Consider the following 143,262-nt stretch of genomic DNA (forward strand, 5'->3'; position numbering starts at 1 on the left):
TATTATACATTCAGCATTAAGGGGCATTTTACTATATGGAATGAAGCTATTCCAAATCTTCTACCGCTAGATCCCAGAACGATATTGAGAACTCAAGAACTCAAGAAAACCAAGTTAAAATAATCACTTCACGCGAATTATAAATTTTAATGTGTCACGGACGAAATTCTACCGGCAACAACTCGAAAATATTACAGGTACTCTCTGCTGAATAATTCCCGAGCACCGAACTTAATAACTAGGCGAAAAAGAAAGTGAGGGCTTAACTTAGTTGTCAGGTAGAGGGCATATTTTAACAACTGGTCTCTGCACACGACCGTTGCTGGTTTTAAGAATAACTGCACTGATCACCTTCTCTCGTCCTGGGTGTAAAGTAACTACTCTGAATAACTTCCAATGAAGAGGGATCTTTGATTCGTGCTTAACTGAAACAAGTAACACATATAATATCCAATGATAAGACCATTAATTCGCTAAGTATAGTTACCAGGTCAAGTGAAAATTCCGAATACCGGAAACGCATCAATTAATGACAAAGTAAACTCAGCCGGTGTTCGATCATTGATATCTATGTCACTACTGATACAATTAAAAATATCCATTGCTTTGAAGAGTGGAATTCTGACCAATAAGTTTGTTGAGGGAGTTGGAAGGTGGAATATTGGAGATGTTCTGACTGTCCGCGAAGTAACCTAAAAACCGATATGCGATAACAATTCAAAGCGGTCTATAAGAGATCTACATAATGTAAATAAAAATTGAACTGACGCATAGTACTTACGATTAATTAATGCCGGCGTTTCGAACCCCTTTAAGAGAACATTATGATCATACCATCACACTTAAGAGATATTAAAAAAAAATCCTTCGAACATTTTCTTATTGAATAATATATTTATTGAAAATAGGCTGCCATATAATGACTTATGCTTTTGCTGCCATACTCCAGCTTAAATCTAACATAACCAAAGTAAAGTTCGCTCACTAGCATTCCGAAATATGAATCCTAACATTTTCATCTCATTGTTACAAGTTTGATGGATCTGGTTACTAAACGAACTAAACGAAAGCTTAGTGTCAAATAAAACTCGCAAATCTTTAGAGCTAACACTACGCTTCAATTTTATGTCGCCTAGAAAAGAATCAAAACCGAAACTGTTAACTCTAAATATAGCAATAATTTTTGCATAAATAGTAATAATTATATCATTAACAAAAATGGAAAATAAGAGGGGGCAATGTTACTCCCCCACCTGTGGCAATGAACTCATAGGACTTATGTCCTCCCACCTCGACGTACTGAACTCTGTCTGTCAAGTACGACTTAAAGAACAATACTAGATTTGCATTGATTTCCATTTCCATAAGTTTTTGGACAAAAATGTCATGGTCAACCCTATTCAAACCTTTCCAGAAGTCAGTGAATAATGCATCCACTTGAAGTCGATTAGCTAATGGTTGAGAGGTAAAGCGAAGCATGCCAAATTTCCAAGGGTACTACGTTTGTTAAGGAAACTATGCTGCAGCTCCGCTATCAAATTTTCAACCTGATTAAAGATACCATTTTACGCTGCCTTTCGAAAGCCTTCACAAAAGGTGATAATATAAACACCGGCCTGTAATTCGGGATTTCACTGTTATTTCCCTTTTTAAAAGCCAGGGTTATTCTATCCTCCTTCCGGCTTTTAGGAAAAGAATGTGTCTTAAGTGCAATATTAAAAAGACAAGACAAGGGACAAGGGATTTAGCAATGGAACTAAACAATCTCTAATAAAAAAGCAAGGTATTCTGTCAGGACCATAGAAAGTTTTATTATTTGACCTTTTCAATGCTTGCAGTACTGAATCATCGCTCAATTTAAGGTGTGAACTATCCTGTCCAAAGCTCACTGGTGACTTACCCCAGATTGTGCACCACTAAAATAGTAGGCAAGAGCGGAAAACTGTTCGCCATATGCAAGAGTGTCGGGAATCCATACAGAGGATTTTTTAAAATTAGTAAATGACCGAAACTCACTTGGGTTATTAGATATAAAATTCTCAACTTTACCTAAATAATTGCTATAGGCAATGTTAATCTGTGTCTTAATATTCGAACGTAATTCATTGTACAGTACTTCTTAAAAAGTCTATGCTTCCGTCTCACAAGTTTAATTATGTCAGTTGTATGCCAGACAGGATAAGATAAGATGCAATAAAATTTGTCACATGTTACATTTATATCGTCCATATCATATAATTCAGACCAGTCCTGTTCAAGCAAACGGACATACAGATGCTTAAAATCGGCACGTCTGTTTCTATCACTCTAGAAACTTTACCATTTACCTTAGAAAGGACTAAGTCCATAATTCTACCGTAATAATTCTAAAAATTAAACAAGATACAAAAAATCTTGAGTGCTTCCTGTTTTTGCTTTTTTGCGCACTCTGTCTCAAACAAAACATTAAAATCACTCATACATTAAAATCACTCATGATTCCAATCTTTCCATTCCATTCCATCTGTCTGAGTAATGTTAGGAGGGATATAAACCAGGAGGTATATAAAACATTGATTTGAAAGTAGTTGAAATTTAATTTAAAACCAACCAGATCCACTTTCGTGTTATTTCTGCTAATATCCTGATATTAACCGGCATAGGCCTGAGCTCCCGTTTCGCAGCAAGTAATACACCACCACCTTTCGAGACTTCCATTTCGGCAAGGTTTCTATCAGCACGAATCACTATGTATCTAGCATCAATGAGCTCACTTGTCAGAATATTGTCCCGTCACCAGGTTTCCGTGACCGCGATTATATAATAGTCACAACCACAAACTGAGTTGTAGAACTCCACAGACTTCGTATTCAAACCTCTAATGTTTTAATAATCATAATAAATACTCAAATTCCCGTACCTCGAGACACTGTCATACACGGTTGTTAGTTTCAATTGTTATTAACTTTAATAATTTTTGGGACGCCATTTACATATTTTATTTTAATATTTCCATTTCTCAAACGATATGTTAATGTTGCTCGCAGGGACCTATATTCTTCAGTTTGCTAAGGCGTGCCATAAGAGAAAAACATCTTTGCAAGATTCAATTTTCCTCAATTCCTTTACTCTTCGTTCTATATCAGCTCCATCTGATGATCTCTGCAAAGTAACCTTCAAAGAGCTTCAATTAATAACAGACGATGGCTGTGCCCACTTCTAGAAATCACTCTGTAGGCGTTATACTAACTGGCTCAAGTCATCTAGGATTATTAAGGGATTCGAGAGTAAGGAAATACCCTTGAGTCAAGGGTTTCAGTAGTTAGCATTGGACGACTGTGCACACAGCGGTCGCGAGTTCAAAATAGTCTCTATATGGTGAGAAAGGAAAGAAAGAAAGGTGTCTTTATCAAATGTATTTTTACCAAATATTATGGAGACAAGGAGATTAATTTTCTTGGAAAATAATAAATAAAAAATAAAAAAAGGGAATTTTTATCGGATATCAGCTTGGTTGAAACATTTTTTCGACAGTATTAACGCAAATCTGGATGTGGCACATAGATCACATGCACTCAGCGGGTCAAGAGAAAAAAGTTTCGAAACAATATTTTCTAGAAAACAAATCAACTATTTGTTAGGTACACTTATACTTCTAAAAAGTTCTGTTATCTAGAAATTAGTCACTAATTTCGTCAGAATCTTGAAACCGAGTGTTTGCAAATAGTGAATCAAATCAAATCTCTTATTTGCAGTAATAACCCATACAGGGAGATTCGCCGTATGCAGTATGCAATATTGCAGTTTGTTCAAAAATTCTTTGATATTTAAAACATAGTTTTTCCGGCCCTCCATAGCTTTCTAAACTTTTTTCCAAATTTCTTAAACCTATCTGGAAATCGAATATTTTTATTTTGTTCAATTGTTAGTTATTAACAGCATCGATGATTTTCCTTTGAAGTATGCAAGAACTTTACCAACATACACACAAGTCAGATCATGATAGCATCGATGGTCCAAATTTTAAAATGTTTGGAAACCACTGGTAGATATTTTCAAATGCTTGCGCGGCTTAGCAATTCTATTTGAAACTATCTTGCATCAATTAATGGAAATAATTTCAAACAAGCATTGATTTGTTCAAATACGACACTTATTTTAGAAAACACAATGATTTAAATATTAAACATTCAGTGGCTTGCTTAGCTCCTATTAATATTGGTCCCACATTGAGTCTCAGAAAAAACAAAAATTTCTAAACTCTCTTATAATATCAATAGTTATGACCTAATTTGATGGGAAAAACTTTGAATTTTATAATCAACCAAATTCAATCAATTGCGTCGTATTACGGACAAAATGCGGGAAATAGTATAAATAAACGACATGCCACTTTAGCAATTAATTAACAAAGAAATGAAATCGTTAGCTGATGAGATTTCATCTTATCTTGTACAAAATATATAAAATGAAATGAAATTTATAGCTGTATCCGCAATTGCGAAAAGTAACATGCTTAGATTACTGAGTGTGGTGTTTGTTTCAGTTGCCGTGAGTCACACACATATAACAATAAATGAGTTTCAATTTATCTTTCAAACCTATTGACTTAACTTAACTTAACTTGACTTAAACTAACCAAGAAAATAGTTATTTGTCGAATTATCGCATCATTTGGGAAGATAGTGTGAAGTCTTTGTTTTATTCAAAAAAAAATGTGTTTTTTAAGCGAATTTTATATACATCCGTTGTTGTTTCAAGCGAGTTGTGGTTTTAAAAACTACTTTTCGGTTTAAGCTGGCGCAAGAATTAATCGTCGATCTTCCCGATGGTACAATACGAGGATCCGAGATAACCTACCAGAACAAAAGCTATTACGCTTATAGGGGAATTCCCTTTGCAACCCCTCCTCTAGGCAAACTAAGATTCCAGGTGAGGTATCCATAAAGTACTGGTATATTTTTATAACAAGATGGTCTACTAAAGCAATTTTTAGCGAACAAATAACAAATATTTTAGATCAAGCAATATCAATATTTTGCACTACCTTTTAGGAAATATAATATATTCATTTCGACAGGGATAAGAACACCTTTTAATTTTTAATTGCTGGGTAGTTTCACTTGTGATATTTGGGTTGCAAATAAAATTAAACACAAGAATAAAGCACTCTAACTGACATGTAACTCACAGCATCTGTCAGCAACTTAGTAAACGTATTAAACTTAATAAGCAATATTATAAAGTTTACAGTGTGCTTGCTATTAGTGGACAAGAATCTTTAAAAGAGTCTATAGTATAATAATATTGTATCCGTCAAATTTTACTTCCACGCACAGTAAAGTCACCTAGTCCGTTATCGCCAAGCACACAATATAAAGAATTTTATGATAATGGGTCCCATTACAAGCACAAAATACATGTACTAAGAAATCTACATATAGCCTAAGAAGCAAGCTTCAAATTACCTAGGAAAAACAAAGTTGATCTCTGTAAATAGATTGAGAGAAAAAGCTATAAAAATTGGATTTTAATTCCAACGGATAAATTTTCCTAGCTGCAGTGATAAAATTAAATTAACAAAACAATATAACTGATAATTGCCTACCATTATGGGAACCCCGTCACTATCAACCAAAACCATTACCCAATTTCTATAACATTTATTTTAACTATTTTTTCGATTACATTCAACTATGAACAAAAATCTAAAAGGCCCGGAAAATTGCTGCTTTCCAAAATAAATTAATAGCCATAAATTGAAATTCGTAAAAAATATGCCCATTTGGTTTATACAATCATGTTGGCAGCTTTAAGAGCTAAAATTTAGCTGAAAAAGGAATTTTCACTTATCTTTAACATGTCTTTTCTACAACGAAGCTTAAGAAATGTTAAATGATTGATACACCCTAAAAACTTAAATTTTTTTATCATTAATCAGACTTGCTGATGTTTCGCCAATTCAGTTCAGTTTCAGTTAAGCTTTTAAGAAGCCAACAGGATTACTGGCCAAACGGCAGCAAATTTGATTGAATAGTATTACAGTAGCATGTGGAGGTTTATTTGAAAAATTATATATATATATATATATATATATATATATATATATATATATATATATATATATATATATATATATATATATATATATATATATATATATATATATATATATATATATATATTCTCACGTATTGATTCACGGATGGAAAAATGTGATGACACTATATTCCGGGATATCATCCGTTCGCTCGTTGAACTCCGGCTGGAATCCTGCATCCGACTGAAATCCTGCAAATCTTGCATCCGACTGGAATCCTGCAGACGTTTCGCCAAAATCTCACTTGGCATCTTCAATGCTCGCGCTCCGAGTGTTCGAAGTGTTTTCGGAGCGCGAGCATTGAAGATGCCAAGTGAGATTTTGGCGAAACGTCTGCAGGATTCCAGTCGGAGTTCAACGAGCGAACGGATGATATCCCGGAGTATAGTATCATCTTATATATATATATATATATATATATATATATATATATATATATATATATATATATATATATATATATATATATATATATATATAAGATGACACTATACTCCGGGATATCATCCGTTCGCTCGTTGAACTCCGACTGGAATCCTGCAGACGTTTCGCCAAAATCTCACTTGGCATCTTCAATGCTCGCGCTCCGAAAACACTTCGAACACTCGGAGCGCGAGCATTGAAGATGCCAAGTGAGATTTTGGCGAAACGTCTGCAGGATTCCAGTCGGATGCAAGATTTGCAGGATTTCAGTCGGATGCAGGATTCCAGCCGGAGTTCAACGAGCGAACGGATGATATCCCGGAATATAGTGTCATCACATTTTTCCATCCGTGAATCAATACGTGAGAATATATATATATATATATATATATATATATATATATATATATATATATATATATATATATATATATATATATATATATATATATATATATATATATATATATATATATATATATATATATATAATTTTTCAAATAAACCTCCACATGCTACTGTAATACTATTCAATCAAATTTGCTGCCGTTTGGCCAGTAATCCTGTTGGCTTCTTAAAAGCTTAACTGAAACTGAACTGAATTGGCGAAACATCAGCAAGTCTGATTAATGATAAAAAAATTTAAGTTTTTAGGGTGTATCAATCATTTAACATTTCTTAAGCTTCGTTGTAGAAAAGACATGTTAAAGATAAGTGAAAATTCCTTTTTCAGCTAAATTTTAGCTCTTAAAGCTGCCAACATGATTGTATAAACCAAATGGGCATATTTTTTACGAATTTCAATTTATGGCTATTAATTTATTTTGGAAAGCAGCAATTTTCCGGGCCTTTTAGATTTTTGTTCATAGTTGAATGTAATCGAAAAAATAGTTAAAATAAATGTTATAGAAATTGGGTAATGGTTTTGGTTGATAGTGACGGGGTTCCCATAATGGTAGGCAATTATCAGTTATATTGTTTTGTTAATTTAATTTTATCACTGCAGCTAGGAAAATTTATCCGTTGGAATTAAAATCCAATTTTTATAGCTTTTTCTCTCAATCTATTTACAGAGATCAACTTTGTTTTTCCTAGGTAATTTGAAGCTTGCTTCTTAGGCTATATGTAGATTTCTTAGTACATGTATTTTGTGCTTGTAATGGGACCCATTATCATAAAATTCTTTATATTGTGTGCTTGGCGATAACGGACTAGGTGACTTTACTGTGCGTGGAAGTAAAATTTGACGGATACAATATTATTATACTATAGACTCTTTTAAAGATTCTTGTCCACTAATAGCAAGCACACTGTAAACTTTATAATATTGCTTATTAAGTTTAATACGTTTACTAAGTTGCTGACAGATGCTGTGAGTTACATGTCAGTTAGAGTGCTTTATTCTTGTGTTTAATTTTATTTGCAACCCAAATATCACAAGTGAAACTACCCAGCAATTAAAAATTAAAAGGTGTTCTTATCCCTGTCGAAATGAATATATTATATTTCCTAAAAGGTAGTGCAAAATATTGATATTGCTTGATCTAAAATATTTGTTATTTGTTCGCTAAAAATTGCTTTAGTAGACCATCTTGTTATAAAAATATACCAGTACTTTATGGATACCTCACCTGGAATCTTAGTTTGCCTAGAGGAGGGGTTGCAAAGGGAATTCCCCTATAAGCGTAATAGCTTTTGTTCTGGTAGGTTATCTCGGATCCTCGTATTGTACCATCGGGAAGATCGACGATTAATTCTTGCGCCAGCTTAAACCGAAAAGTAGTTTTTAAAACCACAACTCGCTTGAAACAACAACGGATGTATATAAAATTCGCTTAAAAAACACATTTTTTTGTGAATAAAACAAAGACTTCACACTATCTTCCCAAATGATGCGATAATTCGACAAATAACTATTTTCTTGGTTAGTTTAAGTCAAGTTAAGTTAAGTTAAGTCAATAGGTTTGAAAGATAAATTGAAACTCATTTATTGTTATATGTGTGTGACTCACGGCAACTGAAACAAACACCACACTCAGTAATCTAAGCATGTTACTTTTCGCAATTGCGGATACAGCTATAAATTTCATTTCATTTTATATATTTTGTACAAGATAAGATGAAATCTCATCAGCTAACGATTTCATTTCTTTGTTAATTAATTGCTAAAGTGGCATGTCGTTTATTTATACTATTTCCCGCATTTTGTCCGTAATACGACGCAATTGATTGAATTTGGTTGATTATAAAATTCAAAGTTTTTCCCATCAAATTAGGTCATAACTATTGATATTATAAGAGAGTTTAGAAATTTTTGTTTTTTCTGAGACTCAATGTGGGACCAATATTAATAGGAGCTAAGCAAGCCACTGAATGTTTAATATTTAAATCATTGTGTTTTCTAAAATAAGTGTCGTATTTGAACAAATCAATGCTTGTTTGAAATTATTTCCATCCATTGATGCAAGATAGTTTCAAATAGAATTGCTAAGCCGCGCAAACATTTGAAAATATCTACCAGTGGTTTCCAAACATTTTAAAATTTGGACCATCGATGCTATCATGATCTGACTTGTGTGTATGTTGGTAAAGTTCTTGCATACTTCAAAGGAAAATCATCGATGCTGTTAATAACTAACAATTGAACAAAATAAAAATATTCGATTTCCAGATAGGTTTAAGAAATTTGGAAAAAAGTTTAGAAAGCTATGGAGGGCCGGAAAAACTATGTTTTAAATATCAAAGAATTTTTGAACAAACTGCAATATTGCATACTGCATACGGCGAATCTCCCTGTATGGGTTATTACTGCAAATAAGAGATTTGATTTGATTCACTATTTGCAAACACTCGGTTTCAAGATTCTGACGAAATTAGTGACTAATTTCTAGATAACAGAACTTTTTAGAAGTATAAGTGTACCTAACAAATAGTTGATTTGTTTTCTAGAAAATATTGTTTCGAAACTTTTTTCTCTTGACCCGCTGAGTGCATGTGATCTATGTGCCACATCCAGATTTGCGTTAATACTGTCGAAAAAATGTTTCAACCAAGCTGAAAAAGGAATTTTCACTTATCTTTAACATGTCTTTTCTACAACGAAGCTTAAGAAATGTTAAATGATTGATACACCCTAAAAACTTAAATTTTTTTATCATTAATCAGACTTGCTGATGTTTCGCCAATTCAGTTCAGTTTCAGTTAAGCTTTTAAGAAGCCAACAGGATTACTGGCCAAACGGCAGCAAATTTGATTGAATAGTATTACAGTAGCATGTGGAGGTTTATTTGAAAAATTATATATATATATATATATATATATATATATATATATATATATATATATATATATATATATATATATATATATATATATATATATATATATATATATATATATATTCTCACGTATTGATTCACGGATGGAAAAATGTGATGACACTATATTCCGGGATATCATCCGTTCGCTCGTTGAACTCCGGCTGGAATCCTGCATCCGACTGAAATCCTGCAAATCTTGCATCCGACTGGAATCCTACAGACGTTTCGCCAAAATCTCACTTGGCATCTTCAATGCTCGCGCTCCGAGTGTTCGAAGTGTTTTCGGAGCGCGAGCATTGAAGATGCCAAGTGAGATTTTGGCGAAACGTCTGCAGGATTCCAGTCGGAGTTCAACGAGCGAACGGATGATATCCCGGAGTATAGTGTCATCTTATATATATATATATATATATATATATATATATATATATATATATATATATATATATATATATATATATATATATATATATATATATATATATATATATATATATATATATATATATATATATATATATATATATATATATATATATATATATATATATATATATATATATATATATATATATATATATATATATATATATATATATATATATATATATATATATATATATATATATATATATATATATAGTATTTTTTATATATATATATATATATAGTATTTTTTTGTTTTGGGTTTCTTAGTATTGCTCCAGTGGTATGATCAAGTTTGTATGCCGTTGATATCTCGTGCTTCCGTAATATTAGGCCGATTTTGCCAGTAACCCCCTTGATGTAGGACAGCGATCGATCTTCGTTGGGTCTCGTCCTGAATTCTCTGTTGCGGCTGCTGTTGTTTGCTGATTGCCTTGCTGATGATGCGTCTTTCGTATCCATTTTGTCGAAGACAGGAACTAATTTCCTTCAGCTCGCCTTCTCTATTCTTCTCGTTTGTGAGTCTGCAGGACCGAGTAATAAATGTATTTGCTACTGCCTCTATCTGTGATGGGTGGTGATGAGTCTTAGCGTTCAGATATCTATTGGTGTGTGTTGGTTTTCTATAGGCAGTGTGTTCCAAGTGTCTATCTTCGCTCCTTGTGATGTGCACATCTAGAAAGGGCAGACTGTTATCCTCTTCAAGTTCTATAAGGCCATAGAACAGATACACCTACATATCTTGTCCATAGTTTTGGCGTCAGATTTGCCTTCTCTATTGATTTTTTTTCGAAGTAAATCATAAAGAGGTTGGCAATCACAGGTGAGAGAGATGATCCCATTGCTGCTCCATCTACTTGCCGGTATATTTTCTCGTTGTACATGAAGTAAGCATTTTTCAGGCAGTGTCTTGACAGATCCATTATGTACTGCGAAAGTTTTCTTCTATAAGCAGGAGTGCCTCCTCTACTGGAATACTCGGGTATAGGGATTTGACATCGAAGCTTGCCGTAATGGGGTCCTGGTCCATCCTGAAAGAACCTAAAATCTGGGTGAAATGTTCTGAATTTTTGACATAGGATTCTGCCTTTTCCACTATAGGATGTAGTACACTGGCTAGATGTTTTTCAAACTTGCATACTGGTGAGTTAAAGGCGCTCACGATTGGACGCAGGAGAACCCCGTCCGTATCTTTGGGAGCCCGTAGAATTTTGGACAACAACTCGATTTTTCCCTGGGTGTAAGTTTCTTTTTTGTATCCTCGTTTATTGATGACTCGATAATTTTGGCCTTAGTTATTTTTTCCAAATACGTCGTGGAATCTCTAGTGACTAGTTTGTATATTGGTTCGTTTAAAATATCCTCCAATTTTGCTTTATAATCCGATGTATTCATGATGACAATGGCATTTCCCTTGTCTGCTGGCATTATTATGATATTTTGGTTTTTGTTTAGATTTCTCAGTGTATGCATCTCTTCTCTGTTTAAGTTTGGTTGTGGTGGTTTTGACTGTCTTAAAATTCTGGCGACATCTTGTATTAACTCCGCATCTTATGGTGGAAAGGCTTGCTGGTAGGGTCCGTAAGTTGTATGACTGGTGTTATCCTTCCATGATTGAAAGTAGTCAAAAGGCGGATACAATTTACAGTTTGGTAACTCAAATGTTACCAGTTTTGATGAAAAACTCGCGCACAAACAATATCTTCACAAAAGATAGGTAGGCAATGAAGATACACAGAACAGAAATTCACGGGATTGGAAATATTACAATTTTGCATATTCTGAGACACGAGTTTTGTGTGTTACGACGGTATCCGGCGGATTAGCTGCCCCTCTCGGTTCGTAACGCACAGGTGAGCGTTTTTGCAATGTTCCTTACAGAGTTTACTTACACTTGTGTCATATTGTTCCATTGAACACTGGAAAATTTTTCTTAATGTCTAGCAGCAAACCTAATTTTAATTAAGTTTCCGGCGTTTTTATTTTGATTTCGATGTCTGCACCTGCTATAATTTTTTTGGTTTCAGCCTCCTATACCTCCTAAGCCATGGGATGGCATCTTGGAGGCTAACGAAACACAAAACTGTTGCATGTCGATGTGGCCTAATGCCCTGGACAGTGAAGATTGCTTGTATCTCAATGTATACACACCTGCGAGAAAGGCAAGTACATAAAATATTTTGGGCAGTAGTATAATTTCTAACTTGGGCGTATTTTTTAAAATGTTATGAGAATCTTTTTCACAACCACCACCGCCACCACACTATGCAGCCATTTGTACAGTGCGTCCTAAATTTGGTGATTTACGGTGTATTTTCCTGATTAATAAAACTAGTGCTCTCTTGTGCATTTTTCTTACATTAATTTTATTGAACTCGTTATGAGCTTTTCAAGAGCTTGCCTGGGTTTATTAGTCAGATACTGACAAAAAATATTGTCGGTAATAATCCACTAACCAAAACTATGATTGATACACATCCAGCCAGGTACATTATCTATTCCTGACATAAATAATATTTATTAAATTAATAAGAAATATGAATAGAAAATGCCACTAAATATTTTCTTACCGAAATTAATTAAATTATATATATATATATATATATATATATATATATATATATATATATATATATATATATATATATATATATATATATATATATATATATATATATTCTCATGTATTGATTCACGGATGGAAAAATGTGATGACACTATATTCCGGGATATCATCCGTTCGCTCGTTGAACTCCGACTGGAATCCTGCATCCGACTGGAATCCTGAAAATCTTGCATCCGACTGGAATCCTGCAGACGTTTCGCCAAAATCTCACTTGGCATCTTCAATGCTCGCGCTCCGAAAACACTTCGAACACTATATATATATATATATATATATATATATATATATATATATATATATATATATATATATCCCTGCTATAGCTGACATTTTATAATATTGTGGCGAAATTTAAGTTTTTCGTGAACACCAGTATTGTAACGTTGTCCTACAAGTTGGCATCCTAATTGAATGTCATTATGTCATTAAAGCACATCTTGAAGTCACTCCTGATCTATAAATTGTTTTCTTATTATGTTATGTCGAACACAGACTCAGAAATCAAGTAATAGAATTATAAGCATTTGTAAAACAGTGGGCCTACTTTTATGGGAACTACGAATGCAACGCTCATGTATTAAATGTACCATTTAATGGGCGCCTATACCGAGCTCGAACATTATTGAACAACTTATTATGGAAGCGTACTAGTCTTAATCAATAAAGATAAGCGAACGGACAGTGATTGATCTGTCCTAAATGCTGTATAATCAAGTCAAACTTAGCATTTCATTTGTCTTGCACCCCAAGTTCCAGTTTTCGCATTTTTAACTTCTCTTCAACTTTGCTGGTGTACGACACATACCCCTCCCGTTTCCAGATCACCGAGGGAATGCCAGTAATGTTCTTTATATACGGAGGAGCTTTCACCATGGGCTGTACATCTGATGTAACAGCTGGACCATTTTCAGCTCGCCTTCTCTATTCTTCTCGTTTGTGAGTCTGCAGGACCGAGTAATAAATGTATTTGCTACTGCCTCTATCTGTGATGGGTGGTGATGAGTCTTAGCGTTCAGATATCTATTGGTGTGTGTTGGTTTTCTATAGGCAGTGTGTTCCAAGTGTCTATCTTCGCTCCTTGTGATGTGCACATCTAGAAAGGGCAGACTGTTATCCTCTTCAAGTTCTATAAGGCCATAGAACAGATACACCTACATATCTTGTCCATAGTTTTGGCGTCAGATTTGCCTTCTCTATTGATTTTTTTTCGAAGTAAATCATAAAGAGGTTGGCAATCACAGGTGAGAGAGATGATCCCATTGCTGCTCCATCTACTTGCCGGTATATTTTCTCGTTGTACATGAAGTAAGCATTTTTCAGGCAGTGTCTTGACAGATCCATTATGTACTGCGAAAGTTTTCTTCTATAAGCAGGAGTGCCTCCTCTACTGGAATACTCGGGTATAGGGATTTGACATCGAAGCTTGCCGTAATGGGGTCCTGGTCCATCCTGAAAGAACCTAAAATCTGGGTGAAATGTTCTGAATTTTTGACATAGGATTCTGCCTTTTCCACTATAGGATGTAGTACACTGGCTAGATGTTTTTCCAACTTGCATACTGGTGAGTTAAAGGCGCTCACGATTGGACGCAGGAGAACCCCGTCCGTATCTTTGGGAGCCCGTAGAATTTTGGACAACAACTCGATTTTTCCCTGGGTGTAAGTTTCTTTTTTGTATCCTCGTTTATTGATGACTCGATAATTTTGGCCTTAGTTATTTTTTCCAAATACGTCGTGGAATCTCTAGTGACTAGTTTGTATATTGGTTCGTTTAAAATATCCTCCAATTTTGCTTTATAATCCGATGTATTCATGATGACAATGGCATTTCCCTTGTCTGCTGGCATTATTATGATATTTTGGTTTTTGTTTAGATTTCTCAGTGTATGCATCTCTTCTCTGTTTAAGTTTGGTTGTGGTGGTTTTGACTGTCTTAAAATTCTGGCGACATCTTGTATTAACTCCGCATCTTATGGTGGAAAGGCTTGCTGGTAGGGTCCGTAAGTTGTATGACTGGTGTTATCCTTCCATGATTGAAAGTAGTCAAAAGGCGGATACAATTTACAGTTTGGTAACTCAAATGTTACCAGTTTTGATGAAAAACTCGCGCACAAACAATATCTTCACAAAAGATAGGTAGGCAATGAAGATACACAGAACAGAAATTCACGGGATTGGAAATATTACAATTTTGCATATTCTGAGACACGAGTTTTGTGTGTTACGACGGTATCCGGCGGATTAGCTGCCCCTCTCGGTTCGTAACGCACAGGTGAGCGTTTTTGCAATGTTCCTTACAGAGTTTACTTACACTTGTGTCATATTGTTCCATTGAACACTGGAAAATTTTTCTTAATGTCTAGCAGCAAACCTAATTTTAATTAAGTTTCCGGCGTTTTTATTTTGATTTCGATGTCTGCACCTGCTATAATTTTTTTTGGTTTCAGCCTCCTATACCTCCTAAGCCATGGGATGGCATCTTGGAGGCTAACGAAACACAAAACTGTTGCATGTCGATGTGGCCTAATGCCCTGGACAGTGAAGATTGCTTGTATCTCAATGTATACACACCTGCGAGAAAGGCAAGTACATAAAATATTTTGGGCAGTAGTATAATTTCTAACTTGGGCGTATTTTTTAAAATGTTATGAGAATCTTTTTCACAACCACCACCGCCACCACACTATGCAGCCATTTGTACAGTGCGTCCTAAATTTGGTGATTTACGGTGTATTTTCCTGATTAATAAAACTAGTGCTCTCTTGTGCATTTTTCTTACATTAATTTTATTGAACTCGTTATGAGCTTTTCAAGAGCTTGCCTGGGTTTATTAGTCAGATACTGACAAAAAATATTGTCGGTAATAATCCACTAACCAAAACTATGATTGATACACATCCAGCCAGGTACATTATCTATTCCTGACATAAATAATATTTATTAAATTAATAAGAAATATGAATAGAAAATGCCACTAAATATTTTCTTACCGAAATTAATTAAATTATATATATATATATATATATATATATATATATATATATATATATATATATATATATATATATATATATATATATATATATATATATATATATATATATTCTCATGTATTGATTCACGGATGGAAAAATGTGATGACACTATATTCCGGGATATCATCCGTTCGCTCGTTGAACTCCGAGTGGAATCCTGCATCCGACTGGAATCCTGAAAATCTTGCATCCGACTGGAATCCTGCAGACGTTTCGCCAAAATCTCACTTGGCATCTTCAATGCTCGCGCTCCGAAAACACTTCGAACACTATATATATATATATATATATATATATATATATATATATATATATATATATATATATATATATATATATATATATCCCTGCTATAGCTGACATTTTATAATATTGTGGCGAAATTTAAGTTTTTCGTGAACACCAGTATTGTAACGTTGTCCTACAAGTTGGCATCCTAATTGAATGTCATTATGTCATTAAAGCACATCTTGAAGTCACTCCTGATCTATAAATTGTTTTCTTATTATGTTATGTCGAACACAGACTCAGAAATCAAGTAATAGAATTATAAGCATTTGTAAAACAGTGGGCCTACTTTTATGGGAACTACGAATGCAACGCTCATGTATTAAATGTACCATTTAATGGGCGCCTATACCGAGCTCGAACATTATTGAACAACTTATTATGGAAGCGTACTAGTCTTAATCAATAAAGATAAGCGAACGGACAGTGATTGATCTGTCCTAAATGCTGTATAATCAAGTCAAACTTAGCATTTCATTTGTCTTGCACCCCAAGTTCCAGTTTTCGCATTTTTAACTTCTCTTCAACTTTGCTGGTGTACGACACATACCCCTCCCGTTTCCAGATCACCGAGGGAATGCCAGTAATGTTCTTTATATACGGAGGAGCTTTCACCATGGGCTGTACATCTGATGTAACAGCTGGACCATTTTATCTGCTAGACGATGACGTTATAATCGTCTATACCAACTATAGGCTGGGATTGTACGGGTTTCTGTCCACCCAAGACGACGTAGTTTTGGGCAACGCAGGGCTGAAAGACCAATTGCTGGCTATGAAATGGACTAAGAATAACATCGCTCTTTTCGGCGGAGATCCAGGGAAAATAACCATATTTGGCGGAAGTGCGGGCGGTATTTCAGTCGGGGCGCATATTGTGAATCCAAAATCCGCTGGACTGTACAGAGCTGCAATTTGTCAAAGCGGTTGTTCGCTTACTTACATAAATACCATAAATCAAAACAACCCCCGGCAAGCCGCTTACGACTATGCAAAATATGTGGATCCGACAATTTCCGAGAAAAATACGACGGCGGAAATTCGAGATTTTTTACAAAGTCTGCCGGCGGACGTATTGACTTCGGCATTCGCCGCAAATACTCGTGTAAGTACAAAAAACACCTTGCTAAACCATCCCATGGTACGGAATCTTGTGAGCTTTAATACACAGTAGCCAGCAAATTGTGAAGGACACTGTGGGACTTATATTCGACTTGCTTGATGAAATCATTCCTGTCAACACTTTTTGTTATTTTTTATTAGCGCATTCATTCATTGATTTATTGATGTAGTATTCTTATCGTAGATTCTATGGTGGTATTTAAAAAAAAATCATTCCCATATCAACGTGTTACTTCCCAAAGCAAAATACAGAAACTGATACAGAACTTATGCACTCCTTCAGGACTCCCTCATTCACCCACTTTTGTAGTGGTTCAGGAAAAACAAGGAGTTTATTGTTTTACCCATTTTTTTTTGTGTGTTTTTAAATTTGCTTTCATTAACAGTAAGCCTAATAGAGCTTGGCAAGTGAACATAGATTTTAATAGGCATTACATATCTGCTGATCTAGTAATCTCCCTGAATACAATATTAATAAAAAAAATGTAAATAGTGCGGAGTTGACATTAGCATAAAGAAAAATAACATAACCTGTCTATTTACAGAATTTCTAGGGTGTTCACAGCATAAAAGAGTACTTATTCATTTTGATAATAAATTTGATATGACTCGTCCAAGGCTAAAATTTAAATACATGCCCAAGAGTTTTATCGTTTTGCTTCGTATGATAGAACCTCCATCGGAGAGAGAGAACTGACTCTGTTTTAGTAATATTCACAACTGGTATATGATCAATCACAGGGTTTAAAATTGTGGTATCTCAAAATGTTTTATTAGGTTATTTGTTATAGTCGGGCATATCCATTGAAGTGGAACATGAAGATGCTTACGTCACAAACCTCAGTTTTCCCCAACTGGAATCTGGAAACTTCAATCAGGTTCCCCTGATACTTGGAACGACGTCATCGGAATCCCTTAGTTTCTATGGTCTTCTAGGTGGTAAGTTAAAAACCTTGATAGTACGCCTTACATCAAACAGAAGAATTCACTTAACGTTCACGTTGTTATAACCGGATTAGAAATTAAACTCGCAGAAAGAATGAAATACAAACTATATTCGAAAATTGAAAAAATCGTCCTGTCGTGCAGAATAATTTGAGAATAAAAAAACGGGTTAATAGTTAAGACCACATATTCAACTGGTTAAGATTTCTCGGTGGGCATTTGAAGTCCATACTTAACAAGTAATTCCTAAAATGCTTTGAAGTGAGAATCATGAGATACAATTAAAAAAAAGTACTGCGTCAATTTTCGCTTATATATCAGTAGCAAAAGAGACAGGTTAGGCTCATATTGTTCAATAAATTCGTCTTGCATATCATGTAGTTCCAAAGAAATGTTATGGAGAGGCTGGCAGTGTAGAAAAATGTACCCAAAAACAAATGATCTTTAAAAAATGCAACGTTGAAATCATTGTTTTCTTTGCGAACATGATGGTCTCTTTCTTTTCTGTCTCTCTCCAGCAGTGGTAATTTGCTCTACCATAAAATCTTAAAACTAACTAAAATATCTTTAATGTTACAAGCATGTAAATAATGCCTCAAAACACTAAGGTACTAAAAAAGTTCTGTTTTGAAAGAAGTTAAATACAAATAAAAACACAAACAAAATATATTTCTTAAAGTTTTTATTTATTTGCAATAATGCGAAAAAATTTATATTTTTTCATGCAGTAACTTCAGAAAAATTTTGCCTTCCATCCATCTACTTGCTACCGAATTTTTAACCAAGGCCCATATTTTTTCTATGAGATTCAATTCAGGGTGGTAAGGTGGCAAGCGCAGAACTTTGTGCTCGTGTTTTTCAAATAACTCATCCAGTTTGTACTTGATTAGAAATCTAAATTTCTTTTCTTGAATAATCTCATAAATTTCAGGTTTTATTAATTTTTCACTCACTGGAACATTTCCCTCCCTCAGCCATTCAACTTATTCAATTTTTCTGCTTGACGTCTTTTTACAGGCACGTTGTGATACGGACCATTGTCTATTATCAAAACTGATTTCATCGTGATAATCTCCAGATTTAGTTCCTAAAAATGCATTAAAGATATATTTATTAAGAATTATTTAAATAACATTTTTTAAGTACACTTTCAACCCAGAAGCTTCATAGTAAAGAACCTTTTGTTTAATATAACTACTATCTATCTATCTACCTATTATTAAATCACCCCAAATTTTAACCTGTTTTTAATGCGGGTAAGGTCCGTAATCAACTAGAGGCCTTCTTTACAAACATAACCTCCTGCTGTCAAATATACCTATAAAAAACGATAATATAACTGTTTTTGGTAAATACAATTTTAAAATAGAGATGAAAAATCTTTGAATTACTTGAGAATATATTTTTATTTGCGATTTGCATAAGTTTTCGATAGTGTTGACATTTTTTTGCTGTTTTTTGTTAAATATTTAACCTCTTTTTCCTGGGCGGGCAAAAAAAAAAGTGCTACATAGTGCTCCTACATACTCTACAATTCACTTTTTTTTACTCTTTCTGAATAGAGTAGGTCGATTTAGCGATCTTGGTAGCAGCCAGACTTCTTGCCCTATAAAAAACCATTTTCGTTTGCATAAAAATTTGTTGTAATGGTATAATTTGAGGTACCTGTACTCTTTGAGTGGAATAATTATTCCTTCCTTATGATTGCCTATTTTTTTTGAGGACATCTTAGGTAAATGAACTATCTGCTTCATAATTTTTGTTTTAAAAAGGGTGAAAACATATTTAACTCAAAATTTGTATAATACTTCCGTAAGTTTCTATTTATATATTTTATTTACTTATTTATTTTATTTATTCCAAATTAATACTATATTAAATTTAAGAGAATTCAGTTCGGTTTTTTTAGGAGTGCCTATAATCAACACAACGGCAGTAAATTTTGATTTGGATGTCACCAACGTAATACCTTCTGATCTGATACTTTTGCCGGATATCAACGCGACGCACGTCGGGACCATAATCAAGGACGCATACGTTGGTTCGAATAGGTCATTTAGTGAAAATTGGGCAGCCGTTCTAGAAGTAAGTTAACTAAAATGTTAAATAGCTATATTTGATGTAATAGTGATCCTCGCACTTCAAAATTGCTGTCCTTGCTTGACAACTCGAATTTTCTTTGACTCGAACTTGCTAACGTTTCGCCAATCATCCTGTTGACTTCTTCAGAGCTTGACTGAAATTGACTCGCATTTTACTATGTTCCTGCTTATATATTGTTCGAGGGCGGTGAAGCTAAATTAGAGGCATCAACACCGCCTCGGATGACTGATTCCCATATTGGTGACCTGAGTCTCGGCTAAGATTATTAGGTTGCTTATAGATTTCTATAGGATTTTCCGTTGGTAGAAGAATTGATTACATGCAAGAATTTTATTTTTATCGAAAAAAAATGTCCTGTTTCGTGATTGTGTTCGGCAACTGCTGACGAGTTTATTTGTCTTAGTCTTAAGGCTCTTTCATGTTCTTTGAGTCTAGTTGATATTTTTCGTCCGGTCTCTCCAATGTATTCTTTGCCGCATAGGCATGGAATGCTGTAAACTCCTGGTGTCTCAAATGGAATTGTGTATTTGACGGATCGAAGATGTTGAGAGATTTTGGGGCAAGTCGTAAATCTGGTTTCGACGTTATATTTCTTTAGCACTTTTGATATTTGGTCAGTGATGTTTTGAATATAAGGAAGGACAATAGTTGCAAGTGTGGAATTGCTTTCGGTTTCATTGCTATTGGAAGGTTGTGGTGAAGGTGTTTTAATTCTGGGTTCAAGGACTATGACTTACTCTGTAAACAAGAGAGTTGATAACTGATGATTTTTGAGCCGGATGGTAATGTGAAAATGCATTAAGGTATCGGTCTGTGTGCGTAGGTTTACTGTAAACACTATGACCCAATGTTAGGTCTGATTTTCTATTGATAAGAATATCTAAGAATGGGAGGTTGTTATTAGTTTCTATTTTAATGGTAAAACGTATGTTAGAGTGTATAGAGTTTAAATGTCTAAGAAAATCTAGGAATTCCTGACCATGAGGCCAAATACTAAAAGTATCATCGACGTGGGGTATCCATAATTTTGGTTTTAGATAGAAGATGTCGAGAGCTTTCTTCTCAAAGGCTTCCATTAATATATTCGCGATGACTGGTGGTTCCTAGATTTGCGCATTTTAATAAATCTGAAATGATGGTGAGAGTTTCAGGAATAGGAACTTTAGTAAAGAGGGATTCTACGTCGAAACTAATCAGAATATCTTGTGCATCTAATGTAATGCTTTTTATTTTTTCAATGAAGTGAAAGGAATTAAGAACGAAACTGCCAGTTTTCTCTGTAAAGGGTTATAATAAGGAAGCGAGATATTTTGCTAGAGAATATGTTGGAGAACCAATGGTGCTGACAATAGGTAGAAGTGGTAATCCTGATTTGTCAATCGTTGGGAGTCCGTAGAAGCCAACAGGATGATTGGCGAAACGTTAGCTAGTTCGAGTCAACAAAAACCGACGCAGGAGGAATCCAGAAGTTTCATGAAAAGTTTTTTGAATTAATTTATTTATTTTGTGTTTATATATTTGTTATTAACCTTGAAAATCATTTCTGAGACATTGCTAACTTCTTTTATGAAAATATTTTATTGTAATTTTTATCAACAACGATTTGAGAATTACCCTATCAGGGATTATTTAACTTCGTGCAAAAATTTGTAATATACAAAAATCGTTAAAAAAGTTACAATGACTGACTAATTCCAAAACACGCTCTACTAAGCCCTGCAGATTTAAATTTAAGAAATCTCAAAACTTACCAAAACTAATCAAACGAATACCAAATATTTTCCACCACACAGTATTTGATGTTTGTCTTTCCTTGAGATTTACGTCCCGATCCCTATCTATCCATATTTATTATATTTGATTTGCTATAGTTATGTTGCTTAATTATTTAAAACGTATATAGTGTTGCTAATAAATTTAAATAAAAGTGGCATTCTCTTGCATGGCCCGCTATAAAATTTTGAATACCAAATATGAAAATTGAAATTTTCGTAATTGTTTTTAGAAGCGCGTGAAAAGACTACTAGCAAGGCGCATCCATTTTTAGCATGAAAAGGCACCTGAAATTTAAGGGGTACTTGAAAACGCCATATGGGGGGTTTGTTTGACTGCTAAGTAACTAACTAACCAAAAAGCGCCTGTTTGACAGAACTGTGTTTGTTAAATTTATTTACTGCTATAACTTTTAATCTATAACAACATAATTCCCCTGTTTTTGTTTTTTCTTATTCACTAATATTCTTACATTCTTACATTGTGCAGTGGTATGTTCCAGATTTTACTGCTTAGGATGGTTGCTTAGCCGAAACATGTTCTATTTGCTGACAATATGTTGAATTATATTAGTGAAGGAAAACCATCACTTATCTTATTATTTTCAAAATTGGAGACTATACCGTGGCATTTTCAGTTAACCAGCGACCGAATGTTCGTGAAATCAACGTTGAAGCAAGCTGAAATGCAGTCAATTTTTACTCCAGTGTATCTTTATCAATTTTCCTTCCAAATGATAAACTTGCCCCCAGGTAACAATACACATTAGAGGCTTGGATAGGTTGCGATGAGTAAAATTTTCTTTAGTAACGGGAATAGCGGGTCACGGAGCTGAAGGCGCCTACCTTTTCAGTTCGCCGTTAACTCCGTTGCTCGCAGAGAGAGACGTCTTATTCAGCAAGCGGATCGTCAGGCTCTGGACTAACTTTGCAAAAACATTGTAAGTGACTCGTTTCTTAAACTGTCCGCTTGATAAATATGTGACATATATGGAAGAAATGGACAAGCATTGACAATTAAGTTGTCTTGAAGGAACAAAGCTCAATTTATTGTTAAGTTAAAATACGTTTTTCATTGAACATTGGCCAAAAGAAACCCACTCGTGCGTTTGAAGTTTTGTTTTCGAGTGCTTTTCAGATACTATCATACTGCGTTGGTACTTTCAGGAATCCCACTCCCGATTCAATGGATCCGCTACTGAACCTGACATGGACAAAAGTTTCACGGGCCAGTATTCAGTACTTAGACTTGGATGATGATTTAGCAATGAAACCAAACAGAAAGGAAAAGGAAATGGCCATGTGGAATGACGTTTATTATACCTACGGCCAGCGGCCCATTATTGGATTTTGAATACATTACATGCTAATAAAATGTGAATTTGAAGTATGCGATATTCTGGCATATTCTGAGTTTATCAATCTAAGAAGGCAAATAAACACGGGTCTAATATTGGCGTTTTTGACCATTAAATCCTGAGGTTGCAGAGGAATCCTTTAGACGAGACTGACAAAGCCTCATTAGAAATTAGAAATTGTATCTCCACCACTTTACAATCCGTCCACCCAACAGAAACAATAATTTTAAATTGACATGTGATTCGACTGTGCGATGAAGCTATGTGTGATGTGATAACCGATACCAAAATATTAAAAAAAAAAATTAATTATAAAAAAAAGAAAACTCACTCAACAAAAATTGAAATTTGTTCCTAAGTACCTATTTATTCCGAATATACCAAATAGAAAGCTAGTTTATTATTTGATACTGATATTTAAAATCGAAATAAAAATATTCTTGTTCATCTTCCTATTCATATCAGAATTCAACTTTTTTTTTAATGTTGTTTTATTAACATCCGAGTCAGGATAAGTGGGTTTTAGAAAACTGCATTTTTTGACAATATATAAGAAAAGCCATTTATCGGAAAGGTAAGTAAAAACGGCATATCTGTTAATGTTAGTTATCGACATTTATTACTGAAAATAGAACATGAATAGATGAATTAATACCGGTCTTAATTGAAAACAAAGAATCAGTTGAAACACGATCCGGAAGAGTTGAAAGAAAATCAGTTTCTTGCGTATGCTCGAAAAAGATATACTGCAGGATCAGCCGAAAGGGATTGAATTCCTCTCTTTCTCGAAAACGTCATATACCATCTAACATTGCTAATCAAATTAATGCACACAAAATCCCGCTGCGATATAAAGGATTAATGTTCAGTCCATACACAAATTCCAATGTTTTTGTATTTGTCCTTAATGTATAGTATTTCCTAAATATAGTTATTTTATGGAGAACATTATTCAGTTAAACTGCAGAGGTTGTATAAATAACTATTGCGAAATTAAAAAAATTGTACAAGGCCATAAATCAATGTGCAGTGCCTTGCAAGAAACTCGTATTAAATGTGAACAAGTTAGGTATGATGCCAACTATGGGAATAGAGCAAATGAGAAGTGGCACTTCTATCAGGATCAGGCGTGGTTAAAAGTAAGCAACAGATTGCAGCCATTATAACTGTTCCTGTTAATCTGACACATTACAACATATATTTTTTCCATTTGAAGAGAACCGACAACTTTTCTTATTAAATTTATTAATAAATGTCACTTTATTTTTTATTGAAGTCAGTCTCGACATTGCGCACAGCAAATTACTAGAAAATGTAGAATTATTTTTCCTCTTGCAACTATATTTTCCCAAATGTAAAATGTTTGAGTCTAGATTTTTATTTATTGTATGTTGAAAAGCTTTGTTTCATTGGTTAGTCATTTTCTCAGTTAGAAACCGCCGCTAGCGAGAATAGAAGTTACTTCCTATTGAAATTAAATTAATATTTGAATATTATTTGCTCCACTCAATCAGTTATCGATATCGAAATCGTTCAAAATTACTTGGTTGTCTTGAGGAGAAAAGGAGTCCAGGACGTATGTCACTGTGTTAAGCCGATAGCAGTCTAATGGTTTTTGTGAATCGTCTCTGCAAAATATATTTCCTGAAAGCTACTTGGACGTATCAACACTCAACGCAATTTAGAGTCTTGTTTTGGGTGGTAATTTTCAATTTTAGTCATGTAATCTAAATCCTGATATTCGATCATAAAATCCGGATAATCTTATTTTAAAGTTGAATTGTTATCTAGACCTTTCTCAAGAGCATAAAATCCTTTCAATGCTATAGTTTTTGATTAGCCTAGAAGCTTCAGAATATCCTAGAATGGTATCACGATAATAGAAAGTATGCATGTGTCCATAGTCCACGCATCTTAGATCGACTTATATATTGATAGATACGAAAGTAACCTTTCTTGATTGAAATAGTGATTAAATTCTGCGCCGGAAACGTAACCAAACAGTGAGTTCTGCAAAACAGGAGCATTTGGCAACCTTATTTGTTCCAGAAATAACATCTTGTAGAATAAATCAACAGCTATTAAGATATAAATTTTGCAGTGTATATTAAATGACGACGGATCAACTAGATTGATATCACTTAGAGTTGACCGGTTGACATTGAGCGAATGAATTGGTATATCTTCTGTGATTTTCGGAATACGACACGTGATAGTTTTCATGTAATTTTTAAATAGCGAACCTATTGTGACTGATACTTTTGCGTTTGCCGAAGAATAATTGGCACTTTGCGGTTTTATTCTCAATTTATTAATTAAGTCTATATTGATAAAGTTGCCCAGACTTCCCAGATTAAGTAAACCTCGTGCATAATAAGCGTCGTTATTGTCAATGTTAATCTTTGCTGCAGCGGTACTTAATAGCATTATTCGAGGTTCGTAATTTTGTGGAAGTTTTATCTATTTTAGGGATGTAAAATCGGTAAGCTGCTATTTAATTTTCCTTTATCTTTCCTTTCGGTACTACAACTTCCATAAGGAAATATTCGGCCCGACAACCATTAGAATCAAATAATTCGTCTTCAACAAATCACCAAATATCGGACCGGTTTGTTCATTAGTTGCAGTAGTGCAACGGTAATCTATTTCTGTTTCCTTTCCCTATATCGGTGTTATTTTCGGATTTTGTAAATAATTGCGCTCATATCTGATTTAGTTTCATTAAGTACATACCTAGAATAGCCTTTTTTAACTAGGGTTTTAAGATGCGGTTTTACATCTCGAGACAGACCTGAGCTCGTCTCGTCCGAGTTATTAACGACGACCCTGTTACAAACCGCTTAGGTACAACAATAAATAATAAAATATTATTTTTATGCTCTTTTTTTTTCGACCTACACCGTAAGACAGAGCTGTCAGCTAGTCCTGTCGATAATTTTTTGTTGTTGTTTTACTTTTCCCTGTCTCTTATTTTTTATTATAAATTGCAGTCACAGGTGTATAACGCAAGCCCAAAACCACACAGGGGGAATTCTGGTACATTCCGTCGCAGACCAGTGGGGCCCTATAATCCACCCCTACTCTCCGGTTAACTGAATTTACTTTGACCTATTCGTTGCTTTACTAATTGATCTTTATAAAACTTTTGTTTAATTTTATTATTTCATTGTTCTTTAAACTGATACATCTGTTTTCAATTTCTAATTTAAAAAAAAAGTGACATCCTGATTTTCTGTAGAACTGAGATGTTAAATTTTCCGGATCTCTCTAGAAAGAAAAACTATTATTAATAAACGATGTACTTGTCATCATCATTCGATATATATCACACTTTCACAAACTAAAGCGAATCATTACAGACGAATGGTTGAAGTATGAAACTTTGGTACTTACGATGGAGTTGTCTATATAGAGTTTTTCTTGTAAAATTGTTTATTTTGATAGTTCTTAGAATTCCAATGATTTCTTTTCTTTTTATAGAAATTTTTTGTCTTTAACGTAACGACTGATGATTCCTTTATAAAACGCTCTTTCGTATTACCATTATTCTTCTACTCTACTTTAGAGCACCTTGCCTTATTGCATGCTGGACCACAATCTTTTTACTTACAATAAGCGAAACATACGATGTTTTCGTTTCAATGTCAAACCCGAACAATATATCATGGGATATTTGCCTGCCACACGTTTGTCCCTTTTCTATTTGGTGTGGATTTTGCTGGACATTTCCTTACTTCAAGGTAGAAAGCAAAAAAAAAAACAAAACAAAACAGAAAAAAATAAAGAAATACTATTTGTTTGCATGACTACAAAGGCAATTTTGAGCTTGTTTTTGACTTAGCTTCAAATTCTTGCAAATATTATCTGACCATGACTACTTTTGTAGTCGCAAAAGGCGAAAATTCTTTAAGGCTAATAATGAATGAATAGAAATTCTTTCCACCTCCCTTTTGGAGGTATTTAGAAGGCCGGTATTAAATCGGTAAAATCGCACCTAAAACGAGTAATTGGCTACGCGTCTCTAAATTCGGAACAACTTTGCATAGCCCTCTACAACGGCATGTTTAAATTCAATGCTACTTTAGCTTATGCTCCAAGGTCTTAACACCATACCAGTCTGCGATTTCACCAAATTGAAGGAGAGCATTCTCTCAGGATTTCAGTGCATGCAGAAACTTTTTCAACTTTTTCGGTGGAGATAGTCCAAAGAATATATATCTGAGCTTCAGCAGCGAGTAAAACTGGATCCCTAGTGATCATAAAACAGTAAACCCTTGGAGTGAAAACGTGGAAGATACGTTCAACTGTATCCCAGTATAGATGTAGGTAGGTACACGGAATGTTGCTGTTCAAACAATTTCAGTTGTCCTGAAACGACCGGTGATTAAGTGCTGTGTTTTACTGAATCAAGACTAATTTTCTAATCGAAACATTATTTCTTTTGAAACTGTGACTAACTTCAAATTAGTCGCCAGGTGTCCAGTCTATTAATTGTGTCGACCGACCTTGCCCCAATACAACTGGACAGGATAACTGGCCTCTCAGCTCCCGCCGGTGGAATAACAACAGCGATACACAGAACCTACGATTGTATTCATTTAATGTTATTCGCAATAAATCAATTAATACGTGAAATTCTCTAAACTTTTACTGGTCGCTCGATTATTACACAACAGACATTACCAACTGACTTCTTTGATTCGCGATCACAGCTCCGAGTCACAAAATTAGAGTTAAAAATACTGTTTATATAGGAACTAAATAAGGGTAGGTTGCTTGCTTCAGATTTTATTTAGTAGTACCAAAATTCACATGTTAATAATCTCATTCAAAATCAAAACTATTTTAAAATCCAGGAAAAGGCTGCTGACCGTACGTGTAGTAAACGTCATTCCACATGGCCATTTGCTTTTCCTTTCTGTTCGGTTTCACCGCGATCTCATCATCGAAATCTAAATACTGAATATTGTTCGGTGAAACTTGTGGCCACGTGAGGTTGAATAGTGGATCCGCTGGGTCAGGTGTAGGATTCCTGAAAGTACCAACACGAAAAATTAAATAGTTGATATTATTTTATATATAAAAACTAGCTAACAGTAACTTTGATATCTTAATTTCTTGTTCTTCACTTTCTGACATTTTTCTTGATGAGTTTAAATAAAGACCTATATATAGATTAAGGGCCACAAACAATATTTGATTAACAAAAAAACTAGAAACTAACCATAAAATTAACATAGGCATAAGTAGCTCTAATAGCATATGACGTATCTCGAGATTTTATACATAGTTAATAATAAAAGACAAACAGTATTTGAAATTTCTTATACGTAGGAAAAACATGTCGTTTCCCATATTTGTTTGACTTGCTTAATTTTAGTGGACTCCAGGAAAGAATAATAGCGAAGAAATCTGAAGTACTTTGAGTTATTAAGAGTTTCTTAAAAAACTGGACAAATTATATAAATAACTCCACAAGACTAAGACAAAAAATGAAGTCACCACAAATTTCAATTTTACAAAAAGTATTACCACAGGAGACTTGCTCCGCTAAGAACATGGCACTTACAATGTTTTTGCAAAATTAGCCCAGAGCTTCACAATCTGCTTGCTGATCAAGATGTCACGGTCCGCGACCAAAGGAGTGAAGCTAAAAAGGTATAGCGTATCTTCTACGTGACCCGCTCTTCCGGCACCTGAAGCAAATTTTAATTATCACAACCTCTGGAAATCTAGCTTTGAAATGGTTACCTTCGATGCTGGGAAGAGAGTTTAGTGAACCTGCGAAGGAAAATTGATAAACGTATACGGGAGCGAAATTTGACTGAATTTCGGCCTGTTTCAACGTTGATCTCACGAACAGCTGGTCGCTAGTTATCTGAAAATACATTTTTGTAATACACTTTATTGTTTTGAAAGGCAACGCGTTTGTGTAATTATTTAAAAATTGCTTTATAATCAGTTCCAATTAATACTACAAATTTGAAGGCGGATATACTCCAACAACATACAAAACAAAAGTTTTGTGGCAAAAATTAGTGTAGCTGATTCAGATTTTCAAATTTTGCGTAGATCATTATTTTTCTTAAATGTTCTTCATTTTCCGCCTCCCATCAATCAACGAACGCTTTCCTCTTTAATAAGGTTAGACGATTTCTAGATACAAATGGGGCACTATTTGTCTGCAACCATTATCTGGTATTAGGATAATGAAAGTCCATAAGTACGGTAAAATTGTTACATCTTGGGCTGCTACGACATATTTATACAAAAAGGAATTAATTACATTTCATAGACTAAGCCGCACCGTCATTTTTGTAACACTAACGTCCACAAGCTTAATTTGGGTTTTTACTAAAAATTTAAAGACAACTAGCTTTATTTTTAGAAAGTCCTATCGAAAAAAAGGCAACGCCAAAGTGAAACGACCTGAGCATGCGTTATTGAAATTATCTCATGCAATTTACTGAATCAGTCTCATAGTGGATGGATAAATGGTAAAATTGCTTTAAAAACTTCGTACAACTCCGCGTTTAATAATAACAATAAGAAGGGGAACAGAAAAGCATCAATACCAAAGGAAAGGGAAGACGCCACAATTTTTCGAAATTTTATTCCAAAATATGCATCATAATGTGGATATAGCACTTAATTTAATAACAAATGATGAATCCGCCGGGCAAATTTGGAACCAACCAGACAAGGTTCAATTAGAAGTACCGTTTCTTTCCTCGGGTCTTTCCGAACTCCAAGATTCCCGTATGATTAGTTGTCTCTAAAGTACTTTAGTTGTGTGCTAACGTTTTCTCGGCCTTATGTGTAACAATATTCCGCGTTTTAGATCAAAGGTTACTGTTATCATTCTAGGATCAGTGAAGGGCTACGAGAGGGCTATCCTTTCTATAGTTTGTATCTGTGTGTCCCTAGAGAGTCCCTAAAATCGATGGTCGGGTTATCAGATCTATAGCTAAAGCCGTGGATTAGTAGATAAAATCATCAATTATTTATTACTTTTGGGCCCAAGGCTTACCTCCATCTACCTTTTGTTCAGTATTCTTCTGATTTGCAGTTCATATGATGGAAAGTTACTTCGTTACTGAAATATATATTTTCTTATTCAACAAATGTAAACACAATGTGGCGCCCCCGAAAGTCCGTTTTGTCATTTATTGCTTTGTCTCAGGTTCCAAGTGCGGCTGCATTTCGAAAATCACTATCTTCATCAAATAGGTATTTGTAATGTCTTACACCTCTTTAACTTGATTTGAACTTCACTGCCTTTCCGTTCGCACACCAACTTTTGAATTTTGCATAAGTTCTGGACGCTGACGTCACATCCTTGACCTACCGTAACAATACGCCTTTGAGTTATAGCAATACGGAACCTTGTGACCTTGCGAACCCTTCTGAACTTCTTAAGCCCAACACACGCGATACAAGATTCACCACTCGTATTGATCGATCCACATGGAGTTCTGACTTTGTTACCGGGTGCTGCCCGATTTTTTGATATATATACTATAATGATAATTGTTGTAGTTTTCGTTTGCTGTGCATGGGACGTATTGAGCGTATAAAAGGAGTCGATGGAATGGTCTTCCTTATCAGATGGTGCGTGTATAGTGAGCGAGCGGAAGTTTTCGTGCTTTTGGTTTTCCAGGGAAGAAATCGACTCCCGTTGAGGATCTGTTTCTCCCGGGAAATAATAAATTAGGGACCTGGTTGTGGCTGGGCAGATTGTGGTGCCCGTATTTGGTTTCCTAGTCCACTTTTGTGGGATTTTGTTGAAGCACGTTTCCGCTAACTTTACCTTCGACCACTTATTTTTGAAGAACCCTCCGGATTGGAGGTTTTTTTTGTGTTCCTTCTTCGTCGCCATTTTGCTGTTCTTACTGCTCACATTCCTGTTCTGCCTTGGTGGCGAGCGGTCTCCTTTACCACGTGTTGTCTATGATCCCGAATAATCTGCTCGGATCCCGCGCCGCCATCACTAGACTTTGTACTGCCAGAGATCTGCATCTCACCTACCTGTGAGGTAGTGAATACGGGACTGTACTGTAGAAAAGAGAGCGCTTAATCTATAGGAACTGCTCTTTTTTTCAAGGCGCGCAGCACATAATATCATAGAATAATTGAAGGTTTAATTACGCCTAATAATTGTGCACTAAATGATGCTGCCATTATTTTCTTTTGTTTCCTTCGTTCGTAAGCGCCTCTCCAAACATCATTTGGATTTTCCTTTTGTTCATATTTGTTGTTTATTATTATTTTTTTAAATGTAAAGATCTCCAGCGACGTCTACCCAGCTGTGATAAAACTAGTGGTTTTTTTTCCTGTCGAATTTAATAAACCAAAGGTCCCCGTACGTTACTTCTTTCTTTTTGCCACCCTCACTCTATCTCGTAGCGTAGACAGAAGATGCTTGGATAGCACCTAAATTTGTATGCTTTTTTTATATATTCTTTTTATATTAATTGGTACGAATTCCCTTAGGGAGCACGGGTTGCTAGCCGGGCAAGGCAATTCTCCCGTGAAACATTTTTTTTTTTCAATGTCGACCCTGAGGACGAAAAATATCGGCTAAAGGAATATAAAAGAATCTTAAGACAAATATACTCGTCAGCAGTTGGCGAACATTATCATGAAACCGCACATCAAATCTTATTCAACCATGCATGCCTTCAATCCTTCTAAAAAGGAGAACTCCGAGAACTAAAAAAATTCTAATAAACCAATTCAATCTTAACCGCGACTCATCCGAGACGATGTTCATTTAGCTCCGCATCTTTCGAACAGTATATAAGCAGGCACAGAGTTAAACGAACCAATTATTTCAATTAAGATGACTGAAGAAGCTAACAGGATGATTAGGTGAAACGTGAGCATAAATAGTGTTACAGTAGCTAGATAAAATTGATATACGACCGTAAGTATTTTCCAAAAATTCAGTGTTACCGATTTCCTATTCAATTTCAATTTAAAATCAACTAAAACCAGTTTCGGCTTTTTTGAAGCTTTCGTGCACCTACACATTCCATAAGTATCGATAATTTACACTTGCTTCTATAACGGCACCCAAATGTTCGCCGAATGTGCCATTCGGACCAACGTATGCTTCCCTGATTTGGGACCCAACGTCCGTTGCGTTGGTACCCGGCAATGGTACCAGATCAGCCGGTATTAGGGAGGCCAAGTCCGAATCCATAGTTGCTGCTGTTGCTCTGGCTGCTAACTCTCCTAAAAATCAAATAGTATGAAAAGCGGACTGAAAACCTGTGATTCTATTAGGAATACGTAATAATAATAACGAAAAAAAGATAAGTCCTAATAATTCATCCCTTTGTCATTGCAATTTTAATTAGTATGAGACTCGAGTTTAAATTAACAACCTGACATATCGATCGATTACAAGAGACTACGGCCTGCAGCATGACTATTCTGTCCACAATTATATAATCAATACTGCGACAGTGGCTGATTCATGTGGTTAGCACTGACTTTGACATAAGAAAATGAACTATGATGATCAGAATAACATCATTGCTTATTGCGAACAAACTATATGTACACACAGGCGAATTGTTCATTGAGATGGTATTAGGTAGCATCGCATATTCAAAATTTCAAAAACTATAAGTATCATCATTTGTTACAATATTTTAATCACAGGAAATAATTTACTTGCTTAAGACTTATTATGTAAAGGGTTTGCGGCAAAATGCAAAACTACATTCAAGACCTTAAGCTGCTGTGACACCACAGAAGCAGGCAATTAAAGAGGAGGAGAAAATATAGAATCCTGACAGCTTGATCGATCAGAACGACGCATCTCTTCCTCAGATGATGTTGATTATACTATTTATAAAACTCCTGCGGCGCAGGAGGGATCCGTAAGTTTTGTAAATAATATCACAGTAGCCTGCGGAAGTTTCTTTGAAAAATTGATGATGATGATGATTTTAATAAATGAGCAATAACAACTAAAATGGCTTAAGTATTCCTTAGATCACTCTTAGTCTTTGTAACTCAACGGCTTTCTGAAATGGACTATACGCCTCTTTGACAACAATTAAAATTTTCAAAAAGAAATATCTCAAAAAGATAAACGATAAATTAACAATGTTCTCGTACCAAATTTATTAAAAATCTGCCGAGATTTTTACGCATCACTCTAGAAAAGTTTTGAAAAGGGTCTTTATATCCGACTTTGCACGGGCAGCAGGCAACATGTGAGTGTCAATATTTTTACCTTTTCAAGACTGTGCAAAATTTAAAGGAAAATTTTATAATGAAAATCCATTGTTAAAATATATCGAAAACAACCAAGCGCTCCCAAACAAGTGAATAAACTATCGTAAATGTCTGTGGTTCGCGACAGTTAAGAAATCTGATGTTCTAAAGAGGATCTTTAGGCAATAGAAGAACATTATTTCGAATCTTTAGTGTAATTGTTTGTAGCTGATGGAAATAGAGTTCTAAGAATAGAATTCAGAATAGAATAGAATAGAATTCAGACATTCTTGAGTTTCTGTCAGAATACTGCGGTTTGTGTTTTTTGTAAGTTGTGTTATAAATTTGAATATTAACTAAACGTTGGGCAAGAAAATACTTTTTCAAAATTAATTATAAGGCCGAGAAAAGTTGGCAGTTCCTATATTGACGTGTTTTTTTACAATGATTAATCGAAAATAAGGATATCTAATATTAAGCATTTACATAATGCCTAATTTTTATTCTGTTAAAATAAATGTTTTTCTTTCTTACGAGTATCCTACTGTGATTCCTTTGGCACACCATTTTCAGTACTAGTGAGAATGGACGACCAAAAGTACTACCTACACCCGTTAAAAAGAAAGAAACTTGCAATAAAATCAATGCCAAACAGTTTAAGAGACTCACACTCCTAGTAGCCCTTTGCAGCATACCTAATGAGATATTATTACTATTTACAAAACTTCTGGATCTCATCATTCTGTTGGCTTCTTCAGAGCTTGATTGAAAATTGTTTCAACAGCTAATAGGATGATTGGCGAAACGTTAGCAAGTTCGATTCAACAAAAACAAGAAGCAGGATTAATCCAGAAGTTTTTTAAAGAGTATTACAGCAACCTGTGGAAGTTTCTTTGAGATGTTTTATTACTGCACGCCTTTACGAAATAGTCTAAAAATTTTGAAATTGCTGAGAACCCTGTTGAACTGTTGAAAATACGGATGACGCTTTAGAACTTTTTCATAATTTATTTTCTTCTATTCAAAACTATAGATCCCCAGAAAGAAGATAACCGGATAAAAGGAATTTTCTACTCCCTTCTGTAAAATACCTAATTATATATCGATCTAGTGTGCGGCAAGCGTCACTTTACCACGTGAGTATCTTATCCTACGGATCCAGTGGCTCCACTTCGGATATTTCCGGGATATTCGGATTTGAGAGCAATCTGAGGTATTCGGAAATTTTAACGCACGGTTTGAATTTTGACGTATGTCAACTCTGACGGCATGTGAATGAATGTATTCGCGTTGTTTTGCAAAAATTTACCCAAAAACTTACAGTCTAAGAAAAACTATTTGCTTCAACGCGAATTATTCCAAGTATTTCTTGCAGGAAGGTTCTGTTGAAATTATTGAAATTATTAAATCGCGGGTTCAAACGACCTTAAAAACACACAATTTGAACTTGTGACACACAGCACCAAATATAGTTTTATAGTTTGTAATTTTGAAAATAATTTTGAAAATTGAGAATTTTAGAAATTATTGAAAAAAATTTGAGGTGCCTATCTTAGAACCACTTTTCCTAGTCCGATTTTGGATTTCTTTTTGTGGGGAGCCTCACAAAATAAATAATTTTCCGTCCAGTAGCTAAAAATAGCAGATTTGAGAAATGCTACTGAAATGCTACCAGCACCGCCATTTATTATTTTAAATGCATGAGAATCATGTATGAACCATGTTTGAGGCATGTTATGAGCAACACTTGTGACGTGGAACTGGGTCACAAGCGTCCCATCAATTTAAAATTTGTATTTTCCTTAATGAAAACTATTTGTTGGCTTACTGGGCTTCAAAATCGTTTTGAAACAGGACCCCAATTTTGGATAAAAAATCATATTTAACGACGAGGCGATGGATGAATATTTGGCGTAACAAGGAATATGACATTATCAGCATCAACGGCGATGGCTACAAAACGACGATAACCAATTTCTCATGACGCCAATTCAAGCGATTTGAGTGCGTTAGTCTCTTGTGGTGGTATTTCAACTCGCAGGGCTATTCAAGGAAACCACAATCGACCGATGCACTTACATTGAACATTAAAGAGATCATTGCTCATTCAGACGGCTAAAGAGTCATCTACCCGCCCTTATTGAAAACCCTATTTGTAAGAAAGTTAAAATAAAAGGTTTCGTTCTAAACTCGTTGGAAGGGTTAAAAGCGGAAACTGTAACTGATTTGCTTTGTCGATTTTTGTTACTTACCACCCAGAATAGCAAACAGAGGGAGTGTTTCCGCTGATGTGGTCCCAATTATTACAGGGACTTGATTGAAGTTTCCAGACTCGAGTAGAGGAAAACTGAGGTTTGTGACGTAAGCATCTTCGTGTTCAACTTCAATGGATATTCCTGTCTATAAAAAATTACATTATTTTGTTAATTGCGCCTAAACACCCCGCAGCAGCAGCGCAGCATTCGAAGTTTTATCACCGATAGGAAGTAATCTTTGGTATTGTCGATATTGTATATTCATTTATTAGGTTAATGTCTCAGATAGCGAGTTGAAATTTGGGTGGCTTAATATGTGCCAAACGAATAATTTTCAGACACTGTAAGGCAATGGGCAATGGGCAAGTCAAACTTTCAGTATGAGCGGAAATACCGTCGTTTGAATTTTAAACGATACATTCTACGCAGGGTGCCTTTTGAATTAAAAAATTCGTAAAAATACAGGATGTCTCGAAATTAGTGAGCCAAACTATAACAGCATACTCCATTAAGCCCTAGTTTTTTATATAAACATATGACGAGAAAATCCCCCTTCCAGTGGATTCACAGCAATCGACAACTTTTAATGTTTGGGTAGATATCATCATTAATATTTATTTTCCAAATTGATTATATGGTAGGTTTACACCCTGTTGCATGCTTTTATGGCAAAATATATGAAACAGTTAATACTTCTATTTCAAAAAGCATCGGGAAGAAAGAATATCCAGTGTGTTTTTTAGTCAGTATCATAAGAGATATTAAAAATAAGAATAAATTAAAAATTAAATATAAATGGTCTGGAAAAATCGAAGGCCAAAGAAACTTTACTCAATTTAAAGCTAAACTAACCAAAACGCGATATCAAAATAGCATATAACTTGTATGTTGATAAGTACACGAGGATATCTGTGCAGACTCTAGATCATTGTGGGAGCATATGAAAAACAAGAAAGATACTGTTTCTACATCAGATAATGTACTTGGTCAAAAGGAATATAATGACAGGACAGGCTAAATGCTTTTGCAAATGGATAAGTGCTTTTGCAAATACTACAACTTCTCCCCTAACTTTACTGTACTTGCCTTGCATATAGATACATTTCCAGATGTTTGGAAAGAGGTAAAATTATGCCCAATTTTCAAAAAGGTAATAAAGCAGATTTAGGAATCTATAGACACGTCCCTATATTGCCTGCGTTTGTGGAGATTTTTTAAAGTATAATTTATAAAAATATATATATAACTCGGTGTCATAAAAGACATCCGTATTTTAACATGCTTTTATCAAAAGTATATCAACTGTCTCTAATTTATATAATTTGAATATATTTCTGGAATGATCTAAGAGAAATATTTTTTTTATCTATACAAAATAGCTCATAGTAAATTTGATGATCTAAATTTACTTTAACAAATAAATGTTAATGTTCCCGTTTACAGAACTAGAAAGCAATTATTGTTTTACTAAAATAACAATTGTAGCTAATGACAATCAGAAGACACACTGTAAATGATATGTTATTAGCAAATAATCTAGTTTTATTTTATTCCTGTTTTACCTGTGGCGCTTGTAAACAAATAAATTAAATCCTTACAAACGATCTGGTGGAATTTTTAGAAGATTCTCCCATGCGTACTCGCTTGGAGATGTTCTTTCAGCAAGACGGAACACCTGACTTTGATCAGGGTGTAAAAAACTGGTTAGAAGAAAATTTTGCAAACAAGTGAATAATTAGTCGAGATGGCCCAATAAATTTGCCAGCTCGGTCATCGGATGTAAACCCACAGACAGTCGAGAAGAGTTACTATGGCGAATTAAAGCTGCTGAAAACCAAGTGCATCCTAAAATATTACGTTAATATCGCCACAGTGTTTTCTAAGTAAGGGAAAATATGTTTCAGAACTTCATGTAAATTAGTGATTTTTGATTGTTTTCAAGTCGACTTTTAAAATTTAAAGTGTAAATGTACATCTTATTTAGGACTAGGGCTTACTAGACAGCAATAAGTTACCATATTTTTGTAAATGAATAATAAAATTTATATATATATATATATATATATATATATATATATATATATATATATATATATATATATATATATATATATATATATATATATATATATATATATATATATATATATATATATATATATATATATATATATATATATATATATATATATATATATATATATATCTTGTTTCGTCTATGTAGCGGAGTTAATTAGGCAAGATGTCGCCAGAGTCTTAAGACAGTCAAAACCACCGCAACCAAACTTAAGCAGAGAAGAAATGCAAGCCTTAAGGAATCTAAACAAAAACGAAAATATTCTAATAATTCCGGGATATCATCCGTTCGCTTGTTGAACTCCGACTGGAATCCTGTAGATGTTTCGCCAAAATCTCACTTGGCAGCATTGAGCGCGCATTGAAGATGCCAAGTGAGATTTTGACGAAACATCTGCAGGATTTCAGTCGGATGCAGGATTCCAGTCGTATATCGGCAATAACACGGCGAATATTGTCTTCCAACTAGTCAAGCGTTTGTGGCTTATCCGCATAGACCAATGACTTTACATAGCCCGACAGAAAGTAGTCTAGCGGTGTTAAATCACAAGATCTTGGAGGCTAATTCACAGGTCCAAAACGTGAAATTAGGCGGTCACCAAACGTGTATTTCAATAAATCGATTGTGGCACGAGCTGTGTGACATGTTGCGCCGTCTTGTTGAAACCACATCTCCTGGACATCATGGTTATTCAATTCAGGAATGAAATAGTTAGTAATCATAGCTCTATACCGATCACCATTGACTGTAACGTTCTGGCTATCATCGTTTTTGAAGAAGTAAGGACCAATGATTCCACCAGCCCATAAAGCGCACCAAACAGTCAGTTTTTCTGGATGTAACGGTGTTTCGACATACACTTGAGAATTAGCTTCGCTCCAAATGCAGCAGTTTTGTTTGTTGACATAGTCGTTCAACCAGAAGTGCGCTTCATCGCTAAACAAAATTCGCTTATGAAAATCGGGAACAACAATCTCGTTTTGGGCCCATTCGACGAATCTACGCCTTACTTGATGATCGTTTGATGAATTACCAAACTAAACTGACACTTGACAGCTGTTAAATCGGTCGGCATCTTGAACAGTAATGCCAACTTAAAATTCTATACTTCGAAAAAAAACACCCATTATTGTACTTCCTTCTTCAAAATACTCAATTATACACCGATCTGGCGTGTGGAAAGTGTCATTTTACGAAGTCAGTTTCATTTCCTGCGGCTGTGACTGTATTCGTATTTGAATGGAATATAAGCATTTCTTTGGCGAATCGTATTATGCAAAAATATAATAACGTATTCCAAAGAATTTCCACGCTTTTATGAAACACCCTGTATATAAATGCAAATATTTTAAAAATGTTTCTTTTCTATTGAGTTTTTATCTTCTGATTTTAATCAACAATTATTAAAACAAATTTTCCCTATTTTGCCACCGTATTGCGCCACCTGGTATGAATATTATGCCATAATTTGAAGGAAAACTTTAATGTTTTTAAGAAGCTCGATTAAATAAAACTTGCTTAAAATAAACATTGTGAAACTCTTGTTCCTTCGTTTGCTGCCACTGATTACGATACACTACAATTGTAATGCACACTGCTCGACTATTTAGTACGGTTGTTTTTGTTCTTACACGACTATTTGCGCTGTATGCCGGAGTCAGCACGTTGGCCGGTAGGCTTTGTAGAAAATCTCGAATTTCAGTGGTCGTGTTTTGTTCGGAAATCGTCGGGTCCACATATTTTGCGTAGTCGTAAGCGGCCTGTCGGGCGTTAGTCTGGGTTGAAACGTTTGGAATATAAGTCAGCGAACAGCCGCTCTGGCAAATTGCAGCTCTGTACAGCTCGGCCGATTTTGTGTTGACTATATGTGCTCCCACTGAAATACCGCCTGCACTTTCGCCAAATATGGTTATTTTTTCCGGATCTCCACCAAAAAGAGCAATATTGTTCTTAGTCCACTTCATCGCCAGCAACTGGTCTTTCAGCCCTGCGTTGCCCAAAACTACATCATCTTCAGTGGATAGGAACCCGTACAATCCCAGCCTATAGTTAGCGTACACGACTATCACATCTTCATCTAAGAGATAGAAAGGTCCAGTTAGAACGTCGGATGTGCATCCAATGGTGAAACCACCACCGTATATCCAGAACAGTACGGGTAGTTTCTCGGTGATCTAAAAAATATCAGAAATTTCGGAAAAATTAAAAACTGCAATGCGAGAAGTGCGGCGTGTTGAAGAAGACGGATTAAATACTGAAAACAATTACAACTAATAAAAAATTTTAAACTCCAACTTTGATAATCAAGTTGCCAACAACAAATTATTCAATCACTCGGCACTGGCAATAATCTGTTTGCAATACTACTGGATGGGGAAAAGTGGGGGGAGGGAAAATCTCTTAAATGCATCTAATAATCTATTATCAGACAAGACATATTTTTCATTAAGCGTCTACTGGATCTTGGATCTTCTATTCAACGCTTCTTTTTTCACTCTAGTGAAACACTTCCCGAAAATTTTTAACCCAAGATAAACAGTAAAATGCACAGTGTTAAGGAGAGTGCAAAAGGGGTTCTTTCTAACAGAGATCTTCCTTTGGAACAGGTTCGGCTGCGTCGACTGAGGTCGTCCAAAGACTTGAGCGTTCCACTTGACAGTCGAGGTTAAGGCTCGAGCCCAGGGGAGCAGCTCTACAATTGTAGGAACTGAGAAGATTGAAGTCGGCGACTAGCTTTCTACTCCAGAAAACATTCTTGTACAACGTTATTTTTTATATTTGCATACTCACAACAAATGCGCATCGTAAAGTTGAGAAACAGTGGCAAATTTTTAATTTTGAAATGGAATACGATATATAATTTTTGCTACGACTAAATATCTTTTCATCCTGTTTTCAAAAATATATAAGTTAAATTAATAAAGTGTAATTTTTTGATTAACTAGATAGATGTTAATCAAGTTGACCAGGGTTACTCAGAGTAAGAAAAGCTTCAAGTAATTCGTCTTTTATATTTTAATAAGTAATCATTAACCAATAATACTAAAAGAACATAATCCACAATGATTTCAGAGACATTTTCTAATATTCATTCGTATTCAAAAATAGTATGGATGATTTCTATTGAGCATTGAATATTTATTGTTCATTCCTTTGGCGAAATACTCGTATTTTTTGTCATTGTATACTCGGCTTTTTAAAAATCCCAATAGGAAAATATGAAGAGGATTTAAATCCTGACTTCCAGCCGGCCACTAAATTGTGCTCTGTCTGTCTATCCAAGGATCATATATTTTATTATTTATTTATATTATATATATATATATATATATATATATATATATATATATATATATATATATATATATATATATATATATATATATATATATATATATATATATATATATATATATATATATATATATATATATATATATATATATATATATATATATATATATATATATATATATATATATATATATATATATATATATATATATATATATATATATATATATATATATATATATATATATATATATATATATATATATATATATATATATATATATATATATATATATATATATATATATTTATATATATATATATATATATATATATATATATATATATATATATATATATATATAAATTCATCATCATTCATCTTCAATGCTCGCGCGAGCATTGAAGATGCCAAGTGAGATTTTGGCGAAACGTCTGCAGGATTCCAGTCGGAGTCCAACGAGCGAACGGATGATATTTTGTCATTTTGACATTTTGACATTTGTCCAATAATTCTTATCTTTCATCAGTAGATATAATTTTTCCCCAAAAATCAGGATCCTCTGTTATATGCCTCCAAAATTGCTTTAAAATATAACCGTTGAATTTTATTTCCTTCAAATAGGCCTTGAACTAGAGTAAATTGAGATAAAACTTTTGGGATTTTCTAAATGTTACATAAATTTATTTAATTTTTAATTATTACTCATAAAAATAGCAAACTATTCATGATGTCATCTTCATTTCTAACAACGGTTCTTTTTTTTTTCGACTTTTAGTTTCATTAAATTAGCGAATAACGCGTTTGATTGTGTCAGCTGACGGTACTAGTCGCCCAGGGTTAATCTGACGATATTGCCGTTGAACTGCAGCTATTTTATTATTATTGGAATATAAAAGAAGAACTACTTGACGATTGTCTTCCATTTTCCTAACTAAACGTTTCGATTTAAAGTGAAGCGGCACAATACGCCACACTAAACGCTTGGCCAGCTCGATCAACATCTCTCTTGTTAATCAAAAATTGATACTTGAATAAATCAAGAACGGTTTATTCAAATATTAACAATCTATATATTTTTGAAATCAGGAGAACAAGATCTTTATATACAATATTAGAAATAAAACTGTGTACTGCTAAGCAGGGTGTGTACTGCTACTGCAGTACACACCCTGCTTAGCCAGACAGGTCCAGCAGTTTTTAATAACGGTTTTGAAACAAATGGCCCTCAAAATCTTCCGACTTAACACCATTAGATTTTGATATTTGAGAAACACCTAAAAACAGGGCTTATAAAGGACGGGACAAGGACATATCAGAAAGTGTTACTGAAATTAAAGTTGGGCGTAATTTGAAAAACTCTATGGCAGTTCAGAATTCGAACCAAAAAATTTGAATTTTAATAATAGTAATTCTTACTTCATTCTTGTTGTTTCTGTTGAATTTAACCGTTAAAAAGCAATTGTCTTTGAAAACAACTGATGTGCAACTCTAGAGTCCCATAGCTTTCAACCGAATTAAGATAGAAAAAAACGTTTTTAAAGAGGGTTTAAAAAATATATTCTTCAAGAATGGAAACTTTGTGGAACCTTACATTGATATGCCAAATCCCCTCTGCTGAAGTTGCATTTGCAGTTTTATTTTTCTTAAGGGGGGGAAGCTTGAATTACCCGGTATATCGCATAAGTTACTACTCCAAAAGAAAGCAGTACTCAGGATACTGGCAAATTTCAGTCAGAATTGCAGCTTAATATTCACTTTATCCCAGCAATAATAATTTTAACTTGGAGCTCTTTCTGTCAAAAAATATGTACCTAAACAAGTATCTTGCAATCTCCAGAGATGGGTATCAGCAAGTAAGAACAGAGTAAAAAATGAAATGATATGTTGGTGGAAAAATCAAAGTTGTCGGTACTTTTTGATGCAAACAGCAGTATTGCAACACTGAAAATACTTTGGATCCATCAAAAACCTCTGACCAAACATTTAGCCAATTTAATCCGTTCTGCTTTTCCCAAAAAATCGGATGTTCCGATCACTATGATACATCCTGTATACTGTTCAGAGCAATTCGTACTTGCCTTTCTTGCAGGAGTGTATACATTCAGGTACAAACAATCTTCACTCATCTGGTTATCTGGTGACATGGATATACAACAGCGTTGTGTTTCGTTGGCCTCCAAGATGCCATCCCACGGGTTAGGCGGTACCGGACTCTGAGAACAAAAATTATCACGTCTGTCAAATACAAGACGAAGCTTAAGCTTTAGCTCTCTTGAGAAGTAACATTGTGTTTGAAAACGAACTTTTATATTTCGGTATCCAAACAATGGCCATATTTTTCTTATATCCGTTTTGCATAATATGGGACGTGAACTATCCTTTGAAAGCTCTTTTTTCACGTTAAAAGTAATTAAATTTTGATTCGATCTAACCAGTTCATTTTTACGTTCAGAGTTGACAATCTAGCAGGTTCACACCAAATCGCAGCCCTTGCTACGGAACTAACTACGTCAAGCGTCGGGAACAGCTATGAGTTTTCCCTTATCACAAGTGAACCCGAATATATATATGGAAGCCTATGAAAAGAACGTCCTTTACACCTTCCATCCAAAACAAAAATTATGAAAGCGTATAATGATACTTTTGTTAATTGAACTCATGGTCAAGAATCCTTTCCAGATTTTCTTAGTCATTTAAACTCATAGTCATTTAAACATTTAAGTCATTTAAAAATTACTACTATTAAATTAAATTAAACTACTACTATTAAATTAGATAATCTTTCATTCTTAGATATACTTATCAAAAGATCTACAATGTATGTTTTTGTGTAGGTTTTCGGTTATCAAGTTTTTTTTTGCAAAGCCGTAAAACTATCTCAATCCGAGTCACTTAATCCAGAATTAAAACACGTTATATCTGCTCTTCTCTCTAATAATTTCACCATTAGAGATATAGAACGTTCTATTTCAAAATACATAACCTTCCAAAGAGAATGAGTGAGAAAGCAAAACCACACTTGCCACTGTTGTCCTACTTTACATTGAAAAAATTACTGACCACATATCAAAAGTCCTCAAGAAATATAACGTCACAATCAGATTTAGTGCTAGTCCAAAAATTTCTCAATACCTTCGGTCCGCTTCAGATCCAAGGAATTTACAGCATTGCATGCATGTGCGGCAAAGAATGAATACATTACAAGAACATAACTGAAGACAAGCTATTATCTTGATTCGGGTTTAAAGGCCGTCGTCGGTTGGAATTACTTCCTAACGTTTCGCTAGCATGAGTGGCGAGCTTCTTCAGAGGTCCTTCCATCTCCGATGTTGGACGTAGACTGACGATTTCTCCTGCGCACGTTGTATTTATCGTCAGTTTACGTCCAACATCGGAGATGGAAGGACCTCTGAAGAAGCTCGCCACTCGTACTAGCGAAACGTTAGGAAGTAATTCCAACCGACGACGGTCTTTAAACCCCAATCAAGATAATAGCTTATCAACGGGCCGCGAAATCCTAAACCAATATAACTGAAGACTACGACAAATAAACTTATCAGCAGTTGCCGAACACAATTATGAAACCGAACATCAAATCTTATTCGATAAAACTAAAATTCTTCAAACAATCTTAACCGCCACCGGGTCTACCTTTCACCAACATCAGTCATTTGAGGCAATGCTTTTAGCTCCCCCCCCCCCCCCCCCAAAAACAAACAAACAAAGATCATAAATTATGCTAATTTATTTCGACTTAAGTAAAACATAGTAAATATGAATTCATACGTCATAAATTATTGACCAAACCGCTTTCTGCCAGTTACTTACCAGAGCCCTAATAAGGAATTAAAGTAAAAGAAAAAGAGCTGCAGATTTTTTTTTTGCATTATCAGAAAATTCGACCCATGGGTTTGTTTGTCTTGCATATGCGATTTAAAAAAGGTTAAATTATTTTTCAGATTTAAGCTTTAAGCGATTGAAAAATCAGCTTATTTAACTGGGGTTTTCTAATACGTCCCAAGTGTTATTTTATCATTTCCGGACTGATTTTCATGAAGAAATTCGGACTGAGCAAGGCACGCTAACATTTAGCTCGTATTTTCTAATCTTGGAAGAATCTATTGAAACTTAAAATATCCAATTCAATTACTTAAAGCGAAAAAATATTTTTGATATTTCTCCAACCACACACGGGATGAGGAAAATTATGATAAAAAACACCGACTCAGGTAAGGATCTAAATCTGAAAAATAGATGCGAAATATCGGACGTCTGCAATAATACCGTTCAGCACTAATATCCATTTGTTGCTTTACCTGAAACCTTAGTTTTCCGATCGGTGGAGCTGCAAAAGGAATTCCTCTATAAGCGTAATAACGCTTGTCCTGGAAGGTGATCTCGGATCCTCGAATTGTTCCATCGGGAAGGTCGACGATCAAATCTTGAGCCAGCTTAAAACGAAAAGTGATTTTGGAAAGAACTACAGCTTGGTTAATATATTTACACTCAACGCAACAATAAAACAGCCGATATAGACAATATTCGCCTCTTTAAAAAAACACATTTTTGAACAAAACTATCGCGTTACGCTATGGACGTAATTATTTATATTTATACAGCTTCCGGAATGGCGGGAAAATACATTCCAGCGAAGGTTAACGACGGTGTAAATTACGCGGCAAAAAAAGTGACAAATTGTTCGATTAGAAACCGCAATTTATTATTTGTCGCAAAAGATGTTTATCCTAATTATGCCAAATTAAAAAAAATATATATGACAGTTTTGATAGTAGAGACATGATTTTACAATTTTAATTTAATGTATTTTAATATTTTAATATTATATAGGGCTTAAGAGAGTTAATTAATAATGTCGACGTATCACTGAATTTTAGTTTGAATGGTAGTGATCGGTTGACACACAGGGCCTATAAGCAATAATACCAGAAGGTGGTTGGAAATAGAAAAAGTTAACGAGGTCATCTTATCATCTCCACTGAAGGTATTAATTACGGTATCCATCTTCTAGGCGGCCTCATCCTGTTTGCATGGCCTTTTTTTATTATTTTTGATCTTTTCTTTTGGCCCATATATGTTAACTCTTTTCTGATGTTTTCATTTCTTATTTGGTCTCATTTTCTACAGTCTTTGACTCTTCTAAAATATTTCACTCCTTGAACCTAGAACCCGCCTTCTTTTTTTCTCTTTGTCTGTAGCTTACTTTAAAGTCGATTATTGCTATGTAGAATTTTAATTGTGTCTCTTTCCTGTTCTTCAACGTTCTTGTGATTGTCCCGCATACGAGGTGTATTCAAAGAGTAAAGTGACTGTTGTAATTGGGCGGGGTATGTACATTCGATCTTCGATTTTTTTTTTGGGTATGTTGGTACACAAGTCCCTAAAACACAGTTTCAGCCAGTTTGCATGTTTACTTTTTTTGTGAGACAGAAGCGTTACACGTGTTTTGTGTGCTTGGCGATTCTCCGCAGTCAAAAAAATGGAAAAAAGAAATTTACATAAAATATTTATATTTAATTTACATATGGTGAATCTACTTTGAGCATAAAAATGTTTATAAGTGGTACAGGCTGTTCCAAAATGACCGAAAAGTCGCCGATGACAAACCTCGCACCCAGCACGCCAGAAGTGAAACAAATGGTTTGAATAATCGTCGAATCCCTATTAGAGGAGTGGCTGAAGACGTCGGCATCTTTATTGGCTCTTGCCATGCAATTTAAAAAAAAAAATTTTTTTTCAAAATTTGTTCCGAAAGTGCTTAAGTTTGAACAAATGGACCGTCAATGAAGCATCGCTCAAGAGCTGTTAAACGACACCAATGATGATACTGATATGCTCAAAAAAGTCACACAAGTGGTGACGAATCATAGGTATATAGTAATAACATGGAAACCAAAGCCCAGAATCCCCAGGATCGAAAAAGGAACGTCAAGTTCGATCAAATGTCAATGGTTTGCTTATTGTTTTCTTTGATTATCGTGGCGCAGTACATGAGGAGTGAAGAAAGCTTTACGCCGTTTCCGAGAAGCAATACGAGGAAAACGTCGGGAATTGTGGGAAAAGAATTCATGGATTTTGCATCACGAAAATGCTCCAGCTCACTCAACGTTGCTTGTGTCTGACTCAAGGCTACACCAGAAAGTGTTTCGAGGATTGGAAAAAACATTGGTACAAGTGCGGGGGATTACTTTGAAGGAGACAACATTAATTAAATTTGATAACTACTTTTTGATAAAATCTAAATGTCACCTTACTTTTGAAATACACCTCGTATATTGACCAATTTATTCAGTTCTTATAATAAGAAAAGTTATTGAAAGTCTTCTTTTTTTCCAAACTTTATTATTTTTGGGAAAACATTGCTGTCGTCCTATAAAATCCACAGTTTTTGTTTTCGCTGTTAAAATTTTGAAACAATATTGACCACATAGTTGTTATAGTCTATATGCAGTGTCTTTCACTCACATCTCGTATAAAAGTCAGATTTTCTGCATATACAATTATATTGAGTGTCGTATTTCTCTGTATGCGGATCCCAGTTTTGTCATTCGATGAGTTCAAAATTTTTCAAAGAAACTTCCACCGGCTACTGTAATGCTTTTTACGAAACTTCTGGAATCCAGAAGTTTTGTAAAAAGAGGCCAAAATTCTTGTTTGCAATCAATTCTTCAAACAATCCTAACCGCGACTAGGCCTACCTTTCACCAATATCAGACATCTCCCTCCAAATAGTATATAAGCAGGTACAGAATAGAATGCCGCCCAGTTTCAGTTAAAATCTGAAGAAGTCAACAGGAAATTTGATTTTTAAACAACTGAAACACTAGGCATCCAGAAGATTTGTAAATAGTATATAATTTTTGCTAAACCAATAACATCGATGCTGAAACTGATGTGGTGGATAAAGAAAAACTGGTAATTAATGTTAAGAGAAGACATTTATTTTTGCAGTACGTAGTGTGGTCAACTAATCTTTCTTAATAATTTTATTCATAATAATAATTACTTTTGAAATTTTAATAATTATTCTTGACCTATCTAAATGATCCAGGTTATCAAAGCATACTGTAGGAAGCAAAATAGTCTCTCAAAACTCTTCTTGTTTCCAAACTTTATGATTTTTGGGAAAATGTTGCTGAGTTCTTATAGAATCCATAATTTTTGTTTTCCCTGTTGAAATTTTTAAACAATAGGGACCAAATAATTGTTGTAGTCTGTATGCAGTTCTTTGTATATCATCTTCACTTTCTCGTATAAAAGTCAAATCTTCTGCATTGTTTTGTCACTCGATTTCCATTTTTTAATAAGGTTCGTCAAAATAAATATTATAGAGTTTTGCCTCACGTCTTTATTTGTTTTTATGAGATTAATTATTTTCGTACCGGTGGTTATCACTGTTTCTGTATTTTCCCATAGCTCTGCCAAATTTAGATTATGATGAGTTACTCTGTTAAGCTCATTACGCATTTCTATTAATTGTATATTGTCTTTTGTTGATCGTCCTTTCCTAAACCCCATCTGTCCTTCTTCTACGCGCTCAAATATTACTCTTACTGCTCAAAGACTTTTTATTTTCGTTGCAAACACCCTTCCTTATATTTAAACCACTCCTTATGATTATTTGATTTGTTGTATGATATTTGTCTATAAGTGTTTAAAATTGTTTATAAAACATTTTTGATTCGGTTGTCTTACCCTCTTCAGGTGCAATTTTGCTAAGACAATGCGTTCATTAATGTCTTCATATTATTTAATTTTAATTTCTTCTTCCCGTTTTTTTGTAGTTGTAGTGTAGTTGCTCCTTGATTTTATTTATTATATTTTATTATATTATGTTTACTTTATCTGGTTATACAATTCACATTTCAGGTTATCACTTTCAAGTTGTCTTTTTTTCTTGTCGGTTTCCGACGAAATTTTGGTAACCAAATTACAAAAATAAGCCGGCGAGCCCCCTTTTTTTCATTTATTACGATACTATTTCGACTGCAGTTCGAGTAGATCATAAAACTTTGTCTTAAAGTCATTCAATTCATTCAAATCATATTTACAGTTTGCAATTGCATTGGAATAACACATTTTTGGACACGATGGTAATAAGATATTAATATTAACCTGGACGTTCTAATTTCCCAAAAAATTGTCACTTAAATTTATGGACCACAAAATCTAAACAAAAAGTGGTTACCAAAAATATATAATAATAATAATAATAATAATAATATAATTATGATAATATTGAATAGAATGGAACTTTATTAACCATTCAGATAAGTCATACAAACAACAAATGGTACGTCAATTGCAATAGTTATCGCAGTGGAAAAAATATATAAAATAAACGTTAATAAAGTACAAACAAATTGCACTAAATTATACAAAATAGTTCTAGAAAATAGATAAGATGTAAATAATACATAAGGTGGAAAGTAAACTTATAGATAACAAAGTCACAAATTACTCAATACTCGTATGCTTAAGCAGCTCAAAAGATTTATCGGCGCCATAAAGGGACTTTCTATAAAAAAAAATATCATTTTCTGCTAAAATTGTCTGGTTGGTAGAGAATATTGTATAACTTAACGTTGATATTATTAGTTTGCGAGGACGTGAGTCTGGAGTACGGTAGGGCGATCGAGTCAGCTTGCCTGGTGTTATACTCATGCCTACTAGTTTGTGTACTATAAGAATCAGCATTATCATGAACGTATAAAACAGAGCTGTATGTTGGCCGAGGGCAGCGTCATTATCTCCAAATCTCCGAAGATGGGTCAGCGGTGTTCACGCGGACCAGCGCCGCTAAGTAGCCGCATGGCCTTCTTTTGCAAACGAAAGTATCTTACTCCACAATGCAACACCGTAAGACAATACACTGTGCAGCAGCAGCCGTTCTTAGGGCCAACCTAGTTAGATAGTGGCTGAGATGCCTTAACAGGAACAAACGACGGGACAATGTGGCGCAGACTTTGTCGATCTGTCAATTTGTCAATAACAAATCCCAGTAGCATAATATTATCTGGATGAAGAAAGTCTATTTTGCTACAAAAGAACGTAATTTCTTCAGTTTTTTGTTGGTTACGGACTAGGTTGTTTGCAGAGAACCATGATAAAAATAATTATAATATTAATAATAATAATAAGCCTCGCTGGCTTGGTTGAACGCTGGATATCTATATCCAGAGACTGAAGGCTATTCAAGACAGAGTCGTGAGAACCCGCAATTATGAAAAACACTGCCTCAAACTCAACGTGGAGGACAACTGCAGAAAATGTGGCTCAGTTGGAGAATCAATCGAACATATTATTGCCGGGTGCCCTGTTCTCAGGAAGAGCGCATATTTGATCCGTCATAACCAACTTACTAAAATTATCCACCTACAACTAGCCTTAACGTATGGCCTTCTAGAAACATACCAACCTTATTATAAATACCAGCCCTCGGCTGTACTCGAACATGGCAGAGCTGTACTGTACGGGGATAGACCTATTACAACGGATAGAACAGTGGACTACAATAAACCCGATATCGTTCTTATAGACAAAGAAAAAAAAATGCCCTCATAATTGATATCGCTGTTCCACTCTCCCACAATATCAATAAAACTGAAACAGAAGAAATACAAAAATACGAAAATTTGGCGGTGGAACTGAAAAATATTTGGCAGCTCAATAAAGTGTAATTTCGCCGGAGGGAATTGTCTCCAAAAACTTCTCCACAAAATTTAAGACATCGGACTTCCACCGAACATCGTGGAATACGGACAGAACGCTGTGATACTATAGACATGCCACATTTTTCTTTAGTTTCTGAATTGAGTGGGAGGAATTGAACTGTTTTCTCGCCAGTTCAGAGAGCCCGCAGCAAGCAAAGCCTCGGGTGAAATAATAATAATAATAGAATTAGTTACCCTTCTGAACCAGTGCGTGGCACAATAGTGCACAACAAAATTAAAAAAGCAATTTATGTTGACGCCCTGTCCCAGCCCCATCCTAAGCCTCCCAATCTGTTTATAAAATTTAGAAATATGATCATATTTTCTTACGCCATGCACAAAGCGCACACATTGATTTAGAATTTTTTAAGTTCTATGCTCACTTTCATTATCTGAACAAAAACCATATACAAAATGATAATAATTAAAATCTGATAGGACAAAGGACCGGCATAAATTTTTTCTATACTTTCGAAATATGCTTTTTAAATATTTTTTAAATCTTTGCTCGCCATCTAAACAAATACCAAAGCATTATTAAGCACTGTGCCATCAATTAAAATATTTCAAGAATAAGAGAAGAAATAATTAAGATTTTGTAGGGATTTTCGTTAGATTATGCCTTTTAGAGAGTTCACTAAAAGTTCGTGAATCGTGATTTATTTCTACCTCCAAAAGATCATCATCATCAATAATAATAATGTGTATCGTCGGCAAAACGCTTGAATTTTACAGAAAGTTGATGATGTTAGAATGTCCGAAGTAAACACAATAAATAACAAAAATGGACCCCCGTAACACCCCCGAGAGAATTTGCGCCTGAACTGAAAATTTGTCACATGAGGATATTATTTGCTTTCAGATACGATGACATATGAGTAAAAGATCCAATAAAAAATACATAATATTTTAGCTTTGATGTTAGAAGTTGATGATTGATTGTATAGAAAGCCTTCGAGAAATGTAACAGCACAAGAACGGTACTCATTTTCTTACCATACTTTACACTTAAGAAATATCATGCAGTAGATTAAGCAGTGCTACTTGTGTCTCAGACTTCCTTTTAAATATACATTGCGGAAGTGGAACAATTTTGTTAGCAATAAAAAATTTGTACATTTCATTACATAATATTTTTTCGTAATTTTTTAAAATTACCGGAAGAATGCTTATCAAGCGGATATCATTATATGTGGTTAGATTAACTGTATTGGCTAATGGTTTCCCTATTGGTATCTTCCACTCGTCCGGAAAATAGTTTATTTCGATACAGCAGTTGATTGTATGCTTAATATATTTATCAATATATCCATATATATATATATATATATATATATATATATATATATATATATATATATATATATATATATATATATATATATATATATATATATATATATATATATATATATATATATATATATATATATATATATATATATATATATATATATATATATATATATATCATATATATATGTCAAACTGTTAATTATTGGGATCACCCCAACTTCGATGGATCGCCGTAAAGGGAGCAATAAAAGATGTTGAAGCTCAAAGCAAAGTTTATTGTAATATCTAGCTTTCGCCCATGGATACAGGCTTCATCAGGACACTAAGTCATATAGAGAACAAAAAAACACTTCATCAGAGTCAACAATCTAACCAAAAAATAGTGAAAAAACTTACACAACACGCCTCTTTCAACCTCTACATATAGATAGAGAGATGACATTGGTATATAAAATAAAGTGTTTCGCCCGTTCTAACTATCAATATAACACTCGATGGATGAAATTTATGGAAAAAATTTACAATTGTAAAAAATATTAACATCCACCACAACGTTACAAAACAATCCCACTGACATAAAACGTTAAGGGCAATAAAATATCCGGATTGATAAAATATTAAAAGATGAAAAAACAGCCGATTTGTTACAAATGACACTCCGTATTGTCGAGAAGGAAAACTAAATGTGCGGGAACTTATTAACAATTCACAATAACCTAAAAAAGCCACAAACAAAAAACCAGTCAATGATACCAACTGTACAGCCAACCATAACATATGTAAAACACCAAACAAGGGAGGGAATTTTAAACAGAATTCTTTCAAATATGCACCCATTGTACACTATTTATATAACTATGTTTACATTATTGAAGTTAACGTTAAGGGCAATTAGAAACAATCCTTTAGGACGGGGAGAAAGAAACAAAGAAAGGAAACTGTTTTTAAACATTAATAGCAACAAATTTAGCAACCCACTACAACCTGACCGTATCAAAAAACTCTGGTAGCTTATGCTTCGCAGTACGACTCTGATTAAGAAGATAGGTGTAGATGCTACTAAGACCCTCAACATCCTTCTTTCTGTTGAGGCTATTACTACAACAGTTAATATAACACATCTCTAAAAACTTACGTTTGAAGAGGTTCTTTTCACTCTTTAATACTACCGCTTCATCGTACATGACACTATGTCCGGTATCATTGACATGAGCACTTAAACTAGTAATATTTGGTTTTAACTTACAATCACTTTTATGAAGTGTTAGCCGTTTTTTTAACTTCTGTGAAGTATGACCAATGTAAATTAAATTGCAAGAGCATTTAATGCAATATACAACGTCTGATTTATGTAACGATGGGGTAATGTCTTTAAGATTGGAATAGAAATATTTGAGGGGTCTTAAGTTGTAATTGGCAATTTTTATATTAGTATCTTTAAAGATCCTAATCAGAGCCGGGGACAATCTATCTATATACTGTAGTTTGCCAAAACTAGGCAACTCATTATTAACATTAAGCTGTCGTTGTAAAGCATTAGGCAGGTCTGTAGTGGCACTATCACAGGAGAGAATTTTATTTATTAACGATGGTGGGTATTTATTATTAATTAGTAGGTTCCTTAATAACATTAAGTTCTTATTTAACAGACTATGGTGACAATTTTTTTTAATGCGATCAGTCAATGCTACAATCATATTGATCTTTTGTTTTTTAGGGTGATACGATATGAAGGGAATGTATCTACCGGAACTAGTAACTTTTCTATGCCAATCAAGAATAACTAAATTTTCACTAGTGCGAATGACCTTTGTGTCAAGGAAAGGGACTGAACGATCTGTATCCGTCTCCACCGTGAAAGTGAGATCGGAATGAAAGGAATTGAAAATTTCAAGTGTGGATTCGATGAGGTTAAGTGGAACTGCTGTTAATAAATCATCCACATATTGATATATGAAGGGCAATTCAAAACTAACTCTGTCTATCACATAATAAAGTAATTTGTTCATAACAATCTCAGCAATCACAGGGGAGGCCGCACCCCCCATAGGAAGGCCCTTCACTTGTTGGTAGAATTTTGCATCAAATGAGAAAAAAGTATTATTATATAGAAAAGTTACCGTATCCAAAAACTCCTTCTTAGGTAATGTACAGTTGGGCTCAACCAAGTCAAAATGTTCCTCTATAATATCAACAACTAACTGTAATGGAATATGAGTAAATAAGGACACTACATCGAACGAGACAAGTGAAAAATCAGATGGTAAAATAGACTCATTAATACGCTCCGCAAACTCAAAGCTATCTTTAACCCTAAACTTATTGAAGCTACTAAAAGACTTATAAAGAATTTGACTGATAAATTTAGCTAAGGGTTGCGTCGACGCACCTACACATGAAACAATAGGGCGTAAAGGGTAACCCATAATATTTGGAACAGACACCATTGTAGGTTTTGAGGTTACGAGCCGTGGTATCATCAATATAGCCAAGGTTGTTAATTTTCTTGATAATATTATTGCATTGCGTTTCTATTGAATGCGTAGGGTCCCTTATTACAGGTAGGTAAGTGTTAGTATCATTTAATAATATGAGAGATTTTTCTATGTAATCTTCTTTAGTCATAGCCACCGTGACATTACCCTTATCAGATTTAGTGATAACCAAGTTAGGATTAGCTTTTAAAAATCATTTGAATTCAAATAAGTTTAGTACGGTCAATATAAGAAGAAATTCCAAGTGTTGCCAAATTAAGGTTGACATACATTTAATAGTTTTCAATTTACTGTTGGTATTTCTTATTAATATTCCAAGTCTATCTCCAGTGCGTCGCTGTCCCATATAGTCAGGAGCCTGCGTTCAGACCTCGTGGTCCATTATGCCATTCGTTCTCTCCCCTAAAAGAGCCTTGCCCTTTTGTTTGTTTGGTTGACTTTGGATACTTGTTCGGGCTCAATGAATTTAGCTGCTAGTACTGCCCGGAACAGACCGTAAGGTTCCACTAATTTTGTTAGTAACTAGGATCGAAGGGCTGTAACAGGGTTTCCATAGTCCAGTTTCATTAGTCAATGTGCACTGAGTTCTCTAACTGTTCGAGGTTTAGGCTTAAAGTTCCCAAGTTCAGGTCCAGCCGACAATCAATTAAAAAAATAATTAGTTTTTAAGGTCAAATCTTCCAACCCTTCCCCAATAAAGTTTTTGGATTAGAGCTAGACAGGACCCTCATATCTGCGGTGTAAGTGGATATGCAGGAATTTTATACTCCTTCCGTTCGCGTCACACATGGTTTGTAAAGTATGTGAGGATGGTTGAAGTCATTGAAATAATAGGAGGCAACAAATGTTTGTCAATATAATACTAAAAATTTGAAAAACATTGTTTATCCGAACCTCAAGATTGCAATTGGGCCAGTGCGCCATGGCCCAGATGTCCCAATAACTGAGAACTCAGCTTATTTAGAAGAATACACCACCAGTTTCTCTGAGCGTGAAATAGATGAGGATGCCCTTATTGATGTTGATGATATGTGAAGTATTTCTCAGCAAGCATAGTTGTTTTTACAAGCAAAAATTAATGACTTAGTGACAGAATCTTTATAAAATTTTATAGGCCACAAGACGTTAAAATCTCATATTTTAAGAAGAGTGTCATAGAATTTACGTGCTATTTTGTACAAAGTGATTTACTTGTTTATTGCACCGAACTTGGTACAGACTACAATTCTGAGTACGGGATACTCATCCAAGAGAAGCTTTAGTGCTGTTATTTTCTTTCTTTCTTTGTACCTGTTGCTCATGTATGTGCAAACGAATAAGCGATATGAAAATCTGGAATTATTGCTTCAGAAAATCAAATACAAGAACTATAGTTCAATGTTTTGTGGTGAATTCAAAATTATCTACGATTCTATATTTTGAAAGCGAAACGACATAGGACAAAATTTATTCCTTTAATATACCTCACACACATTAAAATCTAAACTATTTCAAAATGCTGTAAAGGGTTGCTGACCGTAAGTATAATAAATATAATTCCACATTGCCATTTGCTTTTCCTTTCTGTTTGGCTTCACTGCGAGTTTCTCATCCAAGTCTAAATACTGAATATTGGACGGCGAAACTTTTGGCCACGTCAGATTGAATAGTGGGTCCGTTGGATCAGGCGTGGGGTTTCTGAAATTAACAACATTTTTTTAATATTGGCCAAACTTTTCTCAAAAACTACTAATAAGCTTAAGACTTTACCAAAACTATGTACCTTTGGTTTTGATAAAAATAAATTTCACCTTTTGAAAGCGGTATTCATTGTGATTCACGTTAAAAAAGCACTGTTTAAAATATTCCATCTCATTTACGCCAAAATATGGATCTGCGAACTACGGATAGTTACTTCGTCTTACGATTTATCAACGACAAACTCTGACGTTTGTTTTTCGTTTATAAATAAGATTGATAAGCGAGCCGTAATTCTGTCCTGACATGAAAGAACAGGATATGCTTATAAATTTGTTTGTTGTAAAGAGTTTTGATTTGGCAATACGAATAACAAAAAGCAATTTTCTGGTTTTATTTTGAATATGGGAAGGAAAGTGAAAAATTTCCATCCTGAGAATAGAGTAAATAGATAAAGGAGGTTTGGACGAACATAACCTCAAAACACAAACTCCCCTCTGGCGGGACCTTGACGCTTGTAGGTTATATTCTTCCAAACCCTGTCTATGCATCTACTAATTAATATCCAAGAAATAGCCGAGAAAACACTGGGAATCAATTTAAGGACTGTGCAGAAAATTGTGCATGAAAAAAAATCGCAATGCAATACCGAAAAAGTGATTGACGATTTGTGGAAAGATATAATAATTTAAATTCAGAACTGGTTTATCACTTATGTAGAACAAGAACCCATGTAATTCTTCGAGTCTTGAAAGATAGTCTAAATGTTAGATTAGAATCATTATCAAAATGAATTATTAGGTTCTCGCTATAAAAAGAAATGCACCTGAAGATTTTCATGTGAACAGCGACAGATAGTGGCTTAGCGTGTTCAATGTGGTATTTTTAGACAAAGTCGCTACGTAGCTTTGTATTTTCAAGGCTTTTGTCCTAGAATGACGTACTGTTTTCATCCGTGCCGAACTTTCGCAAAATCCATGTAATTTTATTGTGCATGCACCCAGAATAAAGTCTAACCGAAGTTCAAAATCACTACAAACTTTAAATATTAAAATTTCTACAAGTAATAGCAATATCCAAATATTCTGCGCACCCTGTCCGTAGACGAAACTCTGTTTCTGTCTCCACACAATTTACGATACTGTATAGACCAAATTATCCAACGTTTTATAGTTTTTCATAAATGGCTTATAATTTACCCACAAAAATGGCAAATTTGAGGGTTTGTTTGATATTTTGCCCGTAATTGACACACCGGATTCGTAATTGAAAAAATGCCGGAAATAGAGGCTATAGCCCTGGATCTCCCACGTTTTCTGGTCTAAGAAAAATATTGTTTTTCTGAAACTTGGCAATACGCCGTAATATTCAATGACGAACTCGCTGCCAGACTAGGTCCGCAGAATAGTGATTTTCATATAGATTTTTTCAAATATCTGGAGCAGCATTTGTGTTATCTGAAAACCGTAAATACAAAAATTGTAGCTCTTGATATGACTTATAATACTGTTTCAGGAAAAGAACAATTTTCAAGGTCATTTAGATTATTGTTCACAATCGAGAAACCATGTATAAAATCGAATGCTTGGAACAAGAGTTATAGTATCGGATCTTCCGCGTCCTCCTGGGGAAAGAATTTTACCGATTAGGTTAATAGTTTTCGCGAAAACATTTTTTTTCCGAAAGCCAAAATAATCCAAAAAAAAAAAACTTGGTCAAGTTTGATTGTGCACAATTTATTACACTTTTGAATATAGCATAGAATATCACGTATTTAAAGTTTTCACATATTTTACAGCGTCAGTATGTGAAAACCTTAAATACGAAAGTTTTAGCCATCCGTGCAGGCTATATGATCGTGTATAAGAAACTGACAACTTAAACACAGCCTTTTAGTTATAGCTAATTACCATTATAAGGGGAACCCAATTGGTTAATGAATTTCTTCAATAGCGTAAACGGTTTTCGAGAAATGATTTTATTTCTTATTGTTGCAAATATATTTTTTAATTTTTCAAAACTACAACGACCCCCTAGCCCCCGCAGTTACAATACGTTTCACTGGCTCTCAGACTGCTTAAAAAAACTAAATCCGAAGGCTGTGGGGCAAATCGTTCAAAAGTGATAGCCAATTAATACTCCATCTACAGAGACACGGATAACGGATAACCGAGAACGGAGAACAGAAAAAAATTGACGTTGATTCCATATGTACTAATGGCGACGCAGTACGACGCTGCGTTGCTCGATTTCATCGACATATTTGCTTTTTCTTCTGTTGTTTGTTTTTGTTTGTGACTAATTAATTTCTCTATTTAACACTTACAATGTTTTTGCAAAGTTAGCCCAGAGCTTGACAATCTGCTTATTCATCAATTTATCACCATCCGTGGTGTACACGCTTGTCGGTGAGCTAAAAAGGTACGCCGTTTCTGCCCCGTGACCCGCAGCTCCCGCTCCTGGAATAAATTTAGTTAACCATCCGAACCCCTCGAAATCTTTCTACATTGTAGGTACCTTCGATGATTGGAATAAAATTGAAGGACCCTTCGAAGGAAAATTGGTAAAGATATACGGGAGTAAAATTTGACTGAATTTCAGCCTGCTTCAACGTTGATTTTACAAACATATTATCGCTGGTTACCTGAAAGCATTCTTTTTTATTATAGTCCATTGATTTAAGAAGTATTATTAAATCAATTTTTTTATAGGATCATGTATCTGGAATTAGAATCATCCTGCCATTCATGGAAAACTCGAGTCTTTATACTTAAACGTGAATCTAATATTCAAGCCACTGTGAAACTGAAAGATAAAAAACGAAAGGATAGGGGGTAAGGTAAGGAAGATATCTCTAAAGGTCAACAAGGATTGATTCTGGTCAATACTGTGGTTCAGGACTTCCATTGCATAAAAATGTTTTTAACACGACTGGCCTTGGTAAAAACCACGTTATTGACAGTGAAGGTTACCACAGCGCTGAGATTTCTACGCTTGGATAACGAAAGATATTGTGTGTTGGATGAAGGCAGCGTCTACAACTTTCTCTTCTTCCAGTACACGAGACCAGATCTATTTGTTTCTCCACCTTGGATATGTTTCTGGTGTTCTGCTATTCGTTTAGCCTGCAAACAATTTTCCACATTCGCAGGGCACCTAATATATATAGTTTTTGTTGTCTGTGATTCTCTGTTTTTGTTTTCTTTATTAAAGTTCTTATATTTTGCCCACACTGGAAGACGGTTTTGACGTTGCTTTTTGTTGCAATCCTTCTGATCTTTTCGGAAACTGCTTGAACATAGGGAATGTCCATTAGTTGGTTTTAGCTGGACTCTGATTTATATGCTGCTTGGTATTGAGACTTAGTAATGACGTCTTCAATCACTCTCTGCGAATAGCATTAGATCTTCTTTAATTCGTCAATTTCGTCGTTAAGTAGAGCTTTATTGCTGCATGTACTCTTTGCTCTTTCATATAGTAATTGGATTGTTTCTCGATTGATTGTTGCTGACTGGTTGGATGACATTTAGCTATTGGCCTTTGTTTGTGGCCTTTCTGTACCCATAGATTTTGAGCTTGATCTGATCTCGTAACCAAGACATCGAGGAATGATATTGCTGCGTTTATCTCTTTATTCATGTGAATTTTATAAACGGATCGATTCGATTAATGCGATCCGGAAAATTTCTAGTCTTTATCCCAAATTATAGTGGTGTCGTCGATATGTTTCAACCAATGTTGTGTTGGTTAGTTTTTAATTTGGTAGATTCTTCTTTCATCGTAACTAACAAAATTTTTTCAATAATTTAAAGGTCTTCATTATTTAAAAAAATTGTTGACGAATGTTCTTGTAATGGGGTGATTATCTCCAACAGATATCGAGTCAGCTCACTTTTGAATTCCTGGAACTTCAAATTGGCCTGGCTGGTATGCCGTACAGGTGTGGTGGTTTACTGTGGTGGGGTGTGAGATATCGTCTGGAGTTTTCCAGATAATCTCTGTTCTGGGTTCTAACCTACCTAATCTATATTTTTCGTCTCTCAATACTTTGGCCATTTTGTCATAGTAATCAGTGGCATTTACTTTATCAGCTGGAAGTACCTTAGCTTTATGGTGTTTCAGATCCTTTATTGCGCTTTTCTTTCTTTTTTCTCTTTTCTCCATTCTGGACATATTGTTCATTGGCTTCTTTTTGTTTGGTTCAAGGGTGGTTCTGATTTTCTACTTAAACTCTTGTAGATACGGTTGATTCAGCTTTATGGTCTCAACTGTGTTTTATTATACCCAAAAACGCAACTTTTAACGGATCCGTTTTGTCGATTTGCCTGAGGCCTCTGTTGCTTCCAGTCATGTTGGATCTTCTTGCAGGTGTAGTTAATTTTGTTGAAAATAGGTTTGCAATCGTCTTCGAGAAGAAATTCCTTGATTTATTTAAAACGTTGAGTTGCTTGGTCCAAGAGTAATGCAATGCAAAGTACTAATTGTTTCAAAATATTCGACCTTTAAAAAAGGGTTTTGTGAGTTTTGTGTTGAACTGATTTTCGAGCCCATTGTTTTCATTATGTTAGGCACTTAGAATAATAAAGAAAAAAGTCATAAGAAACTATGCAATGCAAGAGTCTCTATTTTCCAAGTCACATGTTAATTTATTGAAATGAATTGCGTCACTGATGTTTATTTGGAGTTCTTTTTGTGACCTGCTTACGCTACTACTTAGGTTTAATAATTTAAAAAATATCTTCTAAACTATCTTCAATTCGGATAAACATTTGCAAAAGTAAAAAATATTTGAAACGGAATGTATTATTCGTTCGCACGGTGCGATAAAATTTTTAAGCAGATTTAACATTTTAAAAATCGTGAAAAGTGAAAAAACATTGGTCTTATTACCATTTCTCTATCAATATTCCTTTTTTAAAATTTCATACATTTTGAACTTAAACCTCATTAGAAATGCCGTCTACACGTTTTCATGCCGTAGACACATAGAATATCTTTCCTGTAGCTCCAAACGTACTTTTCGTTTGACGTTATTCATGTTTATTTTAATCAGTAAAACCAGATTTGAACTTGTTTTGATATCTTGTTATAAAATGTTAAAAAACTGTTGAGGATACTAATATACCAACTAATATCCAAACACGGGAATACTTTATATTCTCTCACCTTGTGGAGGGACCTCTGGACGGTAAATATCTCTATTGGTTTTCTTATGGTTCCAGACCTTGTTGACTTCAGCGTCTTGCTTGGAACATCCTTCATAGTGTCGAATTCAATTTTATTTACCTTTAAAGTTTTGGTAATTTCTTCACAACAGTCTTTTGATGAATTTGTTTTTAATATTCAGGTATTTTAAATGTATGGTTCAAAGAAATGTTCCAGAATATATTTTCACTCAAAATTTTTAATTTCTTAATTTAATTCTCGCTTTTTGATCGCCTGTTGAACCAAGTATTCAAACCGAAATATTTTCCTTAAAGTTTAATCAAGAAACTTTCTATATATAAAAATATTTGTTGTTACTGAAGAAAAATCTTAAGTTAGCCACTTCGTTAAAGCAAAAAACAATATTCGTTCCAATCCTTCATAGTTAATAACACTCTCTCCTCCGTTGATTGTCTCCGAAATGCTATACTCTCTATGCTATGGTATTGTATGGATATGGTTCACACCGATCAGTACTATTGAGTTCTAAAGTTGGTATATCTGTGACTCTGTCGCTGCAAATTACAAATTTTGGAAATCAAACGTGGTGTTCTGCTGGCGTTGTCAATTTCGGTACATATCTTTTGTGTCGTATTGCCATCCTGTTAGAGCGCCGGGTCTCTCACGTATTACGGGCCTAAAATTTTTCCGATCGGATAATTGATTTTGGAGGAAAAGATGTTTTTCCGGATACCAAAATACCCAAAATACCAATTTAAAAATTTAAAAAAAGGCTCCGCGTTATTTTATTGCTTTCAATTTCTTCTTCATCTTCTTCTACTTCTTGGAGATCTGTCGATCTATTATTTCTGAAGCTGCCTCTCCATCTTTTCCTTTCCAACTATCATTCCACCTTTTAGGTGGTCTTTCGGGAGGTCTTGGGCCGGGCGGGTTGTTTTCCAGGACTATTCTCGGAAGTCTGTTCTTCTCCATCCGTTTTACATGGTTGTACCACTACCTCTTACATTGTCTTCCCCATCTCACAATATCTTGTATCCCGCACTGCTTTCTGACATCTGTGTTTCTTACTCTGTTTTTTCTTGTTTTCCCCACTATTGTCCTCAGTGTTTTCATCTCTGCTACCCTTAGCATTTGTTTCGTCTTGTTGGTGTCTTCGCGGACTTCCGTGCCGTACGTCATGATGGGTCTGATACAAGTTTTGTAGATTCTAATTTTGCTATCCTTGCGCATATACGGATTGGACCAGACTATATCTCGTAGGCATCCTGATAGTGCGGATGCTTTGTTAATCTGGCTCCTTATGTCTTTAACTGGGTCGTGGGTGCTTGATATATCTATGCCCAGATATGTAAATTTCATCACTTGTTCTATGGGTTTGTCCTCCACCACCAGCTTACATCTGAGCGGATCCTTCGCGATTGGAAACATTTGGTCATGTTGACAGAAATATTCATATTGAGTTGGCGGCTTTCTAGGAAGAACTGGAATAGTTGTCTTTGTAGGTCGTTTTCTGATTCGGCGATGATTGCTGCATCATCGGCACACTATTCCAACTTTTTTGTTGCCCAGTCTGTATCCGAGGTTGAGACTTTTTACTTTGTTTATAATTTTGTCCATGAGAATATTAAACAAAAGGGGGCTTAGACTGTCAGCCTGTCTGACTCCTGCCGCTGTTGGGATATTTTCAGTGAATTGATCTTCTACCTTGACCTTTGTTACGTTATTGTTATTTAGGTTGTGGATTATCTTCGTTATGTTTGCTGGTGCCTTATTTTCCATTAATATCTGTAAAACGTCTCCCAATTTAAAGAGTCTAAATCCGGGTGCAGACTTCTAGTTCTCTCCCAAGTCTGAGGTCGGTAGTGCAAATTTGGGGCACTTATTATGCTTTTTAATTTTGCACCGAATATCGCTAACACCTTGTACAATACTTAAAAACCCCTAAATACAAAATCTTTAGTTGTGTATATAGCATCAAGTAAAAAAAACTGACATCTAAAACACAGATTTCAAATTATTGCCAATTTTCAATAATAGGGAGACCAATTTTTCAGTTTAAATTTTTTGAATTTGCGACGCACCCTGTATATTTTTAAAAAATCGTATAGAATAAAAGCTTATGGAGCCGTATTCTCTGCGTCTTCTGGTTCTTGAATTTTTTCGGTCTTGTTAACGGATTTTGAAAAATGGTCTTTTTTGTAGATGGATGCCGGCGTCGAATTCAGGCCGTTTCTGACATCTTGTGGAGGGTTAAAAAGGAAGCAAATTTCAATTTTGCAGCTCCAAACGGTTCGAAATTTATACAGGAAAAACCAAACGGAGAACGGACAGACAAAAAAATATTTTTTTTGACACTCCTACGTTATCAAGTTATAAAATTTTTATACGAGCGAAGATACTTTCGAAGTAGACAGCGTTTTGCGTGGGAGGTTTGAGCACTAGCGGGTGGTTTCATTTGTTATTAGATCTTTTATATTAATTTTGTTTTTTTTTGTTTGTTTGTCCTTTTTGCCAAATTCCATTATTGTTATAAAAGGACTGGCGCCTAACAAAATTAAAAGTCCTGTCTTTTTACCGATAAATGTAACAGTACCATACTGTTCAACTATACGCCCAACGATATACGCGCAAAGAACTGTGATACGTTCAGGGATGTGAACAAATTCATTTTTATTGATTATTTAAATGGACCAATGGCAGTCTGTATAACATTTGTACCAACATAACACCATTTTGAATCTGAATTGAATTGAATCTATCGGGTGGTCGCGTACCGAGGAAAATACTTCTGGGGTTTCAAATATTTTTATGTTTATTTTAAGCATTTAAGTTTTACTTATACGCGACTAAAGCACGTAACATGTGGATCTACACAGTAGAGTAAATTTCGCTTATGACTTTAAGAGCCGAAAGAATGACTTTACAAGTATAAAATTGAAAGTTTAGAGCGAAAATTATTAAAAAAGCTTTTTTATAAAAGAAATATTATCTTACTCATCCAAGTCGAAAATGACGTAAGAACCCACTAAATACTACTATTTTTTTCATACACAACAATTTTTGATGAACCTTTCAACTTGTCTGAGACACGAAGAATCCCATTCCGAGTAAAACGCTAAATTTTAAGGTAAAATTTTCAGCTAGACTTAGTAGCGTGTTCCTTCTGCACCTTCATGGAACGTCGAATCACAAGATGGGAGAGAAAGCAGTATATATACATAATTTTACAGGACAAACCGGCTACTTGTAGCAAGGCATGTAACCTAATTGTGGCATTGTAAATAACTCACTTCTATAACGGCAGCCAAATCTTGACTATATGTTCCATTGGACCCAACGTAAGCGTCCCTGATCATGGAGCCAATTTCCGTTGCGTTGGCACCTGGCAATAGTACCAGATCCGAAGGTATGACGACCGACAAATTCGAATCAAAAAATGCTCCTATGCCGCTGATTACCGGCTCTCCTAAAAAACTTTAAGCTTTGCACTTTCAGGTTAAAGATGCGTATAAAATTTATTTTATGATTCTCGAAAATTTGGACAAGTTACTAAATATCAGTACTCTAGGTATATTAGAAACAGAAAACTTCCCCTAACTTGAAGAAATATGTTCGTTGTAAATTGTTTGGATATTGCATTTCATTATTCTGGTATTTCCTTTTTAACTCCAAAATTAGTACTGGTTTCATGTAAAACTTTTGGATCAAGAATGAATCGTCTTTGTTATTGTCACAAAATGTACGAGTTAACTTCTCTTCCCAGAATTAGCTTTATAAACTACAATTATGCGATGATGTGATACAGCAACCCATTCAAATCAAGATGGTTGAAAGATATTAATTTATTATTAGCACTCGAGATATTTTGCCAAATAGTCTGTATGCCCGGGATACCTGAAATAAATAAAAAAAAATTTAAAATACGGGGTGTTCCATTTAAAAAAAGTTATATAGAGGTTGTTATCTATTTTCACTAGATGTGAAAACGCAAGTAGCGAACATAGCGTCCTATGGCCACAACTAAATTGTATTTCGTTTGACTCACACCATTGGCATTTCGAAAACTTATACAGTATACAGAAGGTAGGCACCCGCTCAGTCCGCCGTCCGTCCGAACATTACAACGCAGATACGATTTCGACAACACACACCAATACCAAGGCAGAAGAAATGCGGCATTTCTTCGCGAAGCAAGGGACATAAATAAGATCTCAAACTGAATGGATTTAGAGCTATGAAGATGACGGGGAGACGAACTTAGTAAATTTTCAAGAATGATTCTCGAAAATTAAAGAACGGGAAGGAGACCTAAACGAAATTGGATCAACGAAAAAACTTGAAAGAGAAGCACTAAACTGTTCAGGAGTGGGAATGGAAATGAAGATTGTTTGCATTTTGTTTCTTTCAATTTTCGATGTTACTTTATATCTATTTTCTTAATCTTCGAAAGTATCTAATAATTTTTGATTTGAAAAATGCAGATCGTTTCTTTATTAGTAAAAACTAAAATATTGATTCTTTAAGGAAAAGGACACCTGGTGTGGTATTTTTCACTATGACTATAGACGAGGCTCAGAAAGTGTGTAAAAACATTCAAAATTAAATCTCAAGTTTCAATTTCTGCGCCATATTTCTGGAAGTAGGAGTGATAAAGCCAATTTTTGTGGGCAACTTTATCCCAAAAATACAGGGCAACGTTTTCTCGATTACCATGGTAAGGGTTAAATTTAAAACACTGTTAATAGGTCAACGAGTTTTTAAGACCGTGTATAGTGAATTAAAGTTTTTTTTTTAATTTTATGGTGACTTTTTTGTGGCATAACTTACCACCAAAAAGACCTAAGATACTAAATGTTTCGGCTGATGTAGTTCCAAGCATCAGAGGAACTTGATTAAAATTTCCAGACTCAAGTAGGGGAAAACTGAAGTTTGTGACGTAAGCATCTTCGTGTTCAACTTCAATGGATATACCGGTCTAGAAAAAGAAACATCATTTTGTTATTGGGAATACTTGGTAAGCAAAAGGCGAATTTTGACGCGTTTAATTTGAATAAATAATTAACCAAGGAAGGCGAAGATAAAAAGGGTTACATTAAGGTTGCGAAGGTTCAAGAAGCAAATTTCATTTTTTTTCCTACTTTCTTTACTTTTGGACGACTTGTTGTGGTTTAATTCCAACTACATACTATTACAAAACTGAGATTAGAGCTGAAACAAATAAAGAATATAAAAGCACCCGGTCCGAATAATATTAACTAAATAAAAGTTTTGAAGTTCAGTTTTTTTCCACTTTCTCAAGAAAAGTAAGGCTATTTCTGAACATTAAACTAGCGCGAAAATTATACGTTTAAATCTGTCTGAAGAATTAAATTAAAGGATCTTTCTTTCCGTTTGCTTTTTCAAAGATACTTCCACAATCCTCTGAATTCTTCGTTCATAACTTGTTGATGAATTGGTCTTGCTGACATTCTATTCTGTACCTGATTATATATTATATACCGTTATCAGCTATTTCATGATTGGATGATTGACGAAACGTCCGCAAATTCGGATTTATCTTTGGTAGAGGAATTGTTTACATGTAAGAATTTTAGTTTGGTCGAATAAGATCTCATGTTTATGTTAGGCAACTGCTGATGAGTTCATCTGTTGTAGTGGTAAGGGTCATTGATGTTCCTTTCGCCTAGTTGATATTTCCGGATCTATTTCTTCAATATATGTTTCATAGAATATATTGGGGACTAGAGTTGTCTCAAACGGAATTCTCTTTTTGATGGATACAAAATGTTGAGAGATTTCTTTACAAGTAGTAAATCTGATGTTAACATTTTGTTTCTAACGAATTTTTGGATTATAGGGTGACAATGATTGTCGAAGTAATTGTCATGTAAAAATATATAATTTCGTGAAAATCTGAATTTTTTGTTTTTATTTATTTTCATTTTTTTTATAGGGTGGCGTTTGTGGCAAAATCCTCAAAAAGGCTAAATTAGCAGTGAACACAAATAATTATCTGGAAAAAAATCACACGGATCCTATCGTCAACTTAAAATCTTCTCATCTTAATTGAAAAACACTTGTTTGGAATGTATTGTTCCTGTTACTGCCAAATTTTCATCTAAAACCAAAACTATAGAGACCCTACGTTTATAATACGTTATTAGGGCTATATACACCTTTACATACGTTCTCCTCCTCCTCTCTTAGATATTCCTATTATTATAAAATCAAACCAAGATTGGCTATTCAAATTACATGAAATTCTACTCACACAGACCAATATCGAACCAACTCCACATCTTGGTCCGTCCTTAACTTCAAAACATTAGTGACCACAAATCAAAAGTTCTCAGCAATCATAAAGTTGAAACCAGGTTTACCAGTTATCAACATCTTCGATCAATCTAAGAAAAAATTTTGTTTGAGACACCAGTTTATTGCATACCATGAGAAAAATGGAAAAATCAAAAAAAGAAAACTATCAACTAGGCTAAAAAAACATGAAACAGTATGACAAATGAACTCATCAACAATTCGAACATAATCATAAAATTGGATTGGACCTAGAAAACGTGTAAATCGTGCTAGAGTAGCATATAGAAGTTTTTTTCAAAAAATATTTGGAGATATCAAAAAAGGACGAGGCTGGGGAATGGATTTACTGAGAGTCAAGCAACTTGATATATCATTCCGTAAACTTTGTTGTATTGTAAATATACAACAACATAATAATGATAAAAACCTAGAAGAGACCTAAATTTGGCTTAACATTGAAAAAAGAAATCAGACTTGAAAACAACGTTGCTGAATTTAGATTTATACTTGCATTCGGGTTTCGACACGCTCGTTACATACCTTCCCTAAGAAAACTATGTCGCCACAGCAATGATTAGCAAGTTAGCACAAAAACGTTTTCAGGCAACTGCCAAAAACCACATACGAGATTGCTGCCCGGAAAACAACTCCTTTTAATATCACCACAAATATTCAATTAATTTAATTGGGTACTAAGCGAAAACTTTTTATTGTAAAACCATAGCGTTACTTAAGAAAAGTATGAAAAAGGAAAACACCTACTTTTGAGTTCTATATGTTCTAAAAAATAATAGTAAAATATAGTAATGCTTTTCAAAAAAATGGTGTAATTACTAGCGAATAATATACATTTTTCTATACTTACAAGACCGTTTGCGGCGAAAGCGGGAGTCAAAACTTCCGCTGGCAGGCTTTGTAAAAAATCTCGAATTTCTGTAGTCGTGTTTCGTTCGGAAATCGTCGGGTCTACGTATTTTGCGTAGTCGTACGCAGCTTGGCGGGTGTTCTGTTTCATAGCTTCCAAATTTGCAAGCGAACATCCGCTCTCGCAAATGGCTGCCCTGTATAGACCTGCCGATTTCGGGTTTACAATATGCGCCCCCACAGAAAACCCGCCAGCACTTTGGCCAAATATGGTTATTTTTTCCGGATCTCCGCCGAAAAGAGCGATGTTGTTCTTAGTCCATTTCATGGCCAGTAATTGGTCTTTCAGACCTGCGTTGCCCAAAACTACGTCGTCTTGGGTGGATAAGAACCCGTACAGTCCTAACCTATAGTTGGTATAAACGATTACAACATCTTCGTCCAAGAGATAAAAAGGTCCGGTTGTAACGTCAGATGTACATCCCATTGTGAAACCACCTCCGTATATCCAAAACATTACAGGCAGTTTATCGATGATCTAGAAACGAGTTAAAGGTTGGATTAAATATCGAAAAACTACTCAACCATTCCAGCACCATTAGCCCATAAATTATCCGTTTCTGTTTAATGGAAAACTATGATTATAATAAAGAAAAGTAAAAGATAGTTCATTTTTGTTATCCACTCAGACCTTGCGTTGATCTGAAACGAAGTCATGTGCGTTTCTAACGTTCTCAAAATTTGGTATCTGATGCACCTTTCGTTTTGCTTTTAACAAGCAAGTATGTTATTGATTTCCATCTAATGCAATTGTTCTAAAAACGTAAATAGAGATGTAAACAGTTATTACATTTGTTCTGGCAAAATTTAACAATTTTGGGGATAGTTTTCCCGGTGGTAAGATAACCTCGAAACATGTTCGCTCTCATTTTTTCGCAAAGTCAAAATGTCATGGCGCAAAGTGCTATCCGACTAGGAAAACACCGAAGACCGCATTGGAAATACGAATATACAAAAACAGAATTTGCGCCACCGTTAGCAAAAATGATGGGAGTTGATAATTTAATATCAGGTTTTCGCAAATGCAGGTTGAAGAAGTTTTAACCGGGAAAAAAATAAACACAGCACGTGGGAAAAAAGATATACTTGATGCTCTTGAAGAAGAGCAGAAAATAGAAAAAGAATGCATAGATTTTGCAGAAGGAAAATACCAATACCAAATACAAATGAACTCCACTTTGACGAGGCTGTATGAGAGGTGGTTCTAAGAAGGACAGGCAAATTGTTTCCATTGACAGAAATTTGGAAATGGCCGTCAAAGAAAGATCAATTGACGTATTCTTGATTTGATGTTCTGAAATCTATTAAACCACCTCGACAAGTAGTTTGTCCGTGTCTGTTGGTACAGGCACTAAATGTTTGGTGTATATATAGGAATGACCTACATTCTTATTACTTAACTTAATGCTTTATTTAATTACTTATTCACTTATGTTACGTATTACTTAAATTACATTTTACGTAATGAAGAATGGTTTGTTTGAATTTGTTACAATATTTGCAATTATGTTCATTTATTTGCAATAAAAAAAACTTAAATTTAATTTCAGCACACAGGAAGAGGAAGGGAAATTGATCTATACCATTATACAAGCGCCAAAGTGATGTGTGCTCATTATAATTTTAACAAAATGTACTTGCAGAAGCATATCTACATCTAGCTCGAAACAGCTACTTTCCTTCCGAGAAACATTAATTCTATCAGTCTCGCTTGGATACCTGTTCATGTACGTATATGGACGACACATCGAAGGCTGACAAATCTTGAACAGGAATCATCCCTTCGAATAGCATATAATTTACTGAATAGCGAGCTGAATAAATGGCAATGACCATCTTGTCCGCATGGGAGACTCTAGATTATCCAGCCAGGAGCAAAGCTGTACTGGAAGCTCAATTAGTTTTGTAGATAATTTATCCCGATTCTTTATGTAAGAGGTGCTGTACTTCCTCGAGAATATGAGGTGCGAATAAAGACGTGAATCGTGAACTTATTAATTGGGTTTCTTATTGTGTGTTCGAAATTAATTATTTCTCTATTTTTTAGATATAACAAAAGTCGTCCCACTATCTCTTACTCCAGAAAAAACCGGACTCTAAAGTATAAGGCATTCTTAAGTTTAGACTTTGTCTCTTATTGTGCTTAGATTTGAAAAAGTTATTGATTTCTCCAATATTTATTTATTATATTGTTCCCTCCTCATTTAATTTTGTTTTTAGGATTTCTGCCTTTCCAATAAACCTAGGATACGGTCCTAAGGCAGGAAGTATAAGAAATTTGTGATCTTTTTCAATTTTATTATACTTTAATCCCGTTCGTAATTAAGTACATTACAAACTAAAACAGAGTATTCATTAATGTTACCGGAAAAGCTATCAAGGAATGGTTGTCTGCTTGCCAACAGCGCAAAATTAAGCGAGGAACAATTGCCTCAGCCCACTGTTTTTCTAACCTTCTGAAAGCGTGGTATCTATATAATGAATGCTGGCGACAATTCTAACATATTCTGGAATGTTTTTGAGTCAGTGCGACATTAGAAAATGCATTTTGGAAAATGTTCCAAAAAGTTTGAATAAAGTCTCGAGCATCAATTTTTTGTAGTTGCAAGAACACAGATGTTTTATTAGTTAAGGAGTTAAGAAGTTGTGGATATAAATTCAATTTTCAATATGTGTTGTTTATTGACGTGTCACGTGACCGTCAGAACATCAAAACACCACAAGTGTTTTAAGTCAACAACTTGAACGCGTAAAAATCACTCACTTACCTTCCTTGCAGGCGTGTATACATTGAGATATAAACAATCTTCGCTCTGCTGAGCACTAGGCGTCATGGATATGCAACAGCTTTTTGTTTCGTTGGTCTCCAAGATGCCATCCCACGGTTTAGGAGGTACCGGACCCTGGAAACAAAAAATATCGTGCTGTGAGGTCATAAAAATCACATTTAAAAAATAGCACCCAGGAAAAGTAATAATTTTATAACAAAACTACCTTAATGGTTACATTGCTTACGACCTCAGCAAGCCAGCAGCATAAGCAGCTAAACATTTTATTAGTTAGGGCTTCTTATTGATATTAACTATTATTTTTCGACAAGCACATCTTTACTGGGATTTTATTTACGTGCAATTTAATAATTTCAGTGAAAACTTTTATACTTATGATTCTGACAAAATGATAACAGTATGCATAATTGTTGGCTTTCCAAATAAAAGTCGAACCATATATTTGTTGTTGCATGTACGAGATATGTGTCAGAGAAAAATAATTTTAAAAATTTAAGATACTACCTTGAAAAATTAACCAATTTACATTTAAAAAGCATACTAAATTCAACATCGTTTATATAATGGCCAGCAAAGATTTTGTGTTTTGCATTTGTCGTAGGCAGCCATTTCGTGAGGTTAGTTAGACCATTGTGCGTTGCTGTTATTTTACCTGAAATCTTAGTTTGCCGAGAGGAGGAGCTGCAAAAGGAATTCCTCTATAACCATAATAACTTTTGTTCTGGAAGGTGATTTCGGATCCTCGAATTGTCCCATCAGGAAGATCGACGATCAAATCTTGCGCCAGCTTAAAATGCAAAGCAGCTTTTAAAATAACAAAACGGGCTTAGCGTTTTTACAGTTGCAGTAACGAAAAACACATATTACAAAGTACAGGATAAAATAAGCGATTGATTAATATTTTTATTTATAACACCTCCCGCAAATTATCCGACATTCTGAGTGACCTACTCAGCAAAAAGGAAAAAATATTTTCTCAAAAACGTCCTAATTCAAACTTCCTTAGTGCTGCTGTTACAATTTGCCTTTAAAAGCATTACCCACTCTGCGCATTAATTAAGTTAATTAACTGAGTTGTTTTCTCGTGTACGGCTACTCGAAGCTATCAGAAACGTTAATTAATATATAGGGTGTTTCAAAATTCAGTGCAAGCATTCTAAGAGCGTATTTATCAGCAAATCTAACCTACAAACCTGTGTCCCAACTTGTTTTGTTTTCGAGATACGGGGTAGCAAAATTTTTAGAAAAGTATCTCATATCATTATTAGGGTTTATATATACATATATATATATATATATATATATATATATATATATATATATATATATATATATATATATATATATATATATATATATATATATATATATATATATATATATATATATATATATATATATATATATATATATATATATATATATATATATATACGTATTGATTCACGGATGGAAAAATGTGATGACACTATATTCCGGGATATCATCCGTTCGCTCGTTGAACTCCGACTGGAATCCTGCAAATCCTGCATCCGACTGGAATCCTGCAGACGTTTCACCAAAATCTCACTTGGCATCTTCAATGCTCGCGCTCCGAAAACACTTCGAACACTCGAAGTGTTTTCGAAGTGTTTTCGACCGCCATTTATCTTTATTCCTCCACTAATCTCTCTTCTTCTTTAATTGCTCAGTCGTTCATTGTATTTCTTATACCATCGTTCCATGAGATCATAGGTCTTCCTTTTTTCCTTGTGTTTATGGGGATATATTTTAGTGCTCTTTTTGGCCATCTCTTATCGTTCATTCTCTGAACGTGCCCATGCCATGAAAGTGGTCTTGTTTCTATTCGGTCAGTGCTAGTATGTATTCTCCCTGTTCTTTTTTGTATTTATTCATTCCTGACGTGTTCTACTCTCGACACTTTTCATGCTATGAATTAAGCGCTTGAGTTGCTCTTCTTCGCTGCTAAGCTCTGTTTTGAATGTCTGTTTTTGAATTACCTTTTTTCGTTATGACGCTTCCCAAGTACTTATAATTTGTAGCTCATTTCATTTTTCTAATATATAGTTCAGGATCTTCATCTTATTGTTCACTTTCATATATTCAGTGTTCTGCATATTCATATTCAGTCCACAATTCTCATAGTGTTATTTCAGTTTCCTCAGCATGTAATCTGCGTCGTCTTCATCGCAAGCTATAATCACTTGATCGTCTGCAAAAAAGAGACTCCTCAAATATTTGTCAGCTAAATTTACCCCCATATTTGCTATTTTTCCCCCCCACTCTCTTAGGGCTTCCTGAATATATATTTTGAATAGAGTAGGGGACATGCTACAGCCTTGTTTTAATCCTACGTTCACTGAAAAACGGTTCGATCTACGTACTTCCATCTTTATTACACCGCATCTTTATATAGGTTCCAGATGGCTCTCACATATACATTGTTGAGTCCGGTTGTCATTAACACTTCAATTAGGGTTTTTGCTTTATATAATAAACACATTGACAAGCCAACAGGTATTTGGGGTTCAAAATCTCCTGACAGCAGTATCGTACATATTCAAAATTATAATTTCGCATTTTTTACGGACTTAAGATGCGTATATGTAGGTATGTGTAAAGACAAAAACAAAATGTTATGCAAACTTATTCAAGTAGGGAAAAAAGTCATTTTTTTTTTGTATTTATCAACGAAATAAAGAGACCCCGGCTAATTCTGAAACTGAACAAGTTTGCATTAAATGATATGTTTATTTTTTGAGAAATAAATAACATTTCTCGCTGCTTAATTTATAAGAGACCTTATGAATGTTAGATTGTTCTTATAAACCTTATTATTAAAATTTTTCTGATGGGGACTTAAATCTTCTAATAAATGTTATACCGCTACAGTTCATGTAAAAAAGAGGCTCCTACGTTTTTAAAGTTATGATGTTTAACAATTGTTTTGTTAAAGCAAGCTAATCAAAATTGGCAGAAAATGAAATACAGTAGCTGCATTTATTGAGAGTGTGCAAAACCCCGTAATAATATTTTGCAGAATACACCAGACAGAAAACAGAGAACATCCAGAAGCAATAGAGGAAAATTTTGACTTTCGTCAACAAAATATCGTACGTGCTAGTGAGTCGCCGCATATTATCTTTCTTGAGCTAATTGCCTCTGGGCAGGACAGGAAATCCTGGGATCGCTGGACCCAGAATTAAAGCACCTAACATCCGCCCTTCTCACATAAGAGATATTAAACGTTCCATTAAATAATACACGTCAAAACAACCTTTCAAAAAAAATAAGCCATAATCTTAAAACTAAATTTACAGCTTTCTCAAAGATCTCTCAAGATCTTTTATCCATGAAAGATAAAATTCAATTTGAGATACTCCACCAGACGCAGGGGGACTTCAGAAGTTTCTTTGAAAAAAAAACAATGAAAAAATTAACAGCCATCTTTCCATCTGTATTGTAGGACATTGCAGCTCCCATTTCAGGGTTTGTCGACCCATATAAAATAAGATTATGCCTTTTGTTTTCATTGTTTCGAAGCAGAGTCCGGCACTTTCCATTTTTACTTCTTTTAGGTGCCAAAACAGCACCGTGTACTGTTTTTGCAACATCTTTGGTTTTAACAATTTTAAGAGGCATGGCTATCAATAAATAAACAACCGAAAAGTGAGGTTATGTTATATGTTACAGTTATATGCCCACTAATAGATTGCAAGTTTTGTTGTAATTTTTAGTCTTACAGCTGTTGCGAAAGCTTTTGCAAACACCTTTTTGGAAACTTACAGAACTTGTAAACTTACAATAAACTCACCTAAACTCAAATCGAAAGGTATTTTTTGAAAAGTCTCCAAGATGTTTAATATTACTTAACAGCCCATAAAAAACTGTGCCGGCCATTTTGACATTTCTTTGATTCAACAACCTTCATAAAAAAGGAAAAACATCCCATTTTAAGCGATATTCCTGCCACTTGAAGACCTTTTTCTTCAAAAATGAGACATAGTTTTAACTTTAAGCTTTTTACAGAAACATCATTTGAAAGTGGTTAAAACTTTTAAAACAATAGAATGCTTGAGTAAAATAAGTGATTACACTAACCTCTCTCACGGGGGTGTTTGTTTGTTTCGGTACTCCTATTGAAGGAAACATATCTCGAATTCTCTCTCAGTACGTTTTAGATGTCCCGTTATGGCTTTGCATAGCGAAAGTCTTTTTCTTTAGTACGAACCTTTTTAATGAAATATGCGGACGACATTATTACATCAGTCCCCAGACTAGATTCTAGCGGTATTCAATAGATATAATTCCAACCTTCAATTGACTGTAGAGAGGTAAACTGAATAAAGCTTAGACACCAAAGTCATTGGAGGTATAACGGATTCATGCATAAAACAACAACTAAATACTGGTTATAGCACTAAAAACACGCATGGAGAGAATCACCCATGTCACTTAAATAAATTGTACGACATATTAATGAACATATTATTAAAAATAATGTTTCGCGACCGCTCGTAAATCCGGAACGTGGAGGTTTCTCCAGAATCAAGGTTAGTCAAATAAAATATAAAAAATTCGAACAATTGAATCTAACGTCAGGATTGTCCATAATAAAGCAATTAGCTTGTGTCTTCACTAAACCTAAGGATAATGACGAACCACAGCATAGTAATCAGTCACAGCAATTGTGGAATTACGTCATAGCATAACATCTTTATTTAGTTCACTACTGCATGTCGTAAATTGACACAGAATTTTTGTTTGTCAGTTTTGAAATTGGTGTTTGTGGTGATGTTTGATTATGTCACTATACCTGACGTAACTGCACAACTGCCCTGACTGGAGAATAGCGTACCATGTAACCAATGTGATAGTGTATACCTGGGAAAAACATCAATAGCTTTAAAAGGTAGAATTACCCCACACAAAAGTGATTGTAGACTCAATAGAAACAACTGTTCAGTAGCAGTTCATCCAACGCAATTAGATCATATTTTCATTTTTAATGACGGAAATTTTTTGGATCGCGGGACAATAAATAAAACATAGACAATCCCGTGTTATATATTTAAATTTACTGACTTTAATAACTACAAATTGTGACCCGACATATGGCAACTATTGTGACATCATCAAAATGTAACAGAATGGCACTAAAAGACAAACATGGCAGTCAAACCTTTGAAATAAAACTGTAGACCGTTATTTAATTGGTGTATATTGTTGTAAATTTTAATTGTTACAAACACCACGCTGGTGGTGTTTGTAACAATTTGTAACAAGCATTTTGGAGTTTTAATATTTTAGTATCTAATACCGTTTACAAAAATTCGAAATTTTCCTTTTTGATTGATATTTGGACACCCACCTACGCAGTTTACTAAAGCGGACATTCAAAAACCCTTTACCTAAACGGTTTTTCTCAGTTATCTTGGAAATGTACCAAGAACAAATGAGCGTCATAGTGTACGAACGGCAACTTATACCTATTTTAAATGGAACACCCTGTATATTTTTTACTTAAAGTAAAAGTCCTTGGCAAACCTATTGCGAGAATATATATTCTGTGGATATTTGATTTAGCCGTTTTCCGACTAAATTGAGTTTATTATTCAAATTCGGGTTATGACTTTTGATGGCAGACTAACAGATATTAATAGTATAACGACTACCAATTTTAATCTCTAGAAACAATGAAAGTTTTAAAGAATGAGAGCTAAAGAATGTTTCATTTTTGATATCTTGATCTAAAGAATTACTACATCTTCAATAAATCAATGTCGATGTCAAATATCAGTTAGATCATTCTGAAGGACGCTACCGAAATAAATAACTATAATATAAGTCACTAAATAAACGTAAATTTTTCAAAGAAACTTCCACGTTTTAGTTTATTACCGTTTACAAATCTTATGGATTCTTCCTAGGTCAATTCTTTATAAATCAAATTTGAGAACGTTTTGGTACAATCCTGTTGGCGACCCGACTTGACCTGAGTCGCGGTTAAGATTGTTTGGTTGCTTATAGATTTCTATAGATTTTCTTTAGTTTTATCGAATAATATGTGATGTCCGATTTCGTGATTGTGTTCGGCAACTACTGTTGAGTTTATTTGTCGTAGTCTTAAGATTTCTTAGCGTTCTTTGAGTCTAGTTGATATTTTCAGCTCTGTCTCTCAATGGCGCATATGATCGAAGATGTTAAGAGATTCTTGGACGACTGGTAAATCTGGTTTTGAATTTATATATTTCTTAAGAACTTTTGATGTGTTGTTGGTAATGTTTTGAATGTAAGAAAGAAAGGACAACAGTGAACAACAGAGAACAGCGGATGTAAGGTGTTATCATTTTGTATTCAGTGACTTGGGTTGACATTCTTTTACTGCTCTGTAAACAAAAGAGTTGATAACCGATGATTTTTAGGCCGGGTGGTGATGTGACCATGCATTGAGTTATCGGTCTGTGTCTGTAGGTAAGTTTTCTATAAACAGAATGGTAGGTCCGATTTTCTATTGATAAGAATTTCTGAGAGTAGGAGATCATCATTAATTTCTAATAAACGGTAAAACGTATGGTACAATACATAGAGTTTAAATGGCAAAGAAAATCTGGTAGGGATTTTTGACCAGGAGGCCAAATAACAAAAGTATCATCAGCTAGCTTTTCCGTAATTATGGTTTTCGACGAAAGGTGTGTTGGGCTTTCTTCTCAAAGGCTTCCCATAAATATATTCGCGATGACTGGTGATAATGCAGAACCAATCGCTTTTCCCAACCTATGTTCATAAATTTATCCGTTACCAGAAAAATATGTTCCAGACAAGCATTTTTCAATTAACATGAGAATGGTTCCAGATTTTCAGATTTCAACATATCTGAATTAAATTTGAGGGTTTCGCTTCACTTTAGTAAAAAGGGTTTCTACATCACTACTTGAAATTAAAAAAAACTAAGTAAGAAACTAGAAGCTAGATATTTTGCTAGTGAACATATTGGGGAACCGACAATAGGTCGAAAGGGTAATCCTGGTTTGTGAATCTTAGGGACCTCGATAGGGAAAAAACCTTCATAAGAGATTTAAGGTTGCGTTCCACAGATGACGTAGGATCTTTTTTAATGACTATATTAGCTGTCTCTAAGAATATTTTGGATATTTTCTTTTTCCACCAGTAATCGGAGACAATGTTCATGCCCATCCTATTGCTCCGCCCCCCTCAAACAATATATAGACAGAGACTGAGTAGAATGCGAACCAGTTTTAGTTTAGCTCTGAAGAACACAACAGGATGATTGGCGAAACTTCAGCAAATTTGATTTATAAGGTTATTTTGATGTTTAATAGCTAACTTTTTTTTTGAGTAATCAACAAAAAAAAAAGACTTTTTTCTATACATATTTACACAACTAAATCGAGTTGGGATACATGCTTATATATAAAAAAACAAATTTTCTTAGCTAATAAATATGCTATTAAAATATTTTTACCGAATTCTGAAGTACGGTGTATCAGTATTAAAAGTTGACATTAGTAATTAGTAGAAAATTAACAATTTGAATTAATGTAGCCAAGCAGCGGGAAAAGCTCATAAATATTACCGATATTATTACTTGTATTCTTAAAAAGAAATTTTTGATACATAAAGTAGAAATGGTAAACTAATTCTTTTATGTGACTTACGGCGACTGAAACGAATACTACACTCAGAAGTATATGCATGCTTGTTTTTGAAATTGCCGATAGCGCTGGCATTTTCGGATTTTATATACTCCATCAGGAGGCTGATAAGATAAAATCGCGGCAATGAATTTTAGTGTATAGTTCGATGCATAATTTGCTTTGAATCGATTGGCTATGCTCTTCCCTGTAACTGTTTTCTAGTCCACTCATATTATTTCATATATACCGGGTTAATAAAGTATGGTCTGTTCATAGATATAAGAAAGTGCCAATTGCTGCCAAGGGTGGTCATTAACATACAATGCAACACGATTATTACCTAAAGTTTCGGAATTTAAATTCATGTAAAATTGTGGTCCGTAATAGAAAATAATTCTATACCTACCTGTGCTTAATATTATTTGGTTTGGTATACTACTCAGTTTAAGTTTATTAATAATCATTCTTATTTCGTGTGCAATACAGTGTGTGTTGAATCGTGTGCGAATTATGCAAAATATGTGCGAGTCTAGTGTATTTCAGGAGATGCTCCAGCCCAAATGTAGAAAACACTATTCTATTGAGACTGAGGAAGTTATAAACAATGTTTATTTGACTCTCATTGAACGTGGTGTGAGCAAGCAAGCATCTTTAGAAGAAACGGCCACATTGACGAAAATTCCAACATCAACTATATGGAAAGTTGCCAGGAAAAAAAGAAGCGACGCTGACATTTTTTCGAGTGTAGATGAAAATGATCAAAATATAATACGGCGTAAAATTTACCAGTTATACGAGGAATAAAGCGTGCCTACAATAGATGTCTTAATTAGTAAGCTTGAAAAAAATGAAACCGGTGTTAAATCTGGCAGTGTATTCAACACATGCGTTTTAGATTTAAAAAAATTGACAAAAGGAAAGTTTTAATGGAATCTTTTAGAATTCGGAAATGGCGACTGGAATATCTAGAAAAAATAGGATTTACAGAGAACAACAAAGGCCAATTATTTACTTGGATGAAACTTGGTTCGACACTTATGATACCCCGGAAAAGGGTTGGTTTGACTCAACTGATAAGTGTAAAACAAACGCGCCATCAAAGGGAGGTAAAAGAATAAATATGCATGCTGGCCCTAAATCTGGTTAGATTCCAAATGGACTTTCTCTGTCTGCGAAAAATATTAAAGATTCTTCTCTAGGTTTCTATGAAGACACCACCTCTGATTTATTTGAAATTGGTTTAAAAACAAACTAGTTCCAAACATTCCTCCTAATAGTGTCATTGTAATGGACAATGCAAGTTATCACAGTAGACAGTTAACGAAAACCCCTTCCTCATGTGACACAAAAGCAACAATCCCAAACTACATGTATAATAACTACATTTATTTTCACGAAGATTATACCAAAAAGCAATTAATTGAGGTTCTACAAAGCTTGAACCTACCAAAGGAATACGTCTGTTATAATTATGCAAACAATCTAGGACATACAGTTTTAAGGCTTCCTTCCACCTTACCACTGTATATTTAATCCCATTGAACATGTTTGGCAACAACTAAAATCTGCCATTTGTCGTAACAATGTTTTTCCCCGTATTAACTCCAATGTCCTCAAACTTATAGAAACCGAAGTTTTTAACATCCCTCCACAAAGTTGGGAAAATTCTGTTAAACATATAGAAACAACAAATAATAATTAGAACAGGCGATGATAGCGATAGTGATACTGATATATTAAGTGAATAATTTTAAGTAATTTAAGTAGGTAATGAAAATAATTTGTAATTTCATTTTAGATTTAAACAAAAATACATACATAAATAAATAAATATTGTTTAGTATCTTTCGTAACAAAACCCCAAATAATTAAATTCTAAGCAAAGTACGGACCTGTTCGGCCATATTTCATTCTTACCGCCTGCCCGGGTCTTTCCTTAATTCGTATCAGTTAGTCGCTTTGTTATATCTATCTATGAACAGACTTTACCTAATTGCTGCAATATTTCCAAAAACCAGGGAGTCCTAAACATACAGAATGCAAAAATATAAACAGCATTTGCTGTTTCAAACCCCAAAGACGTCATAATTTTGTTATTTTAAATAGGCCCAGCCTTAGAGAAAGAAATGCTTTTTAATTGCGATTGTTGATTTCTTGCTCAATCAAAAAATTCTCCGGATAATCGCGGCATAAAAGGCGGCGGCGCTAGGCTAATTATTCAGTTCCTTATGAGCATACGCAAATATAACAATTTTATGTGGAATTTAAGAATATTTCCCCTTAGAAGCTAGCAACTCGCAAATAAGTCAAGGTGGTTTTTTTTAGTGAAAATGGGAACTCTTGGGGTTTGTATTTTGATTCCTACTGAGAGTTCAGTGCCAATACAAGTATTATATCGTTCTTTCTTCTAAAACTTCTTAGTTTCCTATACTATATACTAAGGTTTTGGCATGCTTTGGTATGATTTTAATTTTATTTTTGTCAAACTGAACTCTACGTCGCTGTTTAAACGTACCAGTGTTCTCTAGGTCTGTGCAAACTAGAAAGGAATTATTGAATTAAAGAAAGGTGCTTATGGGTTTGTGCCATATAGCTATTGGGTAATATAGTAGCCCTACTACTACTACTACCCTACCCTACCCTACTATCTCAAAAGATTTTCTTTGCTACTACTTTTTGTTATAGTAGTGCTATATAAGTTGCAGTAAGATCTGCTGAAGATCACGTTAACAGGTATTCTGAGCGTCGCCAGTCACACTGCAAGGCGAACGATGGTTCCGTGCTACTTTATTGTTGAGGTTGATTTAATGTTCAATAAAGCTTTTGTAAGTTCTGAATTAGACGCAAGATACTTTTTCTTGTTTCCTTTGTAGATCAAGAATAAACAACTTATCTAATAGAATCGCTCTCAGATTTTCTTGAGTGTTTTGGTAACTCTTTCAAAACTCCAAAATTTCCACAAATCCGAATCAGAAGTTAGCCCTTCCGAGTTCTTCAAAACACGTTTCACGTTCACAACAATGGACTCCGATTGAGCACCATAAAATTTAATAAGTTTTTCATTGTGGTCTTTTTGTAACTCCTGGGCCTGCTATCAGTTGCCCGTCACGTTATTTCTTCAAAGTTCGACACCGTTATGTTCTGCGGGACAAGAATGCAGGGTCCTTCTGTCTCCAGGTTCAATATTAAACTCCAACTCTTGGAACTTCGCTATTCGTTTTCCCTGAAAATCAAGTTTAATAAATTGTATCTTAGATGGCCTTAATGCATACCAGCAAGATTTAATTTCATATTCTAACTAATCAAAACTGCACTTAGATTCTTTCTTATCCATAATCCGGCTTGCGAACCAATAGTTTTTTTTTCCTTTTTAAAGTGTAGAGCTGATGAATTCCTGGTGGGCCTGCATCTGAGATGAAACGGCTCCTAAGTCGATGTTGTTAACCCTTCTCGACAGCTTTCATCTTATTCAAGCATTATACCACTTTCTCAAGATCCTTGATGACATAATAAGTGCTGACTGCAAGAAAGTTTTGATTAGTTTTATTTATAATAATATTATTTATAACAAACACATTGTATTAATATTGATTTAAAATTAGGCAGTATAAAACTTAAAAATTTATTTAGATCAACAAAACTTCAAAAAGTTGCTGGCATCATTCTGAACTCAGAATAAACATTTGAAAAAGGAGCCTAAGGAATGTAGATTTTGTATTGCATAGCACTATACTCTAGCAAACACACATCAGTAGTTCTTATCTATAATAGCGTCATCGGATGAGTGTATATAAAAATATTCCTTTGAAAATAACTTACATTTTAATCAGTTAAAGTCACTTGAATCAAGTAGAAATTTCTCATATGTAATTTTTCTGTATTAAACTGCTAAAAATCTCATTGAGTCACCTTTCATTAAAAATTAATTATCTCCCAATGCCAATGCTTATCATGTACGCACCAGACTCATGTTTTCAATAGAAAGGTTTGGATCGAACTACTTCTCAAATTCTTCAATTATCAGATGTACCTGTGTGTATAGCAACTGTGTTTTTCTTTTAACATCGGAGATACTGATTTATTCTTCTAAAACCAAATTATTTTTGAAATTTTCTTCTATTAGCTTTAGAAACCTGCTTAAGTTTCTTTTCATATTTCCGATTACGCAATTTTATATAGTGATATGATGGCATTTGTGTTTAGGTTTCTACAATTTTTACTGTTCTATTCGGCACTAGTCTAGACTATATTATCTTCTGGGTTATATAGTTCTTCCAATTCCATGTTCTTGCTAGTACGTTGTTAGAATTCTTCTGCAATCTACAATTCTTAATCGATTTTCATTTTGTATTATCAGCTTCCACATCTCATATGTATGTCATGATTGGGCTTATGATTGTATGGTGCCGGTTTATCTTCGTGTTTCAGGGTATGTTATTGGGTTTCATTACGCATTGAAGAGCAAAACAGCAGCGACTGGCACTATGTATTATTGATTGTCTTAGTCATGTCATTGTGTGAGTTGATGGTAGCTTTCAGTTCTGAACCATTTAAACCATTTAACGAATATATCGATATTTTGTTTTGTCTTCGTTAATTCGTAAGCCTACCCGTTTAGCAGAAATTTCCATCTTAGCGAACTTCCCCATATATTATGTCATCTGCGAATGGCAATATAACACGAAGTCCCTGGTTTCCAAATTGGATTTTCTGTATTGCATTTTAGTATTTAAGCAAGCCCTTAACTGCGAAGAAGATTGGGGTTTTTCTTCAACTCTCAAGTTCTCAATCTGAAGTTCTGCCAGAAGATTCCAAGAAGATGACAAATGAGTTGGCTAAGATAATAGATTTTTTTTATAAATATCAGGTACTTAATTTTAACCGATGATAAGCTAGTATACTGAGCAGTCCCCAAGGTGTCAATTTAGAATATAAGCCTCATTAAACGCTCTCGCCTGCCAATTCAAGCGTATCCTGTGTTTTAGTCACTAGTTCGCATATGTTGTAGATTCGATTCATCACGTCACTCAGTAAATGTGTTCGTATCGGTGGTAGAAAAGTGCAGGTATCTCACATAAAGTGAACCAAATACTTTTTTCTTCACCTTGTTCTTTTTTCTAATATGGTAGGCTACTGACTGTCCATTGCCAACAGGTCTTGCCCGGAAGATGAACTTCACCATTCTATCCAATGTTTTGGAGGTCTTCCCTGTGATCTTTTCCCTACTGGGTTATTCATTTCAAGTCCACTGTCCTTCTCTCTTCTGTTTTTCTGTTTGTTCCAGAATCTTCGTCTTTGCCTCATCGACCTTCTTATGTCCTGCATTGTGCATTGTTGCCCGATACCTTTAAAAATGAATATTTTTATTGGTTATTGGTATTGTGTTCTTTTATGATAATATTAATTTGAATATGTGTTTCATTTTGTAATTTTTTTCCTCCATACTTAAGCATCGCATTGAGGATCTCGTCTGACTATTTTTAGTCTAAAGCGTCTTTAAGGTGTTTTCCATCATGTCATTTTTCAGTTCTATGTGACTGCATTCTGACATTGTCAAAGAACATCTCCCACTGCTGCAATATCGTTAATTTTGTACGGTATTTTGAACTTGGAGCTTATTTATTCTTGGTATTTCCAATATTTTCCTATGGAAACTGCTTTCCATTCTTCTTGTGATTTTTTTCTTTTAAATCTTTTAGGTATTCACCTGATAGCTGTTCCAATATTCCTGTGTGAATATTTTGTTGTATTTCCAGGAAAATCTGGAAAATTATATAAAAAAGAATCGGCATTAACAATAAACAAATAAGAAATGTTTAATATATATGGTGTGCCGTTTATACGTCAAAATGAGATTTTTATATTTAAAGATTTCAAAACTTATGCTGTAAGAAAAGACGCCCATTATACCTCAAAACACGAAAGTTCGTTCACCTAAGTCTTATGTGTGTTTGCCTTTTGCAAATATTACTAGTACGCTAGGTCGGTCTGATGAAAGTCTGCTTTGTTCCTACCACTAAATACAAAAACGCCATGAAGTACAAAATAAATACAACACTCTGAACTAAACATTTTCTAAAAATTTTTTATATAGAATTCCTTGATTACTATTACAAGTTTTGAGTAAAGTGAAAGTTAAGTGAGACACATTCAAACATTTGTTTGTTGTCGCGCCACTGGTTCCTAAGCAAAATTGTGATTAAAAATCCGCAAGAATTAGATTGCCAATTTTTGAAAGACTCATAGCTAAAGCACCTTCCATGTAGAGATGTTCTATGCATTGGAATCCTAAACTCATCTAGATGGTGGGTTGAACAATCATAAATAAATCGCGCCTTGATGCCTTGGCAATCCACCTCTGACTAAGATTTGGTCGGATAGAATTGAATATATATGAAACACGTTCTTATCTATGTATGTATAATAAAAAGATGCCATAGATGCCATCTCTCTCTCTCTCTCGTTCTCTCTCTCTCCAGCCTCACTGGAGGTTGTATTACCAGCATATGTATAAACATAAAACAAGATCATGAGGAAATAGTAAAAGAAGAGCCTGATATATTCGAAAGTAAAGTCAGATTGGCAATCAGCAGGCTTAAACTCAGAAATCGCCAAGGCTACAGAAAAAACTGGAGTAAGGCTGCTGCACCTCCTCTGCAACGAAATATGGGCTACGAGATGATGGCCCATTGAGTGGACACAATCGGCAATCATGACATTACATAAAAAAGGTTGCTTTCAGAAATGTGACATTTACAGAACTGTTTCTCTTATCTCGGGAAGCTTCTTACAAACAGAAATGTCAGAGGAGTAGGTCGGATTTTTCGAATGCAAAGGTAAACATATATTCTCCGTATATATATAAAAAATTGTGGAGATACTATGCGTCCCTGGACTCCTTGTTCTTGGTGAAATTTATTAGACAGGATGTCAAGCGCTTTAGCCATGATTTTATAGCTCAGCCATAAAACAAATGTACAATGGAATGTTAAATTCTCTTAATTTCTCGATTATCTAGCTTATATTCAAAAATTTGTTTTCGAGGACATTTGACAGTTCTGTGATTTACATATTTTCGAAAGCAGTTTTTTTCATGTAATGTGGATTGTGTCCAGCCAATAGGCCATTGTCTCGTATACCATATATGAGGAGGGCCCTTGAGAGATGGGCATCTCAATAAATGGCCATAAAATAAACAATCGGCGCTTTGCGGATTACACAGTCCTGCTGGGGAGTTAAGAATTAAAAAGAGAATCTCCAGTCCACCTGCAGGAACTAAAATACTTTGGACATGTCATGCGAAAAGACGCAGATAATATGACTAGGTGGATTGACTAGATCACAGGAATTCGCAAAAGGCCAATGCATGAACTTACAGAGATGACCAGAAAAAGATTCCATGTCTAACTTCAATTTTTTATGCATATTAATCGATTCTCAAATGTGTAGTTAATTTGATATACTGTGACGACCTCGTACCCCGTGAAATACACGTGTTCTATCCATTAAGTCAAGACAAGGGCAGCAATTTCACTGAGGTAAAACCAAGGAGTATCAGCCAAGTTTTTCAATTTTTCGGGATAAGAATTGCGTGTGGAACTAAACTAGTTTTAGTGCACCATAGGTTCTTCTAAGCAAATAAAGCTCTGGAAATCATAAGTTTGTAGTCTAGATACATGCTTGGGGTTCTACACAATTCCGAAAATAACAATGGCAGGTTATCAAATTTTATTTAAAATTCTATAATTTCCAAAACTACAACAGACGTCTTTCCGAATTAAGTTTAAGTAAGTAATCATTGCCATAATTAAGCATATATATGATATTTATGGTGGATACATTACCGATGAAATTGGCAAGTATTAATAATGGTGTACAGTAGGGGTTCCAAGATAATGTCGATGCTATTTCAACGCCTTTCATTGATAAGCACTTGCTGATTTCTATTAGGCTAGAATGGTTTCAGAAGGCTCTAAACACTATTGTTCAGGAATATAAATCTTATTATAGAAACTAAAACTAAAAGCTAAATAACATTTTTATTAACTTTACGACACTGTCTCCTCCTTCCACCAGTTAAAGACCCGTTCATTACATGCGCTTAATTTTCAATTAATGCAGTTTTTATTTGACGATTTACAACTCATTCCTTTAAAATTCAAATTACATAAAAATTTAAACTACTTCAAAAACCGACAAAGGGCCGCTGACCGTACGTGTAGAAAACGTCATTCCACATGGCCATTTGCTTTTCCTTTCTATTGGGTTTCATTGTGAGCTCATTATCCAAGTCTAAATACTGAATATTTGACGGAGAAGCTTGAGTCCATGTCACGTTCAGTAATGTGTCCGTGGGATCAGGCGTAGGGTCCCTGAAAGTACGCAGATTACGGAAATTATTGCAAAACGAAAAAGGAAAATGAACGTACTATATTAAAGATATATAAATGAAAACAAAAACTCAGGTATAAAATATAGTGCTCCTAAATACAAAAAATATTAATTTGTACTTTAAAATAATGAGCTTCTCAGTTTCTCGGTTGTGTTTAACACAAATATTTCATTACTTAACTCAAATTATTTATTCAAAATATTCAAAAACAAAATAAACAATCCAAAGCGCCTTATTGGCCAACATAAAAGTAAATATTCATAAAAAACGAACAACTTTAAAACTTTGGTAATAGTACCTAACCTAGTTCAAATTTACTAAAATCAAATTTGAAAGTTAATGGAGCAGCTTGTACGAGAAGTTCCTGTATGCAAGATTGGTCTTCTTTGTCAGGGAACAAAAATTCTTTTTTGGCAGAGTGACACTTTACCAAAGTCATTTTAATTTAAATTCTCATTTGTCAAGGATTGAATTGAATCTCCTTCATCAAATAGATTATCAGACTCAGATTTTTCGGCAGTATCAGTTAAGATTCGTGACGAACCTTTCTTTCTGCCTTTTCTTCCGGTCTTATTGCTTCATGGGTAATTGTTACTTTTCCCATTATATTTTCAGTGTTCCTGTTTATTTTCGCCAAATTATCAATATTGCCGGCACTTTCGATTACAGATGGTGAACGTGAAAATGATTTAAAATTGATTGATTATTACTTAATTTTTTTGCTCATTTGCTGACATTTCCTACATATTATGTGGATTTGCCAAACTTGGGCAAGACTTTATGAAAAGAAAAAGAATTTCATCCGATCCTGGCCCCTATTTTTAATCAAATGGTTTTTTCTTCCATGGCAATAATTTGAATTTTCTCTGTTTTCTCAACTCTACTACTTATTCTGGAATTTTCAAAGACATCTTCAAAATAGCTAACAAATGTATCACAGACCTGTAGCGTTAGTATTAGTGGGTAATGACATATTTTTCTTGTTATGAACAAAAAATTATTGTATCTATTAAAATGGGACTCTTCACCCTTTTTCTTAAGTTCGAAGAACAATTGTAACAGCGCTGCCTTGTAAACGTTTTCCATTTTTTGTACTGCTTTTTCTTTAAGCAGTCTTATATAAGTCCTTAGAAAACAAATAAAGAATGCTTTTTTAAGGCGCTTATGAACAATTTTATTATTTATAATATCATTTTAAACATTATAAAAGATCTAGAATACTCCAATACTCAATACTATTACAATACTGCAAAGTTGAAGCCAAAAAACTGATAAAAAAATTGTATCCAATGCTGTATTTCCGGAAAACAACTTCAATATTTTAACAAAATTTTTCTGCCCCTATATTTTTAGAAATAAGACACAATGTTTTTGCAAAGTTAGTCAAGAGCCTGACAATCCGCTTGCTGAGTAATTTTTCTTGGCTCGTCTGCAAGAAACTAAGCGGCGTGGTAAAAAGGTATGCTATCACTGCTCCGTGTCCCGCTTTTCCCGCCCCTGAAGCAAATTTTAATGTATGGAAGCTCGAATTGAACTGATGTGACTTTTACTTGATGAAAATCCAATTAACATAATAATTAAGAACTAATAGTTCAGATTTTCACGAAATTATATATATCCACATGACAATTGTTTCGACAACACCGTGTCCATATCAGATGTAATATTTACAAACTACCTGTTACTATATACACCGAAAAATGACAATAAAACCTTAATTAAAGTTGTGAGAATTTAAGTTTTATAATGAAGAGGTATTTAAATCTAACTGATCGTTAAGCAATACATTTGAATGTCTCATTTTGTTAATCTCCATGGCTTCCAATAAATTTAATTTTCTACTTCTTGTGGCTGTATATAAAATATCAAAATTGTCGAAAATGTGTTTTTCTGTGTTTAAGTGTGTAGCATAATTAGAATCTAGACTATTGTTTTTAAACGCTGTTTTATGTTCGTTAATGCGTTTCTTGAAGGATCTACCTTTTTGTCCAATATACATTTTCGGACAAGATTATTGAGATTTTGGACACTTCATTTTATTACTTTTTAAAAATTTTACACAAATTTTTTGAATCTTTTTCACTGGGTTCTCCTAGGTATGTAATTGTTCATGTTCTGTATTAGGTTCTGGATAAATAGAGTTTACTGTTGTCTGGATTTGTTTTTTATATATAATTTTATCGATAATGGACGGATTGTAGCCGTTGTTCAGTGCAATTTGTTTAATGATATTAAGTTCTTTGTTGTAATTTTCTGTTGAGAATGGTGTATTAAGAAGTCTGTGTATAAAAGAGTGAAATGCGTCCATTCTGTGTATATAAGGGAGATTTGAGCTGTTATGTATGGCTGTGTCCGTGTTTGAAGGTTGATGGTAAATGGAAAAATCTAATTTGTTTTGCTTTTTTGTAATAGTTAAGTCTAAAGAAATTAATAGAGTTATCCTATTCAATCCCGATAGTGAATTTTATACGATTATGTAATGAGTTAATGTAATTTAAAAAAGAATTCAATCGTCTTACGCTCCAACAAAGGAATAAAAGATATCACGTATCTATACCACCATAGAAAACTTTTACTTAAAGGATGTATGATATTTTCCAAATTACCCATAAAAATCTCGGCTAACAAAGGACTAAATGGATGTCCCACAATCAAACCTTCCTTAGAGATGTAAATCTGTCTATTAAATTCAAAATAATTTTCGTCTAAAGATACTATTAAGCAATCTAATAAATCTTGTTCACCAATCTACTACATCTAAATCCAGCACTTCCATAGGTGGAATACCGAAAAATAAGTTTTGTCCATCAAAAGACAATAGCGTTGCGTCACAAAGGATTTTGATATCTTTAATTTTGTTGATTAATTCAAAATAAATTTTTGTTGTAAATTTTAGTTTAAAATCTGTGTGAAACTTTAAAATATTTACCAATTTTGTTGAGAGTTTAACTGCCGTAGCCGTTACATAAGACACGACTGGTCAACAAAATTAAAGATATCAAAACCCCTTCTAACGCAACACTATTGTCTTTTGATGGACAAAACTTATTTCCCGGTATTCCACCTATGGAAGTGATGGATTTAGACGTAGTAGATTGGTGAACAAGATTTATTAGATTGCTTAATAGTATCTTTAGACGAAAATTATTTTGAATTTAATGGACAGATTTACATCTCTAAGGAAGGTTTGATTATGGGAAACCGACTTAGTCCTTTGTTGGCCGAGATTTTTATGGATAATTGGGAAAATATCATACAAGAACATCAATTAAGTAACAATTTTCTATGGTGGTATAGATACGTCGATGATGTATTTGCTTGCTTTGTTGGAATGGACAGACAATTGAATTCTTTTCACTTCACTATCTAGATTGAACAGGATAACTCTATTAATTTATAGGCCTAATTATTATGAAAAAGTACATTTTTCAATTTACCATAAACCTTCCCACACGGACACAGTCATATATAACAGCTCAAATCACCCTTATGCACACAAAATGGCTGCATTTCACTCTTTTATACACAGACTTCTTAATAAGCCACTTTCAATAGAAAATTACAGCAAAGAACTTTATATCATTAAACAAAATGCACTGAACAATGGATACAATCCGTCCATTATCGATAAAATTATAAATAAAAAACAAATCCAGACAACAGTAAACTCTATTTATCCGCAACCTAATATAGAAGACGAACAATTTAAAACAATTACATATATACGAGAACCCATTAAAAAAGTATCAAAACATTTGTCAAAATGTGGTTTAAAAATAGCTTTTAGAACTAACAACACAATAGGAAAATTTTTAAAAAACAATTAAACGAAGTGTCCAAAACCTCAAAAATCTTGTCCTAAAATTCATATTGGACAAACAGGAAGATCCTTTAAGAAACGCATTAACGAACATAAAAGAGCCTTAACATATAAACACCGAAAAACACATTTTTGACGACAATTTTGATATTTTATATACCGCCACAAAAAGTAGAAAATTTAATTTATTGGAAACCATGGAGATTTAACAAAATGAGATATTCAAATGCATTGCTGAACGATCGATTGGATTTAAATACCTCTCCATTATTAAACTTAAATTCTCACAACCTTAATTAAGGTTTTATTGTCATTTTTTACTATATATAGTAGCAGGTAGTTTGTAAATAATACATTTGATAAAGACACGGTATTGTCGAAACAATTGTCATGTGGATATATATAATTTCGTGAAAATCTGAACTTTTAGTTCTTATTTATTTTGTTATGCAACCTCTCCGAATCTCCCATCTGTGTAATTACCTTCGATACCTGTAAGATACTCCAACAACCCTGCGAACGAAAATTGATAAAGGTATACGGGAGTGACATTTGACTAAATTTCAACTTGCTTCAACGTTGATCTCACGAACAAACTATCGCTAGTTAACTGAAATCAAAATATACAAGTATAGTCCATCCTTTTAAGAGGTACTAAAATAACATTTAATTTCCGTAATTTTGCGATATATTGTTCCTTTATGATTGATTGCATTCTGATTCTTTTGATTTTTCGACTCACCTCGCCCTCCAAAGGATGCTAACTCCACCGGCACGAGTGGCACTTTGGATAGAGCAAACCATAGCACTAGCACGAAAAAAAAAACTAAGTTTTCAATTTTTGGAGCCTTGAATTTTCAAGTACCTCAACGAAAAACCGACATGAAAAAACAACACAGTTAAGATCAAGGTGAAGTTTTCAAGGTAATAACTTGGTTTATACAGTTAAGATCAAGGTGAAGTTTTCAAGGTAATAACTTGGTTTATCGTGGAACTGGTGGTCTTTTATTTACATTCTTGGTGAGAGTTTTACCACCTTAAATGATGAAGATTTTACAAATGGTTATACGAATAAGATTAGGGTAGGGGGTAGTTCCTTTTTTATGACCTCGATAAGAGACAGGACTACTTCAGGGATGCCTTCCTGTCCACGTGAACCTTGGTTCCCTTCCATTGCTAGACTACTGAAGAGGAATGAAGCCCTTCAAGCCTATTTTTTCTTATGTTCCACCTCTCATCCCATTTTATCTCAATGCATTGGGCACCGCCTATGGTTTTACCAGGTTAAGGCTAAGGCTATTTCTACTAGGCTAAATGCTGGATTCTAACAGGCAGCTGTCAAATATGGACTAACTATTAACTGTTATACTTAGAAAGGCCGGGGGCACTGCTTAAGTGTCAATGGGTGATATCATCGAGTACAGTACCTCGTATACTGTCAGCTACGGATCACACATCTGTAGCAAACCAGACAACTTGAGAAAAGCACTAACTCTGAAAGACTCTAAAGACGGACACTGAAACACTGAAAATAAATGAAAGAGGACTAAACAGATACAATTTAAAATAGGTAGGCATCTCTCAAACACATTGGTGAAGACAAAGCTATATCAAAACCAGAAATTACCGCCAAGATAACTAGGAAGAATCGCAAGAATTAATATTTATTGGGCGAAAATATGGAATTGGTGAGCGAATCGAAAGTGGCGATCGTCTTCTGAAATTCCCCTTTCAGAATGATCTGGCATCTGCACACCATCAAACATCACATCAGAAGCCCTGGAGATAGAAACAAAAAACCAAATAGATTATATACCCTTTGCGACCCTTTGCAAAAACAACATGACCTACAAATAATCAAACGAAAACATTGCGTTGCTGATGAAACACTGGAAAAATAGAGAAAGGAAGAAAAGTCGCAGGTTCAGGACAAAATATGAAAGACAGCAGATTGATTCCTATAATAAAGTAATAAAACTATTGTGTAAGCGAGATAAAAATGACTACTACAGTAATAAATGCCAAAAAATTGAGACTCACGGTTCACTCAAACCACCTAGTGGAGCTATTTAGTAAAATCAAATTCATACCCGAATCATGAGCAATCGAGGATGCCTCGGCCATACTAAAGGCCTGATCTAGAGGATACTGCAAGCAGCTATTTCATTGTGAAAGCCTTTACAATGCAATAGCTGTATGTGAAAATTATAAGACTATAACTCTTCTTTCTAACGCCAGCAAAGTTAGCTAACCTCAATAGGAGACTGAAAACTTATATACTACCTTAAATCTCAGCGGAGCCAGCGGTCTTTGTCAGGGCCCGAAACATTCGTAAAATAATCAAGAGAGCCAGATAATAAAAACTATGCTTCATCAATTATTACAAAATGACTTTCGATAAAGTATAATAATTGCGGCTGTGGATGGTCCTGTGTGAAATGGGAAGTCCCGAACATCTAATATCCTTGATAGCCTGCTTATACCACGATATAATGTTTTGTGAAACTTAGCATCGTTTGCTCATATGAATTTCCACCTCAATGTGGATGTATCCTCTAACCCTAACTTTTTAATCTCCACAGAAAGTTTATAATGAAACGATCAGAGGATAACTGAATTATAAATAATATACAGATGACACTGTATTGGCATAGTCCCAGTTTTAACATATGCATCAGAGTCTTAGACGAGGAGAGGAAAACGATTGACGCTACTGTGGCATAAAATGGCGTGTGATAAAATGGTCTTAATCACAACATAGGACGAACGTGTCTATACTGCAGGAGCATAGTACTCCCAAGAGATTATCAGCGGTCATCCTGAACAAAAAATTTTTTTTCCATGTAATGAGAAGTAACGATGGACGAAGAGAAGCGAGGACACGGCATGGACGCATCAAAGAAAGACAGAGAAACTTGCAAAAAACCGGAATGGAAAAAGTAGAATCAATGACAAAGTTGCAAAATTGACCATAGAGCGATAGATAAAGCTCCGAGCGTTTAGTTAGATTATTTGTATTCTTTCCTTCTAATACAATAGATTATGCCATTGAACAAATATTTTTTAGTGCTCTTCAAGTTCGACTAAGAGAAACAGTCAGGTTAGAATATGTAACAAATGATGACGACTCAAAATACTACCATGCTTGGTGCCATGTGATTGTTACAAATCAGAAACCTAGAAGACTTCCTTGTACATGTTATCAACAACTGGAATATTCAAGGACGATTAAAAATTAAGATTGCAGAAGTTGGACAAAATATGAAACATGAAATGAGAAATATAGAAAGAAAGAGGAAAGCTATTTTACTTTATTCAAACTAAATTTGCTATTTTACCTGGATAAAAATTAATTTCCAGAATGAAGATAGGATTGAAATGTGAGCGCATTGGTGTGAATACGAACATGGCCGTTGAGAGTCTTAGGTAAAAGGGGCTTATATTTCTAAAAAAGGAATAATAAATGAATGTCTTCCGAATGGAAACATTACTGGATCTTTTTAGGAGAACAAAAAGATATGGAAAAAGATTCTCGAGTGACGAAATACAATGTAGTGCCTTGGCGGCTTGGTCTATTAAGTTACTAAAATTAATTGTTTTGATGCCATCGGTTTACTGTTGAGTTGATGAGTGTTGTTACAAAAGTTAATAAATACCACAATAAAATATAACACATAAAAACCTTTTTGGTATAAGTGAAAGTTAATATTTCATTTTGTTCATTTATTGTGATTTTGTAAAAACTGTAGCAAATATATTTGTAGTTTTTATATTAATAGTGGGAATATTTAGAATAACCAGAGCAAAAGTGAAACTGGCTCGGATTCTGCTCTGTATGTGCTTATATATTGTTCGAGGGCGGCGGGACTAAAGAAGGGCCATGAACGTGGTCTCAGATGACTGATTCCTATATTGGTGAGAGGTAAAGACCTGAGAAATTTCTATAGATTCTCGGATTTTTTTTTTGTTAGAAAAATTGATTATGCAATAATTTTAATTTTATCGAATAAGATTCGATGTTAGCTTTCGTGATTGAGTTCGCCGACTGCTAATGAGTTGATTTGTAGTAATCTTAACGCTCTTTCATGTTCTTTGAACCGAATTGAAATATTTCGTCCGGTCTGTCCAACGTATTCTTTACCGCATATGCATGAAATGCTATCCTGCTATCTCAAATAGAATTTTGTATTTGACGGATCGAAGATGTTGAGAAATTTTTTGACCAGTGGTAAATCTAATTTTGACGTTACATTTTTTAAGAACTTTTGATATGCTGTCAATGATGTTTTGAAAGTAATGAAGTGGCAAGCGTGGGGTTGCTTTCAGACTCATTGTCATTAAAAGCTTGTGGTGAAGTGTATTTTGTGATGGAACGCTTAATATATCTTATGTGGAAATTAATCAAAGAATATATAAGCAGCTACAGAGTAGAATGTGAGCCAGTTTCAGCTTAGCTCTGAAGAAGTCAACAGGATGATTGGCGAAACGTCAGGAAGTTTTATTTTTAAACAACTGATGGCGGAGGAATCCAGAAGATTTGTAAGTAGAGAGGGGAGAAATTTTTTCGCACAAACTTACGACGGCCAAAATTATTTTGGATTGATCATTTTGATTAAACATCTAACATTTCATCCACCGTGAATCATTCTACATTCAAAAATTTAAAAAATATCTAAAGCAGCTAGCACTTTCAAATTCAACAAAAATTAGATTAGATTAGATGGTTTCTTACATAATTGTTTTTGTGTATTTCCAAAACAATCAGACCTTGAGAGATATCTCAACGATGATGGGTAATTTTGGAAGTGTAAGAAAAAGTGGTAAATATCAGCTACTTAACTGTTAAGAATGTGAACCTAAACCGAAATACAAAATTATCTGCCTTGCAATTCTAGATAGATCAATCGCATCGTAACCGTAAAATCGTATTCAAGAGTTCTTGGGCGCTGCTTTCCATTTATGTACAATTTATTACAGTGACCCTACCAATTTACATTAGCGTCAAACAACTCAAGCCTCTTATCTCATTTATAAAACACAATACCATTTTTGGCATTAATCAACATCCTCCCTACAAGCTGTGACTATCTGATACTCAATCTTTCAAATTTTGTAACAGGTCATAAAAAAATCCATCTTTTTCCACCGATCATCCGTTCCAGGTGTTTGTTTTTGTCTTCGAACATTTTGTCCGATTCTCGGCTACGTTGGAATACTGCTATTCGGTAAAAAGACGGAAAAGTTTTATCAACTGGAAAGTGATGTTAATCAGGCTGAGTCTAACTTATCTGAGAACAGTGCCGTGAAGGGTCTTAAACATAAAATAGACTCAACTTGACATAAGACCGTTGTTTTCTGTTTTAAAGTTTGCATTGGTTGTTTTGAATTGATACTTTATGAACCTTTTGTAAAAATTATATAAGCTTCCTCGATGAGGACTATCCATCCACGGATGAATTAGACGAGAGGAGACCAAAGTTGTTATGTATAAAAGTTTTGTCTATTTTAAAAATATAATTTTTTGGGATTTTATTGGATTGCACGTTTCATAATTGTGACCATCCAAAATGATACCCTCATAGGGATTGCAAAAAAATCGTCAATGCAATATTAGATAGTAATGATTGTATTCATAGAAGAACTTTTTTCATTTGGACATAATTATTTATATCAAAAACGTATAAATTTTGACTTTTCACTGAATGCTAGTAAAAGTTCAAGTTAAAATTTAGAATTTAATTGCTGATTCACAAACAAAAATCCAGTTTGCCCCTGTGCCCATATTCTAAGGTACGGTTTAAAACTGGCATATATGGAAGGATTTTGTTTTGCTTCAACATATTTCTATGTGGATTTTTTTAAAGGACCGTATACTTTGTGCTCGCGTTCTTAAGGAGAGCATACGGTTCCCATTAAGAGTTTGCAAATTTAATGGGGTTGAAACACCATTTTTCTCATGTCTATTATTAGTCTTCTTTATATCAACAAACTTATGTATTGAATACTGCAACGATTGCTTATAAATTTGAAAATTAAATATTGGGCTGCATAATGGAATATTTGTAAACTTTAATTATGAGAAAACATTTGCAACCTTAGTGAGAAATAATTCAGTTCGCATCTTGTTAGCGCTAGTAGCAGTTTTTGTATGGATACTTTAAAAAGTACATCTAAAAAAAATTTAATTTTGTATGTAAATTAAATCGCAGTATATTTGGCTTGAAGCAAGCTCCAAAATGTTGGAATCGTTCCGACATCGAAAATAAAAACTGAGCAATGTGATTTTGTCGGCAGTTTTGCAAAAATATTCAACTACTTGACGGTAGAAATGTTTAAAATTGCTGTGAATTTAAATAATAAAATTCAGTTTGTGGGATTGGATATCGGACAACAAGACGTTTACAGTGTCAGAACTTTAAAAATACCTGCAGAACCAATTGCACATTTACATCAGGTAATAAAATGAGTGCTAATCAGATATCACAGTCTTCATACAACGTTTACGGTAAATTAAGCAAGTTGATTTTTTTCCTCAATATTGGCAAGCTGCGAAAAGGATCTTTCGATACTTACAGCATAGTTTACATCGTAAGATTGTTCATTATAAAACAGCAAATTTCTCCGGTTTCTTTAGATACTAGAAACTGATCAAGTGGTTATATATTTATGCTTTCAAATAATCCTGTTATATCGAAAACTCAAAAATAAAATGTAGTCTACAACAGAAGCTGAAAATATTGCTTTAGCTATAGGTGTTCACGAAGCACTGTGGCTTAAACTAAGTATTAATATTTAAACTCTTGATAACCAACCAACTACCAAATCAATACAGGCCGAACAACTTTATAAAAGAACCAAGCATATTGATAAGAAGTTACATTTTGTTCGCGATGAATGTGAAAACGGCAATATTTCTGTGTTTTATGCAAATTTGAGGGACCAGTTACAGACCTGTTTACAAAAGCTCTTTCAAAAAACATTTTTAGTAGCCTTCTTAATTTGTTTGTAGAATCTAGCATGATATTCTGTATGTATTTAAGATTTTGTTGTTCTGCGTGAACCTATGGTTAGATGTTGCATTGTTATGGTTACAATAAATAAAAGAAAGGAGCAGTAGCTCCATGGCAGAGACTATACTGAAAACTATGTTTAGCGACGAGTCATATGCCAATTAAGCTGATGAATAAGAAAGAAGACTGACGATATTCTTTAAAACACAAAAAAGAGACTACAAGTTACCAATAGGCGGTAGACAGTTGGATAAAATTAAAGCAAAAGAGAAAAACCCTTTGCCTAACACATTTTCATATTAAAAGGATACATATAGTTATTTTTGCGTGTTAGCGTACTAGGTAAATTGCGAAAAAGTTGTAGTTTTCTTGGATGATATTTTAATTACTAGCAAAACCGCCGAAGATGGAATGCAAACCTTCGAAACTGTTCTTAAAATTTTTCACATGGCGCATTTAGAACTAAATTAACAAAAATACGAAATTTCTGAACTAGGAACTAAACGGAGTCAACAATAAATAAATGCAAATTTTTCACTACCGGAAAACATTCACAAGCACAGACAATTTGTATTAGTGTGTTCTTATTTCAGAAAGTTTGTAAAAATCTGACAACCGAAAAATACTAATTTAAACAGAAAGGCCTCTGCTAAGTATTTTCGATTCCAACGTACCTACGATGCAAGTTCGATGGGAATTGCTAGTATTTTACAACACGTTATTAAGTTTGCTATTAAAATTTCTCTTCTCTATAAGAATCTTGTCACTTGGATCTAGCTTCTAAATCCTCTACAGCTAAAATTGTAGTTTTTTTATTGATAAATTCCTTTCATTTCATTGAACTATTACAAACGATATTCTGGTTAGTTTTGACGTAGAGTCATCTCACTTTGCTAAAGTTCCCATTCCTGAAAGTCTCAACATAACTCTCCCATTATTAGAAATTCTTATTAAAAGAAAATCAGACCCAATTTCCTTGTTTACAGAGACGTAAAACTATCTGAACTTGAGTCACTTTACCCAGAATTAAAACACAACTATCTCTTCACAAATGATTTCCTGATTAGACATTACAAAAAATTAACCTCGAATGCCACCCCATACTTTCAACATATCAAAAGTTCTTAACAATATAATGTTAAAACCAGATTTACATATTGCCCAGACAGCTATCAACATCAACATCCACGATCCATCAAAAACAAAATTCTGTTTGAGACAGACACTGGTCTAAAAATATCAACTAGGTTAAAGGAAAATGAAGGAGCTTTAAGACCAAAACAAATAAACTAATCAGCAGCTCCCATAGATAATCATGAAAGCAGACATCAAGCCTGATTCGACCAAACTACAATTCTTGTAAGTAATTAATTCTTCAATCTCTAAACAGCCAAAAACCCGTGACTAAGACCTTTTAAATCTTTCACTACTCAACAGTATGTAAGCAGGTACAGAGCACAGAGTTACTGTGACTATCTCCGTAGCCAGCGTAACGTAGAGCGTGTCTCTGACCAGACTCCACAATTTTATATAGTAGCTCCTTGGTGAAGCTCATTGCGTACTTTCTTTTATGGCTTAGCAGGTGTTGTGCAAATTTGTCCTGGCTTGTCTCTCCACCATTGCCGTGATTCTCTTCGTATCCCTGGTGTGATCGCTGATCTTGCAACGGGCCTGGCCACCCTACAGAAAGGTTCTGGTCCGATCATACACATAGACGAGCCTTCACCGACTACTTGGTGCGTGCTTTCATTACCACTGTGTGCACTTTATTCTGATTTGCTATCTGGTTAAGGTACAAAGTAGAATACAAACCAGTTTCAGTTAATCTCTGAAGAAGCCAACAGGATAATTGGCGAAACGACAACAAGTTGGATTCATCAACTGATGCAGGAGGAATACAGAAGACTTGTAAATAGGAATTTGAATAGTTCTTTTACCTATATGCGCCTATATAATTATAAGTTTAATATAAGTTGCTTTTATTTGACTATTTTAAATTTGAGGGTAAGGGTACTTTTGTGATTTACAAATTAGGAAAAGAATAAGCCCTACTAATTTTATCTGCTTCGCGCGTTAAAAGAAAACAGTACCTTGAGAATTGGTTCAAAGTTTAATAAATTCTATCAAATTATGAGAACACAAAATACAGAAAATGTTTAAAATTAAACCAATAGCTTATCTGTTACCTCAGAAGATGCTCCGCATTGTGGATAGTTACAGTTAGACGAAATGCAGGTTTCAAATGTCACCAGACAGGAGGGGAAAATAAGAAGGACGAAGAAGGACCCTTGAAACGTCAAATAGCTTTTTAAGTAAGAGCCAGTAAGTCCAATTTGGAGGGATCGAAGATGAAGTTCGCGTTGGAAACGTTCTTCAACAAAATCCTACCACAGTGGGCTTGAAGACCAAATATAGGCACCACAACTTGCTCAGCCACAACCAGGTCCCTAATTTATTATTTCCCATGAAAAAGATGAATAGATTACTTCCCTGGAGACTAACCAAAAGCTTCAGAACTTCCTCTAGGCCACTATACACAGGCCATCTGATAAGGGAGGAGGCTGTATCGACACCAGGAAAAAATTACTAGTCACCATTATAATATATTAGCAAAACATCGGGCGACAAGTGGAAAAACTAACATCTAGAAAACGATTCTTTAGCCGGGAATTATTTTGTAATGCTCAATGAAGTTTTGTGTCGTGTGTGTAGTGCTTGAAAGGATCACAAAGTTTCGCAAGGTCACAGGTTCCGTATTTTTGTAACTCGCATTGTTAGAGCAGGTTAGGGATGTGACGTCTTATGCAAAATAAAAAAATTTGAAATGCCAATGTATTCAAGTTAAAGTGGTTAAAGGCATTACGGATCCATATTTGATGAAGATAGTGATTCTCGAACTGCAGCTGCACTTGGAACCCGAGACAAAGGCCTCCCGCATGCTTATGGTGAGCAATAAACATCCAAACTGACGTCCGAGGGAGCTACACCGTGCTTACTTCCATATAAACTATAAATCTGAAGAATACTGGACGAAATGCAGATCCAAAAGTAATCAATAGTTGACACATGACTCTGGTTATAGGATTGACAACTCTGACCAACAATTTTATAGACTCTCTTGCAACAGGTACAAACCAGCAGGAGGAATATGTTGCTGCTAACCGTTCACTGGCAATAGAACGCTCACAAGGATGGTGATCTAAAACGCAGTATGAACCCACACATAAAGCCCTATCTGGAGACATATGACGGTCAGAAAAAGTCTAACAAGCACTAAGTACTTTAGACAACAAATTATAGGAAAATTTGCCCGGCGGATTCATCATTTGTTATCATACAAATTGCTAGACATATTATAAAACTTTTAGAATTAAATTTCTTAAAACGGTGGCGCTTTCATTTTTTTGTTACAATTTTGCTGAAAGGATATTTATCTCGTGCACTCCCGCAAAGTAAAAATTGATCAGTTGCAAAGCATTAAATAAAAATTGAATAAAGCTTAGCTAGATTCGTCGATAAGTTTTATCATTATTTCGAAAACAATTGCGTCAATCAATAAGTGTTCCAACTAATCGAATGAATCATTTGAAAGGCGTATCAAAAAATACAAAGCATAAAGTTTATTATTACTGGTTTCTACCAAACTAATCCAAAAGGATTATTAATTGGTGGGCATATAACCACTTGTTATCAGACTGGACGGACTCGACTATTGGGCGACTATATGTTTGTTTATTAACAATTAAAATGTGAAAAAACAGTTTTTTTGATTAAAGCCATAGTTTTTTGGAAAAAATTTTCTGCGCTCTCTAAATAGTAGTATTTCTCTAAAAGTGGACAAGTATTGATTCTGGTCAATACTGCCGTTTCGAACTTCCATTGTCTAAAAAACATTTTTCTTTAACAATGTGGAAGTTTCTTTGAAAATTCCTCGACTCTCATTAATCGTATCGATTTTTTTTTGTAATTCGCAAAAAATATCACCTCCAGTAATTGGCGTTTAGTTCACTTCATTTTCCGATGTGTTATTCTGTTTGTTTATAACAAAAACACAAGTCTAAAATTTTGATTTTTGATATTAACAATTTATAAAAACCAAAAAGTCATTAACAAGCAAAAAAAAAAGATTCACTCTTGTATAAAACTTCTTAATAAAAAACGTAGCTTAGGCTACAAGTCAAAAAAAGTGTAGTTTCACACCTTAATTGTTAATAAAAAAATAGTTGCCAAACATTGGATACCACTTAATTCGTACCATTGTCCTTAAACCTACTATCGAGTTTGATGTCAGGTTTGGTTTCTGATCGCCATCAAAATGCTTATAATAATATGCGTTATATTTGCAATAAGTTTCGCAAGTGATTCATTGTTTTGGAAACACTGATAAAAGTTATCGAACAAACCAATCCATTCAAATTAGATAATTAAACTGGTCAACATAAATTTTGTAATTTGCTATTGCTATTGTCACACAAGATTTTTGATTTAATTTTTGGGCTTTTATTTAAATTTTATTAAAAATAGGAACATAACATTGTAACATTGTTGTATTAACAGAATATTAGCAATTATTCTCTGAAAGTTAAATATAGTTTCTAGGAAGTTTTGAAGAAAACCGCTTCGTTGTAGCTAGTCGTTTCGTGAGCTTATTGGGCATTGTGCATTTAAATTTCTTTTGAAAATGCCAGACTTTGCAAAAATATTCCAAATATGTTTTGCTAGGCGTGTGGTTCATTTGTGGTCAAGAAATTTTTAATACCTATATGGAAAATTTGCCGCTCTCTCAAACCCAAAACGGAATGGAAGATCGAGGCTTTGTGAATACCATCATCGAATCTGAAAAAGTTGCATGGGTTTCATTTGCTGATGTTCTAAACGGTTTGCTAGGAAACAACAAATATCCAAATTACAAAGATATTACAGAAAACATGTTAGAGAAATTTAGGGAAATGAGAGTATAAAACTACACTTTTTACATTCACATCTGGAAGGAGGAAGGTGAGAGGTTCCACCAAAATATAAAAGAAATCGAACACAGATATCAAGGTTAATGGAAAAAGAGACAATCCGGCCATGGAATATCCAAGAAAATCCACTAAACGAATATTTTCGGCCAAGAAGAAAAAATCTTCCAAAAATAGATGGACTTAACTGTTGTTTGAGACTTTGTTATTTAATTTATATTTTTTAATTTTGGCTTTTGCTGTTGTACGAATAAAAATAAAAAACCTGTCGTGATAAAGGAAAATGCTTATCAAGTTTAAATTTAGGAGACCTAGATTGTACAGAATCAAATGTCATATCGAAATCTACTTTCAAAAGTTTAAAAATTGTTGGCCCGTGATTAATGTTACAGGGTAATTCCAGGTGGACGGAAATTCAGACTTTGATTAAAAAAAAGAAATAGATTGAGGTGTACATCAAATAAGAGCCATTACTACAGTATTTAACCACTTGTCCCCAGTAAATCCGGTTAAACTTTTGGAAAAACTTTCAAGAATTGGATGTGAATAGGGCAAGACTTAAATATTTTGCAAACAGTTGGTACGAAAATAACGCCTTGAACCTGAAAATTGATCAGACCCGTCAATAGTTGGGTCTCGAGAAATAAAGCTATTATGAATGGTAGTTAAACTACTTGGTGTATTCATCGATGACAGATGACACTGTTGAATTATAATTTAAGTTATGTGCGGTAATTCTTCGAATTCTTGTATCATTTTTAAATTCCAGTAACGAGGAATACGAACTATCGCTAGAACTGGCTACCCTGGACAATGTCAGCTATGGTTTGTTTGTTTTCATTTTAACATATTTTAACATATTCATCATAAGGTCTATACATTTTTAAAAGAAAGTTTGAGCACTCCTTAATTGTTTCTACTCTACTGTTAAATTGAAAGCCCAAGTAAAAGGTAAAAGTAAAAACAATAATTTATAGTTTACGTGAACAGTTAGTTTTGCCCTTTATTTATTATTTAATTGCATTTTGGTTGGTGGTTGTTGTTTGGTACATGTTTGTTTTATATTCGCTAACGTCATGTTTCCTTTTACATCACTTGTGAATTTTTGACTGGATACCTTTTGTAGTACATGGTTATCAAAAATTGTATCATATCAAATAATGGGAGACCTTTGGTATTAATGGTTATCCTTCGCATCATCATAATTATTTTTGTCTAAGTATAGTCTGTTTCAATATTTATCTTGCTGGCTTTTGCCCGCACTTACGAAAGTTACCTGCTGAGGGCAATAAACCTTGGTCCGGTAGGTACTAAAGGACAGAATATTTTTTTTTATTTATTAAATTAAACTAAGAAAAAACAATGACAAACAACAAATTCATAGCTAGGAATATCTATACATTTTTATTCGAAATGTCTAAATCTATTTCTGCTCCACTATCAGAGTTGTCATTGAGATTAATTATAATAGGATTTATGTTGTTTTGTATAGAAATATAAGAGTCCTCAATTTTTATAATGTGCTGTACTAAATTGTTTCAGCTCTCAATTGGTATGTTATTAATTACATTTTTTTATCAAATTTATGACACTGGGACCTAAACTAGGAGTAACATTTTCTGCTCCAACCTTTGATTTTACTTGATTCCATAAATGCTCTATGGGGTTGAACAAGCAATGATTTAGAGGAGGACGTAAAACAGTATGCCCAGCCCACGATGGTGTCGTCTTATGGGACATGCGGTCATGAAATTCTCGCGCTAATGGGATATTTTAAATATAGGATTTTTGTGCATATTTCAACTTTTCCAACAAAAATACATATTTTTAAACTTCAACATAAATAAGAAAACTGTTTAATCTTAAAAGGTAAAATTTTATTAACAGCAGGAAACATACCTTAAAAAAAATCACGTTATTTTAATAAAAAACATAAAAGTGAAAACTAAACTTATATGGTACAATTAAGTCTAAAGAATCATTATAAATTGTTCCTGAACCCTCATTATTTACAATTTTATAATGAGTCTTGTAATAAAACTAAAAGACTCATTACAAATATTCATTTATGGCTGTTAATTATAAAGATCTTTTATATCATTAAAAAGAGCGGTACGGGATTACCATTTTATAATGAGTTGTCGTGTTGCTTGATTTAACTGTTATTCTAATTCTAACAAATCAAAAACTTCAGGTAATAAAATGGACTTACTGATTTTAGGTAATTTTCTTAAACTAGAAATAAAAGGGTCGTAATTTAAAAGCATTCGATGAAGAAGGTCTGTGTTTGTACGAACACGAGACATTTTTCTTATAGTTAAGATTTTTATTTAAAGATTCTGCAGCTTCTTTCGAAAATTCCCCTATCGATAGAAGTCCATTTTCAATAAGTTTAGATCCATGCGCGAGAACCTTGTGCATGGAGGCAGTTAGGTAATACCACGGATAATTTTTTACAAGGTCTTTTGCTGTTTTATAGAATTAATTTTATAGCCGGAGCCCAAATCCTGCAAAAGAATACAATATCGCTTGATAAGATCTTTATCCTGACCAATTATTTCAGCTTCAGCAAATCTTCTTGCAGTATTACCATCGCTTGACGTCCAACTTCCTTCACTTCTCGGATTATCTATAATTAAGCCCAACTTTTCCCTAAAATCTTTTTGAATCCGCGATTTTCTCTCTGCAAGAAGTACCTTTGCATTTGGCAATCTAGTTTGTCACATTTTAAAATCTAGCTTGTATGAAAGATGTATAAAATATTCAAAAAACCTAATCCATGAGTGACGGGGAGATAAACCAAAATCGAAAATTGTGGGTATCGACAGTTTTGCTTAAACGTACCTCAACATCGTTCATTTCTTTAAGTGTAGCATTGCAAATGTAACACCTACTTGACGATGTTTCCGTTAAGGAGCAATATACTTTACCGTCAACCATTGTCAATCGCAAAGAATGTTGAACCTTTTCTTCACGATCGCCATATTTAAAGATTGTTGGCTTCAAGTTTTTAATTATGTCTTCAAAATACGCTTCTTCTTGTAAAGAGGCTTCTTTAGTTTCCTTGGCAAACTGAAATCGCATAATAACATTATCTGAAGTTGCTGATTGACAAACTAGTTGGAGAGTAACATAAGGTGTCACAAACAGGTTTTCATCGCTGGTATTTGCATCAGGAAACTTCTGCTTGTATTCACTATGCCCTGAACTACCATCAAACCGCCATTTTACAATTAACATTAGGTCTCTTTGGAGTGGAAGAGTTGACAAAACGTCTTTTTGTGACTCAAGAATCCGGTTAGCCGTGTTATCCCGAAGTGTTCAACTTCTGCAGATGTCTCTGACACTTTTTCATACGCAGGATAGCACTTTTTCTTCGCCTCCAGAACTTTGTGATAGGAAGGAAAGACATTTGAGTCCATTTTTGAATTAACAAAATCTTTAATTAATGTATAATACCTGGTCAACTTCTGGTTAGCTTCAACAAAAAGTGAGAGGATTTCGTCTGCATTGATCTGCGAACTGGAGGTTTTGGACTGATCTTCTTTTAAGTATTTTATTGCAGAACTATCTGCTTTAGATAACTCCGACAATCTTCGGCGTTTACATCGTTCACTACATTCTTCAAACTCTTTCAAAAATCTTTTTGGCTTGCTTGTTGACGGCTCTTCATCGTCGGAAAACTGCTGGATATTAAAGAATTGAATTTAAGAAAACAACATTTAAATTAGGGTTCCATTTAAAAAAATGTAAAAATGTAAAGTAAAAAATGTTCAATCTTTAAAACTTTTGTATTTATCGTTTTCCCACAACTTTTGAAACCCATGAGGAAATGAGCTCAACATATAATAATATGAATAATACAATATGAGATAAGGTTTTGTTACGAAATGAATCAGGTAAAAACTTGATGCTATATTCAACAGTCCCTATGGGGTATTAGAAAAAAAAATCAACTAATGTAGTAACTTTGGTGGAAAATAAAGTGAAACTCCATTTCGAAACATAAGTTAAGCATTTATTTTTTTCCATGTTCGTGAGAGGTGTAGCATAGTTATAAATATAAAAAAAAATATAAAATGACCCAAAGTATATTGTATCAAAACTGCTCAGCAAACTGTCACTTTGCGCAAGAATGTTTATTAACCCATATTTTTGTGTATCTTACTTTGCAATTGTTGTACAGTCGCAATAGTAGCACTAATTCTTAATGTAAAATATATCTATCGATATTGTCAGTTTGAAGACTTTGAAAACCGAGTATGCGTCCAATGGTATTTAAGCGTTGGAACGAAAAACGCCATCATGTGCCCCAGATAAGAAATTTTTCTCTTTCTCGAGCTCTTCAACATTTGCTAAACGAATAACGTCGTTGTTAGACACTCCATCTACAGAGGAGACCATCACATCACATTTCAAACGCCTCTGGTTGGTTTATTGACGATGCCTTAAGGGTCCACGTTTCCACACCATGCAAAAGAACTGACTATACATAATACTCCACCATTCTATATCTGAGTTGAAAACTTTGATAATTATTTATTATTTAAAAGCTTTTTTGAACTACCCAATACCGCTCTTTTTTTCCACCTCTAAATATGAAAGAAACAAATAGAGTCACAATTTTTTACTATTTTCAATACAATCCCCCTTAACTTCAATACACTTATCACATCTCTTTATTAACAACTCAATCCCTTTAAAAAAATATTCTTTTGGTTTGTTTACCAAATGAGCTAAAACGGCCTCTTTTAACTCAACTTCGTCGTTAAACCGCCGTCCACGTAAGTCCTTTTTCAAATATTCAAACAAATAATAGTCGCTGGGGACCATATCTGGACTATAGGGAGGATTATCTATCTGTTGGAACCCACACTCTAAAATGGCAGCTTGTGCAAAAGACACACGCCTCTGGTCAATTTTCCTAGACGTTTTACACGTACGCAGTCTTGCAATTTATGTAATAATGTTGCGTAATATTTACCATTGACAGTGGTATTAGTTTCTTTAAAATCTATCAAAAGATCGTGGCCATCACCGTTTTCGTTGACTGGCAGACTCTGAATTTTCTTGGAGGTGCTTCACGCTTACGACGCCACTCCATTGATTCTTTTTTCGATAGAGGGTCATAGTAGTTTCATCACAGACTTCGGTTCCGACCCACAGAGTTATAAAAAAGACCGCGCACAATCGACACGCCGTTGTTGTTGTTTTTGAATAGCCTAAAGGTTTTTAGGAACCCATCTTGCACTAACCTTATGCATTCCTAAATGATCATGCAGGATTCGACGAACACTTGTATTAGAAAGCTTAGTAATTTCTGAGATTTCCTTGACCTTTAAACGTCGATCACTCAATACCGCCTCTTCCACAATGGCAACAATATCTTCCGTTACGACCTCCACTGGTCGGCCAGTTCATCAAGGGACTCCTGCCCCATTCGAAAACGTTTTGCCCATTCTTTCACTGCAGAATACGAACGAGAACTTTGGCCGTACACATTATCCAGCCTTTCTTTAATAATTTTAGGTGCTAACCCTTCTTTTGTCAAAAATTTTATGGCTGCTCTATACTCAATTTGCGTTATTTGCGACATTTTTTCGGACACGTCTTATTTAAAATGCTCTCATTAAAATACAATTTGACGCAAGACTTCAATTTTTTTTTGCAGCCTAATAAGATATATATTTAAAAGAAGACAATTTTTTATCGTGATACTAGAGCTCAGGATGGGAAATTTTGGCGCTAACCTCGTTTCGTCATTGTATCGGTGAGATACTACTACCGAGCAAAACTTTTGTATTATTGATGTTTATTTTAGGAAACTCTTAACGTCATTATATCTTATATTATTAATGGGAATGCCGTTTACTATAATGCTACTAAATGCCCTTTCCGTATATAGGCTAAACAGCATATAAGAATGAATACAAATTCCTCTGTGGTTAAGTACCACTATAGACAATCATAGATTAAAAATCTTCGCTGATGAGATTTCATCTTATCAGCATCCTTATAATGTATTTAAAATGAGTAACTGCTAGCGCTAGCCGCAATTTAGAAAACGAACATGCATCATATACTTTTCAGTGTGGTACTTGTTTCAGTCGCCGTAAGTCACATAAAACCATTTTCATTTTTCTAACGACATGCCCATCTATCGAACAAATTTTATTATGATGAAATAGTGTCGGGGAATTCTGCACGGAAGATTTAATGCACGTTTAAAATTTTATAAAATTGCATTAAAGCATCCTTTTCCTATAACGGCCCTGCAATTGAGATAAATACTACACAAAATATATATTGTTATATATTCCTGGGATGATTAATATTTTAGTATATTGTTTTATAAATTTCATTTCATTTTAGGTGTATGAGAGTTTTAATGCCTTAAATATAAGACAGTAAAAGTAAAACTAATAAACCCTGATTAACTTTGCAGGAATATATGTTCAATGTTTTAAGAGATTTTTGAAATGTAGTATAACAACTTTACTTGGTCACAGGAAAATAGCAGCGAACCTATGTAATCATGTAATTTTGAATGATGTCCTTAAAGCTTTATTTTTGGTGCATTTCGATATTTGCTTAAGTGTTGTGTGAGTAGGGCATTTAATTTATTTCGTTATTTATTTCAGCGATCTATATCATGCAAAAATTAATGACACAATGGTGTGATATTGAGTTACATTTATTGAATAACAGACCGCAAAACTTTTGAACGATATCTGTGTTTTATTTTCCTCCGTGAATTTGTGTTTGACTAGTCACAACTATTACAACTAACGCTTAATACGTAATGTAATAATAGATTTTTAACGTCGCTCATTTCGCTAGGGGCTCGAGAATCCAGTTAAACCAACTCACATTTAAACTTCTATGGGGCCTATAAGTAAATCTTCTAGATTCCTGCAGCGTCTGTTCTTTATAAATCAAAGTGGCTGAAGTTTCGCTAGGTTACTTCAGAGCTTAACTGAAAGTGGCTAGTATTCTACTCTGTACCTGCTTATATATTGAGGGGGCCGGAAATAAAGGAGTGTGATGAAAATTTTCTCGGATGACTGATTCCCATATTGGTGGGTGGTGGATAAGATTGTCTGGTTGCTTATAGATTTCTATAAATTCTCGGATTTTTCATTCATAGAAGAATTGATTATATGCAAGAATTTTAGTTTTATCGGATAAGATTTGATGTTCGGATTCGTGATTATTTTCGGCAACTGCTGGTGAGTTTATTAGTCGTAGTCTTAAGGCTCTCTTTCATGTTCTTTGAGTTGATATTTTTCCTCCGGTCTCTCCAACGTATTCTTTGCCGCATAAGCATGGAATGCTCCAAGATCCTGGTATCCCAAACGGAATTTTGTCTTTGATAAATCGAAGACATTGGGGTGCAATAGTCAAGAATCCCTCTGAAATTTTCTTAGCCATTTGAACTCTATGTACCCTAACATACGTGTTACCATTGAATTGAAAACCACTAAACCTAACATTGGGTCATTATGTCTGGTCACCCTACGCACACAGACCGATCCGTCCCAAAAATCATCAGTTTTCAACTCTTTTCTTTACAGAGCCATAAAACTATCTCGATCAGAGTCACTGAAACCATGAACACCTTACATCTGCTCTTGTCTTTAGCAATTTCCACATTAGAGATATTAAGCGTTCCATCACACCACAAACTTTACCACAATCTTCCTAAGACAATGAGTCCGACAGCAATCCCACACTTGCTATTGTTGTCCTTCCTCATATTCAAACATCACTGACCACATGTCAACAGTTCTTAAGAAATATAACGTCGAAACCAGATTTACCACTTGTCTAAACATCTCTCAACATATTAGATCAGTCAAAGACAGAATTCCCTTTGGGATACCAGGAGTTTACAGAAAAATATCAACTAGACTCAAAGAACATGAAAGAGCCTTTCGAGAATCTATAGAAATCTCTAAGCAACCAAATAATTTTAACCGCGACTCATGCCTCTCAGCAATATGGAAATCAGTCCCCAGACTTAACGGCATATAAAAGCAACGCCAAATGCGCTTCAGAAAACGAAAAAGAAATAAATAAAATAGTTATAATAATAAAAGGGAGAAACGGTAATAAATATATAAATAAATAAAAATAAAACTGGACCGGTAGGTCCTTGCAAATTAGTTGCGCGCTCAGTGTGATTAAGATGGCGGGAGGGCACGATTAATAAAGAAGAAAGTGGCAGACCTCCCAGTCTTTCAGATGGTCTGAGGAACCCGATGTTTTACAATAAAAAAAAATAATTAATTTAAATTAGCACAATTAAACGGAGTAAAGGGAGTAAAAACAAAGATGAAAGTTGGTCTCCGTTATTTAATAGGCGGCAAGAAAAAGAAATTAGAAATCCGCAACGTGGCGGAAGTTGACCGTTCATTTAATAAGGTTAATTTTAAATAATATATTAATAGAAATATATATAACTATTGATAACTCGACAACGATTTCACTCAGTATTACAAAGTAAAGTATTTGTAAACAAATTTTCCGAGAGTGAAACTATCGATTAAATGACCGAGCTTGACAAAACGGAAAATGAGGAAAAAGAAAAAAAATCCTTTTAATAGTATTTCGTCATCAAATCTTACAACATCACCTCGTTTATTCCTGAGCAACTTACAAAGGGTCTAGCTTCTCGCAGATCTACTAAATGGTTAGTTGATGGTTTAAATGTGCTCCAATATCTCGATAACGAAGGAATTACAAAGTTTGGATCCTCCCAAAATACACCGATAGAGGTGCTTTCAAAAGACGGGTGCTCCAAGGAGAGTACGGATGCTCCAAGGACCTTTTAAAATTTCCGCGTATAAGCCGACAAAACTGCAAAACTCCGAATGCGTCCCGAGAAATTTATTGACAGAATCACCAAATGGTCAGCCATTTGATTAGTTAGAATTTAACCATAAATCCGCAAAACGAAGGCTGTGGCAAAAGCCGGTAGGTTAATCACAGGGACTGGCTACAACACTGCTCTTCCACTAAGTAATAAGAAAAGGATACCATACGCTCTGAGTCAGGAGTGAGAAAGATAAGGAGCACCGAGAGAGATGGCGAAACGGAGAGAGAGAAAGCCATAGGCCAATGATACTAGCGGTACAAATATTGCGAACGAGTTAGAAAGATTAGTAATAGCAACTAAAGAAAGCGAATTAAATTACGACTTTTTTTATCCTGACAGCACTGCCATAGACCTCAGAGCAAGTCAGATGTATGACGGGGAGACAGGAAAGAAAGAAAATGATTACAATTTAAATTGCAAACACAGAACTACCCATGGTATTTCACTATAAAACTCTGGTCAAGGGGACATGAGTAATTAAAATATAAGCAGTAAACCTACCGGGATATTTCAGCAATTTGAGTAAGCCCTAGAAATTAGTCGGTTTATCCACCGAAGTGTAAGAAATATTTAAGGAAATATTTTCCTATATCCTCTTCACCTATGCAAAAGGCATCAATAGGCGCGAGCAGCATTCAGATTCGAGAAATATACAGATATGCACTTAGACGAGAAGATTGACAAGAGGACATAGACAAATCCTGGAAAACAAGTGATGCTGGAGAAAAGGCAAACTTAACGTATACTTTTCATCAAATAACTATTGTTCACTCACATAGAAATTTAGTAACAAACGCTTAATAATTTTCCTACATCTAGGTAAACCACAATGGCAATAAAGAAGTCACCATATCAGATCGAATAGGTGACGAAAGGAAACCATATAAACAATATATGTATAGTACATATAAAGGGCTTGTAATCATAACAATAACAGTTGTTAATAAAATTTGCTGAATAAAATAGGTTAACTGAAATATATACTCTTAACAATCCCTTTTAATTTTATCACACTATTTTCTAATAAAAATTCTAAAGTGTTACTCAATGTTTAGCTCCGCCCCGCTCAAACAATATGCAGAGGTACAGAGTGAAATACGAGCCAGTTTCAGTTTAGCTATGAAGAAGGTAACAGGATGATTGGCGAAACGTTAGCAAATTTAATTTATAAACAAATAGTAAATAGAATTTGAAAGACAACAAGGGAAGGCAGAAAAGAAGTCAATACATAACTCGATAAAAAATTGACATGGCGTAAAGTGACATACTGGAAGAAACCTTATAAAATCGAAAGAATGAATCGTTGTTTCCTTCAAAACAGAACACAACAAAAACAAGACAATAGCATTAGTAACCTACTTAATGTTTCATAATATCTGCCCAAGAAAATTAACTTTTTGTAATTGTCAAAATTCCCTGACAAGGTTGCAATAAATCTTGCTTAAATTGTTACTGTCTGATATAAATTAACCAATCTGGTTTTAAATTTATTTATATAAAGCATTGCAGATATTAGAAAATTCTTGCGGCTAGTTTCTCCATGTAGGATTTTAGGGGAAATTGAATTTGAGCCCATAATTAATTGAAAAATTATGCAGTTTTTTCCGATTTGTCCATAATCGCAACATTGCAGTCATTTTCATGTCGATTTACGTATTTACCAAGCTTTTGACATGTTAAACCCATGTAACTCTTCTCACGCTTTCCACATATACAAAAAATTAAACCCGATTTTTCCAAATCCCCATCATCATCATGTTTTTTGGATACATATAAGGCACTCCTTGTATTGTCTCGCCCGAATACACGAGTGAGACGGCCAGGAAGCTCAAATTATCTCTTATCTAATTTTTGATTGTCTTGGTAGACTATTTTCAAACGGAATTTTATTATGTTTCTTAATAACCTCAACTTTTTTGTTAAAATTGTGAGTATTGTTGTGATTGTGTCGCAAATAAGAGGTCCAGATTTATGTTATTATTATTATGGTGTCTTATGGTATATTGTCCAAAAATGGTATACCACTTTTTTATTCCAATTCGATTGTAAACTGTAAACGCGAGTTAAAGGAATTGAACGACTTTAAGTTACCTATTGGAATTGCAGCGCTAATATCATAAATAAAAAACAAGGAATGTGAATGGGTAGTTTAGAATTACAATTACTAAATACATTGTTACTACTTATATTGTTTTGTTTTTAATGATGTGGTTTTGGAAGAACCCGCCATTGGTTTTATAGAGCTTACCCAATATGTAATGTATTTTTTTCTGTTCTGTGTTCTTCCTTTGCTTATAAACGCTTAACCTGAAACCAAACGTTGGAAAAAATCACATATTTCATATATTGTTCTAGAACCGAACACTACCATGCAAATTACAACTCAGCTACACACTCGACATTAAATTTTATTTTTTTTATTATATTGCATTTCCATATTATATATTATAATAAATTAAATCACAATTGCAATATGACGTATCTATTATGAAAACTGCGAACATGACGATTTTTATAATTATATATTATCTCAGTTCGAATAAAATGCTTTTTGTAATTTCGATTTGTAATGGAATAATTAACTCTAATGTCGAATTATTTCATTTTTTGGAAAAACATTGTTGTTTTCTTAAAGAAGCGAATGTTCTCTCCGTATGCTGTTTTATTGTTGCACTGAGTGTGAAAACTAACCGAGACTAATCTACAGTTCTTTCAAAAACCGCTTTTTGTTTTAAGCTGGCGCAAGATTTGATCGTCGATCTTCCAGATGGAACAATTCGAGGATCCGAGATCACTTTCCAGGAGAAGAGTTATTACGCTTATAGAGGAATTCCTTTTGCAGCTCCACCTATCGGAAAACTACGGTTTCAGGTAAAGTAACAGTAATATATTGGAGAACAAATGTTAAAAAGTCATAATTGTGCACATTTTCGACCACAGAAAAAATTGAGGCTTATATTCAATGTAAACGTGCATATTTTGCCAGTTTCGAAATTTTATTGCAATCAGTTAACAATTTTTTGTAAGCAAACGAATGTTACAAAAGTTATTATTTGGAATTAGATGGGAGTAGAGTTGCTAAAATGAGTTGATACATCTGAAATGTTAGGTGTTTATCTTGAATGGGGCAGTGTTTTCTTTTAAAATTTGCAAACTACGAGAATATACTAAAGTTAAGTAAGCTAAGTAATTACAAAAAGGGTTGCTAGTGGATTTGTAATTTCAGTTCGCTCTTCCAACCTCAGAGAATGCTAACCAAGGTTAAGTTTGTCTTGGCCAGTCAGATTTGTTTCATAAAAAATGCAAGGGTGTGCATTTTCAATGTTTATAAGATAGAATAACATTTATGTAGTATTTTTTGTTATTAAAAGAGTCGAAGACAAATACCAAATTATACGTTTTCAATTTTTACAAAACAGGTTAAGTCAGTTAAGACAATCTAACACCTGAATCGTATTCTCTGATGCTGGAAGTATCATCGAAAAAGAAAAAATACCGATAACTACTTCTGGTGACACAAAACGAAAAAGAATTGGTTAGTTGGTTTTGCAATTTGCAATTACAGGGATCAATAAACAATTTGGACGACTAAAAGGTTATATCGTAAAGTTTAGATGAATTGTAATGATAGTTTTGGATAAACTTCGTAATTCAGTTTTCAAAACCTAAACACCTCGAACCATTCCTAAATTAGGGTCATACTAATTTGAAAAAATGTGACAGCGGTGTTACTTCAGATAGTAAGAGGCTCTACAGCTTCCCATGTTCTTTCGAGTACTTCAATCAGATGTTCGACGCACTTTCTCCATTTTTCACATTTGAAAGAAACCTTCAGCGTCCTTTAGTTTAAAAGTGCTCCAGCCATATGCAAACACATTTCAACTAATCCATGTTCAACTATTTATGCCACTCCGAACGTTGAATTTTGGTGGCGAAGAGTTTTGAAGAGCTTATTAATCTGCTTCTCAGCCACAAATTCAAACCATCCATAATTCAAATTTAACACTAAACGCTAAACCACAGCGTTAACTACCTGTCCTTCTACCTACCACCCTCGGGACCCTTGATAATCATCGTAGATACAATACTGTTGTTTGTTTTAAAAATAATGCATTCAAATTTACTGGGCTTGTCTCATATCATAATAAATTAGCAAATTTGTGATCTTTGTTTAATTAAATATATAAAATTAAAGAAGTAATAATTATTGTTACCTAAGAAAGATATAACAAATTATTTTAGCAATTGGCAATATTGAACTGAGGTAGGTGGCTTTTACTTGATGAAAATCCATTTATCAAAATAAATAAGAACTAAAAGTTCAGATTTTCAGGAAATTATATATTTTTACATGACAATTGTTTCGGCAATACCGTGGCTCTATCAAATGTCATCATTTGATAAAGACACGGTTTTGTCGAAACAATTGTCATGTAAAAATATATAATTTCTTGAAAATCTGAACTTTTAGTTCTTATTTATTTTGAATTGGGTATATGATGGCGATAACACCATAGTGGGATATAACCATAATGACACTAATCATTAATCAAGAACTATAGAGCCTTAAAAGTACATTGGGTTATCACGAAAGAAGAAACGACTGTTAATTTGCAATCTCTAACGGGCCTGCTCTTTCTTGGATAAGCTCTGTTGCTCAATTCGCAGAACAATTGAATCTTCCAACACAACAAAATTAAGCAATGATTAATAAGACCATACTGTCTTATAGTCACCCACCAGATAGAGGTTTGCTGTATCCTGTTGACATAAAAAAATATTTAATTAAGGTATATTTGGGATCATTTACTTAATATATCATCTTTTTGGTCATTTCGGCAAAAACAGCTGTCTGGTCAACGAACTGAATTGATTAAATTTTTACGCGAACAAAGAGCTTCCAAATCAGATCATGTATTATGCTAAACGTAGGTAAGAAAAATATGCGCGTTTGCCAGATTAGCCACTTTAATATTGACTCTGTAGTTTGATATAAATTTGTGACACTTTTATTGTAATTTCGATGTTTATATACGATATATAGGATATTTTTTTGTTTTCAGGGTCCGGTACCTCCTAAACCGTGGGATGGCATTTTGGAGGCCAACGAAACACAAAGTTGTTGTATATCTATGTCGCCAGATGACCAGATGAGTGAAGACTGTTTGTATCTGAATGTATACACCCCTGCAAGAAAGGCGAGTACAAATTGTTTTGAGTAAGACCGCTTGTCCCATGATAGATGGAATATAAGACATTTGGGGAAAGAGACTTACTGAAAATTTGGTCACATGGGTTTTTGACTCTGTTCGCTCAATCTCTAGTGAAGGAGACAACCAATAAATTGTTCCATTTTACTTTCAGTTATGTACAATATTCTTCTATACCTAATTTTTACGGTTTTCGATATACTAGAGTTTAATTTTGTATTGGTGGGCTTGTTCTATCGTGAGTACTGGTTTCCTTTAGATATGCCGGGTAAAAGAAACTTCTCGCAGTTGACTCATAAAGGGAAAATAAAAGCTGCAAATGGAAATTCGACAGATGGGCTTTGATTAGCTTAGTGCATAGGATATTTCACATATAAGTTATTCTGAAAGATGCTTTTTGAACTTCAATTTAAAAAGTTTTTTTATCTTGTTTTTGCTAAAAGCTAAAATAGGACTCTAAAGTTACTATTTTTAAAAAAACCATAACTGAACCCATCCAAATTAAATTATATTTTCAAACAAACACGATAATTATTATTACATAGTTTCAATTTTCAAAACCTCCAACTTCCAAACATTTTTTATAAATTTCGCTTAACTCTAATTTCATCCGTCGTCCTAATACATTCCTTGGTACCTTTTGAAAAGCATTTTGAATTTTTGCATTTAAATGGTCAACGTCAATTGAGACAGTTATATACACGCTATTTTAAGTGTTTCTCAAAGACAAAAAAAGGTTTGTGTTGTTAGGTCTGGCCATTTTGGCGACCAAAGTACGGGTACTTGAGTACCAGTCCAATCCATCAGCAGTATCTTTAAATTTTGCTACTTGTTTCTAGTTGAACCATGTTGTGGTTCCAATTACTCCATTTATATATCCTCATCTTGGACACACTATATACGGTGGAGTATAATATTTAAACTATGAAACTCAAGAACTTCCGGAAGCTTCTCTTGTGAAAACTATAGATATGTTCTAACGTATATAGATATGGACAGTGAACGGATTACAATGTGAACATGAAGAAAGTTTTGCTCGACTTATCCGCACTACAGATAAATCTGAGAAAGTTTGTAGGAATAGAAATTATGGTTGAAGAAATGTTTCCGATTTAATCTTTCTTTTTCATATAAATAACTTTCTGTGCTTCCCTTCAATTCATTTTTTTTTCACTTATTAAATATATATTATCATTTTTTAATAAATTAGGCTATTACGATATTTTCTTAAAAAAACATTTTCTCGAATGGTTTTTGATAATGATTACAAAAACGTCTATTCACGAATTCTGTGTAAGATGGCGAGCTCATCATTTTGTACAATATATATCGCCGAGATGATTGGTAAGAAGTTTTGAAACAATAATTTTAAAAAATCAACGCAACTTTTCGTCGGTAAAAATATACTAGATTAGTAAAGAAAACTCAAAAAGCTATGCGACCAAATTTTCAGTACGTTACTACGTTCCGTTTTACGAAAACGTCTACTGTTTCCGTAAGACGCCCTGTATTTGTATTTAAAACTCGTGTCTTTAAAAGCAAATCAATTGAATGAATTCAATTCAAACTCCACTGCAAAATGTTAATTTGATTTTTACGATTACTCAGTGTTTTTTAAGCCAAGTTAACTAGATACGCCAGGATTTTTTAGAAACTTTCGTGATTTTTCTGCAATGATTTTATTATATCCATTAATAATTTTCAGTTCATGAAATTGACGAAAAACTGACGAATCTATGCGATGAGAAGTGAAAAAGTGCAAATTATTGATGATTCTAATTAACTACATGTAATAAACCAGTTTTCGAAATCTAATTTGTAGCTACTAATAATATTGATGGTTGATAATTTGCTGTTTGGTCATCACTTCTTAATTAATAACAATTATTTCTCTTTAAACTTCGTTTCAACATTTGGCATAAAAATTTAGAAAGATACTGATTCAAGCAATTGTCAATCGCTATCCTTTCAAGGTTATAAGAGTATTGAATATTGAAATTTATTTTGACGACGTATTCTTCAATAACGTTTGGATTAGCATTGTTTAAGTTTATAGAGTATGTAAACTTCAAGATAGTGCCCACATATACCCAGTATTTCTAGTAATTCCTTTCACGCGATCCTCTATTTATTAAGGCTAGGAAAAGCATTTAAGTAAGTTATAAAACACACTATGAAGTGAAAGACCGAGATTTAAGCCAGAAACGATTTATTGGTTGCATAACAAATAAAAAAAAACTTCTGGAGTGAATTAATGACAGCCAGCTAGGAGATAATTCCTCATCTAAACACAGCATACATATGCTTTTAGCCGATTGCAGTGGTACTTGGGACTCTCGTCTGTCTCAGTCCCGGTAGACTCTGCCAAAGCCTACAAAATGGCCTCCCGATCCATTTATTGAGTTCGGTCTTCAATACACAGGCCAACATTATTTAAACTTTTGAAAGTTGATTTCAGTCTGACATTTGATTTTGTTTAATTTGGGCCACTTAAATTAAAATTTGATAAACATTTTTCTCTATCACGTAAGGTTTTTTATCAACACTAAAAGAAGTAATAAATGAAAATCTCGGTTGATTATTTTTATTAGTATAAGAACAAAAACCAAATTAAAAAATTTAAATTAAATAACAAAGTTAAGTCCACTTATTTTTGGAAGATCTCTCACTCTTGGCCAAACAACTTCGTTTAGTGGATTTTAATGTCCCTTTTTAATGCCCGCAGTAATCTGCAATCATTGGAATGTTCTTTGATATGTGCAGTCCATTTCTATTATACTTTGATGGAACTTCCCGCCTTGCTCCTTACAACACCAAGATTTTAAGAAAAGTATATTGCATCCCATTTTTCTAAATTTCTATAACATGTTTTCCACAATGTCTCTGTAATCTGTAATTTGTTGTTTCCTAGAAAACATAACAAAATATCAATAAATGAAACCCATGCAGCCATATCAGATTCGATCATGGTACTCACAAACTGTTGATCTTCTATTAATTGCCTTATTTATTGGTATTGGTATTGGTATTGGTATTAAAGGGGGGCGCCCTCGCGGCGGGCGTCCAAGCACTTAGGCCACCAGATGGGCCCGTTGTGCCCCCAGGCCGCTCTAGAGGGCGTCCAGAATGCCGCCCCTCCTGTAGAAGGTCAGCAACTCCTTTAGCCCAATACCGTGCACTGAGTCCGGATCGATCAGGGCCTTTCCGAAGACTCCCAATCTTGCCCATGTCAAGGCAGGGCACTCGGTGAGCAGATGATACGGGGTCTCCTCCCCTTCCATGCACCACCTACACTCCGGGTCGTCTCCAATGCCTAGCAAGCAGAGATGCCTCCTAAGCCTGCAATGTCCTGTGTAGGCCCCTGTTAGTGCTCTACACTCCCTCCTGGTCAGTCTAAGCAGCTCCCTGGTCCGAGGAAGGGCGGGCCCATCCATCATAAGCCTCGCCCGCCTCATTCCCGGAGCAACTCTCCAGCCCCCGCGGCCCGGTCTCTCGCCCAGGCTTCGAGAGCTCCCCGCCTCACACACGGGGCGATCCCCAAGCGGGGCTCTGGCCCTATATGCCTATGCGAGGAGCCCTCCCTGGCTAAGGCGTCCGCTGCCTCATTGCCCCGGACACCGGTGTGACCCGGGACCCAGACCAACGTGACCTTTCTCTCCTCAGCCACCCTCCTCAGTACCCCTTTGCACTCCTTTATCAACAAGGAGCGCGTACGCACTGACTTCAGCGCCATGAGTGCAGCCCTACTATCCGAGCAGAAGAAGACTCTCCTGCTTCCGTAGTTGAGCCGAAGCACCTCTCTGGCCGCCATCAATAAAGCGAAAATTTCCGCCTGAAACACAGTGCAGTACTGACCCAGAGGGACCGACAAGCTTGATCCCGTTGTCTCGCAGTACGCTCCAGCTCCGACCAGATCTCCCATTCTGGACCCGTCCGTGTACCAGACAAGTCCATCCCAGGAGCCGACTCTGCCCTCTCTCCAATCTTCCCTTGATGGAAAGAGAAAGGTCAATTTATCAAAGAAGGTCATCTCGGGGATGTCGGCATGCCCATGACTCCGCGATCCCCGCGACAGCCCTCTAAAATGTCGTACGGACCCCGATTGAAGGTTCCCTCCCTCCAGAGCCCGCAGCTCGCCAGCCTCACAGCTGTCCTGGCCGCCTCCATCTGCACCCGATCAGCCAGAGAGGGCAGCCCCACCAGAGCCTCCAGGGCCCTCGTGGGCGCCGTTCTCATGGCGCCCGTTATGCAGAGGCAAGCCAATCTCTGCAGTCTGTCAAGAACTAGCCTTGCTCCCGCTCTTTTGATCCCCGGCCACCATGCCACTGCCCCATGCGTGAGCATAGGCACCACCATGGTACCGTAGATCCACTGCATGATCTTCGGCCCCAGGCCCCAAGTGCCCCCTACCGCTCTCCGGCACGCCCACAGAGCTCCAAAGGCCGACCTGGTCCTTGATCTTATATGTTCCTGGAAGGTCAACTTAGAGTCCAACCATACGCCCAAGTACTTGACACTTCCGCTTGCAGAAAGAGGCACCCCATCCATCGAAATGTTGAGGCTGCACTCCATCTTCCTTTTCCTAGTGAAGGTGACCATCTCCACCTTGCCAGGATTGACAGCCAACTTGCTGTCCAGGCACCATTGTGAGAATCTTGCCAATGCCCCGTTCAGGAGCCCCTGCATCCTCCTCACGTCCGTCCCCTGCGTCATTATCACAAGGTCGTCTGCATATGCCTGAGCATAAACCCCGTGTTCTTCCCTCAGAATATGCAATATCTCGTTCACCACTAGGCACCACAGGAACGGGGACAAGACCCCGCCCTGTGGACAACCCCGTCATGAACCGATGGAGACCTGCTCCCCATCCAGTCTTGCCTCGACCCTCCTGTCGGTTAGCATGGAGCGGATCCACCTTAAAATGGCCGTTACCACTCCAGTACTCTCCACCGCCCTGCAGATCGAGTACAGGGCCGTGTTATTGAAAGCCCCTTCGATGTCAGCGAACACGCATACCGACAGCCGTCCCGAGCCCATACCCTCCTCCAACCTGGAAGTCAGATGGTGAAGAGCTGAGCCCACAGACCCGCCACTTCGGTACGCATGCTGAGCTGGCTCTAAAGGGGCCTCCAGCTCCACCCAGTCCCTCAGATACCGGTCCACCAGTCTCTCCAGAGTCTTCATAATGAAGCTGGTGAGGCAAACAGGCCGGTACGACTTCGGGTCTGTGTAGTCACTCTTCCCTATTATTAATTGCCTTATTCGAGGACCTACAAAAATTCATTCCTTTCATTTGAGAGAGCGGGAAACATGGACCACCTTTATTTAAAGCAGCTTTAACGTATCGCTTCATCAATCCTAATTTATTATGCAACGGTGGTAATAAATTAACCCTTTCTGGTCAGTTCGTTTTTACCCAATGTTGTTTTTACTATCGCACTCACACAAAAAAATAGGGATCTTGATTTTCTCAAACAGTAGTGTCAGATATTCGTAGTATTCTTTCATTTACACAGAATGATCAACAGGTATAGAAACAAGAACATGCAAAATCTATGCCAGTGGCATAACTATTTCAATTTTTTAAAGTGTAATGTTCATATTTTTAAAACAATAAATATGACATCATAAAAATTAATTAAAAAATACTTGGTGGGAGCTAATAGGAAAACGTTGTTTTCCTATTAGCTTATAACTCCAAAAATATGAAAAATACCAACAAAATTTTTGATGGCCTGAGTAATCTCTCTGTATTCCTACAAATAGAAAAAAACTATCTGTTGAGCTTCTCATGACCACATATCAATATAACATAATTCTCAGAGGCACCAGATATATGTGCCTACTTAAAGCCCTTGTCCGCTTTGTGAACAAGACTGTTGCGAGAGGTCCAAAAAGGTTTTCTATAAGAGAATTAAGTATTCTTAGGCATGACTCTTGTTGGCCGTTGCCGGCTTCTTTCAGGGCTTCCAGCTTCGCAATAGAGCGACTCTGCAGGCCTCGAGACTTAACTTTAAATGTAATGCTCCAGTTCTAGGAGGACCTCAATCGACGTTGTCGTCGCTGTTTTCAAAAAGCATTTACAAGTGTGGTCGTTAACATCCAATACAAGATCCAAGATCTAATAAAAGCTTAATTAAAAATATGTTAAGAACGACAAGAAATTGTTTAATGCATTTAAAAGATTTTCAACCTCGGAAAAGCCGATTTTTACTGGAATCACTTTGAAATGAAGAACCTACTATTAGTCCAAGAAAGAGGGGTTTTAAGTTGATATCTGCAGGTTTAATATAGATTTTGATCCAGTAAGTTGCCAAAAAGCTGATTTCGACTGGAATCTGAATCCAGAAGAACTATTAACCATTTCTAGTGGAGAGAGGGGTTTGAAGTTCATATCTTCAGGTTTATTGTGGATATCGATGCAACAAGCGGCGAAGAACCAAATTTTGAGCAAAATCTCATTAAAATCGGCAACTATTTGATCCGTAAAGTGCGATTCTAAGTTAGTATCAGCTAATTGGTTTATGTTTTTGTAACAATAATTGCTAAAGATGCCGAATTTGATTTAAATTTGATACTAATTGACAGAAAAAGGTAACTATTTAGATATATAGATAATTTTATTCACAAATCCCAGTGGATGTTTCGTCAGGAAAAAAATGCATTCTAGAATATTACCAAGATATATGAAATTATATGAATAAACGATACGATAGACACACATATAGTAGTACGGTATGTTAGGACAGTTAACAAATGAATATATTCGTCAGGAGACTCTCATAATGTACGCTTGAAATTCTTTCAAAAAGTAGTAAACATTGACTGACAGAAACTTCCTGATGCACTTTTTGAACTCTCTTACAGATGCTTGAAGGAAGCAAATTATGATATCTTATTAGTCCTCCTTATTCCTACGTCACTCCTCGACTTCTTATAAAACATGTGGTTGGGTTTTGGCTTTAGAAGTTGTTCTCTATTTCGTTTTTTATAACCTTGGCCATCAATTTGTTTCTTATGGGAATCTTTTTTCTTTTTTATTAACAGTATTTTAAATAAGTATACAAAGCACTGTTAGTATTTTATACTTTACAAAAGTATTTGCAACAGAACCTGAGGTTTTAAGCTGGTATACCGTTTTAGTAACAATGTGACAAGAAAAGGTAACGATATCGAACAGATTACAATCAAAAACGACTTCTCTGCCCCAAATTGCTACGAACACAGCATCAAACTAGATATGACCCTAAAACCTACCTTTCTGGCTCAAATATTTGCCTTTTTTTGTCTATTTAATTCCATTCAAAGTCCTAGACATATTTTAACTAAAGTGACATCAAAATTGTAGATATCATCTTAAACCATCGTTTTCTGTTCCAAATAGTCACTTTTTCTCGTCAATTGCTATGAAATTCCAGTGAAAGTCCCCATCATTCGCTACTTATTGTGCCGAAAGCCATAAAAAACCTGCAGCTATGAACTCAAAACCCCTCTTTCTGGAACAAATTTTTTACTTGATCTCAAATAGATTCCACAGATTCAAATAGAAGCTCAAGCTCAAATGGAATAAGATTAGCTTATACTGTTGCTTATGGAATCTGCTGATGATTGGAACTTGGTTAATGAAACAAGCGTCCAGAACGTTGTATTAGTTGTATACATAGTTTATAGTACTTAATCCCTCTTCCTTTCTTTAAAGGCATTTTTCTAAATTTTTGGCAATTTCTATTTTTTTTAGATCACCGAGAAATTGCCCGTATTGTTCTGGATATACGGAGGTGGTTTCACCATTGGATGCACATCCGACGTTACAACTGGACCTTTTTATCTCCTAGACGAGGACGTGATAATCGTCTATGCCAACTATAGGCTGGGATTGTACGGGTTCCTATCCACCGAAGATGATGTAGTTTTGGGCAATGCAGGATTGAAGGACCAGTTGCTTGCGATGAAGTGGACTAAGAACAATATCGCTCTTTTTGGTGGAGATCCGGAAAAAATAACCATATTTGGCGAAAGTGCAGGCGGTATTTCAGTGGGAGCGCATGTTGTCAACACCAAGTCTGCAGGGCTGTACAGAGCTGCAATTTGCGAGAGCGGCTGTTCGCTGACTTATATTCAAGAAGTTTCAACTCAGACTAACGCCCGGCAAGCCGCTTACGACTACGCGAAATACGTAGATCCAACGATTTCCGAAGAAAACACGACCACGGAAATTCGAGATTTCTTACAAAGCCTGCCGGCCAACGTGTTGACTCCTGCCTACAGCGCAAACAGTCGCGTAAGTACAAGGTACCCGTACTAAAACGTCGTATAACGTGCATAATGTCCTCTAATCTTATCTTGTTAGCAACAGTGCAGTTTGAATTTTTGCATGGTACGGCGAAAAACTTAATTTAATAAAATTCATTGCTAAGATTGTGAAGAAAAATTATTTTTTCAGTTTTATAAAAAATAAAATTTGTACTATACATTGAAAAAACTTACCCTGTATAGTATCGTCAAAAAAAATTATCACTACTTCATTTTTGTGATAAAATATCGCGAAAACTTCCAATGGGTTATACAACATCCCACAGCTGCGCTGTGACCACGGGGTATTTAGGTGCATTCACCAAATTGGTGTAATTTATTATAGACGGGAATATCCATTGAAGTTGAACACGAAGATGCTTACGTCACAGACCTGAGTTTTCCCCTGCTCGAGTCTGGAAACTTCAATCAAGTTCCCGTAATAGTTGGGACCACATCTGCGGAAACAGTACCTCTATTTGCTGTTCTTGGCGGTAAGTGACAAGTACCTAATTAGATTTTAAGTATATTGCAAAAACAATTCTTTTAACACCCAGACAACGTTTGGAAACCATAATCAAGTTTCGATGATCGTCTGCTTCAAATACTTATTACAGGACTGCCACTTTGCCACTGAAACTCTATTTCCATAATCCACAAACAGTTACACTAAAGAATCGAAATAATGTTTTTCTACTCTTTATTCTAAAATACCACAAAAAAAAATTAAGCGCCGCTATAAATTTCAGCTTCGTCAGGGGTCGGATATTTTCGGTAGATTTTGACAATGACAAATTAGCATGTTTGTTAATTCTGACTGATGTCATACTTCACTAAGTGACCATATTAGTGCTGTTTCGCAAAAACGTTCCAAGCAAAATATCAACATGTTGTAAAAAATAATACTTTTTTTTTGTCACAGTTGTTTGTCTTAACTCTTAACTTTCAGTTCAGCTCTGAAGAAACCAACAGGATGATTGGAGAAACGTTAGCAAGTTCAACTCAGCACCAACCCACGCACGAGGAATCCATTACTTTTGTAAATAGTTATAATATTCCTCATTATCTAGGAAACTCATCTCCTGTTCCACGAAAAGAGGACAATTCTTGAATAGACCTCTTTTCGTCAGTTATCGGGTGTTACTTCCTCAATGACTTAAAGTGTTTCATTTTGAATTCTTTATTTCCGCCCATGTAAGTTTCGCCGCCATCTTTTTGCAATAAAGGTGCTTTATTGTCGCGCTTCCACCGGGAAAACTCCTCATTTCTTAAAATGTTTTTTAGTTAGCAACCTAAGGTGTACCTTTCTTCAAATTACAAATTTGCTGTTTTCATCAAAGACACCGGATCTATTGAGAACTATAATTTCCATCTAAAATTCAATTTTCCAAACGGTAATTTCGGAATTTTTGCGGGTATGGAGAATCTTAGACGTAGACGAAACGAAGCAACCATTGGATGCAAGAATAGCAGAATACAAGAAACATATCCAACTTGGAGAAACAAATAGATCTGGTCTCACATCACAGAATAAAATGGACAGACCCATAATTCTAGAAAAGGGAACTCAGTTTTCACTTCAAAATGGCTATTGATACTGATGTTATTTTGAGCCACTTATACAGGGTGTTTCAAAATAAATTCGTAAAAGTTAATGGGCGATTTCTTGTTTAAAATAAAGGGCAGTTTTTATATAAACGTTGGGCACCAGCCAACCATTAGGGACATATCGCACTACAAATATGATTATATTGTTTTATGTGCTAGCTTATCATTTAATTGTTCAACAGTTTTAATTCAATAATGGTACAGTGAAATAACAGATATGCATTTTACGGAAACGGAAATTCATTGCAAGCTTGTCATCTTAAAAAAATAAAATATAAACATAACCACAGTTTTTTTTTATAATACATACTCTTCGTTAATATTTTATTATTCTATCTGTGCTGGTTTTTAGAATAAAAATAAGAATGGTTTGCTTTTGTCCCAACTTTTATATTACACACAAGAATTTATTTTTGTGTTTTGAAACACCCCGTAGTGGGCACCGGCACTAATAGATTAATGTAATTCACAAAATCACAATCACAAAATTTTTCTGCCTGTTTTTTATATTGTTGAATTTTTAGGTGCGTTGGCAGCCAAGGCAATAGGAGCAAGTTTTGATTCGGACTTGGCCTCCTTGGTGCCGACTGGTTTGGTACTTCTGCCAGGTACCAACGCGACGGAAGTTGGGTCGATAATCAGGGAAGCATACGTTAGTCCAAATAAGACATTCGTTGATCGTTTGGATGCCGTTGTAGAAGTAAGTGTAAATTATCCATAACCATGGATTGTGGATACAGAAAATAGAAAAAAAAGCAAAAACTGCAAGCAATTGAAATTAAATGGGCACTAAAAATAAACTGCAATAGACTTTGACTGTTCTAAGTTTCCGCTAAGGATAATTTTGTAAGTTTTGTGTTTTTTTGTTAGTTCACACCCTGTATTTGCATTTTCAATGAAAATACTGGCATTCACAATGAAAAATTTCTAATAAGATCCGATCCTCAATCAATCCAAGCACTCTGCACAAATTCATAAAATTGAATTTTTAGAAAACATCTACTCTCGCATAACAATTTCATCTCTCAAAAAAACTTATACGCAGGCTACTGTAATACTATACTAATACTGCGTCGGTTATTGACAAATCGAACTTGCTGACGTTTCGCCAGTTATCCTGTTAGCTTCGCCAAAGATTAACTGAAACTGGTTTGCAGATATGATATGTTCTTGTAGACTTATCAATATTTTTCGTCTTGTCTCTCCAATATACTCTGTCTTATATATTATATTTTTTAAAAACTTTTGTATTTTCCAAGAAAACGATTCATATCTTGTAGAAATTATTTGAGAGAAAAGCAGATGTAAGGTGCTCTCATTCTGAATTCAGTGATTCAGGTTGAGATAGTATGTTAGAGTGTATAGAGTTTAAATGGTTAAGAAAATCTGGGAGGGATGCTTAACTATGAAGTCATATAGTTGGGAATCGAAGATATAGTGGAAATAGTGAATCCAGAAATATTATTAGATGGCGAGATCGACGTGTCGTCAAGTTGACATAAAAAGCAAGGAGGCCAAAGAGTGAGGGATAGAAAAAGAAGGACAATCATTATTTCTGATTTTTATCAAATTTTGTCATGACTTTGAAGTATTAATTTAATAATCACTTTATACAGGAAATTACTTAATTCGAGGATCAAATAGTGACAGCTCTTATATAAAACGGAATGTTTTAAACATGCAACAATTTAGCAGACGATAGAGGAATATAAGGAAGGAATATCGTGTCCGACCTTACCAAAAAGCGACGGTTTAGGGAGTTCACAATGTCAAAGCACGAAAATTAGGAAAGCGCAGCCTACCACACATATCTAATTGCACTTCGGATAATTAGGAAAAATAAAAAATTATTTTCCAACTCAATAACTATTGGTTCAACACTTTTCAACCGGAGCCACCGGTCTAGAGAATGAAAAATATTTCGTGCTATCGAACTCGAGATAAATGGTTACGATGGGCTGTATCATCTATCAGTTTCGGTTAGCCTCTGAAGAAGTCAACAGAATAAGTCGCTGCACATACGCAAAATGTGTAAATAGTACAGACGGAGATATTTTAGACGGCGATTCCTTACTAATAAATATGATAATAGATTGAAATTATTAACTCCTGTGGAAGGCGTCCACCATACCCTCGACGCCTTCCCAATTGACAAATCATTAAACGACAAACTTGAGCTAAAATTCAATATCTGTTTTTAGCCTCTTCGCAAGAATTAACGATTTTATTTCTCAATTCTTTAGCGTAAGTAAATATCTTTTCCACCTGTTGCAATCCAATTTTCATCGAAGGTATTATTCAGGTGGGTTCTGGCAGGTAAATGGCATTTGACTCACGAGTGAGATAAAGAGTTTACCAAACGTGTTGCATGCTATACCTTTTCTATGACCGTCACAAAAAAATTACAATTTAACAAATTAAAAATAATAACAGATGATCGGATTAATAAATTTCATACCATTCAAACCTATTCTTTTATGGTTCCAATCGGTTCTGCTATTGTTGTCTCTCTTTAACTGTGTACGTTAGACAGAGGGAGATTATGACAAATAAACAATGTTGTTTATTTAACTTTTACAATTGATCATGAAGTAGTTTACTTAAAGAAAAAGACTGTAATTGGTAATTGGAAGAAGAATCATCCAAGGATAGAGCTCTTAAGAGGATTAAATTTTTAAAACTGTAGTAGCAAGAAAAAGCAGGTCCTAACATTCAATTTTGATGAGACATGGATATTTTCAATTAGTACAATTGGTCTTGGCAAGATATTAACATTGAAACTCTAAAAACCACCAAAGTTCATGTGAACGGTATGTAAAATTTCTGTGGGAAACTTAAATTATAAATGTACCTTTTCTTGCCCACTAGTCCACTAGATTTCAATTGTAGGTTATAGGGCGTAGTATTTAAATTGTCTGATATATTGCATAATATTTTTCTGTGTATTAGTTTTCGAGTACATTTTTGCAAATTAACACGAGTACAGAATTGACAAACGTCAAAATTCAAACGGTGCGGTAAAATCTCCGAAAACATCCGAATGCTCTCAAACCCGTGCGGTAAAATTCCGGAAATGCCCGAAGTGATTCAGATCCGTGTGAAATGAAACTGACTAGATCGCTGTGTAATTTTACAGACGGGAATAGAAAAAAGTTATTTCGTTACGTACCCAGCGTAAATTTTTCTTCTTTTTTGCGGGATACCTAACCTAAGTTTTCGCGACATTGTGCTACTTTTGCGAGAAACAAAAGATATATTTGCATTTTGAAACACCCCTGATACCTAGGTTATTAGAAAAGTAAAAAGTGGATTTGTTGCCGTTATCACGCAGAATTCAGTAGCATACTCAGATTTTTTCTCCAATTATTTTTGGGAAGAAATAAACCACACTTTTTTTTAAGGGACACACTGTATATTTTCAGATAATACAATTGAGTTTGTGGAGAGTATCTCAAAAGTATATATAACTCAATGTTTGTTTTCAACATTAAGCCTAATATTCAAGTTTTGAAAAAAAACCACTTTTTTGTTAGAAAGAAATGACAGGTCATAAAAAGAAATTAAAATCAAACAATTTTGGTAATTTTTCATTGATTCAAAAACTAAAAAAAAAACTATAAACTTCTTTTTAATTACCAAAAAAATATCTTAAATTGATAGCTTGCTGCTGAATCTCAAATGTTGCTCAAATTGTTCTCCAAATGTTTCACACATAGTTCTTACGCGTCTTATTCCGCTTAAAATAATAAATGGTCGTACTTGTAGCTGTCTAAAGACTATTTCAATGATATTGTGCTATATATTTTAGTTTGTATATATCCCTATGAAAGGAAATTGAAATCTGGTGACCTATACGGTCATCTTATAGGTCCATTTGTTCCAATCCAGCGGAAAGGAAATGTAGTATTAAGATAAGAACTTGCTGTATAAAACATGAAGTATTGCATCCAACCTGGCCTTGCTGTTCCGGTGAAAATGCTAAATTTCTAAACACCAAAACCTTGAATTTTGTTTATTTAATACACCGGGACTCGTGAAATGAAATTATATGAATATGATAGGAAATTAACAGGATGTTAGTTTTGGCACTTGTGATTTAATGATTCCGATAGAATCTTCTACTTTTCTGCAAATATTATTTGGATTTATTCTAATTGAAGCCAATACATTAATTTCACCAATCTACTTGTTTTCTATCTTGTAAATATTAGACCAGAGTTTACAAAAATCTTCTTTCTCCATATCTATAAGTAATAAGTGATCATAAATAGTTTTGACTAGAAGAAAATGGAATAATTCAAACCTGTTAAAAAAGTAAGTTTTGGTTAGCTGGTTTTGACCTTTTGAATAAAAATCCGACGGAAACTCAAGAATTTCTGAATATGGCAGGACTTTGTTGTTTTGTTTTTAAAATAACCAGAGTTTTAAGTATTTTTTAACATGTTCTTGACAAAATTCATCGCATTATCCAAAAAATATACAGGGTGGCCCAAATAAATATTGTTTACTTTTTTTCGCGAAAGTAATTGAAAATAGAAAAAATCTGCAAAAATGGCAACAAACCCACTTTTCACTTTTCTTTCTGTGGCACCATAAAACCACCAAAGAATGGACACTCTGTACATTTAAAGAAAACTTTGCCAAAATATAACATAATCGAGTGAATATTTGTTTAGATATTGATAAAAAATATCTTTTTTAATACTCTGCTTTTCCGGATTCATATTTATAAAAGCGGTTTTTCATATTTTTTAATAAGTAATCGCCCTTTAAAATATCTCAGTTTATTTTTTGATCGCGTTGTGTAGTTAGATAGTCTTACAAGAATAAAAATATAATTAGCAATTAAACTCGAACTATTCACAGTGCCCCTCGCTTACATCTAATTACATAGTCTAACCTAACTAACTACTCGGAACTAACCTAATTGCATAGATCTCGGAATGGTAATAATTTTTTTATCTTTAAATCTGTGTAACGAATAAAATCAAACCATATTTGAATACGTAGACAGGGTTAACACTACTGTTAAGGTGTCTGTTAAGAAGAACAGTATAATTTTATTATTTTTCGGAGCCGTATTTGCCGCGCCATTTACGGGAGAATGGTCATCAAATAGAATTGATAGAGAGATGAGCGGCTAAACACCGCCATTAAGGAACATTGCCATACGCTTATGCGCATTCCCAATACTTGTTTAAGTTATTTGTTCGTCGCAAATAAAAGTTTGTGCCACTATTCTCATCGAAATTTCTTGCAATGTAATGTACTCCAGAAAGAATTGGAAGTTTTGGTATCTAGCGTGTTAGCGATCAGCACGATCCAATCATACAACAACTGCGATTTGTTAAATAATTAACGAACTTTTAAATCATCCATGCTGAGTGGGCAGTGAATTTGTTAAAAACAAGAAACTTTTGTCCTCTGTCGGTTGTTGATAACTCCTTTTCCGCGTGTCGACAATCATGGTGTTGGCTTCTTCAGAGCTTAACTGAAACTGGTTTGCGTTGTCAAGAAGCCAACAGGATGATTGGCGAAACGTCAGCAAATTTGATTTATCAACATCCGACGCAGGAGTCTATGGAAGTTTCTTTGAAAAATTAAGGAAAGTAGCTGGTTCTGGTGATTCATATTTTTTCCTAATTTCGATTCACTAAACTAATGGCCAACTAACTGAGTTTAATTTATTGCTTAATAATATATTAGTTAATTTTTTGCTGTTTGAATTTTGTTTGTATCAAACATTAATCAGGAACTCTCTGTCGAATAAAATTATTATGTTCGTGTTAAAAATTAATCGGAATGTCATTTTTAGTGTTAGTAGACAAAATATTAAGAACGCTTAATCAGTTTTTATCACATTTAGATATTAAACAAGTGGTGCAGAAATCTTCTTAACAATATTATTGAATGAGGTTTGAATTTATGATGTTAGCAATGTTCATATTAAAAATTAACCACGAACTATTTGAGTGTTAGTAGACAAAAGTCCACTAAAACACTTTTTTTATTAAATGCTTGGTTCTACGATTTGACAACCTCGCAACCAAGCTTACTGCCTGGCTCACGACAAGCATTTTACACCAAATTTTTAAAGCAATTTTAAAAGCGAGTAGTTTGACCATTTGTCAGTAGGCGATCATATTAATTCATTAAATTATATGATGCCATTTCAGTGACATATGTATGTGTATATCTATATGTATGTGAGTCTCAAGTTTCAACCATATTATTGGTTCGACTGGACGCAATTCGTGGATTCGATAGTTTTCACTTTGGAGGTGGCATTTTTTCGGTGGGGCTTTCTTAAAGTACAGCCTTAAAATTTTTGGTGAAATCACACATTAAGCGTGTGGACATAACTGTTGAAAAACTGACGCTGCGAGTTGGTGTGTGAATAATAAATGTGCTCTGTAACATGTCATATTTATATGTTCTATATTGAAGGTTTCAACCTATTTGGTCTGTCTGTGATTCTTCACTTAATGATGAAATCATGTTTTGGTCTGATATAACTTCTTGTCCCTACACCAGATAATCGTTGCAAGCAAACAATGTCCCATTTGAATCCGGAAAAGTCAAACTACCTAATGCCAAATCTTGGACATTGTTAAGTAGGAAAAATGTATTGCTAATAAATAATGTGAACCCTTTGTTCATTACATATTGTCATTAAACTTGAACATTTTGATCAGCTAAATTGAATTTTGCCTCAAAACTTTTGTTTTATACGTTGTTGGAGGATATTTGCTTTTAAGTTTGCAGTATAGTTGAAGCCGATTATAAAACTCTTTTTAAATTATTACTCAAAGGAATTAAAAAAAAAACAACCCAGGCAAACTTGCAACTATTAAACATAATTACTGCTACATTACCCCCTAAAAACAATAAACTGTATTACCAAAATGTGTTTTCAGATAACCAGTGACCAGCTGTTCCTAAGATCAACATTGAAACAGGCCGAGATTCAGTCAAATTTCACTCCCGTATACCTTTATCAATTTTCCTTCGCTGGTTCCTTAAACTTTTATCCGAGCATCCAAGGTAACTATTCGGAAATGACATTTAGAGAGATTGCCATAATTAAAATTTACTTCAGGTGCTGGAAGAGCGGGTCACGTGGATGAAACCCTATACCTGTTCAGCTCTACTCCGTTGCTCGCGGACCGTGACGTCTTGGTCAGCAAGCAAATTGTTAGGCTCTGGGCTAATTTTGCAAAAACTTTGTAAGTATCAAATGTCCGTTGGTGGGTATTATTTCTGCGTATTCATCAATTATTGCGGTGGCATACAAATGCACAACCGAATTTTGCAAGGTATAGGGGTGAGCAGCTCCCACTGTGGCATTGAAAGTTGTGGTAACCTCATTTCTTGTCTTAATTCTGGTAAAGTTATTCTCATAAAGTGCCCAGTTTTTTAAGAAAACTGTTCGAAATTACTTTCGACGTCTTTGCTATTATTCTTTCTCTGGAATCTAGGAAAATTAAATAAATGAATTATTTTCAAAAAATTAGAAATTATGACGAACACCATGCTTTTCCCATTTATCGGATATATAGTGTTTATCTTATTTATCGGGTGTATAATGGCTTCGTATTTTTGTTTTGCTTTAATTTTTACATTAAAACAAGGTTATTTCTGCAGATTTAATATAACATTTCCAATTTGGTATGAGTATATATGGCTAGGGCAACCCCTAACAGTATTTTCAAATATCAGCGTTACTATTTTAAATGGAACGCCCTATGAGTTGTTGCATTGTTTGACTCTAAATAAAATTCTGAACAACTTTTATTTAAGGTACCTAAAAGAAACAGTATCTCACGTATTCAATATTTTTATGTAAAAAAAATCCGATGCAGCACTTCATTTAAAATGAAATTAGTCAATATCGGTAAACAACTTAAAAACAATAGCTTCCTGAAGCGATAAATTGTAATTTTTCATTTTAATAAGTTCAAAATTTAATTTAACATTACTCTATACCACTACTGCAGCGGTTGTTGATGAATCGAACTGACGTTTCGCTATTCATCCTGTTGCCTTCTTCAGAGCTGAACTGAAACTGGCTCGCATTCTACTCTGTACCTGCTCATATATCGTTTGAGGGGGCATCAACATTGTCTCGCATGACTGATTCCCATATTGGTGAAGCCCGAGTCGAATAAAATTTGATGTCCGGATTCATGATTGTGTTCGGCGACCGCTGATGAGTTTATTTGTCATAATCTTAAGGCTCGTGTTCTTTGGGCCTAGTTGATATTTTTCGTCCAGTCTATCGAATGTATGCTGTAAACTCCTAGTATCCCAAACGGAATTTTGTCTTTGTCGTTTTATTTCTGAAGAAATTTTGTTATGTGGTCGATGATGTTCTGAATGCAAGGAAGGAGAACAGTGGCAAGCAAGATTGCTTTAGGACCTACTGTCTTTGCAAGATTGTGGTGGACCTATTGATATCGCTAATGTGGAAATTATTACACAGAAAAGCAGATGTAAAGTGTTTTAGTTCCGGATTCAGTGACAGAATGACCCAATGTTAGGTCTGATTTTCTTTTAATATTGAATAAAAATGGGAGATTATTATAAGTTTCTAATTCAATTTTTAAACGGATCGATTTTTGCCAATGAGGAAAAAAACAAAAGCTTATCGACGTAGCGTTTACATATTTTTGGTTTTAGATAAAAGGTGTCAAGGGCTTTCTTTTCAAAATAAATAAGAACTAAAAGTTCAGATTTTCACGAAGTTATATATTTTTATATAACAATTGTTTCGACAACACAGTGTCTTTATCAAATGTAATATTTACAAACTACCTGCTTCTATATATACCGAAAAATGACCATAAAACCTTAATTAATGTTGTTGCCAGAATTTAAGTTCAACAAAGGGGAGGTGTTTAAATATAATTGATCTTTAAGCAATACATTTGAATGTCTCATCTTGTTAATCTCCATGGCTTCCAATAAATTTAAATCTACTTTTTGTGGCTGTATGTAAAATATCAAATCAAAAAGTGTTTAAGTGTGTAGCATAATTAGAATCTAGACTATTGTTTTTAAACGCTCTTTTATGTTCGTTAATGCGTTTCTTGAAGGATCTACCTGTTTGTCCAATATAAATTTTAGGACAAGATCCGCATTTCAACCTGTAGACACCTGCTTTTTGAGATTTTGGACATTTCGTTTTATTGTTTTTTAAAAAATTTTAATATTGTGTTGTTAGTTCTGAAAACAATTTTTAAACCACATTTTAACAAATGTTTTGAAACTTTTTCACTAGGTTCTCTTATTTAACTGTGTTCTGGATTAGGTTTCGGATAAATAGAGGTTGAAATGCTGATCTTGTCCTAAAATTTATATTGGACCGACAGGAAGATCCTTCAAGAAACGCATTAATGAACATAAAAGAGCGTTTAAAAACAATAGTCTAGATTCTAATTATGCTACACACTTAAACACGAAAAACACATTTTTGACGGCAATTTTGATATTTTACATTCAGTCATAAAAAGTAGAAAATTGAATTTATTGGAAGCCCTGGAGATTAACAAAATGAGACATTCAAATGTATTGCTTAACGATCAATTAGATTTAAATACCTTTCCTTTATTGAACTTAAATTCTCACAACAACATTAATTAACGTTATATGGTAATTTTTCTGTATATACAGTAGCAGGTACTTTGTAAATATTACATTTGATAAAAACACGGTGTTGTCGAAACAATTGTTATGTAAAAATATATAATTTCGTAAAAATCTGAACTTTTAGTTCTTATTTATTTTGATAAATGGATTTTGATCAAGTAAAAGGCAGCTCAGTTCAGGCTTTCTTTTCAAAGTATTCCAGAAATATATTCACGATGACTGCTGATAATAGAGAACCCATAGCCATTCGCGACGATCACAAAAACTGAGTCGTTGCTATTTAACAGTTTTTCGCGGTTATTTATAAGCGTTTCATCGTACATTAAATTAATTTAAATTAAGTAATTAAATTAAACTCGAACCTAAAGAAAAAAATCCAAAAGGTTTAGGTCAGATGATCTAGGTGGCCAGTTTCATGAACCATTATTTTTTATTTAATTATTAATTTTATTATTTAATTCGCCACCAACGCGATTGGTTCATTAGGCAGAAGCTTCCTCTAATTGATACCAAAAGAGTACGGCCAAATTTAATGGTAAAATTTCTATAAACTCCAACACCACCGTTTACAAGATTTCGTTTTTCGTTCATCCAAATTGTCTTAATCAATGTGATAAACGCGCTTACTATAAGAAGGCAAAACACATTCGGTTGATCAATAGTGGTTAGTCCTTCCATATCCATATGATTTGTTTTGTAAAATTCGGATCTTCTTGATATGTATTAGATGTATTGAAAAAAGTCCTTCTATGAGTAAGTAATTTACTCATAAATATTTGTCTGCACAGCGTTTTAAATTTCTTGGAAAACAAAAATAAGGTAATCTATATCTTCACCATATATTAAGTGACCAATGGTTTTAATTTTGCAATTCCCGTACCCAGAATGCCTTAGCTGTTGAATAATTATGCATGTTATGTAGATTAACTGCACCTTTACTGCGAAAAATAGCTTCCTGGGAAAACATTATTTAAGACAAAAAAATTGGATCGGCCTCTATTGCTTCATTTATAACGGTGAAGAAGGTTGCCCTTTGCTGTATTTATCACACAGGCTACTTGACGGCTGCTGACCTGGTGATTATCTTGAACTTTGAAAATTTTCAATTCTTTTTCCTCAATGGTAGCATTCCGGTTTACCACTTCAAGTTTTCCATTTTCAATCCTACCACTGGCAACAAACCATTCCCTTATGCACTGAAAAGATTGGTATACACCTATGAGGGCACTTCATCTTGTAAAGTCTTAATGTCTTGTCAGGTTAAAATTTGACATGTCATTTTGTCTTGACCAACTAATGTTATAGCAATAGTCTTAGACAGAAAACAGGGCAAATATTGGAAAAGTTAAAATAAATAGCAAAATATAAAAAAATAGGTAGATGACAAGTTAATCATAAAAAATAATTATACATATGGTGTGCCATTTAAGAAAATCGAGATTTTTCATTTTAAAATGATCCAAATACTTTCGTACCATCTAATTCAAATTCCGTTGCAGATGTGTTATCGTATTTTTTTTGCAAGTATGAAAACTAGTAGGTATTTTTTAGAAAAAATTAAACATTGAAATACTATTAACTCTAGGTATGCGTTATTATTAATAAAAAAGGAATTCAAAACAAAATTTGAGAATAGAGTGTTTCGTTTAAAAAAATGTTTTATTCGTCACGCTTGTTTAGGTTACCCTGTATACTTTAAAATAATGTTGAATTGTGCATCTTGACAATCTATACAACCGTTGTATTTACCCTTTTCTAATAACTTTTGAAATCAATGAGATAAGAAACTTTACTCTATTGTTCACCCACCCTGTACATCCCTGCGTGGATCTCAAACATTGGGCATTTTGTATTTAATTTATGAAAATGTCCCTATATTAATTGAAATTTAGACGGAACTCCTTAAGCTACGTCATATGCGAGTTTTCGTGTTAATAAAAAATTGCATTGTCATCCTTATATATATCAGTCTACGTCCAACATCGGAGATGGAAGGACCTCTGAAGAAGCTCGCCACTCGTGCTAGCGAAACGTTAGGAAGTAATTCCAATCGACGACGGCCTTTAAACCCGAACCAAGATAATAGCTCATCCTTATATAGTTTTGACTCGATTCGTGTCATTTCAAACGCATCAATCTAAGCGACGGCAAGTTAAAATCCGCGAATTTGTGGTTGATGGCAATGAAATCAATCAGATATTATACAAAATTAGCTAATTTTGATATATAAAATAATTTAATAAGAATATGACAAACCCTTTAATTTGTCTTGTTGGTACTTTCAGGAATCCTACACCTGATCCGGCGGATCCACTATTCAACCTCACGTGGCCACAAGTTTCGCCGAACAATATTCAGTATCTAGATTTCGATGATGAGATCTCGGTGAAACCAAACAGAAAAGAAAAGCAAATGGCCATGTGGAATGACGTTTTCTATACGTACGGCCAGCAACCTTTTAATGGATTTTAAAATAGTTTTGATATTAAATACTGAATTTTTGTTAGTTTCTTCATCTATTATCGCGAATTGTAATATCGAAATATTTTGTGTGAAATAAACGATCGCCAAACAAAACAGTATAATCGCTTAATATTCGCAACTTCATAACGTACCATTGGATGCGTTCTATGAGGGTTTATTATTGTAATTGATGTAATAAAATCCTAACGAATTATAATTAACTACGCCATATAAGGGCCAGGGACTCGCACCAGGGCTCTTAAAGCTGGCTGTCAGAGCTGTCAATGTCCACATAGTGTGTGAAAGTAATATATCTCATTTATTATTTGTTTATACACGGTGAGTCAAAATGAAAATATTAATTTTTAAATTAATTAAATTTTTATTAATCATCCCCTATACCTAACCTACCTACTTTTACGAAGAAAATTCCGAAAGTTTGTCAAATTATGCGAAAAATCCTTCCTTTCTGTCAATTTAGAGATTCTGCATTTCTTAAATCCCAAAATATTATGGAACAATAAAACACTGTAAGTTGGCCATGCAAATAAATAATTATTTGAAACCTGTCAATTTTGTATTAGTTTTCTCAATTAATTTGTTGTTAGTTTCTCAACTTGCAAGTCATCGATGAAGTTTTCGGGGAGAAGAATGTATTATTGGCTATTGGAATTGATAAGCAGTATAGAAGTCGGCCTTCTGAAAGAACTGTCGCGAATTTGGTTAGTTTTGGTTAGTTGTTGAGAATTTGCTGAATTGTTTTACTCGAACTGATAGTGTTGCTTATAAAAAGAGCAATAGAATCAAGAGTGTAGTGAACGAGGGAAATGAATTGCAAGTATTACTTAATACCACAGAAAATGCACATTTAAGGGTGCAACAGTTGAACAGTCCAAACGAAATGAGGCAGAGAATGTGGTTTCTTCATGATGGAGCTCTTGCGCACCATAGGCATCAAGTTACGAACTATTGAAATAATGTATTTCCTCAACGGTTGATAGGAAGAGGTGGTCCGACTAGATGCTCGCCTAGTTTTCCTGATTTAATAAGGATAGACTATTTTCTACCGGGATGTGTTAAAAGCCAGATGTATAAAACATTCCCACAACAAAAGAAGACATAAAACAGAGCACAAGAGAAGCCTTTCAAAGTGTTAGTCAAGAAATGCTAGCGAATACTGCCCAATCGTTTAGTAGGTGGGAGACATTTCGAGCAACAAGTAAAGTGGAACTTAATTGAACAGTTTTTTGTTTTGCAGTTTTGTTTTTAGTAGTAAAGAATGCTATTACCTGAATGAATTATACTTAATTCGTCTCTGTAGACTTTTTACGTTCAGGTAATATTAATTTTGTTCTGAATCCTTCCTGATAATTTCACACGGTTTAAAAATGTTCAGTAATTTGATTGTGAAAATGTGTATACCTCAAAAAATACTAAGTTTAGTTTCCTAACTTGCTTACTTAATAAAATTGAAATAGCATTAATAAGTATAATATACAAGGTATTCCATTTTACTTTTTCACGAAAATTTATATTTTTCATGTTGACTCACCTTGTATACACAATTCGAACTAACTTTAAGATAAGTATTCTGTACCATACCATTTTCTACGAAAAATGGCCCCAACAACGCCACATAATGACACCTTGTATATTTGACAATAATTTTAAATTAAATAATATTACTTTGATAAACTGTTTGGGAACCCGGTAAGTTTTTTCTCTCTCTTAATGCCGGTAAGGCACCAATGACGGTCATAATGTGGGTCGAGAAAACAAAGAAATTTAAGTATTTTCATGTTATCGAGAGTTTTACCACTGCACTCATTAGCCATTACGTGACCACATGAATCCAAGACATCAAATATCCACATGGTATAGGGCTCCTCCCACTGGCAGGACGAAAACGGAGGTTTCGTAACTGTAATTTGATCAATGATAAAAATTGTTTAAATTAGGTCGGGTTAATGAAAAGCACTAATTGAAAAAGGAAATATCACCCTTTTTCTTGTTTAGTCTGAACTGAAGTATATTTCTCATTTTTGTAAATTTTCATCGCCTAAGACTTAGTATCTAAGTACCTAGACGTAACAGGTAATTTCAAATCTACCATTTTTATAAATGAAAGAAAAGAAAAAAAAGAAAAGAATAAGGGTTTTCAGTACAGAAAAGCCGAAGCCAGTCGAAGTTGCTAAGTATTGCTCGGAAATCATGCGATGCGATGATAATTTGTTGAAAGTAACACATATTGTATATAGGGTTTTGAAAATGGATATTGCATCGAGGTAACAGCAGTTAGAAATTTGATTGATTCCGGCCGCGGTACATTAAATGAACTAACTTGTAGAGAAATGATACACACTGCAAATCTCTTCGCAACTAAGAAGCAGTACAGCGAACCTTCTCAGTTGAAGTTCATGATCAACTTCCCTCTCTGAATAGGAACCCTCCTCCCTAAAAATTAAATGTTTCGTTAACCTTCTCCGCATACCCTCAATGAACTGACCGCTGCAGTTATATATTGGTGACCATATCACCGACCCATAGTCAAGCTTACACGTCATTTTAGTAATTTGAGGTACAAAAAAAAACGTCTGACCCAATAAAATCCATATCATTTACAGTGATAAGTCTAGTCAGGATAGTACCATCCATACTGTAATTAAATACGATGGAAGTTTATGTGCGGTGGTAAGAAAATACATTACCCTTGCTGATGTTAAGATGCAATTTATTTTTAGTAAATCACTGACTGACGATATTGATGTTTGAATGCAATGATATAATTTTAAGTCATCCGCATAGGCAAGCTTGTCGCAGGTGATTAAAGATATGATATCATCTATAAAATAAACCTCGTAACTGAAATACCCTTTCGTTCCTAATTTTATAATTTACCTACTAGCAATTTTCATTTTTTTTTCTACAAACCCTACAGTTTAATAATCCCACAGGTATTTGAGGTATTTGCACTGGGTTCATATTTTAACTTAATTTTTTAAGGAGTTGCGGTCATGGTGATTAAAATTTAGCGCCACTCAACTTAAGTTGGCTTGAGAGACTGTAAAATTTTTCGGTTCAGCCAAACAGTGAGCTCTTCCCACTGACCAGCTCGATTTTTGGCACCTAAAACAGTGAGATCACTCAACGGTGTCCACAATTGTGACACTTAACTTATTTCAGGCACTATTTCAGAAGAATGTAAAGTAATAAAATATAAAATTTCATCCATTTCCGCTTAATGTCGGTTTCTATACTGGGACTTTGTGCACAAAATTATTTTTTGTCTCTATATGACAGTTTCATGTATTGCTCCTGTATAATGTCCTGGAAGCTGGACTGCCAGTTGTCCTTCGATCTTGGTCTTCCATGGGTTTTTGACTCTATCAGTTTTCCTTCAAGTGCAATGCGTAGCAGTATAGTCTGCTCCATTTTTTTTACGTTAGCCTTTACTTTGCTTTTTTCCTTCAATCTATACTTTTTTTTATAGTCACACCGATCAAATATACATTATACATTATCCAGCAATTGCTTCTTCTAATTAACGACCGTCTGGACTGCTTTTCGTTT

General features: G+C 34.5%; 5 protein-coding genes across 7 annotated transcripts; 3 read left to right on the forward strand and 2 right to left on the reverse strand.

Moving 5' to 3' along the window:
* Positions 1 to 4,487: 4,487 nt before the first annotated feature.
* LOC132702380 (acetylcholinesterase-like) lies at positions 4,488 to 13,814 on the forward strand. The gene is made up of 4 exons (XM_060670966.1): positions 4,488 to 4,530; positions 4,777 to 4,911; positions 12,276 to 12,410; positions 13,695 to 13,814. The coding sequence occupies exons 1-4, from the start codon at positions 4,492 to 4,494 to the stop codon at positions 13,812 to 13,814; spliced, it is 429 nt and encodes a 142-aa protein (XP_060526949.1). The 5' UTR covers positions 4,488 to 4,491.
* A 2,958-nt stretch (positions 13,815 to 16,772) lies between these two features.
* Positions 16,773 to 23,578, forward strand: LOC132702247 (liver carboxylesterase-like). Its single transcript, XM_060670778.1, has 6 exons — positions 16,773 to 17,301; positions 18,110 to 18,257; positions 20,173 to 20,348; positions 22,777 to 22,891; positions 22,947 to 23,079; positions 23,306 to 23,578. The coding sequence occupies exons 1-6, from the start codon at positions 16,774 to 16,776 to the stop codon at positions 23,490 to 23,492; spliced, it is 1,287 nt and encodes a 428-aa protein (XP_060526761.1). The 5' UTR covers position 16,773; the 3' UTR covers positions 23,493 to 23,578.
* Positions 23,579 to 28,276: 4,698 nt separating this feature from the next.
* On the reverse strand, positions 28,277 to 45,980 carry LOC132701982 (juvenile hormone esterase-like). Of its 2 annotated transcripts, none has more exons than XM_060670348.1 (9): positions 45,861 to 45,980; positions 45,673 to 45,807; positions 43,435 to 43,569; positions 39,690 to 40,232; positions 35,979 to 36,126; positions 32,558 to 32,733; positions 29,248 to 29,374; positions 29,066 to 29,192; positions 28,277 to 28,528 (listed from the first exon to the last, which is right to left on the reverse strand). In XM_060670348.1, the coding sequence occupies exons 1-9, from the start codon at positions 45,918 to 45,920 to the stop codon at positions 28,342 to 28,344; spliced, it is 1,638 nt and encodes a 545-aa protein (XP_060526331.1). In that variant the 5' UTR covers positions 45,921 to 45,980; the 3' UTR covers positions 28,277 to 28,341. The 2 variants fall into 2 exon arrangements, with proteins under 2 accessions (XP_060526331.1, XP_060526330.1); XM_060670347.1 differs by having other exon boundaries at positions 32,552 to 32,733.
* A 10,355-nt stretch (positions 45,981 to 56,335) lies between these two features.
* Positions 56,336 to 79,472, reverse strand: LOC132701998 (juvenile hormone esterase-like). 2 transcript variants are annotated; one of them, XM_060670388.1, is made up of 9 exons: positions 79,429 to 79,472; positions 72,402 to 72,536; positions 71,729 to 71,863; positions 68,902 to 69,438; positions 66,549 to 66,696; positions 65,012 to 65,187; positions 59,073 to 59,199; positions 58,882 to 59,014; positions 56,336 to 56,555 (listed from the first exon to the last, which is right to left on the reverse strand). In XM_060670388.1, the coding sequence occupies exons 1-9, from the start codon at positions 79,465 to 79,467 to the stop codon at positions 56,369 to 56,371; spliced, it is 1,617 nt and encodes a 538-aa protein (XP_060526371.1). In that variant the 5' UTR covers positions 79,468 to 79,472; the 3' UTR covers positions 56,336 to 56,368. The 2 variants fall into 2 exon arrangements, with proteins under 2 accessions (XP_060526371.1, XP_060526372.1); XM_060670389.1 differs by lacking the exons at positions 58,882 to 59,014; positions 59,073 to 59,199 and having other exon boundaries at positions 56,412 to 56,555.
* Positions 79,473 to 109,643: 30,171 nt separating this feature from the next.
* On the forward strand, positions 109,644 to 140,021 carry LOC132702103 (juvenile hormone esterase-like). The gene is made up of 9 exons (XM_060670533.1): positions 109,644 to 109,705; positions 115,208 to 115,342; positions 117,535 to 117,669; positions 125,420 to 125,962; positions 126,320 to 126,467; positions 128,106 to 128,281; positions 134,499 to 134,625; positions 134,681 to 134,807; positions 139,515 to 140,021. Exons 1-9 carry the CDS (start codon positions 109,664 to 109,666, stop codon positions 139,699 to 139,701), a joined length of 1,620 nt encoding a protein of 539 aa, XP_060526516.1. The 5' UTR covers positions 109,644 to 109,663; the 3' UTR covers positions 139,702 to 140,021.
* The last annotated feature ends 3,241 nt before the right edge of the window (positions 140,022 to 143,262 follow it).

Source organism: Cylas formicarius, unplaced genomic scaffold, assembly GCF_029955315.1.
Source record: "Cylas formicarius isolate icCylForm1 unplaced genomic scaffold, icCylForm1.1 PGA_scaffold_5__7_contigs__length_24384050, whole genome shotgun sequence".
Lineage (NCBI taxonomy): Eukaryota > Metazoa > Arthropoda > Insecta > Coleoptera > Brentidae > Cylas > Cylas formicarius.

Excerpts from the sequence above, each read along its gene's own strand:
- LOC132702247 (XM_060670778.1), top strand. The coding sequence starts at position 16,774 with ATGCCAGTAATGTTCTTTATATACGGAGGAGCTTTCACCATGGGCTGT. Across the intron at positions 18,258-20,172 it reads TTTCTATGGTCTTCTAGGTG|GAGTGCCTATAATCAACACA; the intron begins GTAAGTTAAAAA and ends CGGTTTTTTTAG. Across the intron at positions 20,349-22,776 it reads ATTGGGCAGCCGTTCTAGAA|TTAACCAGCGACCGAATGTT; the intron begins GTAAGTTAACTA and ends TGGCATTTTCAG.
- LOC132701998 (XM_060670388.1), bottom strand. The coding sequence starts at position 79,467 with ATGCATATACTTCTGAGTGTAGTATTCGTTTCAGTCGCC. Across the intron at positions 59,200-65,011 it reads ATTTGGCTGCCGTTATAGAA|GTAACCAGCGATAATATGTT; the intron begins GTGAGTTATTTA and ends GAATGCTTTCAG. Across the intron at positions 59,015-59,072 it reads TTTTATTCCAATCATCGAAG|GAGCGGGAGCTGCGGGTCAC; the intron begins GTACCTACAATG and ends AATTTATTCCAG.
- LOC132701982 (XM_060670347.1), bottom strand. The coding sequence starts at position 45,920 with ATGTGTTTTTTTAAAGAGGCGAATATTGTCTATATCGGCTGTTTTATT. Across the intron at positions 45,808-45,860 it reads GTTTTATTGTTGCGTTGAGT|CTGGCTCAAGATTTGATCGT; the intron begins GTAAATATATTA and ends TTTCGTTTTAAG. Across the intron at positions 32,734-35,978 it reads TCTGTTTGCTATTCTGGGTG|GAGAGTTAGCAGCCAGAGCA; the intron begins GTAAGTAACAAA and ends TTTGATTTTTAG.
- LOC132702380 (XM_060670966.1), top strand. The coding sequence starts at position 4,492 with ATGCTTAGATTACTGAGTGTGGTGTTTGTTTCAGTTGCC. Across the intron at positions 4,531-4,776 it reads TGGTGTTTGTTTCAGTTGCC|CTGGCGCAAGAATTAATCGT; the intron begins GTGAGTCACACA and ends TTTCGGTTTAAG. Across the intron at positions 4,912-12,275 it reads TAGGCAAACTAAGATTCCAG|CCTCCTATACCTCCTAAGCC; the intron begins GTGAGGTATCCA and ends TTTTGGTTTCAG.
- LOC132702103 (XM_060670533.1), top strand. The coding sequence starts at position 109,664 with ATGCATCATATACTTTTCAGTGTGGTACTTGTTTCAGTCGCC. Across the intron at positions 115,343-117,534 it reads TCGGAAAACTACGGTTTCAG|GGTCCGGTACCTCCTAAACC; the intron begins GTAAAGTAACAG and ends TTTTGTTTTCAG. Across the intron at positions 134,626-134,680 it reads CTTTTATCCGAGCATCCAAG|GTGCTGGAAGAGCGGGTCAC; the intron begins GTAACTATTCGG and ends AATTTACTTCAG.